General features: G+C 37.4%; 3 protein-coding genes and 1 long non-coding RNA gene across 8 annotated transcripts; 2 read left to right on the plus strand and 2 right to left on the minus strand.

The window, feature by feature from the left end:
- Nucleotides 1–18155: 18155 nt before the first annotated feature.
- Nucleotides 18156–34659, minus strand: TMPRSS5 (transmembrane serine protease 5). 5 transcript variants are annotated; one of them, XR_004233209.1, is made up of 13 exons: nt 34108–34657; nt 30925–31051; nt 29826–29933; nt 29183–29281; nt 28385–28517; nt 27886–27996; nt 26211–26254; nt 25168–25339; nt 23739–23917; nt 22944–23042; nt 22359–22501; nt 21806–21955; nt 18157–18411 (listed from the first exon to the last, which is right to left on the minus strand). XR_004233209.1 is itself a non-coding variant. In XM_031961228.1 (13 exons), the coding sequence occupies exons 1-13, from the start codon at nt 34108–34110 to the stop codon at nt 18341–18343; spliced, it is 1443 nt and encodes a 480-aa protein (XP_031817088.1). In that variant the 5' UTR covers nt 34111–34656; the 3' UTR covers nt 18159–18340. The 5 variants fall into 5 exon arrangements, 4 of the variants coding, with proteins under 4 accessions (XP_031817090.1, XP_031817089.1, XP_031817088.1 ...); XM_031961228.1 differs by having other exon boundaries at nt 18159–18411; nt 21806–21959; nt 34108–34656; XM_023499447.2 differs by having other exon boundaries at nt 18162–18411; nt 21806–21959; nt 25177–25339; nt 34108–34648.
- A 3-nt stretch (nt 34660–34662) lies between these two features.
- LOC116422539 lies at nt 34663–38630 on the plus strand. Its single transcript, XR_004233210.1, has 3 exons — nt 34663–34883; nt 35543–35644; nt 38560–38630. It is a non-coding gene; the product is annotated as an uncharacterized LOC116422539 (long non-coding RNA).
- A 22171-nt stretch (nt 38631–60801) lies between these two features.
- On the minus strand, nt 60802–96897 carry ZW10 (zw10 kinetochore protein). The gene is made up of 16 exons (XM_012545007.3): nt 96698–96897; nt 90434–90568; nt 85099–85200; nt 84859–84936; nt 84572–84731; nt 80990–81139; nt 79957–80148; nt 75049–75212; nt 74342–74524; nt 71966–72204; nt 70083–70154; nt 65630–65799; nt 64652–64782; nt 63952–64083; nt 63155–63357; nt 60802–61404 (listed from the first exon to the last, which is right to left on the minus strand). The coding sequence occupies exons 1-16, from the start codon at nt 96800–96802 to the stop codon at nt 61284–61286; spliced, it is 2337 nt and encodes a 778-aa protein (XP_012400461.1). The 5' UTR covers nt 96803–96897; the 3' UTR covers nt 60802–61283.
- An 8448-nt stretch (nt 96898–105345) lies between these two features.
- CLDN25 (claudin 25) lies at nt 105346–106046 on the plus strand. Its single transcript, XM_003764215.2, has one exon. The coding sequence runs from the start codon at nt 105346–105348 to the stop codon at nt 106033–106035; it is 690 nt and encodes a 229-aa protein (XP_003764263.1). The 3' UTR covers nt 106036–106046.
- Nucleotides 106047–121896: the final 15850 nt, after the last annotated feature.

A 121896-nucleotide genomic window follows, 5' to 3' on the forward strand; every position in this document is an offset into this window, starting at 1 on the left:
ATGGATTTTAATGAATAAGACAAACTCCTAAATGAGAATTTTTCAGTTGAACAAACATACATTAAGAACAAGGCACCACGGTTATTCACATTGATAAACTTTAAATGAAACCCAAAGTGCGGGTTTTTAATTTTCACATCTTAAGGCACTATGGGGTATTTAAGGCTATTCTTCAATAGAATGTAAGCTTATCAAGGATGGGGATGGTTTAAATTTTTTTCCTAGTATCCACAGAGGATGTGAAAGCTGTCTATTACTAAGTAAATAAATCCTAGAAAGTTGTCTGAAGCTCTTAGAGGTTAGCAACTTGTTCGGAGTCACTGAATCAATAAACATGAGAGGTGGTATGTTAGCTTGAATCTTCTTAATTCCAAATCCAGCAGGCTATGTACTATAAGATACTTTAATGTCCTGTATATAGTAAAGACTTGATAAGTTATTGAAGATAATTTAATTCCCAAGGGCTGATTTGTATCAATTTTCCTCCCCTTTAGGAAGGAAAAGGAAAGTAAAGAATATGTAAAAAGATGCATTATACAAAGTTAAAGGGAACCTCAGATGCCATTTATACTAGCATTCATTTGAACTCTTATTCTTAATATGCCCATAGTTTCCCAGTTTCCATTTGAACCCATCTAGTGATAAGTCATTACTTTACCAAGCAATCTATCTCATTGTTGGACAGCTCTGATTATTACAAAGTTCTTCCTGTATTGAGCTGAAAATTTCCTCCTCTTAAATCACACATAGCATTAATTCTTCTCATCCAAAACCAACTCTGACAGAGGGGTTATTTCTTAAGCTGGATCTCCCATCATCAACATGTTCTATTTTTAAAGGAAGAAAATGGTAATAGCTACTATCACAAAATCTGTAATCCACTTATTTTTTTCAGGTGCCCAGAGAATGGCTGAGACATAGAGAACATGAGAAATTTTAATAGAGGTTTACAAAGACAGATAGAGACAGAGACAGAAACCAAGAAACAGAGAAAGACCGGGAAGAGATAAGGAGAAGGAAGACATGATTCTAGATGCTGTCTGGACCTTCTGTCTGGAGGAAAGACATATAACGAACGGTATAGAAGAAAAATTTTTTCAAGTGAGATTTTGATTTCAAAATGATTTCAATTGAGAGGATATGGATTCAAATATGAGCTCTAACACTTAATGTGTGACCTTGGTAAAAGTACTTATCTGTAAAATAAGGATATTAAAGGAGATGATCTTTAACATTTCTTCTCTTACAATCTTATAGCTGCCAAAGAGGAGTAATGGCTCTACATTGCAGCACCCTTAGAGAATATGAAGATGCACCCTGGATCCTGAGAGAGGCAAGACAAAAACCAGAGAAAAGAGATAAAGTAGTAGCTAAGAACATGCTCCATCCCAAGATAATTGTTCAGAGCTTTGAACAAGTTCCTTTGAACAAGTACTGATCTATACTTTAGGGACAGCTAAAAGACTTTCACTTGCAGGGAGCTATCCTCTAGGGATGGTGCTGAAATAACATACTTTCTTTGTCTCTAAGAGTTATATGATAATGGTGAAATCTGGGCACTTGAGACATTGCTGTCTCATTTGGTGCTCTCTGCTAGCTCATTGTTGCTAGCCCTTCATTCTCCTTACTAGAAACTTGATGGAGCTGGGAGGCCCAGAAAAGCCGAAGAGGGGAAGGGAAAGAAAAGAGGAAGAAGGAATACCCAATTTTAGAAATACAAACAGTAGCCCAGCCCTTATATTCCCAGTCCAGAGAAGAATTAATCACACCCATATGTACACTCATATACAGGCTCTAGAGCCTGACCACTGGGCAGAGCAAGGGATAATATTCAAGTACTGCTGAGAAGTCTCATTTCTTTTCATTGGACTTTAAACAAACATATGATGGATGGCTGTGTTCTCTAAGCATTTCTGCTATACATATTTACTTCTGGTAGAATACCTTGCTGATATAGCAGATAGAGATGTTATGCTAAAAAGGTACACTTTAGGTAAATTTTAGAAAGGGAGATAAGGGGAAGGGTTAGTTTTGAGGTTCTAGGAGACAGGGGGAATTCACATACTTGATGATATTGTCATTAGCAGGAAGGAATTCAAATTAGTTCAACAAGTATTTATTATACATCTGCTATGTGAAAAGCATTGTGCTCACTGCTGAGGGAAATATCCAGTTTGAATAAGATCAGGTCATCCTGTCATGATCCTGTCTCTAACAAAAATACCAAAGGAGATGACAGGGTATTGCCCTCCTCTATGATGTTGACCTCAAAGGATTAGAAATAGCTCTCAAATTTCTTTACCTCCTTTAAATCATTCATCATGGATATTTCCTTCAAAAATGGTTTCTTGGTTGAATGTTCTCAGTTTGTCAGAATAAGATCTTACATTTGTTTAAAGCTTTGAAAAGACCATTTCAAAGCACTTTCATTTCGATTATTTAATTTGAGCTTTGTGACTATGACCCTAAGAAGTATATACCCATTTTACAGGTGGAAAAGGATCTGTTTAAGTTTATATAACTGTCAAGGTTTCCTGCCATTTGTTTATAAAGTCTCACACCCACACTGGTGACAGTGGGTCAATCACAGTTTTTCACATACCAGTTCACAGTTGATTTAAAATGGTGTTAAGGTAGATTTAATCAATTCTTTCAAGATAATTTACTTGTCATGAGATATGTCAAATAAGGGATGAAACCCATTTGTCACTTTTTCAAGGTGCAAAATCAAATTGTCAGCTTTGTCAGAAGGAAAATAAAAGTCTGACCCAAACAAGGAACAGATAAAGTTTGTTCTTTCTAGCTCAATATTTGCAACTTTACATCTTTTCTTTGTCTCTCATATTCACTTCACTGTCAATATTGATACACTTATAATCATTAATATTCAATTCACATTTTCCTAAAATATATATCCAAAAATTTTTAAGGGCCTCAAAGAAATATCTTTGAATATTCACAATGAATGTTAGTTTTATTAAACTGATTATCAATGACTTAAATCTAGTATACTATACTTTTGTATTCACTAATATTTTGCAGGTTTAACTTCTTCAACAATTTCTTTAGGAATTCACACACACACACACACACACACACACACACACATACACACACATATATTCAATTAAAGCACTTCTAGAAGAGAAAAAGGTACAGGCTTACTTATGAGGCAGAGTTTCCTGTTACATGATTAGATGAATCAATTTCCAATCTCTGCTTTAAAAGGTTTAAATCCTGACATCAATGGCAATTGTAGGGGTGCTAAGAATATGGTGATATAAGAGCTGTAGCTATAGAATACCCAGTTTCTACATAGGTACTCACCTCATGGAAACTTAGGAATTTAGCTCAGAGGCACTATTCCGTTTCCCCAGTATTTTATCCCCTATATATAAGGTTGAGATCTAGGAGCCTGAGTTCTGAATATATCCTGATTCATTCTCTGGTCTAGAAGAGGGAAGTGAGGATTGACCTTAGTTTCATCGATAGAATGAGGATGTTAGACTGGAATATTTCCAAGATTTCTTTCAATACTAAACCACTAACTCCTATAGGAAGGAAGGAGGAAGGCAACAGGAAGTCTCTTTTGGAGTTAAGGAGAAACTCTGCAGAACTTACACCATGGAACTTACCCTTTCTTTCCCCAGCCTCCTTTTCCTTCAGATGCTTTTCTCTCCCTCTCCAGCAACAAACTGATCCATCTGCCTTGGCATCCATTACCTCACCTTGGGCTTCCAAGTCTCCCCATGCTTCCTTCACTTCTCCTAATTTTTATCCCTATGGGCAGATTGCCTAAAAAGTGACACAAACATGTCCCTATGGTGATATATTCATTGTCCCAAGAGTTGGTACCATCTGTAATCATTTTCAGATCTATGTTGGGTTTTAAGAGATTTAGATCTCCATATTGTTCCAGTTATTATGAAGGATAAGTGTAGGATTAGAGACCTTCTTTCTGGAGGTCCCTCAGACATTGTCATTTGATCCTTGATCTTATTATTTGGGGGTGAATCATTGTCATTCTACCATAAATAAATATGTATCAATAATCAATTAATTAATTAATATTTTCAAATATCTCAATTTTTTTAATGCCTTGAAAAGATCAGGGAGAAGAATTATAGACTTTCTATCATAAAAAATAGAACTATTTTCACTTAGTGTTATGAATGGGGAAAATCCCAGATCACCCTTCTTCCATGTAACCACTGTTGAAGTCATGAATTTAGAACTAGACGGGACCTTAGCAGAAATGTGTTGGTAAATGATCAACAATTAGGTCCCTGAGAGAAAAAAACGTACATTAAATACTTTTAAATTTAATCTACCTCTTAACAGTTTCTTCATCACTTTTTTTAAATCCAGAAATTAACAAAGCAATAAATCAAGCCCTGATTTTTGTAATGTTTGCCGTTTTCCAGGGTGTTAAATTAACAATCAGCTTTTCTAAGCTTGTCAAAACTGGCTCCAGCCCATCTTTGGACTTTAAAGATCATATAGTAGTACCACTTGTTCTTGTTCCTTATGTTAGAGATATTGAAACTGAGATTCATAGAGATTGTTGTTTTCCATAGTAATAACAATAATAATATACATCTATTTAGTGCTTTAATCTTTCTTCACAAAACTGTGAAATGGGTAGTGAAAATATTACCCCCATTTCACAGAAGAAGCAACTGAGGCTCAGAGAGTTTAAAGGACTTGCCTAAGATTACATAGTAGGAAATAACTGGAAAAACCAATAACTGGAATCCAGATCTTCAACATGGATTTGAATGTCATCTGTGTTATTTACAAGCTGCATGACCCTGCTCATCTCTAGGACTCCCCCAAGAATGACAGACAGTAAGCTAGGAAACCTTAGTGCTTTCTTTCACCCTCCACCCACTCCCCAGGCAATACATATTAGTTCTACAAAGTCTCCCCACCTGTCATTTTCCACCATGTTTCCAATACTAGAAGCCCACCAAACCATGTAACATTAGGAACAGTAAATCTCCCCCTTTTTATTCATAGCTTTACCTCTGCCTTACCACCTTTAATAGTAAAAAAAAAAAAAAAAAAAAAAAAAGAAAATAAACCTGCATCTCTCCTTTCTTCTGATTGCAACCCAACTGGAGAGATTCCCCAGGATGCCTCTAGATGTGAATCCCATAAGAAGAATGACAGTAACCCAACCCATATTCCTAAGAAATAGAAAACAATGTGCATAGCCTCATAGGGCAACCTGGCCTGCATGGCCTCTCCCACTTCACAAAGTTTTTTTCAGTCTCCATGATTATTTGTCAGTACCTAACCTATTTCTGGCAAGCACTCCTTGAGTTAAGGTGCAAAATAATTCAGTGGCTAATTGGGGAGACAATTGCTGGCTGGAAGAAGAAGTCAACAGACAACTAACATTAGGTAAGAGAAAACTTTCATGGGACCTGAAAACTATAGTAGCTCCTGCTGAGTTAGTATCCTCCTTCAAGAGGTCAGATCTGTCTGCATCACATATTTGGAACAACTCTTTTGTTTAGGATGACTGGCTATCAGGGAAGACTCTTAAATCAAGCATCAAAGTCTTGGGGTTCAATCAGGTGGAAGGAGATGAAGAGGGAGTAAAGTTATAATTGACTTTGTAGTCTACATTTAAACACGATGACTGAAGGTAAATTATATATATATTCCTTATTCTTACTTGTGCATGTAGTAAGTGCTAAGGAAATCATATGAACTGAACTTAACCAACCCTTCCTAGATGAGTTAAAGTTTATTATACAAAATATTGCTGAAGAACAAGAAAGAGAGAAAAGAAAATTGTGTATGGTAATATCTAAGATGAGGTTACTGATAAAGAAGGGAAACACAAAGAAAATGTCCTGGTTTTTGCCAGGATCAGCTTCAAATGTCAAAGGTGTTAAATGAATGGAAAAGAGCAGCAAGCAGAATTTGCCAGTGCTTCTGAAAGAGCAGAAGAAGCTCAGTCTGATGACAACTGTTTCCCAGGACTAATGGAAAGGGAACCAGGCCCATGGGACAGCCCTAGGGAAAAGGACATTTTTTTTCATCCTCTTCCTGATTCCTCTAGCAAAAACTTTCAGGTGCCCCAGGGAAACAGTAGTCTGAGACTTGCAGCTTTTTCTGAAGTCTAAAAAAGCAAAAAGCAAAGGCTTCATTAGGTGAGTTCCCCAAGGGCCTGACTCTGGTCCCCAGATGTGTGAACTAGATGAGCCCTGGGGCTCTGAAGTTAGCCTGGAATCAGGAAGAAGCAAGTTCAAATAAGGTCTTACTAGCTCTGTGACCTTGGCAGGCCAATTAATTAACCTCTCTTTGCCTTCATTTTCTCTTCTCCAAAATGGGGATAATAATACTTTGCAAGGTTGTCTGAGGATAAAATGAGATAATGTTTGCAACATGCCCGGTACACATCAGATATTATATAAATGCTAGCTAATATTATAATTTGTTAACCTCAGTGTGGTAGGATTGAAGAGGAAGTGTTGCATAGTAGATGGATGGTGAGCCAAATTTGGGGCCATATTGGTTGAGTGATACTGAACAAGGCATTTCATCTCTATATGTACTGGACAAGTCTCAACTGGAAGGTCCCCAATCAAGGAGATCACAGGCACAATCAAAAAAGAAAACTCAGGATCATAGATCCTTAGAAACACTGAGAGACTTATAATTTAGAGTAAAGTTTCCACCACCATCCTCACCACCAATTTTACAGATCACTGTAGCACAACTCTAGGACTGGAGGGGACCTTGCAGGGGACTTTAGAGTCCAATCCTCTCATTTTGCATATAAGGAAATTGAAGCCCCAAAAAAGTAAATGAAGTTGATCAATCTGTTCAAACAAATTTCTCATAGAGCAATTCAATGGCAGAAGCAGGACTAAAGTCCAGGTTTCCTGTATCCTGAGCAAGGCTTCTTTCTGCCCCAGAAGTAAGAATACAAGGGAAAGCAGTTTCCAAAAGGCAGATAGTCTAGCGCTAGTGCCTTTGGGACAGCTCTGTGATACTGCTCATAAAATGGAATCCGAAAATCTTGATTCGAATCCAGCCTCAGACACTTACCAGCTGTATGGCTCTGGGTAAGTAAGTCCCTTATGTTTGCCTCAGTTTCCTCATTTGTAAAATAGGAATGGTAATAGCAGCTAATCCCCAGGGTTGTGTTAAGGACCAAATGGTATAACTATATAATTATTGGCACAAAATGATATTTAAATGTTATTATTGTTCTAGGCAAGCTAAAGGAATGTCAAGGGAGCTTGACATGGGCACAAGGGATCCTGACCACCAAACCCCTTGAAAGAGGGGGAGGAAAAAATTGGAAAATTTTTAAGATAAAAGATCCCAGATCAGAGGATGCACCTTGGTGAAAGCTACCACCTTTTTAAGGCTCATCTATTTTTCAGAGAGAGTTCTTATATTAACGAAGGGGAGAGCTTCATCTTTCTCATCCTGTGGTTTTTTTCTCTTGATATTATTTGATTTTCCTGCTTAGTTCCCTCTGGGCCTTGATTCCAGGTTAAAAATCCTCTGGTAGCTTCTGTTTCTTTTCTTTGCTGCAGTGTATGAAATGATGCCAAAAATCTCTGAAAAGGATGTCCTGTTTCACATAACTCCCACAAGGTATTATAAAACAAGCCTAGCTTGTCCCTTTCTTTTGCCAGAAAGAATCTACAGGGACAGTTTCAAGGAGTAAGGTCTCTTCAAAGGACAGATACTTTTTTTCCTTTGCAATGTCTTTTTATTTAAATTAGTTTTTTAGTTAACAAACACTTCTTTTCCCCCCTGCCTACCTCCTTTTCCAAATGAACAAAAAAAAAATCCCACCTTTGTAACAAATAAGCATAGTCAAGCAAAGCTAATTTCCACTCTGGCCCTGTCCACACTCTATGTATTATTCTAAATCTTGAGTTCATCACTTTTCTTTCAGGAAGTGAGTAGCAAACTTCCTTATCAGTCCTCAGAAATACTGCTTTGTCATCATATAGATCAAGTCTTTCCAAATTGTTTTTCTTTATAATATTTTTGTTATTATCTAAATTGTTCTTCCAGTTTTTCTGACTTCACTCTGCATCAGTTCTGTTTTTCTCATGGGGCACTAAAATATCTACTACACATATAGACCAAGAATGGATAAGTTGTTCAGCACTGAATATCTACAATGAAATCATTGGAAAATTGGAGTATTATTAAGTGTCTACTATTTGTAAGACATGGCCTCTCCCACTTCACAAAGTTCTTTTCAGTCTCCATGATTATTTGTCAGTACCTAACCTATTTCTGGCAAGCACTCCTTGAGTTAAGATGCAAAATAATTCAGTGGCTAATTGGGGAGACAATTGCAGGCTGGAAGAAGAAGTCAACAGACAACTAACATTAGGTAAGAGAAAACTTTCATGGGACCTGAAAACTATAGTAGCTTAGTATAGTATAGTAGTTAGGTGTTACAATGTTACTTAGTATAGTAGTTGGTGTTACAATGGACAGAGAGCTGGGCTGGATCCAGAAAGACTCATCTTCCTGAGTTTATATACAACCTCAAGCACTTCCTATCTCTGTAACTCTGGGCAAGTCACTTAATCCTGTGTGCCTCAGTCTCCTCATCTGTAAAATAATCTGGAGAAGGAAATGGCAAGTCACTGCAATATTATTGCCAAGAAAACCCCAAATAGGGTTATGAAGAGTTGGACATGACTGAATAACAACAGCAGTTTGTAAGATATGAAGCCTTCTCTGACTTAGCATCATACACTTAAAGCTAGAAAGGGACCTGTGAAGTCATCTATTCAATGGTGTCAAACTCCAATAGAAATGGATCTAAGGAGAACTAAGGAAATGTCCATCAAATGGGAAATAGCTGAACAAGTTGTGGTAAATGATTATGATGGGATATTATTGTGCTATAAGAAATGACAAGCAGGATGATTTCAGAAAAACCTGCAAGGACTTACATGAACTGATTGATACAAAGTAATGTGATCAGAACTAAAAGAACTCAGCAATACAATGAATCCCAAAGACTCGTGATGGAAAATGCTATACATCTCCAGAGAAAGAACTGATGGGGTCTGAATACAGAAAGAAGCATACTGGCTTTCACTTTCTTTTTTGTTGTTAGAATCTTCTTATACAAAAAGAATAATGTGGAAATGTTTTCTATGATTAGACATGTATAACCTATATCAGATTGCTAACCATTTTAAAGAAAGGGAAGGAGAGGAAAAGAATAGAATTTGGAAATCAAAACTTCTTAAAAAGTTAAAAATAGTCATGAAAAAAGAGAATCAATAAAACATTGCACAGAAGAAAACATACATAATAGGATTCAAATAGAACAATTTTATTATTACCTTGTTAAATGTATTTTTATATATGTTATATATACATTTATGTAAATATACTATATAAAATATACAGATAGTGACAGTCATGAAAAAAGAAAATCAATAAAACATTGCACTGAAGAAAATGTACATAATAGGATTCAAATAGAACAATTTGACTACTACCTTGTTAAATGTATTTATATATTGTTATATATACATTTATGTAAATATAATATATAAAATATGTATGTGATATAAATACATATACATACACACAAATAACTTTTGGAACACCCTGTATTGGTTGGTTGATTGTTGTCCTTCATGCTCAAAGAAGACCAAAATATTCATCACTATGTCAAGGTCACGGTATATAGTGTGTCTGATTGATCAGCCCAATATGAGTTTGGAAGACACTACCATAGGTTGGACACAAACAGTACATATGAATATTTTAAGTGGATATGTCTAAAAAAGCACACCTCATATTTCTTTCGAGCTACTGCAATTTTGCTTTGCTCATAGAGCATCGCGCCTTTGATGCAGACATGCTATCCTGTGCCAGAGTCTCCCATGTCTCACAATCAATTCCACAGCTCCTCAGAGACACTCCAAGAGTATCGTTCCATTGATTCTTCTGACCTGTGCGAGTGCTTGCCTTGTGTGAGTTCTCTGTAAAATGGTCTTTTAGGAAAGCACACATTTGTCATGTGAACAGCATGGCCAGCCCATCAGAGTTGTATTCTCTGCATTAGAATTCAAATGCTTGATAGTTCAGTTCAAGAAAGGATCTCAATTTCCCGTTCCTTATCTTGCTGGGTAATCTTCGGAATCTTACTAAGAAAATCTAAATGAAAGCAATTTAGTCTCCCAGCATGATGTTGATTATATTGTCCAGATTTCGCAGGTATACAGTGGATCTGTAGCTAATACTTCTCTCCCACACTTCCTTCAGAGCCCCTCAAATACAGTGCTAGTTCTGGAAATGTGTGCATTACCTCAGTATTATGCCAGGGCAAATGTACTTATCCACAGCATTCAAAATTTTTCTGTTTGCTGTAATTGACGGTTCTACATATGATTAGAGTAGTGGAAAAACCTCTGTTTTCTTGGCATTAATTGTCAAATCAAATGTGGCAGAGAATCCTTACTCTGTTGTATCTCAGCTTCCAAGGCTGCATTAAGTTCCCAACCATTCGTAAACAAAAAGTTGTGTACCAATTTTCCCTTCATTTTAGTCTTGGATTGTATGCTTTTTGAGTTAAATCAGTGTGGTACGAACTGATGCTGAGTGAAATGAGCAGGACCAGGAGATCATTATATACTTCAACAACAATACTATATGATGACCAGTTCTGATGGACCAGGCCATCCTCAGCAACGAGATCAACCAAATCATTTCCGATGGAGCAGTAATGAACTGAACCAGCTACGCCCAGAGAAAGAACTCTGGGTGATGACTAAAAACCATTACATTGAATTCCCAATCCTTATATTTATGCCCACTACATTTTTGATTTCCTTCACAAGCTAATTGTACAATATTTCAGAGTCTGATTCTTTTTGTACAGCAAAATAACAGTTTGGTCATGTATACTTATTGTGTATCTAATTTATATTTTAATATATTTAACATCTACTGGTCATCCTGCCATCTGGGGGAGGGGGTGGGGGGTAAGAGGTAAAAAATTGGAACAAGAGGTTTGGCAATTGTTAATGCTGTAAAGTTACTCATACATATAACCTGTAAATAAAAGGCTATTAAATAAAAATAAAAATAAATAAATAAATAAGTGTGGTAGCAAATCTCAATGCCAATTTCATCCTTGTTGAAGGTGTATGACAACACTCCTAAAGCTAAAAAGCATGGAGCAAGCACACAATCCTGCTTCATTTCATTCGTCACTGGGACAGTGCAAGTACATCATTCATTGTCCAAAAACTGTGCAGAACATGCCATTATGAAACTGGTAAAAATATTAATGAACTTCTCCTGACAACCAAATTTTGATATAATTTTCCATCAACCCTCACCACTGATTATATCAAAGGCCTGGGTCACATCAATGAATGTTGTATAGACACCCTTGTTCTGCTCCTAGTATTTCTTCTGGAGTTATCAAGCAGCAAACGTCATACTGACCATTCTCCAGCTCTTTCTGAATCCCTACTAACTCTCTGGTAGATGATCATCTTCCAGGTGTGAAGAATAAGCTTATTAAGGAGCACTCTCTATTTACTTTCTCTTTATATAGATGAATAATAAAGGCATCCTTGAACTCCTGAGGAATAACCCCTTGACATATAACCTGGAAGATGATTTCAATCAGCTTTTGTATGAGCAATGGACCTCTTAGGTTGTAAATTTCAATTGGGATAAAATCATCACCCAGTGTTTTGCCTTAAGAGAAGGAGTTAATAGCATCCAAAACCTATTTTTCATTTGGAAGTTTGGCTAGAGAGGGACTGACTTCAACCTTAGGTAAACTGTCAATGGCTTTATCATTAATTGATGACAGACAGTCTGTTAAGAAGACTTTGGAAGGGCTAACCCCATCTCTCTAGGATCACATCCTTACCACTAATCAATGTGGCTCCATCAATACTGAGTAATAGGGATGCACAATATTTTTTTGGTCCATAAATGGTCTCCAGAGCATCATAAAAGTTCTTTAGATTGTTACTCTCAATGGTAAGCTAAAATCTACCTTCTTAACTGAGTTGAGAATCCTGCATGCCTTACTTACTGCATTCACTTATACTTTACTTTTGATGGATTTAAACACTGCCTTCTTAGAGACGGATTACCTAGTCTATTGGTGAACCTTGTGGAGTTTTCATTTTTCATTTAGCAGTTTCTGAGTTTGTTCACCATTGTAATCAAGCCAATCTTAATGTTTGTGAGTAGTCAGGCCCAGATGAGTAAATGTAATACTGTACACACCAAATCTCTGAAAACTGCCCACCCCTATTCTGCTCCACTATTGTCAACTGTGTGTTGGCTCAGCTTTCCCTCCAAGTTAGCAACAAACTCTTCACATAACAGAGAATCACTCTAATCTGTTGACATTAAATTTTCTGGTTATTTGTCTTGCCTTAGAACCACTGCTTTTATTGAATATGAATCTTGGAGAAGCTATGATTAGTCCAGCATTCTGCACCACAACATCCTGTTTATCATTCTTACTTCCTTTCTGTCTCTTTTCACAATTACACAGTTTATTAAATGTCAATGTTTCCTGCACGAGTACATCCATGAAATTTTTACTGCATTTAGGTAAGCAGAAGACAATGCTGGTGATGATGGTCATGAGATGCACAAGTGCTCAGTACTAAGTGACCATTGCTGTTGCTATTTCCAACTCCTTTCCTCCCAAGGCCTTCCTGCCACATTTGATAGTCTCTGCCTATTCTGGCATTAAAATCACCCAGGATTGCAAGCTTGTCATCCTTTGGCACATTGATGGTGAGGGTCTCCAGGTCTTTATAAAATTTTTCTTTGGCACTTTTCTGAAAATGGCAATCACAATGTTGTGAACTTTGCAGTCCTTTTGATAGGCAAAAAGCTTATTGACTAGAATTATCTTCACAAATGTTTTGCACATTTTTTTATGTTTCAACTGCTGAGTATAATCCCTGCCTGTCACAGTAAGCCGACAAAGGTTAGGGAAGACAAAGCAGACAATTCTTAGGTCATTTTTTCTAGTCCCTTCCTCACAGTGGGAAATAAGCCTTAAAAAGGCTTGTGGTCCTTTAAAAAAGGCTGCTCAGATACCCCTTAGCTGCCAAATGTCCTGCTGCTTCAGTCCAGTAAGATGATGATCCTATGCCCCGGACCACCAGTGTGTAGAGTTTGATTAAAGATCCTACTGTAGCTGTACCTGCTGCTTTGTCACTTACCCATCATTCACAGGAATCTGAGGTAGGTAAAAATGGTAAAATGGTATTAGTGCTATCTTTTGACTTGCATGTAAACTGCATTTAGGTGAGGCAGAGTTGCAGAGTTCAGAGACAATACAAAAGGCAAGACTACAGGTGATAACTCAGGATGCAATGGAATTTAGTGTCTGATGTCTAACCAAGCTCTAAGTGCTCTATAGCACCAGCCTGCACTGCCTCCATGGCCTTTTGGAACAAATTGTTTACATTCACCTCTTCCCCTGTGGAACTCTTCCTGCTTGGCGTAAACACCTCAGCCCAACTTAAAGACCTCCTTTAACTCACTGAGGGGCTTGAGATCACTTAGTTACTCTCAAAGTGGTTTAGCCCACTGAAACAGTTTACTGTGCATGCTACAGCTTCTAGGAGTCACAGGTGGGAGTTGGGAGACAAAGGAACACCAAAGATGGAAAGGAGCCCTAAAAAGGATTTAGCAATCCCCACATTAGAAGTATTGGTCTTTCTGGAACACCTGTACATCCCAGAACATCATATGTATATGTACACATCTACCTACATATTTATTTATATTTTTATATAATCCATATACATATATAATATATATTTTAACATACTTATAAGATCTATTTCTTATACATTCTTTCCCCAGGTTCTATATATCTTGAATTATGTTGATAATTATATTCAGAATAAAAAAGAAAAAATTAAAAGTGACTATAGTCACATAGCCCCACCCCTTTCTTGCAAGATTCAAAGGAAATAATCCATGTTTTACAAATCTTAGTTATGTAAATGTCAACTATTACATTAATTGAGAGCCACAGGGTTCTGTCCTTGGCCCTGTTAATAGTTTATTTTTATTTAGGGGGTGTGTGTGTGTGTATATTTGTGTGTATGTATGGGTGTATTTGTGTTTATTGCCCATGTTGGTTATATGTATGTCCATATGGGTTTATTTATATGTGGTTTGAAGAAAGATATAAATAAAATATCTCTAGAATCTCCCTTTTCCAAGGGAGACTTTTGATTCCTTTCAGGAGAGAGTAATCAATTGGGGCCACAAAGCTGCCCTCCCTATTTTCCTCAGAAAAGAAATAAGCTAGAATTACAACTATCCATCCTCAGGATTATATCTAGAGAGAATAATTTTTAAGTTCAAAATATACTCCTGGGGATGGAATGCCCCAAGCCATATATCCAAAAGCTTGGCATCAAATGCCAATTACACTAAAACCATCACACAAAGTAGATGCAACATTGTTTTTAAAAATAACTAACTGTTATTCTGAGTATTAACAATCTTCAAATCAGCTACAAAGGATCTATGCTATTTGCTTTGGGAGATGCAGCAAGTTGGGGGGGGAAGACAAAATTCCCTCCCAAAATGCAATTGATGGCTACCCGTAATCAGGGCACATGGCAATAATACATGTGGGCTTTCACTCTGCCTGAGAGGAGAGAAACTGAGAGTGGGCTTTTCCAGATTAATTTATAACTGGGGCACTAAAAGGTTTCTTCAGCACATGACAGAAGCAAAATTGTACATTTCTACTCAGCCTAAGAGGGCAGTTCCAGCTTTGGGAGGTACAAGGGTTTCTGCATTTGAGATCAGAATGGGAGGGGTGCAAGTGAAAGACAGAGACGGGTCAAAGAGAGTGTGTTAGAAACAGAGACAGAAAATTACTGAAACAGTATAGTTCCCAATGAGAGCAGTTCGTTGTTTAGCAGTCCCCAAACCGTGTTTGTCTTTTGGAGGACAGCTAAACCACAGGCTAACGTCCACAGTAGATGACTATATTTTTCCAGTCAATGAGATGACACTTATAGCTGCTTATGGCACAGCAAAGAGAGGAGAGAATCTTCTGGTAATGATAATGCATTTGCTCCTCCCTCCCCCATAACTGAAAAAAAAATGCTGATAAACTTAAAAGATTGTATTCCAAAAATTCTAATTGCATTTCCTTGTGTAAGCACCATAAAAAATTCATGTGGTTTTTAGCAACAACATGCCAATTGTATTTTAAAAGCCTAAAAACAAAAAATGAGGTCTCAGAGGTATATAGGCTGTTATCCAAAGAAAATGAAAAATAGATAATTAGAAAATTAAGAGCCTTTCTCAGAATTTGAGAGAAAAAACAGGAATCAAAGGTTGTATGATGGAGTAGATAAAACATTGTACTTGGAGATAGGAATACATGAGTTTGAATCCTATTGTCAGACACCTGCTAGCTGTGAAATTGTGACCAAATCCCTCAGTTGTCCGAGTCTCAGTTTCCTCATCTGAATCAGAATTTCAGAGTCAGAACAGGCTTCAGAGGTCTCCCAATCTAAGCCATACCTCAATAAGACTCCCCTTTCTATAACATACTTGATAAATGATCATCCAAACTCTGAAATGATGAAGAATTTACCACCTTCTCTGGTTCGATCCATTGTTCCTATTTCTGCTTTCTGGAACTGAAAAATTCTAATATCTGTTATTTGTGGCAGCTCCTCAAACATTTCACAATAATTCATCCCACTTCTCTCAAGTCTTTTCTTCTCCACACAAAAAAATTCCCAGTTCCTTCAGGGAAATAATCTTTATATAATATGATTTCTAGTCTTCTTACAACACTTTAGCCAGCCTCCAAATTTGTCAATGTGTTTTCTGAAACGCAGCATCCACAATTTGAGACCTAAATTCCAGATGTGATCTGACCTGGACCAAAGTACACTAGATCATCACTCTCTTGTTCTGAACACTTTTGTTGCTGTTTTGTGCCAAATTTTTCATGACCCCATTTGGAGTTTTCCAGGCAAAGATACTGGAATAGTTTGTCATTTGCATTTCCAGCTCATTAACAGATGAGGAAACTGAGGTAAACAAGGTTAAGTGACTTGCCCAGGGTCACACAGCTACTAACTATCTGAGGGCTGATTTTAACTCAGGAAGATGAGTCTTCCTGATTCCAGGTCTGCAACTGCATCCACTCATTGTGTCTGCTAGCTATACTTCTATTTAATATAGCTGAATATGGCCTTATTGATTCAGCTTGAGCTTGCTCCCTACCTTCAATTATTTTTCATATATATTGTTGTCTAATCAATATTATCATTTTTATTAAAGCTTTTTAATTTTCAAAAGATATGCATGGATAATTTTTCAACATTAACCCTTGCAAAACCTTTTATTCCAATATTATAATTTCTACTTCCCATGCAACCCTTTTTCTCTATTCCCACCTTCATTCAGACCATCATTATTTCTTGCCTAATTGGTATCTGTAGCTCAAGTCTCCTAGCTTGTCAATCCTCCACTGTACTGCCAAAGTGATTTATTTTTAATCCAAATCTAAGCATGTCATTCCCCTATTCAAAAACTTCTAGTATCTCCCTATAGTAATAATGATATAACATATAGGCTCCTCTGTTCAACTTTCCTCAGCTTTTCCCAACAGGGCCCCATTATTTTTTCCAGCCTTATTGTACATTCTCCTCCCCTGCATTCAAGCAAAACTGGCCTCTATGGTCCTTAAACATGACATTCTTCCATCTCCATGAGCTGTCCTGGATACCTGGAACGTACTTGCTCTTCAACTCTATCTCATAGAGACCTTCTCTTCCTTCCAGACACAGCTCAATTATCACTTTCTAAAGAATGTCTTCCTGGTTCTCCTTGTCTATCAGTGGTCCCCTTCCCCTTTCCCAAACAACCATGAATTTACCTTCTTTGCATTTATTTATATTTATTCTGTACATACCTATATAGATACCTATATCTTTTGTCTCCCACATTCAAATATGTCTTTGTGAATAGGGATTGTTTCTTCAATTTTTTCTTGTGTTTCTAGAGTCTAGGGCAGTACCAATTTATAATGTAGGTAGGTACTTAATATTGGATTGAAATAAATTTTTGAATCAATCAACAAATATCAATGTCTATCACATGGCAAATACTGTCCTAAATACTTAAGACAGAAAGAAAATAACCAACAACTGGGGGAATCAAAGAAGACTTCTTTTAGTAGGTGGCTCTTGATTTGAACCTTGGAGGAAGCCAGTGGTTCCAAGTGTCATGGGGGTAGAGAATTCATTTTAGGCATGGGAAACAACTTTTTCAGAGGCATAGAGACAGAATATGGGATATGCTGTGTTTGAGAACAGCAAGTGGTCCAGTTTTACTGGAAGACAGAGTACAAGAGGAAAAGTCATGTATAATCAGCTTGGAAAAATCAGTTTGAACTAAATTGTGAAAGTCTATGTACATAGGAGCTTGTACTATTTTATCCTGAAGCAATAGTGAGCTACTGAAGCTTCATGAGCAAGAGAGTGCCATGATCAGATCTGTACTTTTGAATGTCAATTTGGTATTACATGAAAGATGAATCAGAGAAAGGGGAACTGGATGCAAGGAACTGGGCACATTGCAATGGTTTCTAAGAGAGGTGAGGGTTTGAGTTAGGGTGGTAATTGGGCAAAGATATAAAGATAGATATGAGATCTCAAGAAGATATAATCTATATAAGTCCTTGGCCCTATATTTGTATAGCTGACTCTGAAAGCAAGTATAGGATTTAACATTTATCCCCATTAAATTTGGGTTAATTTGACCTACTCTAGATGCAGATATTTTTTCTTATAATAAATATAAAAGAATATAAGCTCCCTGAGGGAAAACAAATTTTGGTTTTGTTTTGGTTTAGTTTTTTGGTCTTTGTAGGTCCATGCACATAGTAGGTACTTAATAATTGATTATTTATTCTACCTTAGCATTCTATCCAGTCTTCTATTTTGTCTTTGTATATCCAGCATATAGCATAATCCCTGACACAGAGTAAGAACTTAATAAGTGCTTGTTGATTTAGTGCTTGTTGATTGATTCAAGGGAGATTAGGGCAAATCTAGGAGATAGTAAGAGGACTCTTAACCAATGATACCAAGTTATTTATTCAAAGTCACACAAATAATGGTAGACAAAGGACTAAAATTCATATGTTCTGGTCTTTAATCCACAACTACCTCCTAAATACACACACACACATACACACGGGTTCATAGTAGTGAGAAGAGTAGAATCATTCTGATTTATTAGGTGCAGAATACTGGCTCAGTTTACAGCTGCCCATGCTCTTTTACTCTTCTATGGCGTCCTGTATCCTTTCTTTAATATATTTGTTCTCCAGATCTTCAGGGACTAATTCACCTAGACAGACACATACCATCACCCCATCCCACCCTGCATCCTAGAAGCGCTCTTCTAGAAACCCAAAATCCAGGATAGGAGAAGTCCCCGCAGGGAGGGTTCTTTCATCCAGAAGGCCCTAGTACAACTGTGGGTGGTCTTGTCCACTCTGGGTTTCATCTAACTTAAGAGGGCAACCACTGTCAGGCCAGGGGTGCCAAAAGGCTGTTCTTCCTCCACTGCTGCTGCTTCTGTACCTGTGGAGGGCCCCACACCTGCACCCCACCATCAAAATCCAGGGAAACTGAGTCATAGGTTCCACAAGGATATCCGCTTCCCTCCTTTAATTTCACCCGCCCTCCTCACACCTTGTAGAGCCTTATAATGATTATAAGAAGCTGCATAGCTTCTATCCCATAAACCTGCCTTAAGAATTAGCAAGACCTGTGGTCAAGTCATGTATCAAGCGTATTCTGGACGCTACACATAGGCAAGTCATTTAACATCTTCAAGGTCTAGTCTCCTAGGCTACAGTCACACTAGCAGTTCCCCACACTGATTATTTGTTGCTGTTGTTTAGTTATATCCAACTCTTTATGACTCCACTGGGAGTTTTCCTGTCAAAGAGGCTGGAGTAGTTTGCCATTTCCTTCTCCAGGTCATGTTACAGATGAGGAAACTGAGGAAGACAGAGTGAAGTGACTTGTCCAAGGTTACTCAGCCAGTAAATATCTAAGGCCGGATTTGAATTCAGGAAATGAGTATCCCGGGGTTCCAAGCCAGGCATTCTATCCACCCTGCCATGTACATGTTAGGTACAGCCAAAATAGTAGTGGTAGTAATAGTAGTAGTGATAGTAGTATTAGTAATGGTGGTAGTAATAGTAGTGGTAATAGTAATAGTAGTAGTAGTAGTAATACTAATAGTGGTAGTAAAGTAGTAGTGGTTGTAGTAGTAGTAGTCATAGTGGTAGTAATAGTAGTAGTGGTAGTAAAGTAGTAGTAGTGCTTGCTGGTAGTAGTAGTAGTAGTAGTGGTAGTCATAGTGGTAGAAATAGTAGTAGTGATAGTAATAGTAGTTGTATTAATAGTAGTAGTTCTTGTAGTGGTAGTAATAATAGTAGTGATAGTAGTAGTAGTCAGTGGTATTAATAGTAGTAGTGATAATAGTAATAGTAGTAATGGTAATAGTAATAGTAATAATAGTAGCAGTGGTGTTAGCAGTACTAATAGTATAAGTACTAATGGTAGTAGTAGTAGTAATAGTAATGGTAGTAATAGTAGTAGTGGTAGTAGTAGTAGTAGAAGTCATAGTGGTAGTGATAGGAGTGATAGTAGTGGTTGTAGTGGTAGTAGTTGTGTTTGTAGTAGAATAGTAGTAGTGGTATTAATAGTAGTAGATGTAGTACAGTAGTAGTAGTGGTAATAAAGTAGTAGTAGTAGTAGTAGTGGTTGTAGTGGAAGTATTAGTAGTAGGGTTAGTAATGGTAGTAATAGAATGAGGAGGAGAAGGAGGAGTAATAATAGCAGTGGCTGCAGTAGGAGTTGTAGTGGTAGTATTAGTACTAGTGGTAGTAGTAGTTGCAGTAGAATAGTAGTAGTTGTAGTAGTAGTAGTAGTTGTAACAGGATAGAAGTAGTGGTGATAGTAATAGTAGTAGTGGTAGTAATAGTAGTAGTAGTAATACTAGTAGTGATAGTAGTAATAGTAGTAGTGGTGATAATAGTAGTCATAGTAGTAGTGGTAGTACTAGTAATTGTAGTAGTAGAGTAGTAGTAGTGGTAATAATAGTAGTAGTACTAGTGATAGTAGTAGTGGTAGTGGTTGTAGTAATAGTAGTAGTAGTAATCTCAGTGGTAGTAATAGTAGTAGTGGTTGTAGTCATAGTAGTAGTAGTAGTCATAGTGGTATTAATAGTAGTAGTAATAGTAGTAGTGGTAACAGTTGTAGTAGTAATAGTAGCAGTGATTGTAGTAGCAGTTGCAGTAATAGTAGTAGTTAAAGTAGAAATAGTAGTAGTAGTAATGGTAGTGATAACAGTAGTAGTAGTAGTAGTAATAGTAGCAGTGGTTGCGGTAGTAGTAGTGATAGTAGTAATAGTAGCAGTTGTAGTAGTAGTAGTTGTTGTAGTGGTAGTAATAGTAGTACTGATAGTAGTTATGGTAGTGGTTATAGTAATAGTAGTAGTGATAGTATTAGTACTAATGGTAATAGTAGTGGTAGTAAGAGTAGTAGAAGTAGTAGAGTAGTAGTAGTGTAGTGATAGTAGTAATAGTCATAGTGTTAGTAGTGGTAGTAGTAATACTAGTGGTAGTAGCAGTAGTTGTAGTAGAATAGTAGTATTGGTAATAATAGTAGTAGTAGTTGTAGTAGAATAGTAGTAGTGGTAGTAATAGTAGTAGTAGTTATAGTAATAGTAGTAGTGGTACTAATAGTCGTAGTAGTAGTAGTCATAGTAGCAGTGGTAGTAGTAATAGTAGTAGAAATAGTAGAGTAGTAGTAGTATAATAATACTAGTAGTGATAGCAGTAGTAATAGTCTTAGTGTTAGTAGTGGTAGTAGTAGTATTAGTGTTAGTAGTAATAATTGTAGTAGAATAGTAGTAGTGATAGTAATAGTAGTAGTAGTAGTAGAGTAGTAGTAGTAGTAGTTGTAGTAATAGTAGTAGTGGTAGTATTAGTAGTAGTGGTAGTAGTCATAGTGTTAGAAATAGTAGTGGTAGTAGTAGTAGTCATAGTAGTAGAAATAGTAGTAGTGGTGGTGGTAGTAGTAGTAGTAGAAGTAGTAGAATAGGAGTAGCAGTAGTAATAGTAGTAGTAGAATAGTAGTAGTGCTAATAGTGGTAGTGGTAGTAGTAGTGGTAGTAGGTAATAGTTATAATATTAGTAGTAGAAGTAGTAGTGTTAGTAGTAGTATTAAGTATTAGAAGTAGTAGTAGCAGCAACATAAGTAGTTTGTACTATTTGGGCAATCACAAAAAGCATTTTGTCTTATTTTCCCAATCACTCCCATGAAATAAGCAAAGAACGTGTTTTTAGTTTTATTTTATGGATGAAGAAATTGAGACTCAGAGAATAATGCACTTTAACCAGTACTATGGTTAATTGTGTCTGTGAGTCCAGAGTACCTAACCTAACTCCTGGTCCATCTCCGTTCCCTCATATTTGGGGAAGGGGTAGTGGGGATAGAGAGAGAGGAGTGCCATGGAGAGGTGAATTTATTTTTTTTCTTTTAATCCATGAAATCCAATTGTAGACACACCATCTTCCTATCCCCACCACCTCCACTCTAGTCACGGATGCATTGCCCAGTTTCTTCCCCAGTTCCCAACAGAAAATGGACACACAGGAAGTTCCCAGATTCCTGCAGTCCCTTAGGCCTCACATCTTGTCCCTCCCCATTGCTTCCCCACTCACCCGCAATTTGATGGTGAATCCAGTCCAAGAACACAGCCACCTTGGTATAGACTCCTGGCCTGTGGTGTATCCCACAATCCCAGCCCCAGCTCACTATCCCCACCAAGCGCCACATCCCTTGGTCCAGACACACCAGGGGACCTCCGCTGTCTCCCTTAGAGACCCCAGAGACAGAAACAGAGAAGGGAGCAGTTGGTTGACTCTTCCCAGGTGAAGAGTACCACTTGTGACCACTGCCACATGCCCAGTGACTCATGTCCCATCCCACTTCCCTTTCAGGGAGGACCCTTCAAGACACCCACCTCACCCAAAGTCTCCTGCAGGCCAGCTTCCCATTCACTGGCTCCTTCAGAAGGCTAGCGTCAGTGGTGATTCCCTATGAATTACTTCCAGTTGAATTAATACTTCATACATACTCATCACTTTACCTGCCCTCTTCTAAAAAGGCCTTCTACCCCCACCTTCCCCCCCCCCAGCTCCTGTGATCCCCAAAGCTCCCTAGCCTGGGCCCTCTCTGTGCCAACCCCTCCAACTTAATCCCCCGGTTTAGCACCTGGCATGAGTCAGCATGCCCGTCCAGGTAGCCAGCACAGAGCATCTGAGGAGTGATCAAGCCTTTATACATGCAGGAGCTGTTGCAGAGCTGGGAGCTGATCAAGGGGACCAAGACATTCTGGAGGATATCTGAGCCAAACCCTGGAAGAGGCAGAGCCCCAGACAATAATGAAACAGGTACATGGGGATAGAGGCAAAAACAAAGGGTCAGTCTTGTCAACAGGGGACAGTGGGGAAAAGCAGAGGGCCTGCCTAGGGTATCATGAATGTTTAGGCCCTGGGCTCCCACGAACGGGCCTGTTACAAAGCCACAGGAGGTTGGGATATTTTGTGGAGGCCCTAGCAAGAGGGAGGAATGAAGAATTAACATATAACTGTCTTCCCAATGTGAATATGGTCCAAAAATTACCAGGCTAGTGGATTTGGCCAAAGAGGGCATCCTGGAAAAGGCAACCAGGAGTACAGTGATATTGGTTTAAAAAAAAAAAGTGTCATGGCCAATCTGTTCCCCAGGGGCCCAGGGGATTCCTCCCAATCACCTCTTGTCCAAGACCAGCCACCCCCTTTCCTGGATCTCACTCACCTTGGTGAGGGACTGTGGAGCCCCAGCCTGACACCCAGCATTTGGAGCCTTGTGGGAAATCCTGCTGCATTTCTGGCAGACACACAGCCTGCACTGTGCCTGCAGAAGAAGTCCTTAGTTCTGCTTCCGACCTTGGCCTTTGCTACCTGCCCCCACCTTAGGAACTGAAGGCCACAACCCTCACAAGCCTAGCCTCTATTCCTTGGGCTAAGGATATTTTCTGTCCAGGAGGGAAAGGTCAAAAAGAAATCTCTTCAGGGGAGGGTCCCCACGTATTTTGCTGATGGGATGCTACTTCTTATTTCTCACAATCTTTTGACCACCAAAGCAAAGTTTTTGGAGGAAAGGAAGGGTGAGGGGAAGGCTGAGAATGAAAGTCACCACTGGGGCAGGCCCTCACAGGGATCTTCTGGAAGCCAGACAAGGAGTATGACTGAAGCAATTACTAAAATGAACATCAAACGAGTATAGTTTCTAGCTCTCTTGGCTGGGGAACTCCATTTTAGGATGATAAAGGGTTGAGTGATATTCCATTTCTTCCAAACCCCCAATCAGGACACTGATGCTAGAACTAATTCTACTCTCAAAATTGCTTGCACTGTTGAAACTAAGAAACAGGGGGCTCAGACACATGGTGTTTAAAAGCTTCTATTCCAGCTCTTTTCCCTGAGTTATTGGGAAAAGTTGTCCTAACTGGGCCCACAACCCAGAAAGGACATTTTTCTGTCTGGCAAAGGGAAACCTCTTCCCATCTCACTGAAAGGGCTAGGGTCCTTCAGACCATGTCTTACTTACTCGAGAAGTTCAGAGGGGTCTGGAGCTTCAGCAGAGCAATGTCGTAGTCGTGCTTCTGCTTATGGATTCTAAAGTGGGGATGCAGGATGATTTTTTCCACCATGGTCCCCATGTGCGATACGATGTCACTGTGGTTGACAATTCCCACAAAGATCCTCCATTTGGACTTGTGGGACAGCCTGCAATTGGACAGAGTTGATGCAAGGTTAAGCATTAAATACAGGTGTAACACAATGGCCATGATGTAGAGGGCAGAGACAACTGGACGAGAGAACATGAGGGGGGGGGTGTCCTCTGAACAGCAAAGTAGTAGATAGAAACAAGCTCTCTCTGAGCAAAGTGCAAGCCTTATACACCCCCTTACATAGATATAGAGAACATCAGTATTTTGACCTAGAATCAGAAAGCCCAGGTTCAAATTCTCGATCTGGGTTCAAATCCAGACTCTGCCAATGAATAAATGGGCAACCCTGGCAAATTACATAACTTCTCTGAGCACTGTCTTTCCATAGATGAGGATATTCTGTATAGCTCTAGAAATTGTTGTGAATAGAGTAAAGGAGAAAATGAGTTGAAACTGTCAAAGTGTAAAAAGAAGAAAAAAAAACCCTAAATGGAAGGGTTTTATATGGAAGGGTGTATGTTTGTGTGTTTTCCTGTGTCTCTTGGTTTCTCTGTCTCTTTCTCTCTCTTTCTGCTTTTCTCTCTCTCTTGTTCTCTCTCCATCTTTCTTCCCCTGATTAAAATTCATTTGTATATACTTTGCATTTACTTACAGTATGCTTGTCCTCTCCTTTCCCCACAAAAGACTACATGTAGGCTTCTGGAGAACAAGAATAGTATTATAGTTTATTTGTTTCTCCTCAGTTCCCAGCAGCAAATGGCATTGTAGGTGCTTTAAAAATGTTATTTTGAATGAATTGAAATGTTTTGATTATCATTATCATTCTTGAGAGTAGGGATTATTTCGTTGTTAATGTTTGCATCCCCAGTTTCTAGTACAGTGCCAGACATATACTTAATCGTTGTTGAATGAGTGAATCGTTATCATTATAACACTTATATACTTATATGTTATATATATATATATATATATATACTTATATATATAGTATAAGTATATACTTATAGTTACATATGTTTTATATATATATATATATATATATATATGTAACTATAAGTATATACTTATCATTATAAGTATAACAAAAATTGCACATGGTCCAAATCCAGGTATGGCACAAAAGGACTCTATCAACATTAACTCTACCCTCTAGAAGTTTATAATGTGTCAGAACCTGTATAGGACATAAAGAAAGAACCAAGAAAAGCATAAAGCCCACCCACAAATGAACAGAAAGGCCCTCCCACATGTCTCAGGCAAAGATGCATGGTGAGAGGTATTGGGGGGGGGGGCAAGGGGCCAGACCTTACATACTTGTAGACACAGTGTCCTGCAGTCACCACCCAACTCGGATCCAGCACAGAGGCTCCGCAGGAGTACTGGGAACCCTTGAACATGCTGACTTGCCAGGGCCAGCGCCCAAGGGCAGCAGAGGTCCCACCGATAATACGGGAAGTCAGGGGCTGGATCCCACACTCTGGCCATCATCGATGGAAATGGAAATCAAGGGAGAAGCAAAGGCTGCTGTCAGTACCAGCACTGAGCTCTGTGGGGAGGATGGCCTAGGTCTGGGAGGTCATGGAACAAGCTAACTCTTAATAATCCTTGGGGATAAAATAGGAAACTTGGATAATGGAACTCCACACATATTCCTCCCCCCATCACTGTAACTGTTTTTGAGGCTGCTAAACAGGTTGTGGAATAGTTAAATTTCACCTCATTTTGGACTCTGGGAGGTGAGTAGTAGGAGGGGAAGGCATAAACTGGTCAAAAGACATCTGATAACAGGTGCAAACAATACGTAGGTAATGCTAAGATTTCATTAACTGTGCTAGGATCTGCATTGAAAAGGGCTCTTGTTCACTTCATCCCCATCCACCAAGCCCAAGCTTAGCTCCCTTTTATGGGCCACAATATTTCTCCCTGGCCACCTCACACCTCTCTTACCCCTCTCCCACCTTCCCCCATGGTTTATTGTCTGCAAATAGAACCGTCCAATAATGAAGAACCGGCCACAGATCAAATGGGATCCTTGTGCTAGACAGTGCACAGATAAGCAAACACAGTTATCAGATATGTGAAAAGATGAACAGTAATTACCTCACTAGTAAACAGTTTATATCCTTTTGTTTTACACTTATACAATAGGATTGTTAGGAAAAGGAATTTCCCCATTGTTTAGCCCAGGGATTAATAAATATTTGATGAATCATATATGTTGAGTGGTTGAAACTAAGCTCCCAATTCCTTCTGGGACACCAATTGTTTTGGGAGGGATTCCTGCCAAGGCTATCCATTTCCTAGTGCCCTGTGCTCATCCCTCTTCTGGGGGCTGAGATGTAACTCACCTGAGCATTTGAGGGAGACAACTTGGCCCAAGGTGCAGCTGTTCCTACAAAGGAAAAGGGAGAGTTAAAAAAAGGGGTTAATCATATACTTTAACATATTTAACATGTATTGGTCTACCTGCCATCTGGGGGAAGGGTTAGGGGAAAGAGGGGAAAAAAGTTGGAACAGAAGGTTTTGCAAGGGTCAGTGCTGAAAAATTACCCATGCATATGTCTTGTAAATAAAAAGCTATAATAAAAAAAGAGGGGTTAATGTTGGAACTTCTTGCTTATACCCAAAGGCTCAAGGCCCTTTTATCTCACAACAATATAGCTGCCCTTTCATATTCTTGCCCAAAGGACTGACAGATAGCACCTTGGGATAGAGCCTTGGGACCTAGAGTCAGGAAGTGACTTCAAATCCAGCTTCAGACATTTACAAGTTGGGTGATCCTAAGCAAGTCCTTGAACTCTGTTTTTCTCAATTTCCTCATCTGTAAAATGAACTGGAGAAGGAAATGGTAAACCAATCCAATATTTCTGCCAAGAAAATCCCAAATGAAGTCGTGAAGAACCAAACACAACTGAATAATCACAAAATGCTCTTGATCCACTTCTCAAAGAAGGGTATCAGAATAACACCTTCAGTCCAGTCTTCAAGACCAAAGTGAAATCCTTTATTGGCAGTGAGGTTAAGACATAGACTTGAACTATCCATAAACAACTAGATGATATAAGTAGATAAAGTGCTGAAATTGGAGTCAGCAAAAAAGGTCTGAGTTTGAATCCTGCCTCAAACATTCACTGTGATGTCCTAAGGAAGTCACACGGCTATCTGTGACTCAATTTCCTTATCTGTAAAATGAGGGAGGTGTTCTCAATAGACTCAAGGATCACTCACTGTTGGTTCTGAGCCTGTAAATCCATGATCCTATTATTTAGTCATATACATAAAAGAAATACAGTACTCAGCCAGGGGTACATCACAGGTCCATAAGATTCCCCGAGAAAATGATACTTTCCTTGTTTTAGTGTCAGCTCAATTCAGCCCCATCAGCACTGAAGAAGTCTTACTTTTCATTGTGCTCATCCAATCCAGTCTCTTCTTTCTCTCTTCCCTCATGATTCACATGATCCCTGCCTCCATTTTGGCCCCTACTTTCACTAAACTTGAGTGTTTCTAATCTCCCCCTGGAGAAAACAGAGGGGCTTCTCCTATTTACATACTCAGGTATTTATTTATGCCATCCCCAATACACACATCTATTCACTCCTTCCTCTCTTAGAGATCTTGGGGAGGAGGAAAAATCTAGGAGAGAAAAATGTGGAGGGACAGGAACAAGAAATGTGGGTATCCCACTCAGTCATAAATAGTGGGTTGCTGGATTGGTCCCTTGCCAACTTCTGATATTTGGGAGAATATCTTCAAGGCCTAGATATTTTTCTTTCCTCTAGGTAGCCCACTGATCTTGGCCAGAATGGGGAGATTTATCTTTTTATCTTGTCTGGATCCTTTGAAATATCTAGTTAGGGAAAAAATTCTCTGTCTCTTCCCCAATTGCCCCTGGTAGCCTGGCACTCCTCCCTCCTCTTGAAGAAAAAAAAGCATTTGAGCCTGAGGTCCCCAGGGAAAATGATAAAAGTTTATTCTATTGACTTCATTCCCCTCTACTCAGCCCAAACTCAGCTCCCTTACCTGTGCTGCCATATTTCCAGGAGATTCCCCAATTTGGGAAGAAGCTGAACAAACTCCTGAGAATTGTTGACCTTGATGTCAGTCAGGTTCACTTCTTTGTGGTAAGTGAGTCTTAACAAAAAAAAAAAAAAAAAAGTAACCATAGTATAGAAATAAGAATTAATGGTTTAAACTGAAGCAGAAAGAATATGAATTAGATTTTAAAAAATAGAATTTTCTAATGGGAAAATACTGAAATGGAAAGAAATCCTTCCTCTTTTGGAGTCTTTTTATTGTCAGTGTCAAAAATGACATTGATCAATCTGTGCTTGATCAGGCTGGGCTGAATTGGAACCTGAAGGCAAGAGAATAACCTAGATGACCTCAGCATTGGGGATATACTCTGAGAGAAATTGAAATATGAGACAAATAAAGGAATCTCCCCATCTTCCAGTTCTCTTTCTCTTTCCTCCCTTTTCTTTCCCCAAACTCCCCTTCACTCCCATTCCCACCAAGATACCTGAGATGTCCAAGGTGCCTACAAATCCGGTTGCCTAGGGTAGGACTCCAGCCCTCATGGCACACCAGGAGCCAGTCTGGCCACTCCCTCACTTGCACTTCCAGTAAGTTTATGGTGTTTATTCTGAAAGACACTGAAACCACAGCATGAAAACCCATATTTTCTCCTGTGTCCACCAGCACTCAGGGATCAAGAAAGTCCAGACTCTCTGGAACCTAGCAGCGTACCCTAGGAATCTGGTCAAGATGGTGCTGGGGAAGAAAAACCTGAACATGACATCCATTCTAGGTTATTCTGTATGGAAACTGGCAGGGTGTTTTCCAAAGAGAAGGTAAAATGCACAAATTGCATTCCCCAACCCCAGGCCCTTGCCCTAGTGTGGGCCAAATATTTTATCTGTCCCTAAGGGAAACCCTGTCTCCTGATACAAGAAGAGAGGCATCTGAAACTCGATTTTCTAAGACTGCCTCACCCTCTATATCTCTCCCAGGACCCAGCTGAGGACAAGCTCTGGCACAGACTGAATCGCCCCAAGCCCAGTTGTTAAAAGCTGGATTTTGTCTCCTGAAGGACAGGCCCAGCTCAGTGCCTGGTCCTTCTCCACCCCAAGGCCTCAACCTCCCTTCCCTCCCTCCCACTCAGGGAGCTTTCCATTCATCCCGGATTGTGGCTCATAAGAGTAGAGACAATTCTCTCAACTTGCATCCACAAGCCTGAATTGTGAAGGGGAGAATCTTGAAGGAGGGATTTCCTCATAGACTTGGTGAAGACTCAAGAAGGAGGGATGTGTTCACCCACCTGACTTGGAGGTTATTGGAATGGGGGGCTTCTCGGTACAGCTCATGACGTTGTTTTGTTTCAGGACCTTCAACAAGGAATGTGTCCTAAAAAGCAGGACTGAAGAGAGAGATGAAAAGGGGGGGAGAAAGAAGGTCAGGAGAGGAGGTTTGTTCCAGAGGGCCCGATGACAGCCAACATGGAGAATCAGGGAATTCTAAAGTGAGGCAAGCCTCCTAAAAGGGGACACTTCATCCCTGACCCTGTCCAATTAGGTAAAAGTCTTTCTCCCATTCTAGCAAAAGTTCTCTGGGTCAATTTTTAATCATTCAGATGACATACCACTTACTATTGAAAAGTTCCACTTTATATCTAACCCAAGTTCTTCTTTCTCCAGTTCTCATACATTTCCTCTTGTTCTCTTCTTGGTGAAGATGAGAAATAATCTTTATCCCCTTCCTCCTTTAGTGGTCATCTCTCCCAAGTACTCCGTTCCTTTTCAAACCTTCCCCCCCAACCATCCTGAAGTTATTTCTTTGCCCCCTTACCCTCCCAGTCTTCCTAATGAGTCAGTAATGATTGTTTAATGTCTAGGAAAATAGGAGGCAGGCTATAACTCAGTGTCCTCAGCCCCAGAGACAATCCTATTTACCAAATCACTGACCTAGAAGCCAGATCCCAACGCTTATCCCAGCTATCAGCCCAATGGTCATGAAGAAGATTAACCCACGCTTTCCCCACCTTGGAAAGATCCAGTAACCATTAGGGAAGTCTGTAAAAAAGAGCAGAAGAAGCCTGAAAGCTCAATCAGGCCATATGCCCATGTTCCACCTCCCACTGGATCCTCAAGCAAGTACCCTTGAACCCTTTGTCATGTCCAGGAATAGATGAAATGGGAAAAGGGAGGAAACTCAGTTGTCCCCTCTTCAGGATAGCCTGGACAAGAGAGCTTTCTTTCCTCTCTTCTTCCAGATTGGGAACAGGAAGAAGGGAGGATGAGTAAACCAAAATGGGGAGAAGATGTAAATGAACAAAGAATGGAAGAGTAATCTCTCTATCCTTCAGCTTCCTGATACTATCTGGAATTACCCATCTCACAGGGTTGTAGTGAGATATTTTATATATATAAAGGAAAATAATGGTCTTTTGCATGTGTATAACCTAGGATTCTGTGCAGCTCCTCCCCCATTCTCTTCTCTGTCTTCTTTCTTTGGGTGATTTCATTCCTCCCATGGGTTCAGTTATCATCCATAGGCAGATGACTCCCAAATCTAGATACCTGGGCCTCATCAGGTTTCAGTCTCCCCCACTGTCTTTGCCTGAAGGCACCTCCTTAATCTCTTACAACTCCCAAATTGCTGGTATTTACTTTGTATATTTGTATAGATTTTGCATATTTAACACTTTGTTGTGTTCATGCTACTTTTTCCAATCAGAAGGCATTATTTCATTTTTGACTCTGTACCACCAGCACCAAGCCAGACAATGTTCACAGAGTAACACTTAATTCTTGTTTAATTGAAGCAAAGTGCTTTGTAAAGTTTAAAAAGTCATTATGGAGGAGGAGGAGAGATGAAAATCCTAAAGATCTAAATAGTTCATAGACTATTCCAATCTAATACCTAATAGTTATCAGGTCCCACAATACAGGTCTGCTACCCTCCTCACCCTAAGACCTCCTTCCCAGATACCATCCTATAGAATACAACCCTTCTATCCATATTCCTTGAATTTCCCATTGTCCTCCCCAGCCTTGTCCTCACGGAATTCTTCCTGGTACTCAATTATCTCTGGCCCACTTCCAGACTCTTCTTCAGGGGTTTCTGGTACCCTACTGGCTTCCACCTCAGGAGGTCCTTCCAAATCATGCTGTTCAACCAGATTCACATCCTAGGAAGAAAAATAAATTAAAGATAGATAGAATTCCCTCCCTTCTTTATCAATCAGTCTTGGACTCTCACTTGACATTTATGGCAGTTCTGGTGAAGCCTATATATATGAATTCTTCTCAGAAAAATATTTTTCAATTTATAAAATAAAATACAGAAGATTAAAAGGAAATCAATTATATTGATAATAATTGTTAGTCAAGATGTTAATAATATAGCAATATATAAAGGTAATCTATAACATGAAATATATTATTATAAACATATAATTATAAATATATTAATAATAGCTAATAAATAGTACTTTAAGGTTTGCAAAATGCTCCACAAATATTATCTCATTGATCCTCACAATCACCTTATGAGGGAGTTGCTTTTATTTAACCCCATTTTACAGATGAGGAAACTGAAGTGATTTGTCCAGTCATATATATAGATATAGATATATATAGATATATATATAGATATATATATAGTTAGCGTCAGAGGATGGATTTGTCTTCTTGATTTCAGAACCAGTGTTTCACATATTGCCTCAGATATAATTCTAGTCAAATACAATTATCAATTTTTTAAAAAGCAAATTCAGAGACATATTCCCCCAAAATTAAGAACCCCAGGGATCTCAAAAGGCCCAAAGCATGCAACTAAATCCCCAGCTGCAGTTCTGCAATCCTTTTCTTCTTGTCTCCTTCACCACAGCAGCTGCTCCAAACATTTTCCCACCGTCCTGCATCCCCAGCCCTATTCTGTGCCTCTCCCACATAGCAGACAGCTCTGCCCCTGGCCTTTGGAAGACATCCAGGCTCCATCACAAGACCCAGCAACTTCCCTCTTCCCCAGCCCAGTATTTGTCAGTAATTTCCCCCATTTTCTAGTCCTGCCTACTGATCAGAGGGGGCTGACCCCAAACGAGTTCAGCTTTAGAGCTGGGACAGGTCCAAACACCTGCCTTGAACCAGACCTGGGGCACTTCAGCTTCATCTAAGGATAGAACTAACTGGTTCTCAATAGACTTTAGGCACAGTCACTGCCCAGAGAGAACTGGATTAGAGGGAGAATAGTACTTGAAAGGCGAAGAGAAAGAGAGAGAAAAATAGGAACAAATCTGGTTTTTTGTGATCACCGCTTTCTTTTCTGCTATTTAACAGTTTTTTTTAATCAGTGATTTGGATAGAGGTATAAATAATTGACTGATCATAGCTATAAGACAATACAAATCTAGAAGGCATGGATAATAAGTATAGATGACAATCAGAATCCAAAAAATGATCTTGCCAGGCTAGAAAATTGAACTAAATCTAATAAGATGAAATATAATAGGGATACCAAGAAAAAAAGAAATATAATAGCGATAATATATACTTGAGTTGTACTTGGGTTACACTTGAGTTCAACAAATCTATTTCACAAGTATGTAATGGGAAAGGCACTGTAAAAGCAGTGTGTCTGGAAAAAATCTGGGGTTCCTAGTAGTCAACCAGCTCAATCAATTAGCAGAGTGATATGGCAGGAAGCCATGAACTTGGACTACATTAAGAGAGGCATAGCTTCTTTGAGTAAGGATGTAATAAATATTGTACTCTGCCATCTCAGAGAGAGATTCAACATTGCTAAGCTAGAGAGGGTCCAGAGGAGGGCAATCTGAATGATGAAGGTCTGGAGTTCATGCCATATCAAAGTCAGGTGGAGGAACTGGGAATGGTAATCTTGGAGAAGGCTGAGGGGACACATGATAATCTATCTCCAACAATCAGAAATACTGTCATGTAAGTAATATGGAAATATTCCTTGCTTAATTTTACATGTATAATTGATATATTGCTTGCTTTCTCAATGGATGAGAGAGGGACTGGAAAAAGGGAGAGGAGTTAGAATTCAAATTTTTGTAAATGCATGTTAAAAATAAATAATATTTTTGAAGTCTCATATAGAAGAAGGTTTAGATTACTCTATTTGGTCCCAAAGGGCAGAACTGAGAAAAAGGAGCAGAGACTTTGAAAAAGGCAAATTTAGGTTTGATACAAAGACAATTTCCCAATAGTGACAACAATATTTCGAAGGCAGCAGATTCCTCCTCCAGGGAGGTGGACTACCCAGGGCTGGAGATCCTGAGGCTGTGTTGTCTATTCAGACATAGGTTGAACTCAATGGCTGCCAAGGCCCTTTCCCATTCCAAAAGTCTTTGATAATTATTCTTGAAAAAAATACTGTCTGTAATTTAGTCAATAACCAAAATCAAATTTTCTGGACTATGGTTTGCAGACTCTTCTCAGTTTTTTGTTTTTTTTTTAACCAAAATGTTGGTGTCTCTCTAATTCAAAAGCACCTCTCCATCTTCAACTGAATATGATTATTTGTTTTTACTCCAGCATCTTTCCTAGTTTTTGCCTTCTGACTTCATAGCTCTGTTCCTTCTTTGAATTTTAGCCGGAAAACCTTTCATCTAATTGAGGAGGAAGCAGCAAATAAATCTGTAGTAATTTCTTGTGTCTCTCATCAGCCTTGTCCATGTCAATAGCCTATAAATGGTCTTGTGAAATGCTCTTAGGAGACCTATAAAAAGGATCAACTCCCACAGATGAGGCAGAAATGAAATGCTACCTACTCTTGTGAAATGCAACCAGATGACACAGTGTACAGAGCACTGGAGTCAGAAAGACCTGAAGCAAATCATGCTTCACACACTGACTAGCTTGTGACCCCGAATTACAACTTCCTCATCTGTAAAATGGGATTAATCATATTTAAAGTAAAACAGGTCTCATATTCAAAACCTAGTGTTCTGTCTGCTGCCCCACAGTGGGAATAGGCCATTGACGGGTGTCCCTGGACAGGCAGGTCCTGGGAATTGTCTTTGAAAATCAAGATTCTCACACCCATCAATGTCCCAATGGGGAGGCCTGTGGAGTTATATTAGGGTTGGGGGGCTGACTGTATTGAACCTCAGAAGGCAAAGTCCCATCCCTAGAGTTAGTTGGGAAGCCTCCCCCCGATTCTGAAACAAATAGAGGGCAGAACAAGGGGGGGAAAAGGGATAAATAGATCAGATCTTACCATGAGAGAGAAGATGGTTTAACACTCAATGTTAAGGCTTCAGGATCTGCTAAAGCAGGATTTTTCTTCTCCTTGGTAGCTGCTGGCTGCTGAAGAACCCTGAACCTTCAGTTGGACCCTCCTCTGGATCCCCCAGGACCTCCTCCTAGATGGGCCCCCTGGGTGGGCTGCTGTTCCAACAAGGGAGAAAGGGGGCTAGGTTGGCTAAAGTCACCACCCCTTCCAGATGCTACTAGGATGCCTGGAGACAGAGAAGAATGTTGGGGGTGGAGGGCAAGGAAGGGGAAGGGTGCAGAGGGGTGGCTGGTGGACTGTTGCCTAGTGCCTTAGGCCCTTGTGCCAAAAGTGGGCAGCCTTTGCATGTGCTGGGCAATTTTTCCTTATGATGTCTTCTGGAGATGGAGCAAAGGCAATATTAGTCTTTGTTGGCATGTTTCTGAGTCAGGTTTCTAGGGTTCACCTGCTTTCTGTCTGAATTGTCATTTCCCGGTGAAGGGGTAGTTGTCATAATATGTGGGTGATGACAGGAGGGAACCCAGATGCCCCACACTCAGGGGGGAGGGGCCATCCCTCTGGGAGGTCTGGGAGTCAGGGAGCACCATCTGAGCCCCAGCCAGGCCTGGCGAGCATAAATGGGAGGGGATTTCTCTGGACACATGGAACTGACCTAGATGGGATGAGACTAACTGTACCTCTCATCTAAAATCTTCCTCTCCAATCCCTTCCTGCCTTCAAAGGCTCAGGAGAGCTCTGACATTCATCCCTAACAGCAATAGGTGAACAGAGTACTCAACTTCTTGAACCCCAGCTCTCTCATCTCTAAAATGGGGTGATATGTGTTAACATCTGTACTCTCTAACTTGAAAGGTTGTTGTGAAGAAAACTCTTTGTAAAACTTGTATGAGCATTATCTCCTAATAGTTAAATTCTCAAAGCCTCAGTTTCCAGTCCCTTGTTATAAGGATCAAATGAGACAATACATATAGAACATATGTATTATATTTATGTAAAATATATTTTGTTATTGTGCTATATAAAATGCAAACTATGCTGGCGCAGGGATTGGGGGTGGGGAGAGGGCAGCAGGAGAATGCTGGTGGTGGGAAATAGGTTCTATGTTGTCCTCAGTACTGTGAGGGGCTGCCCGTGAAGAAACTGGCTCTATCCTGGCCGATCAGCATCAGATCCACATATTAGAGTCTTAGAGGGGCGCCTTGATTACTGAGGGGTTAAGTGACTTGCCCCGAGTCATGCAAGCAGTATATATGTCAGAGGCAAGACCCAAATCCAGAGCTGACTCCAAAGCTTTGTGCTCTATTTATAATATCCAGCACAAAGAGGACACTAAATGCTTGTCACCCGATTAACCAGATTTCTGATCCTTATTCTTACCTTCCTATCTCCCTATTTTCCACTCAAACAAATATATATTCAGTTTTCATTTCTGAGAAGACAGGAAAAGTATACCACTCTTATAATGTCACGGCAGCAAGAAGACTATGGTTATCTGATCATTTGAGGCAGTAGCAAAGAAGAGGTAGGTGTTTGAAATGTCTTGCCTAAAATTCTTAGAACTCCTAAAATGAGATTATAGTAATTTCTGGATGGTAGTTTTGAGAGATGGTCCAAGCCAGCCATCCTCATGCTCTGAATTTTACCCACATGCCCCCAATGTGAGTGTCCTGCTCCTGGGAGCACCTCCCTCCCTGTTCTGTTTTTCTTTTATATGTTATCTTCCCTCGTTAGAAGATAAACTATGTAAAGACAGAAACCATTTTTTTTTTTTTGCTTGAATTGATATTCTCAGCTCATAGTTCAACTCCTAGCAAGTATTAAGTGACTGATGAATATGCTAAGGGCTTAAGAACTAGTGAAGGAGAAAACCCTTCCTGAAGAAGATTGGGATGGGTCATCCTTAGCAATTAGAACCTACCTGGCCCTGAGTGTTATAGGATACCTAGAATCATAGGTAGAGACTTATCTGAGTGCTCTTCCAGTCTAAATGTCTCCTTTCTAATGACTGTCTTTACAAATGAGGGAGCAGAAGCCCAGACATCAGTCATGCAATCATAGATGGAAGGGAAACTTCCAGGCCGTTCCAGTCTGAACCTCAGTGAGAATCTCCTCTAATTCATTGGGAAATAGTCATCCAGGTTTAGCACAAAAACCTTCAATGAAGTCTCCATCTCCCAAGGCTGACATCGGATCACTTACCCAAGATCCCACAGCTGGTATATGGCACAGCTGTAACAGAAACCTACATTTCCTAACTATCTCCTTTGGGGTCTTCATCAGCTCCCCAGCGATTATGTTATTATAAGCTATCACCCCATTTCATATAAGGGGCTCAAGAAGTTGGGATGAATGTAAGATCAAATAACTTCATGCAATATATGTATATCTATAGCCACCTAAATATAAATATACATAGATATAAATACATCTCCATTCTTAGCCTTTTTCTTGAGCTCCAGTCCCACATTACCACTAATCACTAATTCTTGGACACCTCAAAATGTCCTGTAGGCATTTCAAACTCCTGAGATCAAATCCCACCTCAGCTGAACTCACTAGCTATGTAATTCTTAGTCATTTTCCTCAGTTATAAAACGGGGAATAATAACAGCGGCTACCTCACAAGGTTGTTTTTATGAGTGAATGAGATAATATTTGTAAAAGAGCTTAGCACGGTAACTGGCAAATAGAAGGTAATATATAAATGTTTATCCCCTTCCTTCTTCTCTTCCTCTTCCAAAAAAAAAGAATTTGTTATTTTTTTTCTCCTAAAACCCTGCCTTCTGCCCAACTCCTCTGTCACTGTCCTTGACATCCTTCCAGCCCCCAATGTCCACAAACTTGGTGGCATCCCTCCAGTCTTTATTCTCATCTCACATAACCAATTAGTTGCCAGATCTTCTCAATATCTCTTGCATTTGTCCCCTTCTCTCCACTCATATATTTATGATCCTAGTTCAGACCCTCACCACCTCTCATCTGGTTAACAACACTAACCTTCTAACTTGTCCTGTGACCTCAAAGTTTCTCCCCATTCTGATTAATCCTTTTCTGATTATATCATTCCCCTGCTCTGCTCAATGACCTCCAGCGGTTCCCTGTTACCTCCAGGACCAAATATAAAGGCCTCTTAAGTTCTTCATGATCTGCATACTTTCTCCCTTCCCAGTCTCTTTAATTCTCTTCCCACCATTTATGATATGGTAATATTAGCTTACCTGCAATTCCTTAAACACAAATACACACCCTATATCCATGCCTTTACACTGACTACCTTTTAAATTTCCCTAGCTTCCTTCAAGACAGCTCAAATACCACTTTCTGATGGAAACCTTTCAAGGACTCCTTCAACTGATATTCCTCCTTTTCAGACAATCTTCTATTTATCTGGCATAAATCTTGAATTTGGATGTTTTCTTCTCCATTATAATGAATTTCCTTGGAAGCAGAGTCTGTTTTTGTCTTTTTTTTAATCTCCAGAGTTTAACATAGTCCCTTAGTAAATGCTTGTTGACTGACTAGGAATAAATACTGACATAGGTATAACAAAAACAATAAAATGATGCACACGAAAACATCTACCATGTGGCAACATCCCCACAGTTCCTCCTAGATCCTGGGAGTCCCTGGATACATACACAAGTCCAATTACTTGGCTTCTCTCTACCCACTCCCTGCTGCTGCTTCTCTCAAAATTGGGTAAAGAAGTACAGATGATACAGCACAGTTCCCGGCTGATGGTCAACTCATGCCTAGGGATGATGCAGAGTAGATCTCAGCAAAAAAATATTTTTTTCTAATCTGGATGTATATAATCTCAACAACCTAGATGTCCACTCCAAATGTGCTGATCAAACTCACCTATGCCTGCCCATTCTCAGTCCTGATCACGTTCTCTCGTAAGTTGTGGGGGTCTTACTTTTTCTTGATATTCCAAAGAAAAGTGTTGCTTTCCAGCTGCCTGCCTGTTCAGCCCATCTTCTCTTCATAACATATTTTCCCAGTTAGCATCTTTTACTCCTGTTCTTTTTCCAAGTTTCTCATTGGTTATTTGTTGTAGATAACCAAGGGACAGAGTGCCAAGCTGGAGTCAAGAAGGCCCAAGTTCAAATCTGGCTTCAAACAATGCAGTGTTTTTGCCAAGAAAAACCCTAAATAGGGACATGAAGAATTGCACATGATTGAAACGATTATAATAACTGTCTTTTACAAGATGCTCACTCCCATGGAGTCCTGTAAGAGACTTGTCCTGAAAGAGACACTAATTTTAAATTCTTCACAGACTGCTGTGTTCCATGTATTGTATTATACTCAACAAATTCCAGTAGAATATTGGTTTTTAAAGAAACACCTTGGTTTCCAAGAGAAGCTTTGTTTCCTAGAATTAGCAAGAAGTCAGTTAAAAAAAAACTATAATATGGTGACTTTCTTCCTCAGCCTAGTTGCAAGCCCAGATGTGCATCTCCTCAACCTACCCTGCTCCCTCCCCTGACAGCAACCTTCTCTGGAGCAAGTTCCAAGGTCCTGGGGTCTCTGCCTTACCAGTAAAGATGGTGTTACAGAATCTCTCTTCCCACAGACACTAGAATATCAAAATTCAACAACCCCAGAGTTTGTCTTGAAAAGACTCCAACTTTCATTGAAGTTGTCTTTAAAAATGGATTTTAGGGTGCTTTTTGTGCTCTGAGTTTTGTACAGATTAAGTTTTACAAAGAATTTTACATACCTTTTCTCATAACACTTAAGAAAGATGAACTTCAGGTGGAGAAGATTAAAGGAGGCAATGGATATGGGGGAGAATACAGTGCTGAAAAACTAGAGATAAGTAAGTCCTGGTCTTCGTAGGCAATACATTCCCCATTCCACTCTGCTGCCATGCCACTTTTGACATAGTTTCTTTGAACAATGGATCCCTTTTTCTCTCATTTATTCCCTACCTATATAACATAACATACAGATTCATCCAAATACTCCAGCCCCCAACCATAACCTTTTCTTATCTACTTCAACTGTCAGGGTTCCCTGAAGCTGGGTCTGAGGGCAAGGGGTACCCACACTAGCCTATATCACCAAAGGAACTGTTTGACACTCAACTCTGTCTGGCACTCTAATGAATGATTTTTCTCAAGAAGAGCTGAGCAATCCTAAGTCAAATAAACTGTTAGTGATAATGAGTAAAGATTGGGAAAATGATGTTGAAACATGATATATCCAATTAACTTATTCCAAGCTCATTACTGTATAAAAATAACTCAAAGTGCATATTACCATTTCACTCTCTCTTGAATGAAGAGAAATGGATAAAAATATCCCCAAGTTTATGTTTAATAAAAAAAAAATGTTCTTTCAACGTGGCAATCAGCTATTTAATCATTTAAATTTTAATTTCTAAATGTTTTCTTGGATAACCTGACCTGAGTACTAGATACTTAGTGAGTGAAATAGTATAAAACTGGGATGGATCTATGGATCTATGTTTTCCCAAGGAAGCTGCAATCCATGGGATTTATTTTTTAATAATTTCATTGATGAGTCATCTCCCTCTCCTATATATCACAGATATTTGTGGGTTCTTTCCCCCTCCCCTCCCCCAGTCAGCTTGTAGATTCCCTATGGATAGGGTTTATCCTATGCTCTACACATAAAAGGCAATTGTGATTGTTGAATGTAAGGATGCTAAGAGTCCCAGAATCTCAGACTGGAAGAGTCCCTAGTGGTTATATAGTCCAATTTCTATACAAACAGTAATTATGTTAATCATGTCCCTAATAAGTCCAATCTCCACTAGAAATTCTTCAATAAGGAGGTGCTTACCCCCTCCCAAAGAAGCCTTTTACTCTTTGGCATAATTCTAATTGTTAGGAAGTTTTTCCTAACATAAAGCCTAAGTTTTCCTCTGTACAGCTATCCATAGTTCCCAATTATTCTCTCTGGAGCCAAGCAGAACAAGTCCAATCCCTCTTCTGTGGGATGGTCGGTCTTTCAGCTTAAGAAACGCTATTATTTTCCTCCTTACTTCTTTTTCTACCATGTTCTATTTACTATTTTCTCTAAACATACCCAGTTGTTTCAACCAATTTTACTGTGGTATATGGTATGGTCTCAAGTCTCTCCTGCCATCATGGCTGTTCTATCCCAGACATGTTTCAGATTGTCATTGTCCTTTATAAAACATGGCTCTGCAGACTGAATACAGTATTCCAATGTATCCTGATGAGGGAAGAATAGAGGTCTTATCTTTTGTTTTGTATTCTATACCTGGAACTTCATAAATGCTTTTTCATTCATTCATTCACTGTAGTCCAATATTACATTGCTTTTTTGGCTGCCATATTGAACCATTGGCTCATATCGAGTTTGCAATCAAGTAAATCCACTAGATCTTTTATCAGTCAATCCAATAATTGATTAGGCACTTTTTATGGGCCAGATACTGGGCTAAGTGCTAAGGATACAAGTACAAATAATCAAACAATCCCTACTGGAGAAATAGTACCTTCTAATGAACAGTGAGAAAAAATGACTAAGATATATATAAATATACACAGCATAAAAAATTAAGTTAATAAATATAAATATCTACAAAGTGATTAAATACAAGGTATTTTGGGAGAAAGGACACTAATAGTTGGGGGGAATCAAGAACAGTTTTATGCTGAAGATGTTGCCTGAACTATATCTAGAGCAAACTATTAGCATATCACCAACCATGTCTCTTATCTTGTGCTTCTGGTGTTTGTTGCTTTTTTTCCCACCCAAGGGAATGACTCAAAAATTTTCCCTATTACAATTCATCAATAAATTTGGACTATCTGTATAACATAATTGGACTTTTTTGATTCTGACTCTGTTATCCAACATGTTACCTAGTCTTCTCAACTGCAAATTGTCTGAAAATTCAATAATCTATACTTTCTACTAAGTCACTAATAAATTTGTTAAACAAAATAAGACCAAGGGCAAATCTCTGGGCTGGGGGAGGGGGGAGGAAGGGGAGGTACTCTACTAAAGATTCCCTCCAAGTTAACATTAACTATTCGTTTAGTTCAGTAAATCAAACAAGTTCAAATTCACCAAGAAATCTCTTTACCATGCCCATAGAGGGAAAGGAGAAAATGTTTTGTCAAAATGCTTTGTTGAAATTTAGTATTACTGTGCCTCTGGAACTCCACTGATCTTAGAACTCTATTTAAAGAAAGGAATTGAGGTGTTTTGTGATTTGTTCTTTTTTTTTTATAAAGTTTTTTAAATAGTTGTATTGATTTTTAATACTATATTCATTTCATTTTAATGACAGTTCCCTGCTCCACTTAACTTTTCCAACAACAAAAAACAATTAGACAAATAACACTGCTATATTCATTTCACTTTAATGCCAATTCCCTGCTCCATTTAACCTTTCTAACAACAAAAAACAATTAGACAACTAACACTGCTACTGTGGTATGACCAATTTTTTTTTTTAAGTTTTTAATTTTGTCTTTCCCTTCAGCCTCTTCCCAACCCATTGAGATACTCATTTATATGGTATGTATGTAAAATCATACAAAACATATGTCTACATCCGTCATGTTGCAAAAATAAAAGAAAAAGAAAAAAATTAAGGTGGGGGAAAATATACTTAAATCTGTATTAAGAAGTCATCAGTTTTCTCCCTGGGGTGGATAGCATTTTTGATTCTAAATCCTTTGGAATTGTTGTGGGTCATTGTATTGATCAGAGTAGACAAGTCTTCCACAGTTGATTATTGGTACACTTTTGCTGTTACTATGTACAATGTTATAGTATGGTGTACTTTTTATAAAGCTATGCCAGGTCTTTGAAATCACTTTTTATAACTATGCATAACATGATGTCTATTCCAGAATTTTGCCAGGTATCCAAGTCCCTGGTTCACAAATTCCACCCACTTTCTGCCTTGAAATTTGGGATATTTGCCCTGAAGGCCATCTAACCAATGAACAAAATAATGTGCAGAATGGTTCAGTACAATACAAACAATGGTTTGCCCAAAGGTACTTGACTATCTTCTCCATTGGTTTAATTTATCCTTCCTCTCCTTAGTCTTTTTATGTTCTTGCTCATTTTATTGCTTCTCTCCTCGTCCCCTTCTTTATAGGGCCTAAGAAGTCAATAGTTGGCAGGAGAACAGGGGGAAGTGGATGGATGTGGGCCAGAACTTTTTCAGCTTCTTGAGACCACATTTGCTTGCTGAGCTACCTCAGATTAGACAGGATTGGCTATGAAAGAGGTAAGACCCAGGGACCATGGCCAGGCCCTCCTCCCTTAAAGTAGAAAGAAATCCCTTTACTTCGGTCCTTGGAAAGGGGCTGCACGGTTCTGTGGAGGGACTCCAGTGCTAGAGAAGCCTTAGAAAGACTCCTGGGGGCATCTAGGAGAGCCCAAAGTCAGGGAGTTATAGTCATGAAGGAAAGCAGCAAGCTTCTGCCTTGATGTGAGGGTGAATCCCGGGAGATGGGCATGGCAATGTACTTGGAATTAGCTTGAGAGAGATTTTAGAGGGGCAGCTAGGTGGTGCAGTGGATAGAGCACCATCCCTGAAGTCAGGAGGACCCAAGTTCAAATGTGATCTCAGACACATTTCCTTAACTATGTGACCCTGGGCAAGTCACTTAACCCCCATTGCCTCAGGGGAAAAAATTTTTTTAAAAAAGAAGAAAAATCTTCTCTAATCGATCTTCTTGGCCTTATGGGCTTCTCAGAATAATGCTTTTGAATGCTTAAAAATTAAATACCTGGATTACAGTTTACCATATTGAAATATAATTATAAAAATATTAAAAATGAACCCTTAGTTAAGAACATCTGTTCTAATCAAACCATCTCCTTTTAGTGAAGAAGGAACAGAGGTCCAAGAAGTTAGGACTTTGCCAAAATAACATCTCCAGTGAATGGCAAACTTGGGACTAAATCTTAGACCCCAGCTCGAACTCCTCATCCAGGACTCTTTCCATTATAGTCCAATTTGACATAGATTACTTTATGTAAATGCTTTGTTTCTGCTCAGTAAAACTCTAATTTATTTTAGAATCATTTAAACTTACCAAATTCTCCACTGTATTTTGACAGTGAAAATAATATCCACATCATGGGTCAATAGTGTCATCTTTGTACTTAAAGGTCATTTTTCATCTACTTTAATTAAAACACAGAGGAGTTGGGGAAATATCAATCTTCCTGATGATTAAAAATAACTCTTTAGAAACATCTGCTTTATGGACTGCAACTTCAAAAGAACAGGTTAAATCGATGTATGGTATGGGTAGGATGGTTAGACAGTTCTGAGATAATTTTCCTTTCTCCTTGTGTAATAAAACATCTCCCATCCTCTCCTTTTACCATTTTCTCCTCATAGCTCCTCATTAATTCTCCTAGGCTGACCATCATCAATCATCCCAAACCCCTCATTATATAAATAATTTCACAAGGTGCAATGCTGGGCATTGTAAAAGAAAAAAAAATCCATCCCTCTCAGAACTCATACCCATGGGCCTGAACACCATAAACTCAGGAAACCAATACATGAAAGAAGAGTAAATAATCCATGCCGTCCATGTGAAGCACCGTGAATTAGGTCATTGCCACATACAAATCATGTAAGCCTTAGATAAGTAACTCTGATTCCCAGTTTTTTCATTAGTTAAATAAGCACAAATTTAGGTGCTTTCCCCATTCAATGAAATTAAAATACTTTGTTAATTATATACAAAAGTATTATTATTATTCAATAAAATTAATTACATGGCTTAAGGACTGTGGAGGAGAGAATAAGTCTGAGGACTTTGCACAACTTTGTCTCACTTAAATACAATTCACAACCTTATGATGTCATCGGTACTCTTCCAGAACAAAAAATGAACAAACAAAAGAATTTCAGAGGTTAGCAGTGAAGCTAAAAACAAAAGTAAGGAGAATAATCAAAGAAAATCATCATAGGAATTCTATATACTACCTGAATGGCAGGAATATTGTTTGTACAATGGTATTACTGCACACTTAGCTTTCTAATCTCTGCTGGATCTACACTATTGCTCAGTAACTCATTTATTTGTTTTTTATTAACTCTATCATATTTCTCTCAACTGTTTAACTCTTTTTTTCCTCCTCAAATCTCTCCACTATCAGAACCCCTGCCTTCTCAGAACTTACTTCATCTTTAATTTAGAAGGCTAAAGATATATGACACACAACTTTCAACTCTGCTGATTTTTTTAACTTCCCAAAATCTTTGCCTACTCTCCAATCTGAGAAGATGGTGGTGTCCTCTTCTTGTATTTCCTTCTATCCCATCCCCTCTAAATCTTTATTCCATAAATCATTCTTATCTGCAAAATACAAAGGTCAGCCTTGATGATCTCTAAGATCCCTTCTGACTATAAATCCCATGATTAGCTCCCCAATTCCATGCAGCTTCCACATCTCCCACTCTACCAGTTTTTCCCTTACTCTACAAAAATTGTCAGCGCTCACCTATTCTAAAAACAAAATAAAGAACAAAAGGTCAAGAATTTCAAGGGAACTAATTTAAAAAATTGTCAATTAAAGTGGTTTACTGTACCCAACCTATATAAAACAGCAGCCACCAAAATCATTTGGTACTGGCTAAGAAATAGAGTAATCCATCAGTGGAATAGGTTAGGTTCACAGGACAAAATAGTCAATGAGTATAGTAATCTAGTGTTTGACAAACCCAAAGACCCCAGCTTTGGGGGTAAAAACTAACTATTTGATAAAAACTGCTAGGAAAATTGGGAATTAGTATGGCAGAAACTAGGCATTGACCCACACCTAACAACCTATATCATGATTAGATCAAAATAGGTTCATGATTTAGACATAAAGAGGGTATTATAAGCAATTTAGAAGAACAAAAGATAGTTTACCTCTCAGATCTGTGGAAGAGGAAGGAATATATGACCAAAGAAGAACTGGAGCTCATTATTAAACACAAAATGGATAATTTTGATTATATTTAGTTAGAAAAAATTTTGTACAAACAAAACTAATGCAGACAAGATTAGAAATGAAGCAATAAATTGGGAAAACATTTTTACATCCAAAGGTTTTGATGGCCTCATTTCTAAAAGATATAATTGACTCAAGTTTAAAAGAATTCAAGCCATTCTCCAATTGATAAATGGTCAAAGGATATGAACAGACTATTTTCAGATGAAGAAATTGAAAACATCTCTAGCCATATGAAAAGGTGGTCCAAATCACTATCAGTCAGAGAAATGCAAATTAAGACAACTCTGAGATACCACTACACGCCTCTCAGATTGGCTAAAATGACAGGAAGATAATGATGAATGTGGGAGGGTGTCATATTCTTCTCTAAAATGTAATATTCTCTGGGAGCAGGTTTCTTGGGGGGCTTCTGGAGGCAGCCTTAGTTTCAGTTCTGTGAAATCACCCCAAATGCAGCCAGGAGTTAAAGTCTAAATCCTTTATAGTCTCTTTCCAAGTCTTGTCTCCTTCCTTTCTTAGAGGCCTATCTCTCTCCTTAGTTCCAAGAGCTCCTGCCGCTAGTCCTTTGTTTCGGCCAGCTTCAGTCTCTAGCTCCCTTCGAATCTCCAGCCAGCACAAAGGTGGAAGAATCTGTCTCCTCCTCTGAGACCTTCTAATGGGCTTGTGTCCTCTGGCCCTGAGAGCTTCTTGCTTATATGCTGTACGTTGAGTATACACCAACCATTATATCACTAGGAAACCATTATTTGTTATAGGACTAAATCAGTGCTAAACTAGATTTACCCATCGTCTCCTCAATTCCACTTACTCAGCACCTTGTAAAAATCCTAACAGGAGGGGATGTGGGAAATCTGGGACACTGATACATTGTTGGTGGAATTGTGAACTGATTCAACCATTCTGGAGAGCAATTTGGAATTATGCCCAAATGGTAATCAAGCTGTGCATATCCTTTGATCTAGCAGTGTTTTTACTGGGCTTATACCCCAAAGAGATCTTAAAGGAGGGAAAGGGACTCACATGTGCAAAATTATTTGTGGCAGCTCTTTTTGTGGTGGCAAGAAACTGGAAACTGAGTGGATGTCCATCAATTGGAGAATGATTAAATAAATTGTGGTATATGAATGTTATGGAATATTATTGTTCTATAAAAAATGATCAGCAGGATCATTTCAAAGAGGCCTGGACTTACATGAACTGATGCTAAGTGAAGTGGGGAGAACCAGAAGATCACTGTACACAGCAACAGCAAGATTATACAATGATCAATTTTGATGGATGTGGCTCTTTTCAACAATAAGATGATTCAGGCCAGTTCTAATGATCTTGTGATGATGAAAGTCATCTACATCCAGAGAGTGGAATGTGGGAATTAAGTGTGGATCACAATGTAGCATTTTCACTTCTTTTGTTGTTATTTGCTTGAATTTTATTTTCTTTCTTATTTTTCTTCCTTTTTATCAGATTTTTCTTGTGCAATGAGATAATTTTATAAAAATGTATGCCTATATTTGATTTACATATATTTTTACCATGTTTAACATATGTTGGATTACTTGCCATCTAGGGGAAGGGTAGAGAGAAGGGGGGAAAAATTGGAACACAAGATTTTTGTAAGGGTCAATGTTGAAAAATTATCCTTGTATATGTTTGAAAATAAAAGGCTTTGATTAAAAAAAGAAAGAAAAATAGTTATTTTACAAAGCAAAACATAGACTTCAACAGGATGTTCTCATATACATATTAAAGTCATCCAAGATTCCACAAGAAAAAATCAAACAAAAAATACCTGGTTCCACTATTCTCTCATTTTGTCTCACTTCCTCTTCTCTGTCAAACTTCCAAAAGGAATAGTGTACACTCACAACATATAGTTCTTCACTTTATGCCCCTGCAATCTGACTTGATATTTCAACTAGAAATAAACACATGCAACACTTTTGGTTGACCTTTTCAGTTCCCATCATGCTCTCTCATCCCAAGGACTCTGCTATACAAATTACCTTCATTCTTTTTTTAAAAATAAGATTTAAGAAGAGGATGGAAAAACTACAGGGAGTGAGGAACAAGCTAGAAGCTTTGGCTAGCATTACTGTCATTGTCAGTCATTCAGTCAATATACTTCTATTAAGCATTTACTATTTTCAGGCACTGTGCTAAATACTTCAAATACAAAAACAAAACAAAAAACAAGAAAAAAGACTTTATCTCCTTTACAGTTGAGTGAATCTAAGAAAATTTCATAGATAAGGTGACTTTTCTGAAAGAGATAGTGTGATAGACTCAAAACAGAAGGGACAAAGGAGATCAACAAATGCATAGAAGTTCCAGGTATAGAAATGTTTTCTCAAGAGGACAACTAATGACAAGAGTTGCAATGCACACAACACTTGCCTTTTCTTTTTAGTCTCTCAGGTATTTAACATCATAATCAGGACAAAGATGGTCAATTATTCCTCTTTCTTCTTGACTAGTTAACTCCCTTTCTAGGAAAACATGTCTTCAATAACATCTCATAACACTGAATAAAAAAGACATGTATTTAATACACAACTCACTGCCAGACTAATGCAGTTTCTAGGGATGCTTAAGTACTGGATTCATGTCAATGAAATGTTAAAAGGTCCAGGATCATGGATTGATCCCCTACAAAGGATTTTTATAAAGACATTGACAAGAAGCCCACATAAGATGAGAAAGCATGTCCTGGTACTATTGAAGGGAATTTCTGCATCACTGAGATCACAGATTTATTGAAATACTGAAGCCATGGACTATCAGCTGATATTTCTGATATTTCTAAGCAAGAACTGCAGTAAACTTTGCTAATTAAATAAGACCAAGCAATAGTCTATTGACCCAAGTTTTACTCCATTTAGCAGATACCAGTTCGAAGGTTGCTCCATCACTGTTCATTTTACAGATCGAAAGTAAATGGACATGGACAATAAGGCACAACAGGAAAAGTCCAATTAAATGTAAATGAAGCATTTAGAGCACTCAGACAAATGCAATCTGTAGGATCCAGCTGGAGAGAAGTGAATGTGTGTATTAAGCAGGACCTTGACCATGAACTACATTGGATTTTTTTCAATCTTGGAAAAGGATAAAAAACAAAAATGATAGGTGGAGCACTTCTGCACACTGGGAGACAGGTGGGAAGACTGAAGCTGAACTATGAAAAATCTCAGCCTCCTTGAGTGGCTATCTGTCTTTCTGCAGGGAGGTTTGAACCCACCATACTCAGTTCTATGGAAGGTCGTTTGTGAATAAAATCAAGTATGTTACTTGGAAGGTCATTTGTGAATAAAGTCAAGTATGTTACTTCATGTTATAATTTTTTTTCAGTCACAAATCCACCTCTAGCAGCCAGGATCTTAATGAACTGTAGAAAAATAACATTCTTAGAATGAAGGAAGTCAAAGAAGGAGTAAAAATTAAAGAAGAGCTCTAAGGCAAGTGACATTTCTATTTGCCATACTATAAAACCTTCCATTTTACAAGTGGATGTTGGCAATCATTCTCTCTCCTCTGTAGTCCTATTCCAGTGTTTTATCATGATATAATGGAGATGATCCTGGGCTCTTAAAGACTTTGTCAATAGAGCACAAGTTCTGACAGATACCATCAAGCTGGAAAGTCCCTAGAAATGGGCCCAAAAATATCTATATGCTTTTTTGTCTGATGATCACCCTCATTTAGTTCCAAAAGGCTCGTAGATTTCTCTTCCACCAATCTCAGAACCATCTAAATATAGAAGAGGGGCTTTAATCTGCATTTGTGAAGAAGTGTCAGCCCTAAAGAAGATGGCTTTTTAAAGTCAAGGAATAAAGCCTCCATTGGCTGTTGCCCTTGGAGATAGATTATCCCTCTTTTACAGAGATAGAAACTGAGGCCAGGAGTTATTGAAGGGACTTGATTATAGTTAGAAAGCCCCAGAGCCAGGATTCAAACCAGCTCTCCAGGCTTCAGCTCACTATACCACATTGCCTCTCATTAAACTAGGCTGTGGCTTGTAGTGAATCCTATCACTGCATTGTCTCCAAGGAACCCCAGGTGCTGGCTGCCTATGACAGATAACCTATGATAATGATGGGGAATTGCTTTTTAAACAACTACAAAATGGCACATTAGCCTGATATTGGCATATTCCCTGGTGTGACCGTGACATTATGACAAATGTTTCTGCTCTAAGATGCTTTCTGCCCCATTGAGCTTGTCTCATGCTCTCTTCTCTCTCTCTAGTTAAAAAGTTCTTTTCTTTCTATCTGCATTCACAGATCCTTATGCTAAAGGGATTTTTCCACCTTGTTCCTATGGTTAAAATGTTTCAGTTGCCAAAGCTAGTTCTGGAGACATTACTTAGCAATTGCAGTGCTGCAAAAAGGACAGACAAATCACCTAATGACTCCTCTAAGCACCCTCAGGAACAAATGGGCCTTCGGAAGAATGTCAATCATATTACCTTTACAATTTTGCCTGGTAGTACAAAATATTCTTTTCATATTTGATCTCTCCCTGAGCCTCTTTCTCCAGTAATAATGCCAATTATAAATAATAATAATAATTGACTACAGAATTATGTCGTATGGTTGGAAAATGGGGTGTTTCGGCTAATTGAATATTCTACTTAAGAGTGTTATCATGTATGTAAGGAGTACCAATTTGCAAAAAATTAGAATATAATAAAATACACTAAACGCCAACTATCCTGAACATAATTTCTTCTGATGACTCAGAAAGCTTGCCATATTTCATGGTGCCTCAGGGACCCTATTATGAACATCAATTATCATAGAGCAGTACTATAAAAATATGTGGAGTACAGCTTTTAGGTTTTGTGGATAGCAATTTAGATAAACAAGTTGTATATGTGTCTCTGTGTGTGTGTGTGTGTGTGTGTGTGTGTGAGACTATATGTGTGCTTTGTGTATGTGTTTTTATAAATAAACAGAGAAGAAGGGAAGCATCCTTTGGATCCAAAATTAAATCATAAAACTGTGGCAAAGGTGATCATTAACATCCCAAAGGCAAATTGTTGCTTTCTTCCTCCCCCTATTCCAGGCTTAGTACAGCACAAAGCACATGGTAGGCCCTTACCAAATATGTATTACCTATTATTATTGACTGATTCTAGTTTAGGATTTTGCCAACATTTATCTTCACTGACCTTGGAGTCTTCTCCTATTTTCTTTTCTTTAGGGAATAGTGTTCCATAAATCAGTGAGATTATAGGATTTAGAGCTAGAAGGAAGTTTAAAAGTTCAATCTTCTCTTTTTAAATGGGAAAACAGAGTTTTTATAAGTTGTTAAGTGATAGGTCTAAAGTGAATAAGTAGCTTACTTAGATTTGAACAAAGGTCGTCATGCAATTCAAAATCCAGTATTCTTTTTTTCTTCTCCCTCAAATTTCTCTGTAGTTGTAAGCTAATCAGGAATTAATTGAAGCTACTGTGTGCTTGGGCTTGGATTTGGACTAAAAATCATGGGGGGAAATGAAGAACACACTTCTTCCTGTACTTAACAAAGAAGTTGAAGAAACAACATGAAAACCAACAAAATGAGGCAGTCGAGAAGATAGGAAGTCAAGTCCTGAAAGTCAGTGAAATGAACAGGGTTTCTACTGGAAAAGATCTAGTGAAAATACAAACTGGGGTTTCTAATATTGTTCTAATATTGTGAAAATTCTAATATTGTGAAAATAAATTAAATTAAATTAAATTAGAATCAAATTAGAACAAGAATGCTTACTGTGATGACACATACTGCTTCAGACATTTGCTAGTTGTGCGGCCCTAGAAAGACACATAGTCTTTAGCTCAGTTTCTTCTTCCCCCTCTTTCTCTTTCTCTCTCTCTCTCTCTCTCTCTCTCTCTCTCTCTCTCTCTCTCTCTCTCACACACACACACACACACACACACACACACACACATTCTCTCTGAGAAAGACAGAGACAAAGAATGAGAGCAAAAGAGAGAAGGAAAGAGAGAGGGAGGGGGGAACAGGATTGTTGTTGTGAGCATCAGAAGCTGAATTATAAAGGCTTAAGAAGAAAATGGGAGAAAAAAAAATGGAGGCATCAATTGTGGATGGCCTTTTCAAGTTTAATTACAAAGGGCAGAAAAGATATAGGGCCATAGTGAATAGGAACAGGAGGATCAAGTGAGGGTTTTTGAAGAAAAAGGGGACATGGACATGCTTATAGGCAGAAATAAATAGCAGAGGGCGAGATTGAAAATAAGTGACAGTTGAAATAAAAGAGAGAGCATTTATTGGAGGAGAGATGAAGGAATGAGATGGCTTAAACATGAAGAGGGATTAGCCTTGATAAGGAGTAAGATCACTTCATCATATAAGACAAGAGTGGACATTGTTGGTGGAATTGTGAACGGATCCAACCATTCTGGAAAGCAATCTGGAACTATGCCCAAAGGGTTACTAAACTGTGCATACCCTTTGATCCAGCAGTATCTCTCCTGGGCTTGTCTCCCAAAGAGATCTTAAAGAAGGAAAAGGAACCCACATGTGCAAAAATGTTTGTGGCAGCCCTTTTTGTAGTGACAAGAAACTGGACACTGAGGGGATGCCCATCAGTTGGAGAATGGCTGAATAAATTATGGTATATGAATGTTATGGAATATTATTGTTCTGCAAGAAATGACCAGCAGGATGAACACAGAGAGGCTTGGAAAAACTTACATGAATTGATGCTGAGTGAAATGAGCAAAACCAGGTTATTGTACATAGCAACTCTTTTCCACAATGAGATGACTGAAGCCAGTTCCAATAGTCTTGTAATGCAAAGAGAGAGGACTGTGGGAACTGAGGGTGGATCACAACATAGCATGTTCAGTCTTTTTGTTGTTTGCTTGCGTTTTGTTTTCTTTCTCATTTTTTTTCTTTTTGATCTGTTTTTCTTGTGCAGCTTGATAATTGTGGAAATATGTATAGAAGAATTGCACATGTTCAACATATATTGGATTACTTACTATCTAGGGGAGGGGGAAGGGGAAGGGAGAAAAAAAATTTCTAAAACAAGATTTTGAAAGAATGAATGTTGAAAATTATTTATGCATATGTTTTGAAAATAAAAAGCTTTAATAATAAAAAATAAACTGGTTGAAAAAAAAAAAAATAAGGGTGAAAGGGATTAGAAAGGCAAAAAGCACCTGAGTGATAGAAGATGAAGAAAGGAGAAAATTGAGTTGTGAATGACCTGAATTTTTTCTGGAAAATATGAAGCAAGGTCCTCAGTTTAGGCTGGGGTGAGAGGGAGTCAGGGGATGTTTGAGGAGCAATGAAAAGAAAGAGCCATTGTGGAAAGGGAGTTAATAAGGGCCATATACTAAGATTGTCCAGCTCAGTTGAGGTTGTATGACCTAAATTTGTAGGGGATTCAGAACAGTTGTGTTGTTTTTCCCCAAATTTGTTCAGTAGCATGTATATAGGAAGAAAGGTACTATATAGTGGGAATGATCCAAGGCTGAGGTTTGGCTAAGTGAAACTGGAGATATGAGGAGCTGTTTTTAGTAGCTTATAAGCCACAGAATGAAATTAAAGTGTATCCAAATTGGAACTACAATTTTCAATATCATTCTATTGCCACTTCAAGTCTTCTAGAAAGATAACATTTTAGTGAAAATCAGAAGAAATGCTAATTGTTTTGTTTCACTGAAGAACAACATGATTCCTTTCTAAGAGCCTATGGCCATTTGCACTTAAAAAAAAAAAAAACTGTCAAAAATGGCTTGCTGTGGGGCACCTATGCTACATTCTTTTTTAAAATTTGCTTTACTAGCAGAAAATAAAATTAAAATTGAAATTTCCTCATCAAGTTCTCAATGACTCAAAATTGCATAGTTAAAAACAAGAGGGGAGAAGAGAAGGAAAGAGAGAGACAAAAAAGGAGAGGAGGTGGGGGGGGGGGGGGGAATTGTGTTGTAATAGAAAAAGGCTGGACCCAAAAAGAGATTGTGGTTTTGAGTCCTAACTGGATGATTTTGGGCAAGTCAGGTAATCTTTTTGGTTTCTGTGCAGATCAAATTAAATCATGTATATAAATCAAGTACTACACAAATGTCATTTATTACTATTATAAAAGGAGACACAAGTGATATTGTTAGATAAAAATATTAAAAACCATCAAGTCAGAAGGAGAATATGAACTGTGTCTTCTGATACAGATTATAAAACTGTTACATAGTCAAGACATGGTAAAGAAATAATCTGGAAATTATCTGTGGGAAATTTCATTCAAAAAAAAAAAAAAACATAGAACCTCTGATAATTGCTTTTTATTACTTGGCCGATTGACAATTTCATCCTCATATAAAAAAGGCAATAAAGTAACTAGTATTCAGGATAATTCTGACCCAAAAGTAAGAATGAGTTGGTATATGGAAATAACATGAACTTTGACCGTGATTAACCATGCTGTTGCAAAGTTTCTAATAATCAAAAAAGGGGAAAATTGAGAACAGATACACACCCTAGATTTCAGGAAAGATTTCAAAACATTCAGGTAAGAGAAGACAATCCTATGGCCTAGAATCTTAAAGGGATAGTCATAATTTTTTTTAAAGCTTATCATCCCTGGCTTTCTGAGAATAGAATGGCAAATGATTAACCAATCTATAAGCATTTATTCAGCCTCTATTCTATGTCAAGTACTGAGTAAAGAAGTAAAAACATTATGAAAAATCAAGAAAGAATAGAATCAGACCAAAAGAATGAAAAAATAGAAGACAATGTGAAATATTTTGTTGGAAAAACAATTGATCTGGAAAATAGATTCGGGACAGATAATTTAAAAATCATTGGACTCTCTGGGAATAGAAAATAAAAAAATAACCAAGGAGCCATGAAAGCAGAACAGTACAGTGGAAAGAAGGCTGAACTGGTAAGAATCCTTGATCCATAATCTTTGCTCTATTTCCTGCATGTGTGATCTTGGGCAAGTCAATTAACTATTTTAGCCTTCTAGTTTCCTCACCTCCTAGAAAATGAGGGTGCAGATTTGATGACCATTAAAATCCCTTCCATCTTTAAATTTCTGATTCTATCCTCAAAAAACACATATACTTGCAAAGAAAACTGCTAATTTGAAAAGGCAAGTGCAGAGGGTAAGAATATGAAAAGATGAGTATGAAAGAATGGAATAGATCTGTACAACATATCCAGGAGGATAAAGTCCAGCACAAATTAAAGGGACAGCTCAAGTGTGTGAGAAGTTCATGACATGAGGTTAATCAAGCACCAAGAGACACTAGACTTGCATTTGGTGTCCTGCTTCTGCAGCTAAAGAAATGACATTTGAATTACAAAGGGTAGGTAAACATGGTGAAGAGAAAACCAAAGCTCAAGGTGATGAGGAAATAGTAAGAGCCTAAGCCTCAGCTCCTTTCCAGGAGTTTAAATCTCTAAGCTCAAATGAATCACATTCCTGTGTTCCTAAAGAATGTGCAAGCGTGACTGAATCACTGACAGTGATTCTTGAGAAACTGTAGAAAATAAAAAGTAAGAAAGATGCAGGAAGATGGGACATGAGGAAATATCCTGATATTCACAAAGGGGGAAAAGATACATATGTGGAAATGATAGACCAGCAAGCCTAACATCAATCCCCAGCAAAATTCTGAAGGGATTAATAAACAGATGGCTTCTGAACAGTGTTAATTCTGATCTTAAAAATTGTAAATAAACCCTGCAGCTTGGAAACAAACCAAAATCATAAAGACATATGGTACAATGGAAAGACTACTACATTTGTTGTAATAAGATATGACTTCAAATTCCTCTACTGATAAGCTTTATGTGACCTTGGTGTTCCTGGGTCTCTTTCCTTCTCTGTAAATGAGAGAATTGGTCTTAATCTTTCTGTTATAGATCTATGATCCTAGGTTAGTGCCAGAATCTCTATCTCTAGCCTGCTTTTCAGTCAGTGTTTTCAGATGCTCAAAGAAATACAAGTACTCATCTTAACCTCTTATCTTAAACATTAACCAAGATAGCCAGGTTTCCAGATTCTGGCAAATAAGTCAAAGCTTATGAATCAATCAACAAACACTGATTAAACATTTACTATGTTCCAGGTACCATGCTAGGTTGATGGGGGTACAAAGTCAAAAATGAAAAGTCTATCCTCAAAGAAACATTCTACTGAGGGAAATGTGTCAATCATTCATGCTATTCCCTCTCCAGTCGCTGCCTTTGCACAGGCTTTCCTCTACTTTGAATGAGCTTCCTCTTCCTCTTCCTCTTCATTTCATAAAATCCCTAGTTCCTTTCAAAGGTCAGTTCAAGTTTCACTTCCTATTTGAAGTCTTTCATGATCCCCCCAGTTTTCTAGTACTCCCAAACTACTTTTTATTTACTTGGTGTATTTCTTGTATTTGGTTGTTTGCATGCTGCAGTCATCCCCATTGGACTGTGAGCGCCTCTAGAGCAGCCTTTTCTCTCTCTCTTTGCATCCTCAGGACTTAGCACAGTGCCCTTGACAGAAATAAGTTAGTTTGAAAAACCTAGAAGACATGCATCTGGAAATGTGTATATACAATTGAATGTATGTATGTATGTGTGTGCATCTAGGCATATATAAAATAAATGTTTCTATGTTATGTAGGTGTTCCAATATATTTGGGAGTCATTTCCATAGAGATGAGAACTGAATCCATGATAGCCATTAACCCATGACAGGATACAGGGAAAATATGTAGAGCAGAGGATTCAAGGAACTCCTATTTAGGAGCTAGAACATAAAATATCCAAAAAAGAATGAGGAACTTCCAGGCAGAAGAGTTTCAGGAAAACACAAAGAGGGGAAAATATCTAGAAGTGGTATCAAACACTGCAGATAAGACTAAGAAGCCTGAGAACAGGAGGAAAAGGCCATTAGAATCAACAAGAACAAGAACACTAGTAATAGGCAAGAATACCTCTGAAATCAAGAGGCTGAAAAGTGAGGAGAGAAAACAAAATCAATAATGTTGACTCTTTAGAATGTTTTTACCTAGTTTGGATGCAGAAGGGAGGAGTGATTTAGGGCACAATCATTTCCTTTTCCTGACATCTTCTGAAACAGGTCTTTCTGCAATAGTCAAGTGTCAACCCTACTAGCGGGTATCACAAAATTCTCACTGCCCCTCTATAACCCAACCCCCCCCCCACACACACACACACACAAAATAACACTCTACCTAAGTATAAAATTAATTTTATCTAAATAAAGTAGCCAAAGCTAGGTTTTTGCCAAGCAATAGCTTTGGAAAAGTGTAATATTCTCTCTAAAATGTAATATTCTCTTGTTGGGGTTTTCTTGGGGTCTCTGGAGGCAGCCTTCATTTTAGTTCAGAGTAAACACTACACAAGTGCAGCCAGAGGTTAAAGTCCAAATCCTTTCCTGGGGCCTGGTTAGCTTTCTTATAGTCCAGATCCTTTATTATCTCCTTCCTGGGGTTGGGCAGCTTTCTGAAGAGCCTTTCAGTCTGGCGTTGGTTCGGAGAGCTTGCGTTCCCACCTGCCTTCTCTGGCTTCTGAATCTTCCTGACTAAATCCTGGCTGAAGCTCTGAGAGCTTCTAATGTGCTTGTCTTTATGGCCCTGAGAGCTTCTGGCTTATATGCCCCACACTGAGTATACACCAATCATTATATTAGGAAACCAATTTTTGTTGTAGGATTAAATCAATGCTAAACTAGATCTAACCATTGTCTCCTCAATTCCACTTAGTACCTTGTTTCAAGTTCTGGCCCATAACATGGCCTTATAGGATTAAATCAATCATACTGAATCATGCTAAATTAGATAACTATTGTCTCTATCAATTCCATTGACTTAGTACCTTGTAAGAATCCTTTGTTTCAAGTTCAGAGTTCTGGCCCATAACAGAAAAGAATTCTGACAGGTATGTTTTAGGTGTCAAAAAGTAATTTCTGAGAAACTAATACTATAAAGAGAATCTGAGCTTCAAAATTCCTTGACAATTGGCATGAGACAATTTCCAATAGGCTTCTTCCTATATTTTAAAATCCTAACTAGGAATAATTTAGCAGTCATTTAGTTACCTATATAAATTCCTAGTTTAGGTAATTCTCAAAGCTACTATTTTCTTGTGTCTCTAACTGTGTGTGTGTGTGTGTGTGTGTGTGTGTGTGTGTATACACATATATATGTATATATACCATATACATAAAATACCATATAACTTCATATGTAGTTTTGGGGAATCACTTTGCCATTCTGGGTCTGTTTTCTAACTGTAAAATGAAGAGTTTGGATTAATGATCCCTAAGTGCCTTCCAAGTCTAAGCACCCGATTACATATACTACTCAGATAAGCAGCCAGTCAGTAAACTATAACCTTTCCATAACAAAAGACCATCTTTGCTCCAAGACCTATCAGCCTAACCATCTGTCCTGCCTCACAGATCCCCAGTGATTGCCATATGTCCAGATGATGCACTCTAAGGCCCTTTGGGCCTTTTCATCTACCCTTTTCTGGGATCCTTAGGTCTTTCAATAAGCTCAGCAACTGAACCTTCCTTATATGTGTTGTTTCTTCCCATTAGAATAAGTTTCTTGAGAATAAGGTTTCACTTTTGTATTTGCATCTCTAGCACTTGGTGACTGATGCATAGCAAGTGATTAATATAAATGCTCATATGCTTCAAAAGCTCTGTGATTTCATAAAGGCATGCAATCCCTCCACTGATGTAGACTGTGACCCTTCAATGCCTCAGGAAAGTTTCATGAGTTGCTATAGCCAAAATTCATCACAATCATCCATCAACTGACCAACCTCTTAACTAGGTCAGTATTTTGATGACATCTTGTCTGAGGAAACAGTGCCACCTGGAGGCTGCCACTTGTGCATCCAAATCCTGTTACTCTGCAATTATAGTGTACCTCCAACTCAGTGGACAGTCAAAACTGAAGAACCACATTAATAAGATACTTTTCAAAAGTTATTTTGTTTATTTGCATCGTAAGTCTATCATATTTTTAAATCAAAACATAAAAGCCTCATTTCTGGGGATCTCAGTCTCAAAATTAAGAGCTGGACAGGATTGGAAAGACTTCATCCAAACTTCCCATTTTATGAGTGAAAGATCAAGTCACAGAGAACTGAATAGATTTGTTCAAGTAATACAATAAACTAAGAACAGGCCTGGAACCTGGGTCTCCTGATTCTCAACTCCATATTAATTTTACCATAATCCTTTTCAGTCTCTCTTCTCTTCCTTATAGGAAAACTTTCTACATTCCTTTTTCTCAAACTTTCCAATCAAGTTTGCTCTCTATATGGGGTCTGATTTTTCTCAAAGCAATGCTTTATTCAAGCCTCCTTTAAAAAGTTTCTTCTCTTTAACAGATCTGCCATTCCAATCCTTTCCTCAGGAGATCCCTAATCATAAGAGTCCCTCAGGGTACATTCTCTCCCTTCTGGGTGCTAGTAGAGCAAAGCTTCTATTTGTTCTATCAAACAATTCATAGGCTACCTTATCAAGGTTAACAGACATCTTACCCACCTTAGCCACAAAAAAAGGGGGAATAGTCAAGAGTGTAAGCCTTGCCTATCCTATGCATCATAAGATACAAAAATATTCACTGGAGAATAACAGATTAAAGGGGCCAAGTCCTATTGAGAACACGAAACACAATCTTGTCAGTTCTTATGTTTTGGAAGTAGAGTATGCTTTTCAGCCATAAGGGATTCCTCCTCCAAAGTGCTGTACCGGTCAGATAGCAGAAATAACTTCTGACAAAATAAATCACTGTTCTTTACAACAGGCCTGAGAGGCATTTAAGTTCTATCCTTGGTAATCCATTCTTTCAGTCTCTTGGAATAATAATGCTTCCTGAAATGATATTTTTAAAAAATTAATAATAAAAGAGGCATTTTTCCAAAATGTGAATCTGACCTTCACTTTCTCTTTAAGAAGGTGGCCAGATTGCTTGTGAGATACTAAATAATATAAATAATAAAATTCAGAGAATTTTTTTTCTTTCTTTGAGTTACAATCGTCTCACAATGAAACAAGTAGTCCTAATAAGCATCCTTGGTTAATTACAACTGGTTATTATTCCAATGAGAAACCAGATCCTTTCTTCTGACTGGTTCCTGACTTCTGAGTAAGGAAAAAAAGCAAGTAAAGTCGTCAGAATGAAGAGGGCTAAGCCAGCCCTGTGAACCAGAGGGCTAACTTAACAGGGAAAGTTGGCCCTACCTAAGATAGAACTGGAAGCAAGGGAAGGGGAATAGTTTGTACTAAGAGATGAAAGAAGAATTGTGAGACAATGGGAAAGTGGTGATTCCAATAACAAAAACCACTCTAACTATCACCAAATAGAAGCCAACAAGTATGTATTAAGCACCTATTATGTGCTAGACACTAGGCTACAAAGTGGAGGGATAGGTGAAACAAGAAAATTTTTAATTTTCTGTACATCTGAGTTTGAAAATGGGAAGTAAAAGCCAATTTTACTTCTGACACTACCCCAGAGGAGAGAGTGGGCAAAATTGCAATCCTGGAGAAGTTTATTAATAACTCTTACTAACATATTTTTGGTCATGAAATAAACAAAAATTTCTGGACTACAAAGGTTCAACTTTGATGCCGAAGAGGCAATCACAGAATTTCAGAGTTAGAAAGTACCTAAAAGTTACCAAGTCATACCTCCCACCCAATGAAGGAATCACTGTACATCTACCTGGAAAACACAAGATACAACAAATGATTTCCTACTGGATGCACAAGCTAGGAACAATTGGAAAAGGTTTCTTTGTGTTGTTCTGGGCATGTTTTAACCAGAAATAGGGGTATCTTTAAATCTCACTAACCATCTCTAGGGAGAGTCAAAATATCCCCAGAAAAGGTCATCTAGACCCTACTTGAACACCTCCAGTGTCAGGAAACTCACTGTCTCACAAGACTGGCCATTCCAATTCTGCAAAGTTCTAGCTATTGTTAAAATTCTCTCTTTAGAGTCACACTGTAGTTAACCCTTCTTTCATGTGGAAACTCTTCAGATATTTGAGGACAGTTACTGTCACTAAGTCACTAAGGCCTCTCTCTGGCAGTGTAAAATTTCCTAGTTCCTTCAGCTGAGGTTCTGAATCTACTCAACATCCTGGCTATGTTCTGAATGGATACCAATTTCCCCCTCCTCCTTTCAAACATGACACAGAAAAAAATAACATGAAATACAAATGAGATTCATAGGAAGAAGAGTCAAATCCTAAAATCCAGCTTTCTTAGTTCCCATTATATAAACATTCAGAACTCAACTCAAAATTCCTAGAATAGGATAAAATGTTTCTAAAAAGGCAGTGGCTAATAACATTTAAGAGAGAAAAACAAATTAAAGAAATGTGTATTTCTCAACATGTACGGTAATGAAATGTTTCTAAAAAGGCAATGGCTAATGATCTTTAAGAGAGGGAAAAACGAAAAAACAGAGAAAAACAAAGAGAGGGAAAAACAAAACATAGTTCTTAACATGCATGATTGGAAAAGCTTAAAGGATAGCAGGCACCCCAGTAAGCATAAATGAAGAGAACACAGCAGATCATCAAGTACCCTAGTGTAGCTTTTCTACTTTAATAAAGGATTTTCCTTTATATTATGCCTCAGAAAGCCTGTTGGTCCTTCTCCTCAAAGGCTCCTTGGCATCAAACACAACAGTCCCATGATTCTGAAAAGTGTCATTTATTGGAAAGGTGATATGCAGGAAGTCCACTTAGTAATTTTAGGCCAACTAAGGTGCTGTAAACTCCCTTCAAAAAATATCCTTCCCACAGGGAAGTTGGATGCCAGTTCCCCACTAAGTCAGTGTCCCTGATTTCCTGGTCTGGAATCAGAGACCACTTCCTCCTGGGACACAGCTCCCAAAAAGCCCTGGAAGCAGAAGGAAATAATATTTTTCCTGCAGATAACAGGAAGTCCCCTGAGACGCCCTGCTCCACTCCATCTCTTGTCCTGCTAATGTGGCACATTTTCTGCCAAATCTCATTCAAGCCAGGGATATAGGACAGTCTTTGTATAAAGTCAAATTCCATGATATTCTGGCACGAAGTTCATCAAAATTAATAGGTATCTCCAGAGAATGGCATAAGTAATTATGCCTGAAGAAGATTCCTTACACTGATGGTATGGCTTTCACTGGAAGACAGGACTATTTAATCTTAGCAAGGGCAGCTGCTCTTCTTTCTGTGTTCTGAAACAAGGCCCGGATTAAAGCCTTCACTTCACCAGAGGAGAAGGCAGTTGCCAAGGGACCCTTCCCATCAGCCCACCTGGAAAACAAAAAATACAACAAATGATTTCCTACTGGATGCACAAGCTAGGAACAATTGCAAAGGGTTTCTTTGTGCTGTTCTAGGCATGTTTTAACTGGTCACAGAAACATCTGCTTAGCTCCCTAACCATTTCTAAATAGGGTCAAAAGCAAGGAGGGATAAAGCAAATAAGTATGTCGCCAGATAAAGAAAACAGAGGTCCATAGATTATGTAGCTGAGGCAGTCTGTTTCCCCTTACTCTGAAATCACTCAATCTGCAAACAGAAACCGTAAAAACCTAGAAGCAGATAGATACTGTATTTAATAAGTTCAAGAACACAGTCTGCTGAGCAAAAGACTATTTGACAAGAGTTACTGAAAGTATAAAACAGAATGGCAGAAAATAGACTTAGACCAATAGTATATACCATATACCACAATAAAATCTAAATGGATAATCAACCTATAAGTAAAGGTCACATCAGAAAAAAATTAAGAAAATGGGAGGAGTTAAACTTTTAATAACTATGGTCAGAATAAGAATATAACCGAGACCTCAAAGACAAAGAGTCAATTTTGATTATAGAATAAAAATTTTGCATAAACAAAATGAATATAGCAAGACCAAGGAGAAAAGCTGTCAAGAGAGTAAAAGATCTTTGCTATTCTTCTGGTAAAAACATAACACTGTCTCTTTCTAAAATATCCAAGAGACTCTCCCTTTTTTTAGATCTAGGGAGAATACCAGCTTTTCAGATTTTGTTACCCCTAAAAATCTATAGGAGTTTATATCCCACCCCCAAGTAATATTTCCTTCCCAGAGTGGTCTGGTAAATAACAAAATTTATAGGTCAAAACCTTTTGCTAAGTATTTAATCAGAAGTACTTTAACAAAGTAAGTAGGAATTTTGTTTACATGTCTCTATAATGGGGAATCTAAAGGAAATCAGCTCAGAGACAATTGTTTACTGGTCTAGCCTAGTCATATCAAAAGAAATAAATGGCCAAGGTGATTACAAAGAAAGAAGGATCTAGGACCAACACAAATCACAAACCACATCCCACTAAACCAAGAGATGTAGCCTTTGAAGATAATATGATATCTAGCAGCAGAGGAATGTATCACACATACCTAGAAAGAGACTGCCAATAGAATTGCAAAGGTATTTGTGGCTATGTAATTGAACCAAAGCTACCGTGTAACAACACACTCTATAATCTATTATAACCAAGATTAAATGATGGTGGTGAGCAGGAAACAGCAAAGAAAGCTGTCTTTTGATAATGTCTTTCTCAATATCAAATAAATAGTGAATTCTTTTCTAGAAGGATATATATATATATATATAGTGCATAAACCTTGAAAATAGAACCTCATGCAGAAAAATTATTCAGCAGTCTCTGGTAGGCAGCATGCATACTGCACACATATAGCTCATATTCATTACAGTGAAAAGTCCTTGTAATTAATTCAAGAGTAGTCACTTTCATTCATGTTTCAGAAGACTGCAACAAAATTCTTGCTGATTACCTATACATGTCAGATTCCCAATTACTTAGCAGAAACCAAAAGAATATTAAAGAGGGGTTTGTATATTACCTAGTTTAAGAAAGTAGCTTCAATAATAAGGAGATGTAAGATATAATTTATTAAAGGAAAGAACTCAACTATTACCATTTGAAAGGAAAAGCTTTCAGGTCTTGATAAAGTCAAGAAGCAAAGTAAATCACTCTGAATTAAAGCCACCAGAGAAAAGTTACACATACCGATCTCCAATTTCTTGCAGACTTGCTTGCAGCAGCAGCATCAACTCTTTGAACGGCATCCATTTGGGCACATAGACAGGAACCTCTTCTTGAAATTTCTTATTTTCATTTTCGTCAGGTAATGGTGTAAACACCTGGGGTCCTTCTTCTACTATTGTTCTACATAAAGAGTATAATCTGTCGCCATCTTGGGTAGAGATGTCCTGCCATAGAACATAAAGGGAAAGAAGTGGATTGTGTTGAAAATGGAGAAAAAGCACTGATGAATCTTCAATGCTCTCTACCCAAGCATGTTAGCTGAAACTATACATCATTCCAGCCAATTTTAGCACATCATGTCAGACACTAGATTTCATCAGCTTCCTGACACTATTCCTAAGTTAGAATGACATGTAAATACATTTCAACAGATTGTCAGCAATTTATTTGCCTGCCTATTTCTTCAGTAGAATGTGGCGCAGCTTGCTGCAGAGCAGTGAGCATTAGTACAAATAAGAGCTTGGGCAATTTATGCTTCAGAGACATCAGCTGGCAAAGCCAAAGCAATTTTCCTATAGATATATACATGATTCAAACTGATACACAATATGGAATAGGCATCTTTTGGGGATTGAGAGTCAAATCTAAATCTAAAACAAAGAAAAAGATCACTATGTGGACAGATATAAGACATGTAGTCTTTTTTTTTGCCTAAATGATATAACTAGAATTGTTGCTCATTATCCCTGGCAAAATGACAGTGTGGAAGAAGAGCTCACTTCATTTGGACACTTAGTGAGCCAAAGCATGACACTTACCTCTAAGGTAGTGATTCTGCCGATGATCTCAGCAATGGCTGTATTAAGTAAGGTCCCCATAGCTTTGCAATATATATTTACTGGAAGCACATCTTGCCACACAACTCCAAGTCTTTTTAACTGATGTAGTACCTAGTAGCAGAACACATTTATTTACTTTGGAGTTCAGGTGTGGGTTTTTTTTTTTTCACAGATCCAAATTTAAAATATTTTCTAAGGCCTCATTTTCACATAGCTAAAGAAAGAAATAATCAAAAACACAAGTTTTTAAAATACTTAACATTCATGTACTTCTGCTGGCTAAAAAGCAGCCCAATATACAGATGGGAAAACTACTTAAGTCCCTAGAGTGAGGTAGAAGGAAAAGAGAATGGATCAGAATTGGAAACTATTGATTACAGTTTCCCCCAACCTTGATCAGGCCTTTAATTAGTCAGTTAACAACTTATACATACACACACACACATACACATACACATACACACACATATATATATATAATATATATATAACCCTCCTGGTTAAAAAGAAATCAACCCATCCCACTGGCCCAATGGGACAAGATAAAAGGAGGGGCCTTAAATGTGGTAGCAAAAGACATGAATATTCATTAAGAAATCTGTTTTTCACATCTTCTCTGTTACATAAAATGGGATCTCCAAGAGCAAGAAAGAAAGCACTTAGCTATGTACTGCCCCACCTGCCGAACTGCTCTGCTTGCTGCAGAATAGTTATCTTCATCATCCATATTTGAAAAGTTCCTTGCACTTGATAGTCGTTCCAGAAGCTCTCCCTTTTGTGCCCTCATCTGGGCCAGGAAACACTCTGTCCCTATGTGAAGAAAGAAGACATAAAGACTGGACACTGCTAAATTTCATGGTGCAAAACCAAGGGGGAGAGAAAAGAAACTAAGGGCCTGTCTTGTGTATCTGGAGACAAATGTTAGATAGCATCATCAGTCCAATGAGAAGTTCACCAAAAATTAACTTCTAATACAGCAGCCACTTTCTCCCAGTTCAATAAAGAATCCATGTGCAGTAGTTTGCCCAAAGACAGAATCAGCGACGAAAAATCACTGCTTAAGTCCACCTTTTACAGCAGGGGAGGCTACACGTTATTCTGATATCTCTACACCACCTAAGGGAAAAGTCAGGAATTGAAAGACTAAGTGATCTGTATAGATTTTCTGCTTTTGTCAGGCTATCATTATAGTAAATATATTAGTTTATCCCACATTTCATTTCTTTTGATTTTTAATAATCTCAAGAACAGCTTAAGGGGGTGGGGGGTAATCTCTCCTGGGTTTTGCAGTAGAGCAAGCTCTGACATTAAAGTACCATTACCAACAATGCTAATGGAATTGTCACAATACAAATCTCATTACATGTCATTCTGCTGACATAACTCTGATCTGGTATATTCACTGCACGCCTGCAATGCAGTGGGAACTCTAATGTACCATGAAATCATGTCATGAAAAGTGTGCTGGTACAAAGGCTGCCTTCATTTTGTAAAATTAAATAACCACTCACAATCGCAAATTAAATCACCATACACTCTCTAATCTAGCTCAGAACCACCATCCCATTTCCAACTCTCTCATTTGTAATTTACTAAGATGGTGGGCTAAGGTTTGATGCCATCAATCATGCTTTCTGATATTAAAGGTTCAAATTACCAAGTCTCCTGAAACCTGGTACAAGATCCACAAAAGTAGTGGTGCCATCACAAAGAACAGGGGCAAGGCGTAACTTGAACTGATGCCCTAGGGTCAGTAAGTGATGAGCGATGTACATGCAGTTGTTGTGATGAATGGCAGCCAGCTGGGGAAGTTTCTGAAGGTTCTCCCTAAGCAGAAGGAAGTAAAAAGAGGAAACCAATCAATAGTCACATAAGGATAAATGATAAGGAAAACAAATCCCCCGACCCCTCTGCACAGTGCAATGAGTTTCCAATTGACAAAGGTCAGGAACAGAAAGTTTAAATGCTCTAGATCACTAATAATTAGAGAAATGTAAATTAACTTTGACATTTCATCTCCCACCCATCAGAATGGGAGAAATGATTAAAAAAAGAAAAATGATAAATGCTATATTTATCTGGTCTGGAAAAAAAAACAACAGGTATTTTAGCATATTGTCGCTGGAGCTGTGAACTGGTTTGGCCATTCTGAGAAGTACTTTGGAAATAAGGCTCAAAAGTTACTAAACTGTGCAGCATACTAGCAATACTACTAGAACTATATCCTAAAGAGATTAAAGAAAATATATGTATACACACACACAGAGCAGCAACAGCAGCTACAGCTCTCTTGGAATGTTCATCAACTGTGGAATGACTGAACATGTTGTAGTATATAAATGTAATGGAACACTATTATGCTATAAGAAATAATGAAGAGATCAGAGAAACCCAGGAAGATCTGTAGTCATGATGTAAAGTGAGCAAAACCAGGAGAACAGTTATTTATAAAATAACAATACTGTAAAGGCAAAAAACTGAAAGACTTAAGAAATCTAATCAATACAATTATCAACCATAGTTCCAAAGGAATCCTAATATACTACCCACCTCATAAAAGAGAAAGGATGGACTCAGAATATATACACTGAGACATATATACATAAACAATATTGCTTGACTATACATATTTTCTACAAAGATTTTATTTTTCTTTCTTTTTCAGTGGGGAAGAGAAAGATGGGAGGAAAGGGCAGATTTGTCTTCATTTTTAAAAAACAAAATTTAGCCTTAAAAGAATGCAGTGAAGTTGCACATGATGCTCTTTACAATTTAATAGTGTGAATATAATTGTCAATACAAGACGACTTTTCTCTGAACTTTTTCCAATTATAGTCAGTTTAACTGAGCTTAACACTTAATTGGTCAATAATTGTTTCTTATTTTTTCAACTAGATTTCTTGTCTCCTGAAGGCAGGAATTGATATTAAACTTCTACTGTGTTTTTCACAATAGCAGACTCTCAATTGAATTAATTCTCAATTGACTGCTAAGTGGAATACAAAAAGGCTTAAGAGTCAAGAGTCAAACATCCAGGAAATATTCCCAATGTCATAAAGCCAGAAGATAGAGAAAAATTCAATATATCTAAAAAGTGAAGAATACTCCTGGCCAAAGAAACACCAAGATCAAAAGTCTAGATAAATACCTAATAATGTGATTTTTAGCTCAGCCAAAGGCTTTTCTATCTTTTCATTTAAATGATTAAGTGGTTGGCGAGAAGAACCTCAAATCCAAGCAAACAAAAGGGTCAAAAATTAAAAGTAATCAGAATTCATTTCTGCAGTACAGCTATTCTTACTTTAGAACAACTCCTTTTAGTGAAATATACATTTACACATTTTTTACAAAATGATTCTTTTTTCTAAAGAGCAAGTACTTTAATTGACATGTCACTAAAAACATCTAGTTGACAAACTTTTAGAATCTTTGAGACTTAAGTGTGTAGTGATTTTTGAATCACAAAACTTAAAACATTAAATCCTGAAGACTAAAAGGGTTTTTTTGGTTGGTTTTTTGTAATTTATACTGACAGAAACTTTACTACAGGGGCAATCTCAAATAAACAGGGATGATTTATTTACACTAACAGTTAAATACACTCTGAGCCTACTGTGAAAAGTAGGAGGCCATATCTGGCAAATTTCCAAGAAAAGTCTTAAAACAGTGAATGTGTAAAATCTCCCTCAAAGGAAAAATACAATGCATTTACTAGCCATTATTCAAGCCAGCACTTATTTACAAGACATAGCAATGTGTGGCCAGTTCTATAGCTCCTGTACTTTAAGTACCAGTTCCCTTCTCTTTTAGCCCCCACCAAACTTTTAAAGGGAGCACAACTTGGTCAAGATCAAAGTAAAGACCTCAGGCTATCCCCCATGGCTAAGATTGAAAACTATCACAATATAGTCATATGACTTGGGCCTCAAATCTTGCCACTGTCAATCTCTTCATGCAAACTTTGGACAAGTCATTTAACTTATGGGGCCTAAGTTTCAACTGTAAATTGGAAGAATGGGGGAGAACATGTTCTAAATGGTCTCTAAACAGTTCCTTCCAGTTCTACATCTCTCTGTGTGCAAAAATGTAAAGTAACTTAGGAAGGAAAAAGCACCAACAATTGGGAACAAAAAGAGAAACTTGGTATAGCTCAGGTGAGAAAATCCTTAAAGGCAGTTAGGGATTACAAGTAGATGTTAAGAGAGGCAGAATCCAAGGCATGGGAGGCAGTTTGTGCCCAGAGAAAAGGGATAGAATGGCATGAGCCACATTAAATAGGCCAGGACAGGAGGAAGCCAGGGGGCAGAGGCCAAGCAGAGCAATCTATATTCACAGAGACAAGGAAGAGCCACCCAAGATTTTTTAAGTGGGAAAATTACATGATCAGGTCTACAATGAGTAATGTCACTCTGCAAGATACATGGAAGACAGACTAGAGAAGGGGTAGATATAAGTTAAGGAGTGCAAGGGAAGATGATCAAAAGAATCTGGGCAGGAGGCAACAATTATGGCAACGGCTGTGTAACTGGACAGAAGGACATCGATAGGAGAGGCCTTGCAGAGAGAATCAATAAGATTGGGAACATGATTAGAAACAAAGGGCTAAAGGAGAAAAAAGAGCCAAGGATGAAACTATGGCCGTGAATCTATGAACCTAAAGAAAGATAGTACCCGCTACAGATTAAGGGAAGAAAAGATGAAGGATGAGAGTAATGAGATCTAAAAAATCTCAAATTATTAATAATAATAGTCCCATTTATTATACATGAGCTTAGAGGTTTCCAAAGTGCCTTACCTACAACAAATCTGTTAGCTATATCCATTCTGCAGATGAGGAAACTGAGCTCAGCAAAGTTAAAGGCTTTCTCTGGAGCTTCCAAGTAAAGAAGTGTCAGAAATGTGCTTGAATGCTAGTCTTCTGGCTCCACAGCTACTATTCCTTTCCCTCTCTCAGTCCACTTTTCCATAAACATCCTAACTTGCAATTATTGAAAACTTTCAAATCAACAAGTACTTTCATATACATAATCCTTTGACCTTTTCAAAAAACTTTAAAAACTGTATTAACTTATTTTTTTTTAAATCACAGAATCAGAGAATTTTAAAAGACAGAAAAGGATTTCACAGGTCATCTAATTCACCTGGTACCAAAATCATGAATCTAGTTAACAGCATTCTGCCCACCTGATACATTTCCCATATACACATTTAAAACTAGAAAAGGACCTTGAAAACTATTTTGTCCAACCCCCAACATTTTACAGATAAGGAAAATGAGGTTCAGAATACAAACTACAATCTGCCAGTGTTCCCAAAAGTCCAAACACATTCCGAAACATTTCTTATTCATATCAATAAATGTGATTTATATCTCTCCTGGTAATGTTGCACTTTCTCAGGACAAATAAAAAACACTCTGAATTCCATGAAAATAACACTAGAGGAATACAAAGATAAATAGAAACAGCTGTCTGTCTGCCTGCCTGCCTATCCATCTATCTATCTATCCAATTATCTACCTATCTATCTGGATAATCTCACTCTTCCTAAAAGAAAAGGTTGGGCTCATCCAAGAGGATCCTCAGAAATGAAATCGCATCATGGCCGAAGAAAATTGGTGTTACACATCAGAAACAAAATTTTCAGCAGGACCTTAAGAACTTAAGAACTTTCCTTCTCAACTACATTCCCAAGTCTATTGCCAAAGGGGCAAACAGCAGTATTTGAGACATATATTTTCCCTTTTCTCCCTATATCTACCCAATGATGGAAGTGTAGCAGAGAAGCCAAGAAATGGCTATGAAGTAAGAATGACACAAATGGAAGAGGTAAGGAGAACTCACCTGTGATACCTGAAGCTATAAGGCAAGCACTAAGGTTAATCACTTTTCTTTTAAATATGTGCTTTCAAAGGGTCTGTTGAATTCTTAAGTATGATTTATTTTAAATAAAGCCTTAGAACCAAAATCTTGTTCATGAGAACACATACCCGAAATGATGTATGTCAAAGTGAAAAGAAAAAACATGACCTGCAAAAAAGGGATTTAGAGCAAATGTTTCACTTAAGGTATAGCATGAAGCACATATTCCTCTTTTTGTTTAGTACTTACTTGTGATATGTTGGCACAACATCATGGAACAAATGAAAGATATTCCTCACTGAATAGAAAAGCTGAACGGCACTGGAGAGAGAAGAGACGGATTTAAATGAAAGGAAGTTTATTTCCAAATGCAATCATTTCAGGGAAAATGGAATCTGCTTATTCCTAATGATGTGTCGAAAGTAAGAAAAATTGCAATAAAATATTTCTGAAGCAACAGTAAGCTCAGGGGAGACTCCAGTTGCAAAGAATAGTTGACTCAATACTTCTAGGAAGCACAGATAACCTAGCTGGATATAAATTGCCAGTGATAACATGTTAACTAACCTCAACTGACTAACAATTTAAACAGATGCATTAAGAGACCCAAAGCCTCCTTTCTCTCCATTATTCTGTGTCCTGTGGCATCCAGAGTATCTTTTCAGTAACAAATAGAGCTAAGCCTCAAGCAAATGTCACCTTCTCACTGATGCTAACGGTAAAGGGCAAAGCATCAATAAAGGCATTTGTTCAGCTCTTTCAGTAACAGACTGATTTTCAGCATCTATCTTTCCCCCCTCTTCCCACAATGCAAAAGGATGAACTAACATTTCTAATATGGATACTGATTCATTTTCTCTCCTTCAATTTCAAGCCATTATTAAAATTCATAAAAAGGGCAAAATTCAGCTTTATGCATATTACCGCATTACAACACAAACTTCCAAAACTCTCTTCTTTCCAAAAAGCTAGATACTGTGAATTCTAAAGAAGTCTAGGGATATTACAGTCATTATTATGTTAAATATATATAAATAAATATGCTTTGATGTGGAGACAAAACAGAAACTATCCCTTCTCTTCCTACCAAACTGGAGAACACAGGATTCATTAACAAATAATTGTCTACAAATTGGTCAAGATTAAGGAATGCCAATGTACAAAACTATCTGATACAGAAGTCCAGGAGTAGCAACAAATTGATAAAAACCAATCCTAATCAAAACTAATCCTTAATAAAAAAATATATCTTTACTATTTATATACAAAACAACAGTAACTAGAACAAATTAATTCAAACTTTTGCAAACTTAGCTTACAACTAAATCTGGTCTTAGAGGTATCATTTCTTTTCTTTAGCTAGGAAGGTAGATAAGAACTAAGAAATGCAGTGGAAAACAACTATAGTTTCATTTATTTTGCAACCTTGTGTCCCCAGAGATATAAGTGGAACTGGACTCATTATCCCAATTCAATTCAATAAACATTTCTTAAGCACCTACTATATGCCAAGTACAGCACTAAGAATATTTACAAATATTATTTCATTTGATCCTTATAATAACTTTGCAAGTTATATGCTATTAATATCTCCATTTTACAGTTGAGGATACTAAGACAAAGAGCAGTTAACTGACTTGTCCAGAGCCATACAGTTCTTAATGTATGTCAGGTCACATTTAACTCAGGTCTTCCTGATTCTGGGCCCAGTACTATATCTAACCATGCACCAACTGGTTCATAAGTAGCTACATCCTGGCCAGTGTTGGGGTCACTTCCTAAGTCATGATAAATTTATATATTTCCACTATCTTTATTCTTTCTTAGATGCTTCGGGATGAAGGGAACCAAGAAAGGAAACAAATGGGAGATTAAGAATACTGAAAGGCCTAAGTGCGGGCAAGTAAAATTTTCCCCTACAAGAGAAATCTTAAGCAATGGCAAAGAGGCAAAGAGAAGGAAGTTCATGTGATCACTGACAAGGGACCCAGGAGAACAACCATATGTAAGACAGAGAATTCTTATACAACTACAAGCACAAAACTCCAACTGACTTTTTAAAAATACATTTTTGATTTAGATAACAGTTTCAAACAAATTAAGACTTCTGCAAAAAAATTCAGAATTCTTACCATTGATCACTGCTAGTTGTTGCTTCCAATAAAGTCTGATAGGCCAGTTCCATCAGTTTTTCCACAGATTCACTGATTCGGCATGTTGGCAAAGAGAAAGAATGCTCACCCAGTTTATTTTCAGTGTCTAGATTCATCATTTCATTGTGCAGACTTTTGGAAGCTTTTTGCATTTTGAGCCCATTATCCTCATCAGGAGCTGGTAATTCTGGCAAAACTATCTTAGCTTCTGGACTGATCTAAAAATGAAACAAAATATTCAGTGTCTACAAAGTAATTCAGAAATGAACATATAATGCAGTAGGTTCCATGCAGGTTACTTCTCTGTCAAAAAAATCTATGGTTTTACAGAGCAATTTTCAGTTAGCATATAAGGGTCTTAATGACTATCAGTCATATTGTACAAGCTGTCATTAAAAACAAGCCAACACCCTTATAATATAGAATGTAAACATTCTCATTTGAAGTAAAGCTATGAACCTGACCCAGCTTTTATATAAACGATAAGTTCTTACACAAAAATAGAATCCTCAGAAATCATCTTGCTAGATAATTAAAGCTGCAGTTGGCCCAAATTTTTACTGTAAATAATAACATATTAATTGTCCAAAATATTTACATGGACTATTTCTTAACTCTATGCTAATTTCATCTAAAAATGTACTTATTTGCATTACATCATCCTCAAATAACATAGTTTGAGAAATTCTTAATACAATCAGAGCTACAATAAATGAAAGGTGATTTTTTTTTTTTAATTTAATTTTTTTTTTTTAATAGCCTTTAATTTACAGGATATATACATGGGTAACTTTACAGCATTAACAATTGCCAAACCTCTTGTTCCAATTTTTCACCTCTTACCCCCCCCACCCCCTCCCCTAGATGGCAGGATGACCAGTAGATGTTAAATATATTAAAATATAACTTAGATACACAATAAGTATACATGACCAAAACATTATTTTGCTGTACAAAAAGAATCAGACTCTGAATTATTGTACAATTAGCTTGTGAAGGAAATCAAAGATGCAGGTGTGCATAAATATAGGGACTGGGAATTCAATGTAATGGTTTTTAGTCATCTCCCAGAGTTCTTTTTCTGGGGATAGTTAGTTCAGTTCATTACTGCTCCATTAGAAATGATTTGGTTGATCTTGTTGCTGAGGATGGCCTGATCCATCAGGACTAGTCATCATCTAGTATTGTTGTTGAAGTATATAATGATCTCCTGGTCCTGCTCATTTCACTCAGCATCAGTTCGTGTAAGTCTCTCCAGGCCAATGAAAGGTGATTAAGTTGTAAAAATTCTTATTTGAAGAGAGAAACTAGATTAGAAGACAAAATGAGTCTGAGGAAAGTAGAGGGGGATTCATGAAGGGATTTGAAAATGAAAACTTCAGAAAGTGATGAGAATGGAACTGAACTCTGAACAAATTTTTTAGACAATTTGGAGATTCAAAGGTGAGAGCATTTTAGAGCAAGGTCATAACAGATTTTTATGCAACAACTTCCAACTTCAGTGAAAGTAACTTTGGGGAGCTAAAAGTATGGGCTCTGTCCCCAGAGACAAACTAGTTCAATGTGGGCAAGATTCAGAGGAACTTAGAGGAGCTTTCAAGGATGTAGGAATGAAGGGTAGAACTGAGGTACAGAAAGAAAGGACCTTATTTTTTTGTGACCAAGTAAAATAACTTTAAAAACCTGACCTACATGACTATATATCTCAAACTAGAGTAATATAATTTCATACCTGCAACCTATCTTGTTCTTTTTATAATTCATACCCTAAAGCTGTAGTAAAATAATTTAAATGAGATACTGATTATTTTATGCTATAGTGAATACAGTGGGAGAGAGGTAACAAAAGAGTGGGTAAGAAAGACTAAAGTGCCAGGAATATGTACAAGATCTTAATAATATATACAGTGGAAACAAAAACCAACAGTCTAACCAAAGAAACTCCTCTTTGTCCTAAGCTCTATTTTATTAAAATTGGCTCTAAGAAGTACATAAGTAGGGGCACTCAGTAGATATTTGATTAAAAAAATATGATGTGGAAGGAACTAAATGATCTTAAATGTAAGTTACAATCTTTAAAACTCTCTCAGGGTAATTTTTAGTACCTTACAAAAACCACATGAATTTCCTTCTGAACAATCATAAACCTGAGCTAATGGAGCTTGTTTATTTCAAAATGCTGCAATCGTGGGACTTCATAACTGTGTAGACCTATGTATATCTGTTATATGTGTATACTGAAATAAATTTCTAAATATCCTACCAACCTGAACAAAAACTTAAGAATTGTCAATTGATTTCTTCCCCCAATTAGCTGCTTCCCAAATATACCATAAAAAATTCTAACACTGGCACCTTTACAGTATTGTGAATCTCTGAAGTCATTAGATTTCTAGCTGCCACAATCACATCTTGGCACTTCTTGTTAGCAAAATGAGAATTGATATTACGGGCATATTTCAACAAATCAGTAGTATCTCCTTTTAAAAATCTCATGTCCTTAAGAGCATTTTCAAATTCTTCAGTGGACTGTATCACCTAAGAGGAAGAAAGACAAACAGAGAAAGGCTGAAAAATGAAAAAGTAAAGCAAAGCAAATTTTCATTCAAAACGAAACAACAAAAAGGAATGACCAGCACATGGAGAGAAGGTATGACTGACTCATCAGCCTGGTCATTTTAGAGCTTTTTATCAAAAGTAAACTATTTGTAAATATAATGATATTGATTGAAATTTCTAAGTTGAAAAGATATTTAAAATGGAAAGGTGTATTTTGAAATTTTACAAAATGATGAAAACAAATTAAGAGCTATCTCAGAACTAGAAAACATTTAAAAGTATCACTATTTAAAAGGCTCTGATTAGTAACTCTTTAACTAGGAAAACATATGTCCAAAAGAGATAGGAAAAACCCAAGGGGGAAAATAATAATGAATTTTACTTTGTTCATAACTAATAATTTAATTTATTTAAAGATCCTCTTTATTTACAATAAATTATAAGAAAATTTATCTATAGCAACCAACAGTTTACTAAAACCCCTTTGTCATCTCTGTTCTTACCTCCTCATATTGTTCTAACTTGCTGCTGTTTGTTGGAATGGAATAAACCAAACAATCTTTAATGAGACACTCAGACAAATCTTCCCAGATCATGTCACCCACAATCTCTGCCAATACAATCTTAGATAATTTTTCATCTTCCAAATCATCACCAAGAGGCAAGTCTAAATTCAAAAGAAAAAGGTAAATCTTTACAAGCAAACTTCAAGGCGAGAAATTATATCATATTCCTGGTGTTGTTTTTTAATCCTATTTCCCCTTTCCTTTAGTCTTCTAGAATTTTCTAAGTTAAGAAGGTGGGTGAATGTAGAGGGAAAGAAACAGTTCAGATAATTCTACCACCATTTAGACTGACTGAGATGGACAATGTATTTTCCACAATTACTATTATTATATTTTTGTTGCCCTAAGAAATCTGTTCTTCAAACAGCCTAACTAAAAATAAGGCATTAGCCAACTACATAATAATCACTGTAATTTGGTTCCACAAGTGTATATAAGTGCTGCTATTTAAGTCGACACTTAGGTATTTGATGACATTTGCACATTGCTAAGGTGATAAATTTTATTTACCAAACTGTCCTTCAATTTCCACATCCATTCCAGCATCTCTGCCCCATCTTAGTATTATCTATTTAATTAAATATTATCAATGAGCACTGCTTTTTTGTTAATTTGTCAAAAGCACAATATCAAGTTTATTGAATAGAATCTATTCACTTAAACTATAACCCTATCCCAATAACTGTTTTCCAACATTCTTGTATTCTTACATGCATTACAGTGTTAATCATTTGGGGCCAAATAGTTAATGTATAACAGATATTTGCAGCATTATTGGACTTTGTAGTAATAAGTGCATCTTCAAATTTCATGAGTTCCAAGTTACAAAGTAATGTCTAAAAGAATTATCAATAAAGTTTTCTTTAACTATTTTGTTTGTCTTTTTTTTCATGTCAACTCCATTCCCATTTTTGTATTCATCTTGCCAAAAGACTCCTACTTGTCTCTACTCAAAATTTAAAAAAAAAAAAAAAGCGAACCTAGATCTAGCTATTGTTTCACTTGATGCCATATATTACCTATAAAGATAAATCAAGTTCTCATTATGTATGTTGTAATAATCAACAAGAATTTTGAAAGCAATAGTCTATGTGCCAGACATTGTGCTAGATATAAATACAAAAATGAGACAATTACTGCCTCCCAGAGATTTACATTCTTTCAGAGGAGATAATATGTACATATGAAGAATTATATACAGAATATATTCAAAACAAATTGAATGTAGTTTGGTGAGAGAGGGCATTATCAACTGGATAGATCAGGAAAGGCATTGTGTAAAAAAAAGTGCAGTATAAAACCACAGCCTTGAAGGAAACAAGGGATTCTAAGAAATGGAGATGAAAAGAAAATAGATTATGGGCATAGGAGTACTCACAGCAAAAGTACAGAAAAGTGATGTGAGGTATCATGTACGAAACACAAAGGTCAGCTTGACTGAACATTATTAGCACATGGAAAAAGTCTAACATTCTACTGCAGCCCCTTTGGCATCTCTGTTCTTAGTGTCATACTATTCTTTCTTGCTACTGTTTTATTGCAATAAAATAAGGCTAAACAATTTCTAATGAGACCCTCATACATATCTTCCCACATCATATCATCTATATTGATAATTAAGTTGAAAAAGTAGATTGAGGCCAAATTGTGATGGGCTTTAAAAAAACCAAGGAAAGTTTATATTTTATCCTACTGGCAACAGAGACACACTAAAGTTTACTGAGTATGGGGATGATAAATGTTTTGGCAATTGCATGAAAGAAGGCTTGAACAGGGAAGAGATTTGAGGCAGGGGAGACTAAAGAGGAAACTATTGCAATAGTCCAACTCACAAGATTTAAACACTCAATTTTAAATTGCTACAACAAACATATAAGTCTCAGACCCCACCAAAAAAATCCTTATTGGCCAATAATTAAACAATATATTGATTGAAATGATGTAGTTGGGTGCCACATGACCTGTTTGCCTTTTCTGATCACAAGTACCTTTTCTACTGGGTTATATATAACATCCCAAGTTCAAATACTACAATATCCCAATTTACTATTTTACAATAGTAAAAAAAGTTTTTTGTTTTTTTTTTTAATGACTAATTCACAAACTTTGTGACCTGACTGACTATAGAAGTAATCCTTTGGGAGTCTTGAAAATCCCCAGTGAAAATTAAAGGTATACGTTATATTATTTATTCAATTTATTCCAATATTGAATTATGAGAGAGAGAAAGAAGAGGAAAACATCATGATGTGAACAATTAGATTCCAATCTGGTAATATCTTTGGCAATCCTCACTATTCTTTGAGATTTTCACCTTTATTGACTAAAGAATATCAGATCCACACCCACAGGAGGAAAAAATAACCTAAATCTTCTAAAATTTCTCCTCTTCCACAGCAATTTTTCATTTTAGAGCAAAACATTATTTTATGTGAAATTGTACAAGAAAGAAATGTGGAACAGTGGAAAGTGTGGTACAGTAGAAGGGTTGGTACAGCAAGAAGGGGTGAGCATACACAGGATATTAACTTTCTTGATTTTCTTCTCAAATTTGGGAGAAAGATGTATAAAGAAAACTACTTTCTTTTTATGGCACGTCCAATACTTGGGTCATTAGCACTTTGATGTTACATGTTTTTAGGTTCATATAATTTCATAAAAGTAAGAAACAAAAAACTACAACTATAAATACATTCTTTACCTTAATCTTGTTATAACTACTTATTTTAGGTTCCTTTCATGCCAAAACTGAGGGGTTTTATAAATTAAACAAATTCATCTGCTATAATCCCCCATTATTACAGGAATATATTCACTGGAGTTTCCTAGGCTATCTACTGATTTTTACTTAATAGTAATAACTAGCATTTATATAGTACTTAAGGTGTGTCGCAGAGGATTGTCATAAAAATTGCTTAACAAATGCTACCTAGCCCAGTGTCCTATATAGATAGCAATAATAGCAAGGATAATTTCAATTTCTATCAAATCTCTAAAATGTTTTTGTAGTAAGCATTTAATAAGTGTTTGCTGAGTAAATTAATCCATTCAGAGACCTACTTATACATCACTATTAATGCTTCTAGTAATTTTCAACAGCTTATGGAACTATGTTTTAAATATTGAAAATTCACAGAGCTTCAAATTATCAGTGTGAAGCAATGAAGAAAAGGAGATCTCAGAGACGGATTTGCAATTTCTCAGTCTTGATTTTTTTTTTTTGCCTTTTGCTCTACAGGCTCCTTGTAGATACTGCTTCCCCCCGCTTTTTTTTTTTTTTTTTTGCTCAGGATTACATACCTAGTAAGTATTAAGTGACTGAAGCCAGACAGGAACTCAGGTTCTCCTGATTCCAGGGCCTGTGCTCTATCTGCTCTACCATCAAGCTGCCCCTGTAGATAATGTTTTCATAAGAACTCACAGTTTATTACTTCCAAGAAGGCAAATTCACCAGTCTATGTTTTACTCTTCTCAATCTATAAGTGTTTGATAGCATAGAGAAGAGTTTAAATAAACAAAAAAAAGACAAAAGCAAAGTAAGAAAGAAGCTAAGTTAGGAGTACCAAAGCAAAACCTCCCAAAGGTGATTTTAACACATCAAGTGGCAGGAGGTGTTTCAAATGTGCTACTGAATCATACCACGTAAAATATGAGTTACAATAACAGTGTTAAACCAATGTTGCTGACGTGAATCAAAAGTTTACAGATGACTGGCTTTCCATGTTCTAGTCCTTAATGATAGTGCTTTCCCTCACTTAAACATTCCATTTATTTGTCCCATTTCCATTATGACACGTCATTTCTTATTTTCTCTGTAGTTAAAACAGAAGTTTCTGACTATGATAAATAATAACTAAGAGCCTAAGATCCATGTATAATAGCAAATATAATAGTATATTCTATGGAACATTACCTCAACCAATGTGGTTTAGAAATTACATCATGAATGTATTATTATCAAACCCTCACTTGAAAACTAACTAAACTAATCTCCTCCATAAGTTAATATTCAAACAAAGAAGCTGGCTCAATAAAGAGGTGAAAAATTCAAGACAATTCTATTTAGATGAATTATAGATTATGAACAAGAATAAAGAGCTATCATAGAATCTATGTGATCCCAACTTTCTTCCCCATTTTATTTATTATCTGACCTACCCACTTCCCCTCCCCACTGTACGATAAAATAAAAATATAACAAATGCATATAATGTGACAAATTCTCACATTGGCACTGACCATTTATAACATTTTTCTTACAAAACACTGACCTCCTTTGTAATCAAAGGATAGGCATTTAATGTCTATTGAGTGATAATATATTTCACCTAATTTCACCAATAAATTCCATTAAGTAGATTATGATTATATTGTACACTTAAGACACTGCTAGAGACTTACAATTTTAGATATTGATAATTCTGTGATGCAGGAAGAGAAAGAAAGGTTCCTTTACTCCAGGGGCACAATTCCCATCCTCCTCTCCATTACCCCTTCATCCTTCTACTTCCCCACATACATTCACATTCCCTATGTACATTCAGACTTTGGTATGTGTCCAACTTTGGAGACTAGGAATCTTTTAAAAATAACAAAAATTATAGCTAGCACTTATATAATGCAAGGTATTATATAATACTGAGGAGGCAAATGCTGTTATTACCCTCATTTTACAGATGAGGAAACTGAAGCAAATAGGTTTAATAACTTGCCTAATATAACAAAGCTAATAAGTGTCTGAAGCCAAGGCTTCTTAATTTCAGGCCTGGAGCCCAATCCACTGAGACACCTAATTGATCCAACACATCCTGTTCCAAAGTAAAGAGATGTTTCCAGACTACATACCCAGCAGGTGTTTCTGAAGAACTTCCAGCACCAGTCTGATCTTTGTAAATACCTCAGGTGGAGATGAATGTTCCAACTCAGTTGCTACAGATTCAAATCGAAAGACAACTGTATCAGGATGGGTATCAATCAGAGCATGGAGAGATGGATAAAACACCAGGGGTCTAATGATGTACTTCAGCAGCAACTGGCCTAAAAAACAAAGATGTTTTTAAAGTTATTAAAATTGTTAATTCGCTAAAAAGGGATTTATAAAACAGCGTTTCAACAAAGGAGAACTAAAATTCCATAAAGACAAATCCATTTGCTATTCATTAGTATTACAGTTATTATTATTCAATTATACAATTAATTATTCATTAGAATTTCCTGGGCTATCTACTGATTTTTACTTAATAGTAGTAACTAGCACTTATATAGTACTTTAAAGTATGAAAAGCATTTTTCCTCAACTATTCTTTGAGGAAGATGCCATTTTATAGATGAAGAAACTGAAACATGCAGAGTTAAAGTGAACTTCCTAAAGTCCTCTTCACAAAGACTATACTTACAAAGCATAAGTTCTGGCAGATACAAGATCAACCTGGAAATGCTCTGAGTACAGAGCTCATGAAGAAGTACATCAGCATCTAAGGTATCCTAATCAGGCTTAGAGAACTCACCTCCAGACAGATATTTGGTGATGAATCATTTTGGTCCCTATAGTTTCCTAAACAGTGCACAAAAACATGGAGGGCTGGCAGTCAGTACTTATACTGTTGAAATTATAGACTTTTGAAGTATTAAAGTACAACTAACTTTCTGATAAACAACTAAACCAATCTTCAGGAACAAAACAGACAAAAGAGCTAGGCTGCCTAAAAGGAAGATAAGATCAACTCAGGGCAATTCTACTTTATTGAACCCCAGGACTTAGGCCCATGTTCCACAAAGCAGACTCATCATAAAGAATTTCTTTCAGTTTCCACCATCTTCTTTCTTCTGTTAAGACTTTTTGAGATTTCATTCACAAGAAACAAGATCTCCAACTTACTGAAAGATTTAAGTTTGGTGTGTAGCTCGCCAACAAGAGCAAATGCCAACAGTACAGAACTGATAGGAGGGGAGGGAGCTTCATCTTCTTTCTGGGAAGGTTTGGTACACAAGTGAAGTTCCGTCTGTAGGACAGATTCCAAGCTGCTAACTTCAAAGGAAAAAACAAAACATCATGAGCCACCACACAGATGTAACTACCAAATATTTACCGTTCGCACGCATTTCCCAGAGGGGAAAACTAAGGCATATCAATGTATCTCCCTTTCCATGTAAAAATGAGATTAAGTTGCAACATGAACTTGGACCACAACCAGGCAGAAAGGAGAATGATATAATGGAAAGAGCATTAGAAAGAGGTCAAAGTCCTAGGTCTGCCAGTGATCAATTATATGACCAAGGCAAGGCTCCTTCACAGGAGCCTCAATTTCCTTCTCTTTAAAAATTGATCATAATTAAAACCAGTTCCAATCATATGAGAAAATGCTCTAAATAACTACTGATTATAGAAGTGCAAATGAAGACAACTCTGAGATACTACTACACACCTCTTAGATTGGCTAAGATGACAGGAAAAGATAATAATGAATGTTGGAGGGGATGTGGGAAACCTGGGACCCTGATACATTGTTGGTGGAGTTGTGAACTGATTCAACCATTCTGGAGAGCAATTTGGAAATATGCTCAAAAAGTTATCAAACTGCATATCCTTTAATCCAGCAGTGTCTCTATTGGGTTTATTCAAAGTGATCTTAAAGGAGGGAAAGGGATCCACATGTGCAAAAATGTTTGTGGCAGCCCTTTTTGTAGTGGCAAGAAAACTAGAAACTGAGTGGATGCCCATCAGTTGGAGAATGGGAGAACAAGTTGTATATGAATGTAATGGAATATTATTTTTCTGTAAGAAATGACCAAAAGAATGATTTCAGAGAGGCCCGGAGAGACTTACATGAAGTGATGCTGAGTGAAGTGAGCAGAACTAAGAGAACATTGTGCATGGCAACAAGAAGATTGTACGATGATCAATTCTGACAGATATGGCTCTTTTTAACAATGAGATAATTCAGGCCAATGCCAATACACTTGTGATGGAGAGAACATCTGCATCTACAAAGAGGACTGTGGGGACTGAATGTAGAACACAACAGAGTGTTTTCACTTTTTTTTGTTGTTTGCTTGCTTTTTGTTTTCTCATTTTTCCCCCTTTTTGATGTGATTTTTCTTGCACAGCATGATAGTTGTGGAGATATATGTGGAGGAACTGCACATGTTTGACATTTATTGGATTGCTTCTCTGGGGGAAGGAGTAAGGAGAAAGTGGGAGAAAAAATTTGGAGCGCAGGATTTTACAATAGTGAATATTGAGGACTGTCTTTGCATGTATTTTAAAAATAACAAGCTATTATTTTTAAAAAAAATGTAAAAAGAACTGATCATATTGGACTAAGTGATCTCTAAGAACCTTTCTAGTAGCAAAATTTTCCAGGATCCTAATTTATATATTCAGAGAACTGCTACTCATGCTCTCTAGGAAAGTATTGATCTGCCCAGAATAGGATAAGTCATGAAACAATACAGGGATAATCATACTGTTCTTGTGATATCAAAATGCCTCAAATTTTTTACATCATTTCAAAGTGATTTTTTTACATTAAGAGCTGAAAGATGAAGCTAGGAATACAACAGATGCTTATAGATGTTGTTGAATGAATGCATAAAGAAAATGGAACTTTAAGCTTCAATTTTTCTTTGATATTTCCTTTAGGTTGTCCCCTATCAAATCCTGATACCCTGTAAAACAAGACTGTATTGTTACAGTGTGTAAATGACATAGAATTCAACCTCGTTACATCTTCTGGTGAGGCAGATCTACTCAGCAGACAAGACCTAGAAACTTAAAAGTACCTTTCCTTCAAAATATCTGATATAAAATAACTGGGAAGAATTTTGGAGTGAGTAATGATATGAAAAAATAATTATATTTCCTCTAAAGATAAAGACTTAATTTAATATCAATAATTTGGTTGCAGGAAAATGTTGCAGTAGAATGAATGTCTTTTCATAATACCTCATTTATGTAAAGGAGTTTTTACATAAAGTATTATTTTAAAAACTGTGAACTGAAAACACTTTACAATCTGACTCTATACCCTACTTAATTTTAACAAATGATAAAGAATAGATGCTGTTGTTCCTCACTACCTGATTCTGGATAAACCATTTAAAATTTCTGGGATTCTGTTTTCTCAGCTGTAAAAGGTGTCAGACAAGACCAATAAGTCCCTTCCAACTCTAAATCCCATGGTTTGCTTTGACCCTGATGTCTAAACTCTTGTCAAGTCTCTTTGTCTCTAGCATTCCTTTCCTTAAATCAAAGGATAATAGACCTATAGCTGAAGGGACCTCAGGGGAAAAAAAAAAACAAAAGATAATCTAGTCCAACTCTGTCACCTTACAAGGGAAGATACTACAAACCAAGGTCCTGCATGGATATCATCATGAGTATCATCAGAGGTGACCAACCTAGTTTCCCTAGGCCTCAGTTTCCTCAATTATAAAATGTAGGGTGTGTACTAAATGACATGTAAATCTCCTTCAGTTCCAGTAAAATAATCCTTGTTTATATCATGGTCTCTAGAAGGAATATTATTCCATTTCCACTCTGCCCAAATCCTTTTCATTCTTCATTATCTCCCTAATCTCTCTGGACTTTTACTCTCTTCATTTTTTTCCCATTTGCCAACTGGATTATCTCCCAAATGATACAGTAAGCTTCTCACCATCAGTATAGAACAGCAGTCTATTTATGCCTTAGTCACTAAGCTCTTACTGACCAATTTACTGATTGAGCAGTTAGGTGGTCAAATAGATATAATGCCAGGGCTGGAGTTAAGAAGACGTGAATTCAAACCACTTATTAGCCATGTGATTCTGAATGTTATCTGAAAGTGAATCCATTTAACCCTGTTTGGCTCAGTTCCTTCATTTATAAATAAGCTGGAGAAGGAAACAACAAACTCTCCCAGGATCCTTGCAAGAAAACCCCCAAATGGGGTCATGAATAGTCAGACATAACTGAAAGAATTAACAACAAAATTGCCTCTACATTATCACTAAACCCTTTCTTATGATCTGCCTGGTTTACTTAGCTCCACAATAAGCTTCTTTTGAGAAGAGGGAGAGAAGTTATAGGATATAGAGTTACAATTTCTTTCATACAATAACAACTCACATTATAAGGTGCTTTATTGTCCAAAGCACTTCTACTTACTTTATCTTATTTAACCCTGACAATAACCCTGTCAAGTAGGAAGAGTGAGCACTCTGCAGAGGAACATACTGAGCACAGAAGGGAGGGATGACCTGCCCATGGACACACACATAGCAAATGGCAGAGCTGAGACTATAACCCAGATTATCTCATTCTCTGGGCATCCTCCTCAATATCAAGGGCTAACTGACTAAGTATTCAATAAGCACCTTGGATGAACAAGTTACCATTTCTCTGCCTTTAATATAAAAAACACAGATCAGATTTCCAAAGCAAAAGGAAAGCAAGGCTAGTCTGGAAGAAGACCATCACCTTTGGATGTAGGAAGCTTCCATGCAGCCAGCTTCTGCCACTCCTCCCCAAGATGGTAGAGTATGTTCTGCTTTTGGATTGTGAGCTCCACACTGAGGGATTTGAAAATCTGTAATTCAAAGCCTTTCCTGGATTTTAACGACTTCAAGCAGTTCTGTGCCTGGTGATAAAATGGACACTGGTTAAACAGTTTGGTTCAAAGAAATTAAAACATTCTTTCTATGCTGACAAAACAAAGCTAATTTAAAAGAACATTACTTCCATTTTCAAGAGAAATCCTTTAGTACCTTTTTCAAGTGCTGAGCAGCAGCAACATATTTCTTCTCTGATAAGGCACAATTATAGTCTTCGATGGCAGTGGAAAACTGAGAGAAAAAGACTTATGTAAGTGACTAGGTATTTAGGTCTTTTTAGCTTTCCAGAATTCAAAATACCAAAAAGGCTCCCTCAACAATAAGGCTCATTAAATGAATGAATGCCTCTACTACTCCTCCCCCTCCCCCCAAAAATTCACAGTCCAAATGTACCTCTTGAAGCTGTTTAAGCATACTCAGAACCACCGTGTCTCTTTCCAGCTGCTGCTTCAGTTGTGTAAATTCCGCAATGGATACATGAAGGTCCTGTTGTACCTAATTAGCATTTCAAAAATACACATCCTTTTTTACTGTGCCATCTATCACCAGTGTAACATAATGTTTTAAAGTAGTTTAACTCATTTGTAATGCAAACACTATTAAATTAACACTGATACTTTTGATAAGATGTAGGTATGGGGAAATGCATTTCAATAACATCACCTGAATTGTACCAGGATTACAAAATATTCTACATCTGATTAAAAATCTATTTTAACAAGTAAATATAATCTTAATGCTTTGAGTTGGCATGGAGCTGAATCTGAGCTCTTGAATACTATGCCAGCTAAGCAACAGCAATTTACCCAACCTAACAAATTGAAAATTCTTCAAGAAGTCCAGTGGATGCCTGTCTTTAACTCAGAGGATTTACTCAGTTATCTTTGGAGTAGCTAATCACCAAAAATGTGGCCCACAAATAGTTATTATTTTAGGCCACAGCAATTTATGAAGTTGTCTATTAAAGCATAAAGGACTGGTAAATTGCATTGATAAGGAAAATGATCACATCAATGAATTAATTCACAGTTGTTTTCAAAGTATTGACAAAAGTTTGCTGAATCAAGTATTGTGAAGTCAATTTTCTGATTAGTTAAGTTAACCAAAAATGTATTTATTTCAAATACTGTTTTAAAAACCTTTCTAAAATGTATTTAGTCCCATTTTGTGCTATGCAAAACACAGATTATAATTAATCTCTTAAAGGATTAAATATTCTTTAGTATCTAAAGGTCATAATTCTAATGATCAGTGATTTTTATATAACTAATGAACAATGATTGAATATTAGAGCTTCAAATGGAATTCAGAGGTCATCTAATCCAAGATCTATTTGAAGAATGAATTCCCTCTACAACAGTCCTGACAAATGACCAGCTTCCTTTTAATCTACATCATCAGGAATGAGGAAATAACTTTACTTTGAAGGCAGCCCTTTCCATTTAGGGCAACTCTTAACTGTCAGAAGTTCTACTGCATATTAAGCCAAAACTCATTTTTCAGTAATCCCCACCATAGGTCCTGGTTCTTTTCTTTGATTTCAATTTTTTAAAATTCTCCTTTATAATGGTAATCTTTTTAAATACAGGAAAGTGGCTATTATGCCTCTTCATAACTTTTCTTCCACAGCTACTTCAATGGATCCCCTCAGAACATCATTTTGGGTCTCATTCCAAGCTGACTGCCATTATCTAAACATTCCAACTTATTGGTATAATTCTAAAATGTACTGTCTTTTCTGACAAAGAGATGATAGAATCAAGACGCCAAAAGGCATACATTTTTAGATAAGATGTGGGATTGTTTTGATAGACTATGAATATTTATTTCAAGGGCTTTGTGTGTGTTTGGTTTTGGTTTTGCCAAAAGAAATAAAAGTGGAAAGGAAAGGGGAAGTAAAGAAAGGGTAGCAAATAGTAAAAAAAAAAAAAAAAAAAAAAGGAAAAACAATTAAGGCATGTTTTGGTTTAAAAAAAAAAAAATTAAGAAGCCCAGAAAAGCAGGGCAGTTTTGAAAGCTACATTATATAATTTAAAAGGAAAAGCAAACTAAGCTTAAAAGATCACACAGCTTCATGTACATTCTTCTTTTTCTGTTCTACTATAGAAATAGAAATGCCTAATTTATGTGACCTTTGAGAAGTTCAGAATAAATTTTAAATTTCTTTAATTTTTTTTTTTAACCAGAACCATATTGGTTGAAGCAGTACCACACTATACAGAGGAAGTATTACCTTCCGTGCTCTGGATACTATGCTTCTATTAAAGTAGTCTTATACACCATTAATGTCTATCTTGTTTCACTTCTCCAATCTGGTACTTGTATAGCTGACTTTTTTAGGACAGCTAAAATGCAGAGTGGTACATTGGATAGAATGCTGGGCTTAGAGTCAGGTCTCAAGTTCTTTCTATTTGTGAGAGTCTAGACAAGGCCCTTAACCTGTGTCTGTCTCATCTTCCTCAAATGAGGTTATTAATAATAGTAATTATTTAGTCATTATTACTAATGAGGCTGTCAAAGGTTAAAAAGTGCAGGGAAGCGATACCAGGGACAGGACTGGAACAAAGAGAAAAATCCAGAGAGATGAGACTAGAGAAGGAGAAGGATCAAGTCAGGGACAAGGCACCTGCTGGTAGTGGCCCAAGCACTCCAAGATCATGGATCAGAGTGGAGGCAATGTCACCCAACTCTTAGCTTCTGTCTTCTCTTCCAAGGGGAGTGTGTGGGTTGGAAATTAAAATTAAACTTTCATGTGCTGCTCTCCCAGCTCTCTGCCAGGCCTGGGTTCCTCTCCTTTCTTTTATCTGTGAATCCTGAGCTTCCCTTTGAGAATCAGCTCAACCACCATTTCCCTCACAAAGCATCCCATAAACTCCTGCCTGTGCTCATCTCTCCCTCCTCAGGTCACCTTGCACTGAGTTATGGTTTTATGTCTCACTTTAAGATATAAGTTCCTTGAAGGCACAATCTATTTTTCCTTCTGTTTCTGTATCCCCAGAGCTAGGCTTAGAGACACTAGTCTTGTACAACAGAGATACTTAATAAATGTTTGCCAACTGTGTAGTCATAAAGTACCTAGCTGCTATTGATGAGTTCAAGTGTCCAGTCCCAGAAAAACCACCTTCTAAGGAACTAAAAACTGGCAGATGTGATTGGTTAGCCACTGCTAAAAGTCTCTGAAAGATGATGAAATAAAACAGGATCAAATAATGGGAGAAAGACTAATGTCCCAATTTTCAAAAACTATATAGAAATTATAAATTATTAGCAAATAAATTTGATTTGGATCCTGCTAAAATTCCAGGTTTAAAAAAATTAATAAATAATATTATTAAAAGGTATCATTAGTGAACAACAACAAAAAAATAACCAAGTATCTATCATAAGGAGTTAGCACAGCTCCATCATGAACAGGTGATGCCACCCTAACCTCATTTCCTTTTTGGAAATGGTTACGTGGCTAGCTAATTAGAATAACAGAAAATACTGTTTACCTAAATTTCACCTAAGCATTTGACAAAGTGTCTCATGCTATTCTTGTTGACCAAAATGAGAGTTGTCAGCCTGACAGCAGTTTAATTAAAGTGGATTCAGAACTAGCTATGCCTCTCAGGTCTTCAGTTTATTGCCCCAGATTTCCTAAGGACCTAATTGAACTGACATTCACAGGATCCAAATCTGTACTATTAATGATTCAATATTGACCTGGAAGGGGGATTCTAGACAAGAATCCCAGGGATCTATGCTTGGCCTTGTCCAGTGCCATTTTATACTCCATTCTTTGGATAAAGATAAATGTGGGTATATTTATCAAATTTGCAATAACATTAAATTGGGAAGCACAGAAAACATGTTAGATGGGAGAATCAGAATCCCACAACATCTAGAGACAATAGGACACCGAGCAAAGTCTAATGAAACGAAATATAAAGGGAATAAATGTAAACTCTTACTTTTATATTAAAAAAACAAACAAACAAACTCCACAAGTACAAAATTCCCACAGGTACACAGCAATTTGTCTGAAAAAAATTTGGGAGTTTTCATGGACTGTAAATACAGTGTATATGAAGATTATGTTAATGAAGAAAAAAAAAAAACTAGTAAGATCTTAGGGTACATTAAAAGAGAAATAGTGTTGAGTACCACAGAGCTGACAGTCCTGTCGTATCCTGTTCTACACAGATGACTTCTGGAAGATATTGTTTAACTGATAGGCTAAAGAAGAAGACAACCAGTGGTGAAGGATCAAACTACAAGCATTAGTTGGAAGGAAATGGGGTTGGAGAAGATAATCTTTTGCAAGAAGCATAACAGATGCCTTCAATTACTGGACAGGATTAGGCTTGTTTCACTTACCCTAGTAGGGCAGAATTAGGAAAAAAGGATGAAGATGTTAAGGGAAAATCTGCTATCTTCAGAACTCTCTAAATATAAAATGATTGCCTTGGAAAATATAGGGCCTACTTCTCACAAGGGACCCTCAAGCAAATATTGATATACTGCTATTGAATACACTGCTCATCAACACTATATGAATTTGTCCCTTCCAACTCAGAAAGATGTATTCCATTGAATCTGCATTGACCACAGAACACATCTCAACACCGAGAAATGCTTTATTTAGTTTCTCTCTCTTTGTCTATTTCTTCTTGAGGCCAAAAATAATTCATGTAAAAGTGTTTTGAAAAGTAAAAGCACCATAAAAGTACAAAATATTATTTATTCCACTTTCAAACTTGTTTTGAGAATGCAACAATAGAAGCACTTTTATCCTTAAATTAAAGAAGAAGCTTAAGCACCTACTATGTGCCAGACACTGTGCTAAATGCTTTACAATTATTATTTAATTTGACCCTCACAATAACTCTGGGAGAGAGCTGCTATTATCCCCATTCTACAGTTGAGAAAACTAAGGCAGACCAAGATGCTTTTCCTAGGGTCACACAGCTCAAAAGTGCCTGAGGCTGATCTAAATTTATCTTCCTGACTAGAGTAATGTCCAATACTTTTTCCATTGTTCCTGTACCACCTAGTTGCTCTATGAGAAGCAGCAACACATATGAGGCAGGTCAGATCCCTTTGCCAATCATCTCCCTTTCAAGCCTGAGCCTTGGGAACAGCAATTCTTCCAGGCCAGGGCCACCAGCTATCACCATGGCAAGTAACCAAGAGATGCTGCCTGGCCATCACTCCTGCATGTGCTGTGGTCACAGCTGGCATAGACCCAGAAAAGAAAGTCCTTGGCACCATAGAACAGTCCAGCATCAGAAACTGATATGATTTTATCAGTGGAAATGATAACTAAAGAAGAAATATTACCATTTATTTTGCCATACCCTAAGAACCACGGGACTTTTCCATCAGATTCGTAGCTAAAACCTTCCATAGGTGTTGACTCCATTAGAATGTGAGCCCCACCTCTAAATGTAATTTAGACAGTAATGACTGTCTGACTTTTCTTTTTATGTCTCCAAAATTTAGCACTTAATAAATGCTTTCCCTCATTCATTCATTTTTCACTCTGGACAAGGATTTCACCGAACAATTAGAGAAATTTCGCATAGGAAGGGATTATCTGGTGAAATCCATCATGTCACAGATGTAGAGGCTGAAGCGCCGAGGAGCCATAGCCTGGTGAATTACACTGCTTCAGGAAACTTCAAGTGAGAACAACCTACCTTTCCCAACAAGCCAAGTGTCAGGTTGACAGACTTACTGTCCTTACCTCACTCTCCACCCTGGACTTCAACAGATCAATGTCATCACATAGTTCATCGACCTGGGTTACCAAGTCCTGGGCACTTTGCATGCTGGGCAAGAATTCATTGTACTTCTTATTGATCATGCTGCACACCTCACCCTGCAATGCAAAATGAAAAGATCACTGAAGATTATTGTGGAGTTAGGATTTCTATAAGAATTATCTTCTACCAAGATCTCTCTTATCCTGGAAATTTCCAGACAAACAATTACCCATTTCTTTTTTAGGTCAAGGTCTTTTAACTCTTCCAAACTTAAAATTCACAGGACAAATTAACAGGATAGAGGGGATCACAACATCTAATGCTGCCCAAAAGTTATCTAAAGATTTAGAGAAGAAAAACACAGAACCAAATTCAAAAGGTCTCATCTTGAATTAAACAAGCTCAGATTAAAACCAATTTTCAGTTACGCACATGTTCATGTAAAAGGGAATAAACAAATAATTTTCTTATGTTTGCCACTTAGAAAATATTTGCCTCGCAACACCATGAAATAAACAGAATATTGTTATTCTCATTTTACAGATTAAGAAACTGAGACTCAGAAGCGTAAAGGGTATACCCCTCATTTGAAAGGAAAAGACAAGATAAAAGGGGCAGTAAAGTAGCTGTTCCCAAAAAGTTCAATGCCCAGTTGTTTTATATCCTAGTATTTAGCATTAGGCTGTTATCAAGGATCTTTAAAAAACTGGGGGGAGGGTGGGGAAGAGAAGAGGAAGGAGGGAGAGGAGGGAGAAAAGGAAGAGAAGAGAGAATACCAGATTGGATAAGGGCAAAAGTCTCAATTTAAAAATATAAAAGTAATGAGAGTAGAATCTGCACAAGACACTCTAGTGAATGTAACTTCAGTTCCAAGCAAAATTCTGGAATGCTTCACTAAAGAAATAGTTTCTGACATGTAGAAAATGACATGATGCATCAAGGTGCATTTACTAAGAACATGTCATACCTGACTAACTTCATTTCCTTTTCTGACAATGTTATTTGGACTGACAAATGAAAAGAATGCAGTAGACCAAGTATATTGAGATTTTAGCTCAGCATTTAACAAAATTCCTCTCTATACTTTTGTATGAGATGGGAAAGTATGGGCTAGGAGATAGAAAATAGGTGGATTTAAAGCTGTTTGAAAAACCAGACCCAGAATCATGATTGATGGATCAAAGCCAACTTGAACATGAAATGTCACAGGGCTCTGTCCCTAAGTTAATAACATTCAATACTTTTTGTCAACAACTTGGACAAAAGTATGGATGTTATACTTATCAACTACCCAAATAATGATAAGTTGGGAGGATAACTACTATGCTGATGATCAATTTGAGATCCAAAAAGATTTCAAAAAGCTGGAACTGGGATAATTAAGTGACATGAAAAGAAGAAATATGTAAAGTATTATACTAGTTCAAAAATCAACTGCATAAGTAAAAGCAATATGGCTAAAAAGTTTTTTTTTTTAAGGTTTTAAAGTTTTCTCTTTGAAAAGATGGCACCTTACAGTGCACACAAGAAAAATATTCTGAAATGCATACTGTATTTACAAAACATAATCAAACAGTTATGAGGCTTTTTTCCCTTTTAAAAAATTTTTAATTTATGGAATAAAACAAGTATTTCCATAACATAATTCAGTAAAAAATATGATTGTACATGATACTGCCAATCTACTATGCACAACTTGCTATTCCTTTCAAATATACAACAAAATTATTATGTAAATGTCTTTATTTTCCTTCTCTCCCCACTTAACCCAATCTAGTGATGACTATCATCAAACAAAAATAGGTATATATGTAAAATTACTCTATACATACTTCTATTTATCAATTATTTCTCTGGATGCAGATAGCATTTTTCTTCATATGTCCTCTATGGTTAATTTGAGAATTTATAATAGACAAAATGATGTATTCACTCAAAATCATTCTAAACATTGCTGTTTACTGTATGCAACATTTTTTTGGTTGTACTCATTTCACTCAATTCTTTCAAGCTAGTCTTTCCATGTTTCTCTAAAATCAATACTCATCATTATTAAATAGTAGGTGTCTTTTTTTTTTCATTATATGCATGCTCTCTCATAACTTAAAATATTATTCAAAAAAACAGATGGGGGGATAAAGGACAATTTATACAGTGTGTTAAATGAAAGATCCTGGGGCAATTATCAATCAGTTGTAATGCTTATTCAAAAATGCCACACTTCTATATGCCTAATCAATGAAAAAACCTTTTGAAGTGGTTGCATAAGTGAGGGTAAAGAAGTCACAGTCAGTTAACTTCATACCAGATTTCTACATCATGGTATTAATGTTTTTCAGCAGTAGTTTGAGTTCTATTATTCTATAAAAGCTTAACAAAAGCATGATGTTGTTTAGAGGCATATTTTATATCTATAGAAGAATAAACTTTCCAAAATCAAACTGCCCAAAAATGAAAGGGGCAGTCACAGGAAACAATAAGTCCCTATCAGTAGAGGTCATCAAAAGAAAAATCTGTAAAGCAATTTACCCAATGCCAGGTACAGAAGGAGGAATTATGGAAATACTTAGTCATTTCCTCCTCTACAAATGGAACTTGGATGATTACTCCTGGGTGACCTTCTCAAGAGGAATTTCTATGCCACTGTAAGCTGGGCTAAATGACTTCTGAAGAAAGAAATTTATGTCCAAAGAAGAACTAGAGAACATTCTGAAATGCAAAATGGATAATTTTTATTACATTAAATTTTAAAGTTTGTACAAACAAAATCAATGCAGCTAAGATTAGAAGGGAAGCAGAAAATGGGGACAAAAAGTTTACATCCAAAGCTTCTGAAAAGGCCTTATTTTTAAAATACATAGAGAATTGACTCAAATTTATAATACATACCATTCTCCAATTGATAAGTGGTCAAAAATATAGACAATTTTCAAATGAAGAAATTAAAGCCTTTTTTAGTCATGAAAAAATGCTCTAAATCACTGATCAGAGAAATGCAAATTAAGACAACTCTGAGATATCACTTCACTCCTCTCAGATTGGCTATGATGACAGGAAAAGATTAATGTTGGATGGCATGTGGGAAAACTGGACACTAATAAATTGTTGGTGGAGTTATGAACTGATCCAACCATTATGGAGAGCAATTTGGAACTATGTCCAAAGGGCTATCAAAATGTGCATACCATTTGATCCAGCAGCAGTCTCACTACTGGGTTGGTATCTCAAAGAGATCATAAAAAGGGGAAAAGGACCCCATGTGCAAAAATGTTTGTAGCACCCCTTTTTATAGTGGCAAGGAACTGGAAACTAAGTGGTTGCCCATCAGTTGGGGAATGGCTGAATAAGTTATGATATATGAATACAATGGAATATTACTGTTCTATAAGAAGTGATTGACAGGCTGATTTCAGAAAGGCCTGGAGGAGAGGGATTTACATGAACTGATGCTAAATAAAGTGAGTAGAACCAAAAAAACATTATACACAGTAACAAAATTATATGATAACCAACGATGATGGAACTGGGTCTTTTCAAAAATGAGATGATTCAGGCTAATTCTAATATACTTGCATCCAGAGAGAGTATTATGAGGACTGGATCACAACATAGTATTTTCACCTTTTCTATTGTTGTTTACTTGGGGTTTTTTTTCTCATTTTCCCTTTTGATCTCATTTTTCTTGTGCAGCATGATAAATGTGGAAATCTGTTTAGAAGAATTGAACATGTTTAACCTATATTAGATTACTTGCTATCTAGAGGAGGAAAGAGGAGAGGGAGAAAAATTTGGAACACAAAGTTTTGTGAGGGTGAATACTGAAAATTATCTTTGAATGTATTTTAAAAAATAAAAAGCTATTAGTATAAAATAAATAAATGAATGAATTATGAATTCTTTTCCAAATCTAAAAGTCTTCCTGACTCTAATTTCAATTTTCTCCAATTCTAATAAATATCATTTAGTATGTAACATTAGTAAAGTGCTATGCAAGGCACAAGGGATAAAAAGACAAAAATACATACAGCTCCTTTAAGTAATTTAAATTTTATCAAAACAGAAATAATACGCACATAAACATATGACACAAGGAAAACTAAGAGTAAGTAGTAAAGACAGGAATGAGATGGAAAAGCTTCACAATAGACAGTGTCCAGAATACTAAGATTCAAAAAGAACCAAAACTGAAAATTATATGTTAAAGACAACAAAAAGGTCTTTTTTTTAGCTATATTGAAGGCAAGTGAAAAATCAAAGATAGGACAGAAAATCTATCTCACAAATGGGATGATAACAAGAGACACCCTTGCTTTATTTGTTTTCTTGATCAAAAATAATAATCTTCCAAATGGGACATGCAAAAAAAAAAAAAAAAAAAAAACCTGTAAACAAGGAGTTAAAACTCCAATAAGCACACATAGTAAGAATGCATTAGTTTGTCCTGGATTTTAAGTCAAAAGGCCATAAGTAAATCATACTATAGAATACATATGGTATACCAAAAGAATTGATATATATGATTGCTGAGCCTTGTCAATGATTTTTTTTTTTAATTAATATCAGGGCAAAGAAGAGTGATACCAGGGGATTGGAGATGACTAAATGTCTCCCCCCTTTTTTTGAAGAGTGTATGGAATCTTCAGGCTGCTGAGCTTAAATTTAATTCCTGACCAAAGTCTTCAATATATTATTAAAGGGGTGACTAGGGAGCATTTACTAGGGAAGCAATGATCATAAACAGCTAGTATGGTTTCATTAAGTATAACTCATGCTCTACTAACCTCATTTCCTTTTTTGATTGAGTTACTAAACTGGCAGGTAGATAATGCGATAGGCCTAGCTTGTTAACAATATCTCACATTTTAACCTTCAAACAAGATGGAGAGATGTATGGTCTAATTCAGAATTGGTGAGATAACTGGAAGAGTAGTCAATGTTGACCTGGACAGAAGTTTCCAGTAGAATTTAATAGAGATCTATCTAGTTTGATGTTTTTATGAAAGATTCAGATGAGAAGCAGCAGGTGTTACAGGGGATAGAGCACCAGCCCTGAAGTCAGGAGACCTGAGTCCAAAATTGGCCTCAGAAACTTAACACTTCCTAGATGTTTTAGAGACAGAGAGAGAGAGAAGAGAGAGAGAGAGAGACAAGAGAGACAGAGAGGGAGACAGAGAGACAGAGACAAAGAGAGAGAGAGAAGAGAGACAGAAAGAGACAGAGACACAAGAGAGACAGAGACAGAGAGACACAAGAGAGACAGAGAGAGACAGAGACACAAGAGAGACAGAGACAGAGAGAGACACAAGAGAGACAGAGAGAGAGAGACACAAGAGAGACAGAGAGAGAGACAGAGACAAAGAGAGAGAGAGGAGAGACAGAGACACAAGAGAGGCAGAGACAGAGAGAGAGACACAAGAGAGACAGAGAGAGATAGAGACACAAGAGAGACAGAGACAGAGAGAGAGACACAAGAGAGACAGAGAGAGAGAGAGACACAGAGAGAGAGAGAGAGAGAGAGAGAGATTCAGATAAATACATAGGCGGCATTTATGTGATATTTGCAGATGACAAAGTTAGGAGGATAAATAACACCCCACACCCGAGTAAAGAGCGTCAGAACCAAAAAAACAAAAACCCTCCAACATGCTAGACTGCTAGGCCAGATTTTAAAAAAATTAAAGTTAAGATGCCAGTATGTTAGAATAGATACACAGCTGGTCCCTGAGCGAAGAGGCCGGGGGTGAAGCCCAACCTCTGACACATAGGGGCTGTGTGACCCTGGGAGTCATTTAACCTTGTGCGCCTCTGTTTTCTCGCCCGCAGAAAGAACTGAGAAGGAAAAGGCAAGCCGCTCCAGTCTCTCTGTCACGAAAACCCTCAACGGGGTCACAAGGAGTCAGACGAGAATGGCAAGTACAAGATGAGCCAGGGAGCTACGCTAAGCACTGGGAATACACTAAGAGGCAAAAAGTCTCTGCCCTCAGAAGACTCTATACACGAAACAAATATCTACACGAAAAAACTGCTGCAGGGTAAATTCAGCCAGAGCTACCTAACTGAACTTGGCTTTCCCTTACTCTGCCTCGCTTTTTCCTCGCCCCCATCCCCCCATCTCTCCGCTTCCCCCCGCACCCCTCCAAGTGCCGGCCCCTCCCACCTAGTCGCTCTCTACACCGCGAGCCGGGCCAAAGCTGCCCCTCCTTCCCGCGCCTCAGCCCGCACCCCCGCCCACGCCCGGCTCTCACCTTGATCTCCTCCACCCTCCTGGTCAGCCGGCCGATCCGAGTACCCAGATCCTCCTTCTCCAGACGTCCGGAGTGCGCCAGCACTTCGGTCACGAACGAAGACATGGTCTGAGCCGAGACCGCCGACCCCGACTCCCCGGGAAAGCCGCTGCGGCCGCCGCCGCCTCCCGCGCCAGCGCAACACCTCCGGTCCCGCCTCTTGCCCGCCGCGCGCAGCCTGCTGGGAAAGGGAGTCGCCCCCGTTCAAAGCGCGCTGAACCCAGGGGCGTGCTGCACTACAGCTCCCGAGAAGCAACGCGCCTCCGGGCTCTTTGTGGGCTTCACGGTGTCCTGTTGCAATCAAATAGCAAAAGGACGCGTTGCGTTTATTTTACCTTGGTTCAATTCCTTTTAAATCTCTGAGCGATTCCCGCTCTTTTCATAGTAAAGAAAGAAGGAAGGAAGGAAAGGAAGGAGGGAAGGAAGGAAGGAAGGAAGGAAGGAAGGAAGGAAGAGGGAAGGAAGGAAGGAAGGAAGGAAGGAAGGAAGGAAGGAAGGAAGGAAGGAAGGAAGGAAGGAAGGAAGGAAGGAAGGAAGGAAGGAAGGAAGGAAGGAAGGAAGGAAAAGAGAGAGGAAGGGCGGGAAGGAGGGAGGAAGGAAGGAAGGAAAGGAGGAAGGGAGGGACGGACGGAGGAAATGTGAGTTAGCTAATAGCAAACCCAAATGCACTTGTTTCCAAAAACCCTAAGCAAACCAACACACCTTGAAGACAAATACACCTCATTTTCATTAGATATCATTTCACACAATCTGATAGCTGAAAAGTACCGTGGAAAGGTCTCTGATACAATGCATAAACAATTATCCCTTTGACGACTGACAGCATCTTCGAGTAATGGTTCTCCATCCTTTTCCTTAAAAGTTCCAGTAACGGGATACTCATTGTTCGTTGAAGGTCCATCCCAGTCTGTTTCCATTTCACTCTCCTTCATGAGTTCTGTTGCTCAGACGCGTCCGATCCTTTGTGAACCCCTTTTGCAAATTTCCTTGGCAATTTCCTTGTATTTCATTTTACAAACAAAGAAACTGAAGCAAATGGGATTAAGTGACTTTCTCAGGGTCACCCAGCTAATAAGCGTCGGAAACAAATTTGAGCTCCAGAAAAGCGGTCTTCCCGACCCCAGGCCCTGTATGCCGTACGCTGTATGCACTATGGCGCCCCCTAGCTGCCCCCATGATTCCACCACACTGGACATACGCTTAGCTGGTTATCCCTTGTCGCATTCCCTTTTTTAACTGACCCGTGCCTCGAATGCTCTCCCCTGGACCTTCTGGCTCCCTTTAAATCCAGCTAAAATCCTTCTGCAAAGGGACCTCTCTGTCCCCACTCCCACCTCCAGTGCCTTCCTTCTGAGATGATGCTCTGTTTCATTATATTTCTCCTCTATTTCCCCATGTAGCAGCCTCCGTTAGAATATGGGGTCTTGGAGGACGGGAACTATTTTTCTTCGCGTGCCCTTGTATGTCCAGCCCCTAGCACAGCGCCCATAGTAGACACTTAGTAAGCCGGGAGACTGGACTATTGCCATAAGTTGATTGGATGATACAGGTGTGAGGTGAATATGGAGTAAAAAAAAAAAAAAAAACCTCCCTATTTATTCAGTAGTCTCAAAATATTCTACCTTTGAGAGTACTCAGAGAAGCCATTTGAGTGCTTTATATCTCACTATTGCCCCATCGATCCTTCTGAGTCCCTTCCGTCTTAGGCATTTTCTGTAGTAGATAAAACAAGGCTGAATCAATGTCTCCCTATATATAGAATAGGGATTCCTTTGGGTACAATGAGAAAAAAAGGTAGTGAGGAAAAAAAAGAGCTGGAATAGGGAAAATATGGATGGATGTGAAGCAAAAGGGCATAGATACACAAAACAGTTTCAGCCTATACAGATTCTTACCCTTAACTTTTTGTGATTCTTTTCATCCCTGTCCTACCATAACATAAGGAGTCTGCCCAGGATACTGGAGACCTTCCCTAAATTCACTTGGCATTGAGAGAATACCAATGGCAGATTATCTATCCGTTATCCTTCACTCCCATCTAGTTCATCTTTCTTAATCATGCACTTCTTTGATTGAATCTATGACACTGATCATTCCTCATTTAACATGTTTATTCACACCTTCTATGTACCTCTCCATCAACCCTGAATGATGCTTATTATCATATTTAAAGACTTCAGTGTTTTGTGACTCACCATCATATAACATCACAAGTAGAGTACATCCTCCCTAATTATGGCAAACACTTGGTTGTGGGTAGTTATTGTTTTGTTGTTGTTGTTCAGTCTTATCTAACTCTTTGTGACTCCATTTAGGATTTTCTTGTCAAATACACTGGGGTTTTTGCCATTTGTTTCTCCAGTTCATTTTATATATGATTCTGGAGGGAGAGATCTTCCTTTTATATCTCTCTTGATATTAACAATCAGAGGGTTGTCAAATGAAGTTATTTTCTTTCTACATCTTTCAAAGCATCTTGTATAATATTGATATAGACATAGAAGACCAGTTGTTGGAAGAAAGTCTTTGGGGGCATTTTGCTCTTACCAAATAAAATTATTTTAAACGTCTACAAACAATAAACATAGTGGGATCTTGTGTTGTCTTCAGCCTATGCATAACTATAATGGTATAATCTGTTGGGAAACATTATTTGGAAGAGACCTTGAATTCATGTCAATGAATATCAGATAAAAGGAATGAGGATAATTGGCCTGGCAGAGAGAAGAAATAAGCAAATGGAAGAGGAAATAGACTTATTTGGTTTGATTCCAGAGGGCAGCAATAGGAGTAACAGGTAGAATTTTTAGAGAGACAAATTTAGTCTTAGTGAAAGGAAAATCTATCAGAGTAATCCAAAAGTACAATGAGCTGCCTTTGGAAATAATTTATTGCTCCTCATTGGAGATCTTTAAGCAAAAGCTGGATGACCACTGGTTGGGTATGGTATAGAGGAGGGCAGCTAGGTGGTGCAGTATTAGAGTGCTGGGCCTGAAGTCAGGAAGACCTGAGTTCAAAACTATCCTCATGTACTTACTAATTGTGTGACCCTAGGTAACATTTAACTCTGTCTCAGTTTCCTTATTTGTAAAATGAGCTGGAAAAGGAAATAACAAACCACTCCAGTGTCTTTGCCAAAAAGACCCCAAATAGGATCATGAAGACCCTGACATAACTAAAAATGGCCAAAATGGTATATAATAGTTACCTAGACCAATACAAGTTTAGATTATACTCAGGCTATATATAAATAGCCTCAGAGGTACCTTTCCATTCTGACAATCTGCCCTTCAGCAATGGCTGATTGACTGATGGACTTATTAATTAGAACTGATTAAGTAAGCTTCCTTAAGAAATCACAATAGTCCTTATGGATGAATGCTCTTGTAAAACCAGGACCAGGTAAGAAATATCAAAGGAACCAAATGTTTTGGCACAGGCTTGTAACTCTTGTTGGCAACCACCTCTACTGTATTTGAATTTTACCCTGACATTAGTTGTCCATCATATCACCGTCATATCAAGATCATGACATAGAGGGGAAAAGAATGGAATAAAGAATAAAATTTGAATATTGACTGTCACTACCCATGGGATTTTAAGTTACATTATCTCTCTGGGAATCATTTTCTTCACCCGTAAAGTGAGAGAGGTAGACTAGATTATCCATTACAGTCCTGAAACTGTTATTATTATTACTACTATTTTATAAATATAGATTTGTATAATCTAAGGTTTGCTATATGAACTTAAATAAGCTCTGATGCTTATCATGCAGCATCTCTGAATGGTCAGAAGAGGGAGCCAGAATCTCTTACCTGAAAAATGATTAATTTTCAAAACCTGGTAATCACTCAAAGAAAACAGGTATTTCCAAAAAAATTACCAAACTGTCCATACTTTTTATTTTAGGTTAAACATGTACAATGATAATAGATATATTTCCATATTTTTCTTGTTGTATACAAGAAAAATCAGACCCAAAGGAAGAAAACCCATGAGAAAGTAAAAAGCAAACCAGAAAAAATATGAAAATACTACATTTCAATGTACATTTAGTCTCCATATTCTCTCTCTAGAAACGGATGGCACTTTCCAGCACAAGTCTGTTGGATTTGTCCTAAATCACCACATTGCTGAGAAGAGCCAAGTTCATCACAGTTGATCATCATATAATCTTATTATATACATTGTTCTACTGGTTCTGCTCACTTCACTCAGCATCAGTTCTTGTAAGACTTTCCAGACTTTTCTGAAATCAGCCTGCTCATCATTTTTATAGAACAATAAAATTCCATTATTTTCACATGCCATAACTTATTCAGCCATTCCCCAATTGATGGGCATCCAACTGAATTTCTAGTTCCTTGGCACTATACAAACAGTTGCTACAAACATTTTTTTGCACATGTGAGTCCTTTTTCCTCTTTTATGATCTCTTTTGCATACACATACTTAGTAGTGCTGGATCAAAGGGTATACACAGTTTTATATTTCTTTGAGGATAGTTCTAAATAGTTCTGCAGAATGGTTGAATCATTTCACAACTCCATCAACAATGCATTAGTGTTCCAGTTTTCCCATATCCTTTCAAAATTCATCATTATCTTTTCTTTTCATCTTAACCAATCTGAGAAGTGTGAAGTGGTACCTCAGAGATGTCTTAATTTGCATTTCTCTAGTCAATTGCAATTTGGAGCATTTTTCATGACTAGAAATGGACTTAATTTCTTCATCTGAAAATTATCTGTTCATATCTTTTAACCATTTATCAATTAAAGAATATGTCATTTCTCTTACTATATAACTTTCCATACCTTTTGACCAATTAATAGGTTTATACTCCAAAGAGAGCAAAGAATGAAGGAAGAGACCATATGTGCAAAAATATCCATGGTAGCTCTTTATCGTAGTGGGAAAGATCTGAAAAGTAAGAAGGTATTTATGAAATAGAAGATTATTGGACAATTTATGGTGTATAAATAAAATGGAATTCTGTTTTTTGTGATAGGATGATTTTGTGTTGTAAGAAATATTGGCACAGGCTTGTAATTTTTGTTGGCAAGGAGACTGAGGCTGGTGAATTGCTTGAGTTCCAGAGTTTTGAGCTATAATAGAGCTAAAATTGATCTAGTATCCATACCAAGTCCAAAACTAATGGTGAGTCACTAGGATGGGGAAGGGGACATCCCAAACTGCATAAGGAGAAACAAGTCTGCAGAGGTTTGAAATAGAGCAGGTCAAAGATTTTATGTCAATTAATAATGGGATTGCATCTATAAGTGGTTGTTATACTTCTATCCTGAGTAATGTTAGTCTAGAATACTAACTCCTTTACCTAACATTTAAAGCCCTCCACAATCTGGCTCTCATCTACTTCTAAATCCTTATTTCATATTCCTCATATGATATGTGTGGAGTATTTACATGCTTCCCAATGGCACTATTACTTCCATTCCTGTCCTATCCACTATACTCAAAGCAGCCCACTATTTCCTATGTACAGCGTTCCATTTTCTATCTCTGTGCTAAGTGACAAGTGGTTGGTTCCTTATGACTTGAATATATTCCCTCCTCATTTCCACTTCAAAGAATCCCTAGTTTCTTTGAAACAAAGGTCACATACCTGCTCTTACACAGGGGCTTTCCTGATCTTCTTAGGTTTTATTAGCGGTCTCCCTCTTGAAATTACTTTATATGTACTTAATTTTGTATATGTTAAATACCCCCAGTATAGCACCATCACTACTATTACTACTACTACTACTATTGCTGCTGCTGCTGCTGCTGCTGCTGCTACTATTGCTACTATCACAACTACCACCACTACATTTACAACTACTACTATTACTGCTGCTGCTGCCTGACTCCAGGTCCAATGTTTTATACGCTGGGCCACCAGATGCTTCAAATGTTATTTTGTATAACCCACACACACACACTTAATAATATTTTATTTCATCCGATTACATGTAAAGATAGTTTTCAACATTTATTTTTATAAGATTTTGATTTTCATTTTTTCTCTCTCCCCGAAGACAAACAATCTGATATAGGTTACATTCATGTACCACAATTTGTTCAGCCATTCCCCAATTATTGGGCATCCCCTTGATTTCCAATTCTTTGCTACTATAAAGAGAGCTGCTATAAACCAAATGTTAGTTTGTTGAAGCCATAGACTATTTCATTTTTGTCTTCATATGTCCAACAGTGACGTTGCACATCATTGGTGCTTAATAAAAATATTTATTGATTTGAGTAACCTCTATTTATGATTCTTCAGAGTTCTAACATACAACTCTGTACTATCTGTCCATGTCACAGTTTCTATATTTCTCTTCTAGGATTTTATGAAAACAATTTTCACTTAAAAAATCTTTCAGCATCCTTTTTTTTTAACTTCATAATTCTAAGATGCTTTTAAAAATAGAAAGTTTTCATAGACTCTTAGATGTAGAAGAGACTTTAGAGACAGAGCTTAGAGTAGAACCTTAATTTCCTAATTTGTATTCCAAGATCTTTCCTATTATGTTATTTCATATAACATAAAGAACAAGATTTGGAATGGTCTAACCTGAATTTTTTAAAATCCTGACTCTGATATTTACCATTTGTGTGATCCTGTAGTCATCATATGTCCTTTCTGTTATCTCAGTTTCCTCATCTGTAAATAAATGGGTCAGACTGTCTTCTGAGTTACTTTGTGCCCCCATCCCTTAGCACAATGTCTGGCACATAATAGGCACTAATAAAATTCATCCTATATATAATTCCTGATGACCATTAATATGACTGAATTAAATGGATTCTCTTTTCTCTTTAATTCTTCTTTTTCTCTTCTTAAGGCAATACATTTGCTTTCATCTTCAAGTATATCACAGAGTTTGTAGGGGAAAAAAACCCTGAATAAATATCAGTATATAAGCCAGTAGAACACTTTACATGCCATCTACAATCATGTCAGACAGCTGACAAACATTTATTAAACACCTACTATGTGTCAGAAACTTTGGATATAAAGAAAGGCAAAAAAGTTCCTTCTCTTAGAGTTCACAGAAAAATATGAAAGACTTTAAAACATTGATCAATTCAGTGATCAACTGTTACCTCAGAGGACTGATGATGAAGCATGTGTCCCCTCTCAAATCAGAGTGGTAGTGAATTATAGGTTTGGAATGCATTTTCTTTTATTTTCTTTTTTTAACAGTATTTTATTTTTCCAAATGCAAATTTTTCAAAATATATAGTTTTTAATATTCATTTTTGCAAAACTTTGTGTTCTAAATCTTTCACCCTCCCTTCCTTACCTTTCCCATCTCCAAGACAGCAATCTGATAGAGATTAAATATGTGCAGTCCTTTTAAACATATTTCCATATTTTTCACGTTGTGCAAGAAAAATAAGGCCATAAAGGGGAAAAACCAAAAAAAAGGTGAAAATATTATGCTTTGATCTACATTCATTCTCCATAGTTCTCTCTCTGGATGCAATTGGCATTTTCCAATACTATTGGAATTGCCTTGAGTCACTATTTTGCTGGGAAGTACCATGTTCATCACAACTGATCATCATATAATCTTGTTACTGTGTACAATGTTCTCCTGTTTTTGCTCACTTCATGTAAGTCTTCAGGTTTTCTGAAATCAGCCTGCTCATCATTTCTTGTAGAACATTACAATTCCATTATCTTCATATACCATAATTTATTCAGCCCTTCCCCAACTGATAGACATTCAGTCAGTTTCTAATTCCTTGCCACTACAAAAAGAGCTGCTGCAAACAATTTTGCACATGTAGGTTCTTTTCCCCTTTTTATTATCTCTTTGGGATATAGAACATTTATTTTTAATGGCCAATGTGTTGATTTATTTTGTTTGACTTTGATATGAGAGGATTCTTTTTGTAGATGACATGGAGGAAGCATTGGAAAGAGATAGACTGACAGACAGATATACATATGTAGTGTCAATAAAATCGGCCAGATCAAATTAACTTTTTTCAGCATAAAACTCCAAATTTTTACCTATACTTGTCTCAAAAATGGAAGATCTTTTTGCGGGATCATTGATGGGTAGGTATAGGGGCAGAGGAATTTGTTCTGCCCAAGCAGCAGCAGCAGCAAACATTAATAGAGATGGAGGTAAAAGAATTGGGCAGGAAGGGATGAGTACTTCATTGCTCTCAAGAAGATGCTGTCCCAGCAACTGATGAGAGTTTAGTTGGAGAGAACTTAGTTGCTAATATCTACTGGATTTGTTTTTAATGCTTTGAGTTGGAAGGAAGGAAATTTTAACCTTTAAAAGTTTAATGTATATCCAGTGACATCTCTCCTTTGCCATTTTTTTTTTTTTTTGGCAAAATCCCTCCTCCCTCCCAACCTGTACTCAAAACCCTGGGCACGCCTATTAGTCCCAAAGCTGCCAGGCTTATGCCACCTGCCTCCTGGAAAGCTGAAACCAGGCTGCTCATCAAGTGCTAACAAGCCCAGCTTCTTTCTGCCCTGCTCTGCCCCCGAGGGAGCCTTGCCCTGCTGGCCAGCCACAGAGAAATCCCAAAGATCAGTACCCTCTCCTCCTTCCTTCCCTCCCTCCCTGGAGTGAGTGACCATGGCCTGGAATTTTAATGGAAAAATACAACTAGGGGCACTGCTTCTCTCTCTCCTTGGATGGATCTGCTCTTGTGTTACCACAGCTGTTCCTCTGTGGAAGAATCTCAGCTTGGAACTGAATGAAATGGAGAGCTGGAGCATGGGGCTTTGGGGGGTCTGTGTGATCCAGGAAGAAGGGGCTGTAGTATGCAAGACTTTTGAGTCTTTCTTGGCTTTGCCCCAGGAGTTCCGAGCATCCAGGATCCTCATGTTGGCCTCCAACGGGCTGGGCTTTTTGGGGTTTCTCTTCTCTAGCCTCGGTTCTGATTGCTTCCAGCTCCAGGGGGTCAGCTGGGGATTGAAGAAATGGCTACGATTCCTCGCAGGGGTGCTGGTGGAGGTGGCCGCAGCTTCAACTCTTTTCCCTGTTTCTTGGGTGGCCTATAGCACCGTCCAGGATTTCTGGGATGAACACGTTCCTGAGATTGTGCCCCGGTGGGAGTTTGGAGAAGCCCTCTTCCTGGGCTGGTTTGCTGGAGTTTTTCTAGCAGTTAGTGGATTGCTCTTGATCTGCTCGACCTGGCTGGAAAATGATGAACCACCTTTGCCTCCTAATGGCTCTCTGGTAACCCTTCCAACAGGGGGTCCATCTGAGATGCCAGAGAGGTTCTTCCATCCACCTCCAAGACACAGAGACCTGGTAATCTAGGGCTGGATCTTAATTAGGGAGCACAAGGAGAATTAAAATGCTTTCTTATCCCTATCAATTCTTTAATCTTAGCTGGTTTTACCTTGCTTCTGGTAGTGGTGACAGTGCTAATGGGGCTGGTGCTGGTGTTGGTGTTAAAAGGGTCCAGAACATAAGGGATATAAATGGGAAAAGATAAATGTTCTTCTATTAGATATATTTTTATTAAAAATGTAACAATAATAAATGTCACATAGTATACTACACAGTAATACAATAAGAACATTCTTAACAACATAAATGTTATAATAAATACAATATATAATGGTATGATAGTGAACATCATATAAATATGTAAATAATATATGTAATATGATAACCTTCATGTGTTTTCCCCATTTACTAAGGATTAATGAACTCTTCAGGTATCTGGAAGTGACATATTGTACCAGTGAAAAACTTCCCCATCTCCCTAAAGTTGGATATGAGGCAGCATAATAGTGGGGAAGCATGCTGGGGTTGCAGTCAGATTTGCTTAAAGACCTGAGTCAAATCCCAGCTCTGCCTTTTTTTTTAGTACCTGTGTGATTTTGGGTAAATCTTTCAATTTGTTTGGGTCTCAGTTTATCCCTTGTAAAATGAAAATGTTGGGTTAGAAGAATTATAATATCCCTTCTAGCTTTAAATCTGTGATTCTTTTCTCTTGACCTGAAACGCATACAATTTGAAGAGACGAATGCTTGACTTTGCTTGATATTTAAGAAGAAAAATCTTACTTATGTTACATTTTGATGCTACAGCTGGGCTTATGAAACCAGCCAAGATTGTGTCAACCTTGCCAGTAAGGTGACCTGGGGGCTTCCTAAACTATGTGAGTGCTTTCCCAATAAGGCCTATACTAAACAGGAAGATGCAATGTGGACATAGAAGAGCTGTCCCATGGAGGGGACCATCTGTTCCTAAGTAGCATAACTTGTTTTGGTGATCATCTCTAAACCTGTGGGCTACAACATCCTATTATAGAATATGACTTTCACTGAATAAACAACCCCCTATATCTGTGATGAGGTCCTTCTTCATTTAAAAAAAAAGTCAGTGCTCTGCAGGGGTTGGGGAATTAGTGTCCTAACTACTGGGCTCTGACAGGACATGCCTCTACCACTAATTTCTCTATCTCAGTGGAGAAAGAAAAGGCAGCTGTATCCAGCCTCAGTGGGAACTCTTGGAAGCAGATAAAATCTAAGTCCTCAGGATCTGAAATTAACCTGTACCTGGCAACCATCTCTTAAGAGATTTCTGGGATTAAGGAAATACAGCAGGATGGATTACGTACAGCTGCAAACTAAGGGAAAATAAGCACTTATAAGCAGCAGGAAAAGAAAATGACCTTTGGAAAAATCCAGTGATTAATGTTGGGTCCTAAATAGGGTCTTTGTTATCCAGGAGTTCACCTGGTCCTGCTGTGGGCCTTTCAGACCTCATCCTAATCTCATGTTTGCAGCATCACCGCCCTCAACCCCACTCCCAGCAGTTGAGATGTGTTCTGTTACCAACATAAGATCATAGCTTAATTTCAGTAAAGAGAAGTGAATACCAAAAACTTGTTAAGCAAACATTCTGTTTTCCTTATGTTGTGCATCACAGGGAACACAAGGGAGAAAAAACAGAACAAGTATTTCCAAAATTGATCCTTTCCTGAAAAAAAGGATGAGCTACTCTATTCCAGGGCCCTGCATGACTTTAGAGTAAAGAGATTTAGGAGCTCAGATGCAATTGCTGCTGTTTCGAATTCACCTACAATTGAAAAGATCTATATAGAGAAGTAAGGAGGGAACAGCTCTTTGGGCCTTTAAAATCAACTCTGTCTTTGCTGTTGGGAATTTGGAGCAAAATATTTTGTGATTAAAGTTTCTTCTTTTGTGGCAAAGGGATTACTATATTTTTGTATGTGCGAAAATTGGAGAATATGTCTGTGGTAATATCATAAAAGAAAAGAGGTTAAAAAACAAGATATATTTCAATTCAACATAAAGTGCTATCTTAAGTGCTATAAGAAAATGGTATTTATCATAAGAACAGAAGGAGTACATTATAGAAACATAGAATCAAAAACTTACAGAAGCACCTGCAATTGATATGGTGGAAAGAATGCTTGTTCTGGATCCTGGAATCCCTGCTTGGGCATGAATTTATCTGTGTGAATTTGGGCAAGTCATTTAAAATCTGTGTAGATACTGAAGTAAAATGAGGTATTTGGATGGGACAACTCTTCTAGCTCTAATGCTATGATCTTATGACTACTAGAATCCCTTCTAACTATATATTTCCTAAATATTATCCTAAATCAGAATTAGATGTAAATTTTGAAATTATCTTCTGATTAACAGGCAGGCAGGAAAGAAATTATAATGTCCGGGGTAGCTCTCTGGAGGGCCTCAGGATCAATCAAAGTCCTTGGTCTTTAGAAGGAGAAGTGAAGGAGGCAGGCAAGTTGCCACAGGACTGAATCCTGGACTCTGGAGTCTGAAGCCCGAAGTCTTCTCTTCATGCTGCGGCAGAGAGTCTGATCCTCAATCTCCCCACTCCAATCCTTACCTAGTATAACCTCATCACACCACATTCAGCAAGTGGCAAAGAACCATTGTCTCACATTGAGTAGGTAATTAGACTTAAGCACTTTGTTGCCTTTAGATTCAAATACACCTTTTCAGAGTTCCTCTGAAGGAAGCAAGGAGGGAAGGAAGGAAGAAAGGAAGGAAGGAAAAAAGAAAGAGAGGAGAGAGAGAGAAATGAGGGGGAATGGAGAAAGGGAACAAAGAAGGAAGGGAAAAGAGAGAGAGAGAGAGAACAAAGAAACAAGGAAGGAAGACAATAAACATTTATGAAATACCTACTATGTGCCAGATACTATGCTATACACTTTTAAAATATTGTTTTATTTGATCCTCAGAATAACACTAGGAGACAGGTGCTATTACTATCTCCATTTCATAATTGAGGAAACTCAATCAGGCAAAGTTTTCCAGACTCTACACCCAACACTCTACCTAATGCATAACTTAGCTGCCTACTGACAAGATATTTTAATTATGTATTTAGGGCTGGTCCTATGGGTGGGCAGAGGGCAAAAGACCTTCTTGGATGCTTGAAATCTCCACATAAAATGACTTCTATATGGAAAGGCATCATATCCAAAAAGGTCCTATCATAATTTACATTTTCCCAATGGTGTGGCTCTAAAGAATCACGAATAGAAATTTCTAATAATAGGACATAGGATAGAAACATTTAGATGTTGAAGAGGATTCAGAAAAGCCTGGTATATGGGATACTGACCAGGTAGAGGGCTTTTTGTGGCTAAAGTTCTCGAGACCAACAACAGTAGGTCTCAGACCTCAACATTCAACTGAAACATTTCTCCAAAGTTATCAATAATCTCTTAAATGATGGAACTAATGATTTTTTTTCTCAGTACTCATTTTTTGTAACTTCTCTGATTGATCCTCCGCAGGAATTCACTTTCTTCTCTGCTTCCCACTCTGCTACTAGTCTATTCCTTCTCCATTTCCTTTGCAGGATTTTTATCTAGGTCAAACTTGCTAAGCTTGAGTATCCCAAAGATCTCTTTCCTGGGCTATATTGTCTTCTCTTTCTATATTGCTTCACTTGGAGACCTCATTAGCTGCCATATATTCAATTATCATCTCTCTGCAGGTGACACAAATATACATGTCCAGCCCTAACCTTTTTCTTGTTCTTCAGGATCAAGTCTCCAAATGTCTATCAGGTACCTGGAATTAAATGCTCTGGAGGCATCTTAAAACTCAGTATATCCAAAAGTCAATTCCTTATCTTTATCCCCAAACCCTCCCTTCTTCCTAACTTTTCTATTACTGTTTGAGGATTCCACCATTCTTTCAGTTTCTCAAAGTCACCATCTAGATATCCTCAGTTCTTCATTCTCACTCCCTATAATTAATCAGTTGTCCAATCCTATAAGTTTCTAACTTCCCAACACCTTTTCTATAAGCCTCAGTTTCTCCTCCACCACTGCCAGAGTGGTATAAGCTTTAATCATTTCAGGTCTGCACTCTGCAACAGCCAGTTGGTTTATCTGCCTGTCTCTTCTTTCCTCACTTCAGGCCATCTTCCTTTCAGCTGTCTTAGGTTTGACTATGTTAACACCACTTTCCCCCATTCAATAAAAGTCAGTGCCCCTCTAACACCACCGGGATGAAATAGAAAATCCTGTTTGGCTTTTAAATTCTTAATAACCTGGTTCATTCCTGCCGTTTCATATTCTTACACCTTCTTTTGTTCCAGGTAGGTTCCAAGGGACACTGGCCTCCTTGCTGTTCCTCTCACAAGAGTCTCTCTCTCAAATCTAGTTTTTACTGTCCATCCACATGCATGGAACTTTCTCCTCATATCTACTTCCTTTGTTCTTTGGTGCTCTTAAAAATCTCAACTTCTGTAAGAACTTTTTCCCAACTCTTTAATTTTTTATGCCTTTTTATAAATTTTATTAATTTTTGTATTTATTTTATGCTTTTTTAAAATAATTTTTATACTTTTCCTTTGAAACTACCTTCAATTTATCTTATAAAATATTTTATTTGTACATAGCTGTTTATATGTTGTCTCCCTCATTAGACTGTGAGCTCAATATGACTTTACTTTTCTTTGTACCAACACTTAACATAGTACCTAGCATATAGGAGGCACTGTTTGTTGATTGACTAAGATTAAACATCTCCAATACCTTTAACCAATCATTGTAGAGCATGATTTCCAGTCTTTTCAACACCCCAGTCATTTTCCTCTTGATATACTCTAATTTGTCAAAGTTTGTCCAAAGCCAAAGTCCCAAACTGGGCTCCAATTTTTAGGGCAATTTAATCAGAGGTAATATCACCTCTTACTCTGGATTTCTATCAATATAAAGACTCCATTAGGGTTTTTTTGGCTGCTTCATACTATTGGCTCATATTGAGTTCTCCTAGTCTTTTCCTGGACTTAAAATATAAAACTGGATAAAAAACAGATCTGAGATGCTGTGAACTCTTTTCAACTCTTTCTCCTCTACATCTCCCCATCTTCTCCAGTTTTGTATTGTCTTATGAGCATTTGAAGGAGAAATACTTAATCATTCACTAGCTCTTCAAAAAATGACATCAGACATTTTGGATTTTTTTTTTTGTTTGTTGTTTTTCAGTCATGTTCAACTCGTTGTGACCCATTTGGGGTTTTCGTGGCAAAGAGACTAATGATTAGCCATTTTCTTCTCCAGCTCACTTTACAGATGAGGAAACAAAGTTAAACAGGGTGAAGTGACCTGCTCAGGGTCATACAGTTAGTAAAAGTCTAAGACCAGAACTCAGGAAGAGCAGTCTTCCTGAGAACTGGCCTGGTGCTTCCACTGAGCCATCTAGTTGTCCTGAAGACATACTTCAAAGTTTAATCTAAATAAAAGATTTTCTCCATCACTTTCTTAAGTCAACATTTGCTGGTTTCCAAAGTGTGAATGCTCACACAGAAAAGCTTGCAATAGTGTGGGCTGACTCCAACACAACCCTGCCAGTGCCTATGGTCACAATATATCCAGACCTCCTTAAGAGAGAGAAGTGTTGATGGCTTCAGAGATGCCTTTTAGCCCCAGACCTATGATCCTGCAAGGTTACAGGGTTTGAGGCTTCCTTACCCACCGTCACAACTTTCTACTGAAAATACAAATTCTTAGAACCAAGTTCTTTGAACATGCAGACTAAAGTAAGCTTGAAGTTTGCATCTGGGTACATAGTCCCAGTGGGAATCACAAACAGAAAGCTGTTCTATAGTATAAAGTATACTAAATACCTTTAGTTAGTAAAAAAAAAAAAATGATTTTTATATTATTTGTCTAAAGGGAATACCCTAGACCACTGGTTCCTGACATTTTTTGTTCTTTGAATCCATTTCAACACCAAAAATAGAATGTATTGTGAACCCTCTGCATCCCCTCCCTCTGCCCTTTTAAAAACATTTATTTTTATTTTCAATACCAAATTCTCTCCCTCCCTTCACACCAGAACTCCCCATTAAGAGAGCAAGAAATATGATACTCAATATACATGTCATACAAAACATATTTCTACAGTAGCCATGTTGAGGATGAGAGGTGAACAAGAAAAATAGAGTCAAAAAATTTTGCTTCAATTTGCACTTAAGTTCATCAGTTCTCTCTCTGAAGGTGGATAGCATTTTTCATCATGAGTCCTTTGGAATTTTCATGAATCATTGCATGGATCAGAGTAGCTAAGACTTTCATAGCTAATCATCATTAGTAAGATCACTTCACTTTACATCAGCTCATATAAATTATCTTCCCAGATTTTTCTGAAATTATCTCCTTAATCATTTCTAAAAGCATAATAGTATTCTATCATAATTACATATCACAACTTGTTCAGCCATTCTCCAAATGATGGGCAATTCCTCAATTTCCAAATTTTTGCCCCCACAAAAAGAGTTTCTATGAATATGTTTGTACTTATGAATCTTTCTCCTTTTTTCTTTGACCTCTGTGGTTTCCTTGAACCAAACATATTGCTGGGTCAAAGGGTATGAACTACTTTATAGACCTTTGGGCATAGTTCAAAATTGTTCTCCAGAATAGTTGGATCAATTTATAATCCCACCAATAGCCCATTAATGTACCTATTTTTCTACATTCCTTCTAGAATTCATCATTTTCCTTTTCTGCTTCCATGGCAACTTAATATGCTGCTCATAATCTTTTGCATTTATTAACAATAACTACAATGATAACATATTCAAAAAAATCCAAATTAAATTTTACTCATTATTATCATAAGTATGAAATTTTATATTTACATTTATAAAAACTCTAAGAAATATGAAACTAATTATGAAATAATTGAATATTTTGTGGGGAATACTCTGTAAAAATTTAAGTAATATATCAAAATCTCAAATGCATACTATTGGTTACAATATTTCATATTAAATTTATTTTACAAATTTTGTTGAATGTAAAGAACTTTTCTAATGAAATAAATTATAATTTGCAAGATACTTAACAGTATAATTATATATAAAAACTTGAACAAAGGTTTGCAGCATTTGATTTAATCATGGATACAGTCTTAAATCTGGTTCTGCATGTAGCTTATGTAGTAATTTGATTTAAAACAATAAAGTGAAAATGTTTACTCACAAATATGTAGAAGAAAATGGAAGAATTTTGCAAACACATTATTTTAAATTTTTAGTTACCTAACCAATTAACAAAGATGAATAGATAGTTACAAAAGAAAATGCTTTCTTTTCTATAGTTCAGTATAGTGCAAACAAGCACTATGTTAAATGATATATATAATTAAGGCTTAATTGTATATTGCTTAATTTTTAATTTATTAGTTTACATGTAAACTCACTTTTGAAAGGAAAGTATCTATTCAGATTTTACTTTCTTCTTTTTTACCACTGGCACACCAGCTATACTTTCATAGAAACTCTACTGGACAATGGACTGATATTGGAAGCCAGTTCATTTGAAAATCCATCAGATTTAATCATAGCATAATCAGAGGGTACATTTAAAAAAGAAAATAGCCTTAATACTGCAATGAGAAGTGATAAAAGGTTTATTTTTGCAGAACATTTCTGATGGCCTATGATGATTGTAAAATAACTTCTATTATGCATGCCAAATGATCATAGTTTTCAAATAGTTTGGCATTTGCACTGAGCAAATGCAAACATTAGTAATATCTTGATCATGTGATTAATCAACTGATGAGATACAACTATAGGATAACAGGGGAATGAGGGAGCTACTCTGATGCAGTACATAAATTGCAAGTGAGAGCATGCACATATGTCTGCTCATCCACTGGGAATTAATTTGCCCTAGAATGACCATTGCTTTGGTTTGGAAATGTTGCATTTGAAAGTAACTACTACATGAACACCAAAAGCATAGTACAAAATCATGTGTGTCAAACAGTTGCAGAAACAAAATTGTAATGCTTCAAATATTCTTACATTTCTTGTCATGGACACAATTGGGCAATTATTTTCTATTTAGTGAGCTCTTACAAAATTTTTAGTATGGACAACCCTTGGGCTACCATTATCAACTCCCAAAGAAATCACCAACTGAATGGTCAGCATTGTCCTACAGTTTTCAGGAATGAAGTCTGTGGATAAAGGGATTAAAAAAGACAATTTGAAAGTTATATGCTCCACTCACTAGGTCTCCACTGTTGAGTAGCAATTGCAGTCTTGAAGTTCAACTAGAACACTACATTGGACAGACATTAACTTGGATAGCTGCAAGATGTCCCCAGGAAAGCTCTAATAACCTTCTAGTTTTTGAATCCTTTGCAAAGTGAAAAAAGACACTAACTTTTGATTGTCCCAAAGGCAACCTATATATATAGTGTCCTGCTGTACATTTTGCTGTTTCAGCAAAATTTTAAAAGGTGCTCATGCTGTCAAGTGGGAACATTCTGAAGTATTTGAGTGTTGATTCTGCATTCTGTGATTTAGCATTTTTGAATATATTATTGGGATAGTATTGGGACAAGGGGAATGTGCTTAATCATGGTTCTGCCAGTGAAAGATGATGCTATCAGCCTTTAGTAGAATTCATAAGATGAAAGAATGCCCATACCACCCATAAAAAATAATGCCCCCCGCCCCGAAAGGATACTGATTTGTTATGGTGAAGTTAAACTGTTAAGATGTTTGGATGACTTGAATAAGGAAGTGTGTTGAGAAAGTAAGTTCAGTATAGAAGCTGCATATAAAATTATAGTCAGAGGTTATTTGGTGCATGACTGCTATGGCTAAGTTTATTATTTGATCTTAAGTTGTGTGGTGAGATGTACTAGGATTTAAAATCAAGAGAACAAATTGTGTTCAAATCTCACTCTTGTTGTGGTAAACCGAGTTGGGAGCAATAAAATATCCCTAACTGCATATTCAATATACCCAGCAGATTTATATATATCATGACAGTGGTAACTACTTAAAAGAAGGGTGAGCCACAGCTGATGGGAATGCTACACATCTTGGACAAGGACTAGGACTTAGGGAGCATTAGATACTGGCTGCCTTTGATGGGTAAACTTCTGGGATGGTCTTAGCAATATTAATGTAACAGTTGGGAAATCTGGGGGGTCGCCAAACAGTTCAGTTTCTGATTTCCTATCAAGTATCAAGTAATTCCTATCAATTTCCTTTTTCTGTAGAATGAGCTGACATTTAAAAGACCTCAAAAGATGGCATTTGGGAGGAAGAAATGCCATTTTCCTTATGTTCCTATTAGATATTTCCTCTACTATTTTTTCTCTCTTTCATATATGAAAATTCAGAAAAAGTGCCTAGCCCAATCTTTTTGGCTTCAAAGGCTTCATAAAGGTGAGAACTTTGTCTGTTATTATTTTAGACTCCGTCTTCTGGGATTTATTACAAAACTTGTCTGACCTAAGCCATGCCAAGAGATGATCCATTGGTTCAAGCATAAAGACCTGTCTCTTTTCCCATTCCATATGAATTCCTTCTTAGTAACTCTACTAAAGTCTAAATGGAAGTGACCAAGTTACTCATCCAATCTTTCTGATAAATATTAGACTTACACCCTGAAGCTAACACATGGCCTGAGAATCCTTGTGTACCACCTCAGAATAGCCCAAGCGGCACCAAAGCTGCAACTGGAATAAGTGGGTTCTATGTAATATAGGCATCAGAACTGCCTGTAAAATAGTCGATTATTAGGACCCTCCGTAGTTGCCATCTTGCTTTTAGTAACATGCTACTGGAACATTCTGCAAATGAAGGAAGTAGATGAATTAGATGAAAGACCATTCTAAAGTGACTTTGGTGGTGGGGATATGTAATGGGCTGAAGCTCAAGTTGATGCACTGAGGTCCCAAGCATGTGAGGCTAAATAGTAATTGGACCATACTCTATTAATATATGCTTGGAGAAAGAATGACTCCTGCCCACTCTCTGATGAGGTAAGAGAATCAGGAGTTCTTCATCTGTTCATTCACCTCTTAAATCTTCAAATCTCATTTCAGATTTTGAGAATAAGATTGGAATGTCCAGGACTTAGAAGGTAAGTGTCCTGTCAAGTTTCCATCTGTCTATTACCTCTAATAATCTGTCAATTTATCTCTACTCTTAGTGGCATTATTCTTTACAACACATGTGATAGTTTCCATTGGACTTAGAAAGGTTATGAAGTGTGCCTAGGCTTCAACAGCAGCCCTGCTATAATCAATCAAGGTAATTTTAACTCCTAATTGCTTAAACTCATTCTATCCACAGATTGTGTATCGGGAGTTTTCAATTGATAAAAGAGAAAGTAGAGGACTCACAGCAGCCTTGCTTAAAATCAAGTACTCATTTAGAACCCTAATTGCTGTAAAGCGCTCTATCCCCTACACAGACTTGATGGGTGATTTAATTTCAACTTAGATAGGCTAATAACTCTCTGTTATTGCCTTTCACAAGTCCTATCTAATGAGTAGGCCATTATATTTCAGATCTGCTGAGTCATCATAGTCACTAGAATGTAGGTGTGTCAGTATTTTGAATCTTTGTGGTCTAGTCAGAATCTAGGCTATTGGCACCATTGCTTGATCTAGCGAGTATAATCTGCTAGCTCGTTGTCACTGAAGTCCTCTAATGGTAGGCAATATAATATGACTATACTATTAATATATGTGAATAGACGTCAGCTCTTTATAGTCTGTTTCAGTATATATCTGGATTTTGGTGGTGAACTGAAGGTCAGAACGGAGTGAAATCAGAACAGCTTGGCTTATCTAGTCTGGGAGTATATGCTGAAGCTGCTGATACATGAGGTCCCAAGCACGTGAGGCTAAATAATAATTGGACTATACTTTATTAATATATATGCTTGGAAAAAGAACGGCCCCCGCCCACTCTTTATGCAAGTCCTGATTTGTTGTATAGGAAATGACAATTTTGGTGGGTGGAGACTGAAGGGCAAAGACAGAAGAACGAAAAGAACAGCTGGCTGGCTTTTGGTCTGGCTGGCTTCTTGACGCAGCTGCATACATTGCTATCATGATCCCCCCTTTACCTCTGATCCCCCTTCACTTCCGATCCTTCTTCACCTCTACTGAGAATAAAGATTAAAGATTTTCCCTTAACCTGAATTCCTGACTCCGGCTGATTTTAAAATACGCGGTCATCACAGGGATAAAGTTTGCTCCAGACTTGGAGCCTGATATGAGACAAATTAATCCTATAGTTGCAGTCAGATCAAGAGAAGTGGCAAAGGATCAGTGGTAGCAGAAGGGCCAAGGAATTGAGGATATATCCTATCCTTCCAACTGGACCCCAATCTCTATGGCTTCCCTCTAAAATAGTTAAGTGGCAAATATGATATAAATTGGAAGGTGGAAAGAGTTGGTCAGAAATGTAAAGAAAAAATGAGCTGAAAGTTGATTTGGATACAACTTAGGGTTTGGATGCAATTTAGGGCTGGATTCGTTTTTTCAAGTCAACTAGCTCTTCAGTCTATGTCTATCCACTTCTATTTCTTTTTCTTTCTTTTTTTTTCTTTTTTTTTTTTTTTTTTTGGCTGAGGCAATTGGGGTTCGGTGACTTGCCCAAGGTCACACAGCTAGAAAGTACTAAATGTCTGAGGCCAGATTTGAACACTCAGGTCCTCCTGACCTCAATGCTGGTGCTCCATCCACTGCACCAACTAGCTGCCCCATCCACTTCTATTTCAAAACATTCCTACTTGCAATTCACAATTAGTGTGCTTCTAAAATCGTGCCTCTGACATTATACAGAGGGAGTAGCAGAAACAATTCATGTTTATCTCATTTAAAAGAAGAGCACCATATTCCATGACTGTAGACTCCACCCTGAGCACATAATGGGTGCCATCAACTGAACATGAATGGATTAGTACCAGTATCTGTCAAAATTACAAAAGGTCATGGGATATTAGGGATATAAGTGACTTCAGAAATAATCTAATCCAACCCCATCATCATGGTTTCAGAGAGTTGGAGGAAGTTGTTTCAGGTCACAAAGCCAGTTAGATGTAGATCTGGGAGTAGAACTCCCAATATCACACTTCCTTAACACCAAGCTTACTATTTATCTTCACTGATGTCTTGGATTTAATCTGTAATCTAAAAAGTAAGACATCCTGACACTGTGTGACACCCAAACTAGTTGAGAATCAGGATTGTTTTAATTCATTGTACTTGTATTCCAGTACCTAGAACAATGTCTGGTGTGTAGCAAGTGCTTCATAAATGCTTATCATGTGGAGAGTTTGTTTAAAAAATGTTCCCATTTCCGATGTCTAAAACAAAAATTGGATCTTCTTTCCTCTATATGGATAGGCTTAGAGACCATCCCACCTTAAAGACCTCACCAGCCCCAATGCACTATGGAACAATAAATCAAACACTTTGCAGCATAAGCATGCTAGATGTGACTCAGTTTTCTGACAGGAGTAGCCTTCCGATTTATAGAGAATTCACTTTGCTATATTATATTGATCAAATTGCTATCCTCACTGAACTTCTTTTGATTCTGGGCCCCTCATTGACATAGACGGTCTACATTTTAATCAGTTAAATCCAAAAGCATTTATTTTGAATGCTTACTATGTGCCAGGCAAAGTGTTAAGTGCTGGGATACACAAAGTGGGAAAAGATAGTCCCTGTGCCCTCAAGACTCACTATTTAATGGATTTTATTTGAAGATGTATCACAGAAGGCTCACAACTACTTCACTTTGAAAAAGGACATCACACAATCAAGCGAAAATAGGTGTTACAGTTCCAGTTTATTGTTGGAAAAGGTTAAGCTTTCATTTAGGGAGTTTATATTGAGGAAAGTATTTAGATGACTTTCTCTACTAAAAAAGTCTGTACCAATTAATCATTATATATTTAACAGATGTTTGATAAAATCCTAAAGCATCTCACTAAGAACTCTAGATACTCGGATAATAACTGAGGATGAAAATTTTCTCTCCATATCTGTCACGGTAGCATGATATGGGATTTAGAGAACAGATTTAGTAGAGTCCCAGGGGAGCACTATCTTTCTCCCTAAAATCTCCCCTCTTTAAATTTCCACATATCCATATTTAAGGCACTTCTAACCTTACCTCAGTATCATCCTCCACTCCCCACTCTCCTTTTATCCTGCATATCCAATTATTCCACATAGCCAAATCCTGCCATTTCTATCTTATATATATCTCTTACAAGCTAACTTCTTTTCTCTGATCATGTAAGGTTGATCTTAGTTAAGGACCTCATTGTATCTTGCCTATAAATGGTGTCCCCGATTTCTCTTTTCTCTCAGCTGCCAAATAATTCTCCTTTAACACAAATTAACCACATGACAAATTCTGGTGGTTTCCTGTTGCACATAGAAACTCCTCTACTTAGCTTTTAAAGCTTTATACAGTATAGTTGCCAACTTATTGAACACTTATTCTTCCTCCTGCACACTGCAATCCAGCGAAAATGGACCTGCTGTTCCTCCTATACAAACATCTTTACCCTTTTGTAGGGGCTACCCTCATGTGTCTAGAATATATTCCCTCACTACCTCTACCAAGTTCCCCTATTCCTTCAAAATACAGCTCAAATACTATGTTCTGCACAGTCTTTCCTGAGCCCCACAACTAATACAGATCTCCTTCCCAAACTACCTTACATTCAAATACTTTGTATGTATTTGTATTTAACTTTATACCTGTATATATTTTTACATGTATTTGTTCTACCACCAGAATGTTAGCCACTTGCAATTAGCTTAATTATTTGTACTTGTGACATGGTATTCCATGTGTGACATGGTAGGAGTTTAATGAATACTCACTGGGTGACTGATTGCTTTTTCTCTCTCTACCTATCAAATCTCATCTTGAAAAATCCAAGGTTTTAAAAAAAACAATAATCTTACATGTCATGCTAATGACTCTTCCATTACTCACCTCAGCCAGAATCATAAAACCAAAGAGTTTAGAGATATTTAGTCACTTAAATTTGCAGATGAGGAAACCGAGGTCCACAGATAGGAAGGAATGGGTCCAAAGTTGCACAGGGATTTGAACCACACCGAGAATCCAAAAGGCTCAACACTGGAAAAAACTATCCATTTGATGTTTCTGATCCCCTTCTTAACAGGCCACATTTATACCAATTTACATAGTGGGTTTACAGTTTACAAATTGATAACCTTACAATAATACTACAAAGTAGGTAGGCTCAAAGAGATTAAGAAGCTTATCCTGAGCACACATGGAAAAAAAATTACTACCAAACTAGTATGTGAAAACTAAGTCATCTTCCTCTGGACTTCTCAAACTATCAGAAAACATCAATCTTATTATTATTTTTTTTTTTTAACATCAATCTTATTAATACAGTTCAGAGGTCCTTGTAAAACCCCTTGTAAGAGGACACCTACAACAGCAGGGTCCTTGTAAGAATGGAATATAAACAAGGTCACCTATCAGAGTACAGAGAGAGATTTAAGCTCTCAAATGTTTTTTTTTTTTTTTTTTTCCCTTTCAGGGATTTTTCTGCCACCTACAGTTGGAAAGTTTAGTAACTAGGCCTGGTAACCAAGGTATTCCTGGCTAATTTCCTAAATGTGGTGTGAGTACATGTTTTTGAAGTCAGGAGAATGAGAAGGGCCAAAAGAAGAAAGTAAGAACTGTGTGAAGTCAAGAGAATAAAAACCTGCAACTCAAGAATCTTATTTGGGGGTATGTGGAGATGCTTTTTTGTCTTTCCTTTAAAACAAAAAAAGGCCACACCTATGCATAGTCTCTTTAAGTAGTGTTAAAAGGTTATCAGGCCAGGTAATGATAGTACATATAACTGGTGACATTTATGACACAAGGTCTATCACTCAATTTCTCCACCCCAGGTTTAAAGGTAACTTTTCAAAAGAGGAAGAAGCTGAAGGAAATAAGGAAACATTTCAGTTATGTCCTAAAAAGAATCTTTGATGAGTAAAGTCAAGTCTCATACAATGTTTACTAAGTTAAGAAATGGCTGAAAGAAATCTGCCTCAAGTAGGAAACTCTATGTTAATATAAAGAGCCTATGACTGGAAAGAAAAATAGATTCTAGTCTCAGCCTTACCAGAAAACCTAAGAAAAAGAGACTAACAGAACACCCTCTGGTGGCAAGATGTATGTAAATATGAGATATCAAGAGAATGACTAAATGGATGCACCAAGAATATTGCAAGAGATGATCATCTCTAGTTCTAACAGTGGGCCAAGAAATCACTATTTTATGGAAAAGATCCATTACATAATTCCTTGTTCTTTTCTAAGCTTAAAACAAATGATGACAGTGGATTCAATATGAATTGCACAAAATAACACAAAGAAAGGCATAGTAAGATAAGTGTTCAATTATTATGAAAAATTTGCTTGACAATGAGCTTTAAAATAATATTATGTCTATGCAGGGAATGGTCTACTAGGGTACCAGCAGGAAAACACTGCTAGAAAACTCAGTTTTGATAGCTGTCATAAATGGACACATTAGAGAAAATCAGATAAGAAAATAAAGCTGAGATTCAGGGTTCTGTTTTTTTTCTTCAGAGGAACTGATTTTCCCTTACATTTCCTGTATGCTCCAGAATTTCCATCAAATCTATCTATCTCTCTTTATCCTCTTAACTTTCTTGATGTTTTAAAAAATTGAAATATAGTTAAGCATAAATGTTTACTTAGTCCTTGGAGGATAACAACCTAGACCACATCTACAGTAGAGTTTCTTGAAGTATTTGTTAAGGGAGCCACCACCTGCTAGTGACTACTGGGGATCTAATTCTGACC

Source organism: Sarcophilus harrisii, chromosome 3 (assembly GCF_902635505.1).
Source record: "Sarcophilus harrisii chromosome 3, mSarHar1.11, whole genome shotgun sequence".
Taxonomy (NCBI): domain Eukaryota; kingdom Metazoa; phylum Chordata; class Mammalia; order Dasyuromorphia; family Dasyuridae; genus Sarcophilus; species Sarcophilus harrisii.

What these genes read in the sequence shown, in the direction of transcription:
- TMPRSS5 (XM_031961228.1), bottom strand. An exon ending in CGTTGGGATCTGGCTTCTAG is followed by an intron (nt 29,282 to 29,825) that starts GTCAGTGATTTG and finishes CTCTCTCTTCAG; the next exon opens with TCCTGCTTTTTAGGACACAT. An exon ending in CTCCACAGTCCCTCACCAAG is followed by an intron (nt 22,502 to 22,943) that starts GTGAGTGAGATC and finishes TGCCTCTTCCAG; the next exon opens with GGTTTGGCTCAGATATCCTC.
- ZW10 (XM_012545007.3), bottom strand. Translation starts at nt 96,802, where the DNA reads ATGTCTTCGTTCGTGACCGAAGTGCTGGCGCACTCCGGACGTCTGGAG. An exon ending in TGCTTAAACAGCTTCAAGAG is followed by an intron (nt 84,937 to 85,098) that starts GTACATTTGGAC and finishes TTTTTCTCTCAG; the next exon opens with TTTTCCACTGCCATCGAAGA. An exon ending in CTGCAAGAAATTGGAGATCG is followed by an intron (nt 61,405 to 63,154) that starts GTATGTGTAACT and finishes TTTGTTTTCCAG; the next exon opens with GTGGGCTGATGGGAAGGGTC.
- CLDN25 (XM_003764215.2), top strand. Translation starts at nt 105,346, where the DNA reads ATGGCCTGGAATTTTAATGGAAAAATACAACTAGGGGCACTGCTTCTC.